The sequence below is a fragment of the Equus przewalskii genome, chromosome 8 (assembly GCF_037783145.1).
Source record: "Equus przewalskii isolate Varuska chromosome 8, EquPr2, whole genome shotgun sequence".
NCBI lineage: Eukaryota > Metazoa > Chordata > Mammalia > Perissodactyla > Equidae > Equus > Equus przewalskii.
Genome location: NC_091838.1, coordinates 75596802 through 75709514, shown reverse-complemented (window position 1 = coordinate 75709514; position 112713 = coordinate 75596802). Strand labels below are relative to the sequence as shown.

Genomic DNA, 112713 nt, shown 5'->3' with positions numbered 1-112713 from the left:
ACCCACAGACATGCTCATTGGCGTCTCCCTTCCTTCCTTCCTCCCTTCCTCCTTTCGTCCCTTTCACTAATATTTTCTAAGCATGACCAAGAGCTAGGACTGTGTTGGGCGCAGAGGAGAACATGAAGGAGCACCAGACCCATTCCCTCTTCTCGTGAGCTCGTGAAATCACGATGAGAAGGCACGCAGCAGGACTCCAGAGCAGCCTGGGAGAGGTGTGCGCGAGGGCACTGGGCAAGCTGGAGGAGCCTGCGCGTGGGGAGGTCTCTAACAGAGTTTCTCAGGCACAACCAAAAAAGACTTTACCAACAAGGTTCCATCTGATGTGCATCTTAAATAACACAGCCAGAATGAGGGCTCAAAAACCTGCAGCCGTCCTGAGGCAACAGCAGACCCCGTGCAGGACCACTGCACGCAGTTCTGCAGGTTGTGCACTGCACAAAGGGGACGAGTAAGGGCTGAAATCCAGCCCACCCTCTTCTGGGCAAATTGTGTGCTCTGGTGCAGGACTACACCTGTCCAAAGCAAGTGGGACTTGTCTTCTCACAAAAGGGCCACCCACTCCCCAAGCCGTGGGGCTGCACCTGCCCAGCAGGTACACATTTTCCTAATTGCATAGATTCCATGTAAGCTGGCAATGCCCCAACTCTGTCTGAGGATTTGGAGGGAGCCAGGCAGAAGCAGTCTTGGAGATGGAGGCGTTTTCACCTTTGAAGACAGAGAAAGACAAAGCAAATATCGCTCCTGGGTTTTCCAGACGGGGAGTCCCAGGCTCCAGGAGGCAGGCCAACTTGCCCAGGTCCACGCAACTTGTTAGTGGCTCAGCTGGAAGCAGAACTGACCCTCACATTTGGCAGCCTCCCCTCTAAGCCTGCAGCCTCCCAGGATGTCTCTTGAAATGCAGGAATGAGGACAAAGAGAACTGGGGCCTGGGCTCCTTCCTCCGCTTCACAGAATGCGATGAGGCTGCAGGATGGTTCCCCATCTTGACGACTTCTTGGAAACCCAGTTCCCTGCGATAGGGACTTTCTCAAATTTGTCATAAATGGCCATCCTATTACCGAGGACTGTCTTCAACACATGCCCGGTGACTTTTTTTTAAATAGCAGCAAGAGCAGCTATAAATTGGGATAATTTTCTAGTCACCTTCTGTTTTCCAATACAGCGCCACATTGCAAAGATGTTTTTGATGCCTGTAAGTCAGGAGCTAGAGGTAATGTACATTGGATGAAGGGCAATAAAGAGAGAGAGATTTACATGAAGCACTCTAGAATGGAGTGTGCCAGGGTGCTGGGGACATCTTAGAGGCTGATGGAGGTGGCATTTCTGTACACAGATATGTAAAAATTCATCGAGCCTTACGCTGAAGATTTGTGTACCTTTTATAAGTCGCCCCATATAAAAGTGGCAGCATCCCTCCCGTGCGTCTTTCCACCATAGGCCATTTCCGTGCCTTGTCTGATGGCATCCTCACCGTACTTCTGAGTGGGATGATTAACGGGTTTACAGAAGAGGGAGCTCAGCTCTGCCACTTGCCTATACGAGCTCAGATTGGCCCCAGAAATGCCCCTTCTTTCCCTGAAAGTGGCTTATGTTCAGTTAGATGAGACGGGATCTCTGTAAACTGCTGGGTACCACGGAGTGGGCACGGCAGCATCCTGTCCGCCTCCGCAGCCCTGCTTCTCCTGTGCATCACGCTAACTGAGGTGGACGCCACCATGAGCCGAGGAGCTGAACAACAGGCGGGCTGCTGGACCATTAGGGGGACTCCATCCAGACAGCGCTCACCATTATCCTACTTCTCCCTGTGCGGTGGCCTCAGCCTGCTCACCCGAAAGCAACTGGAGCACATTGCAGGTGCACAGGGCACGTCCCCCCCGGTTGTGTGACATGTTCCATCTCAAACTTCCAATAAGTAGTCATAACGCTATTTAAAAACCCCAGCTGCAAGCAGGGGCCAGGCCCACGGTTTCTAGGATACTTGAAATGAGACCACTTCCTCTTAAACCTGGAAAATGCAGTGTGTGTGTACCTGTACGTGTACACGTGTGTGCATGTGAGACAGAGAGAGAGGGAGAGAAAGAGAATGTGGAAGGCAAACACCTCAAATTTCTTTCACCTCGGAGCCTGTCCACTTCCTTTTTCTGCTGAGCTGTCAGTCTGGGCAGAGGACGTGGACATATGCGTATTCATGACAAATGCTCCTCGAGTGGCGAATCTGTGCAGGGGTTTGGAAGAACTGGCATGAGGAGCCTACGAATTAGGGCAGCCCGTGCATTCTTTGTGAGCTTGCTGTGGATGTTAATGAAATGTTGGTGAATGGAACGGAGCACGGAAAAGCTAAAAAATAATGCCACTCCACTGTATTCCCCCGGAGATCAACCCAGGCACGCGCGGATCTAAAACCACGCCAACCAAGTCACCAAGCTGTCGTCGAGCTCCTATGAAGGATCAGAAAATACTGTATTCCATTGTTAGCTCGTTTATCCAAGAGGATTTCTCTATGAAGTTCCTACATTTGTCAGAAACCGTGCGAGGCTCTGGGGCAGTTACAAAGAGGTACGTGCAGAAGTTTCACCCTCAAATGACTCAGGAAGAGGATGGGCACATTCCGTGATAAATATAATAGGGTGTGCTCACTCCTGAGGCCAGTGCAAAGTGCGGGAGGGCTATTCAGAGGCAGGCAGATAAGTTACAAACTAGTCTTGAAATTGAGCGGTTCAGAAGAGGAAAGCAAAGAAGACGGACGTGCACTAAATTCCTCTGTGTCCCTGGCATGGCACGTTTTCCCACACAATGTTTTGTTGTTTTTCATAAAACCCTTGTAAAGGAAGATTTTTTTCCCCCTCGTTTTGCAGCTAAAGACACAGGGGCTCAGAGAGGGGAAGAAGACTTGGTCAAGGCATAGAGCTAGAATGCAGCAGATAAGAGATTAAAATGTCATTTTCCTGCCACCAGCCCAGGGGCCTAACGTGGAAAGAGGTCGGGATTGGGGAGGCCAGCTGGGTAGCACTTCCTGCAAAGAGTTTGCTCTTTATCCTACAGGCAAGGTCACAGCCTGGCAGCCCAGGGGCCAAATTCGGGTCATGGAGAGTCTTAAATAGTAGTGAGTAGAAGTGGAGAGCATGAATTCTAAGGCCAAATGCCTGATCAGTAATCTTATTTCCACCTTGCACCAGCTGTGCAACGTGGGGTCAGTCACTCAACTTCTCTGAGCCTCGTTTTCCTCATCCATAACATGGAGATCTTCACACCAGTTCCCTTCTCCCAGGGCTGGTGGGAGGACTGAACGAGCTGTTTGCGTTACCCTGCATTGAGCAGAGCTGGGAACATCGGAAGCACATATGTGCGTTAACAATTCTCACGGATACACAGCACCGAGCACAGGCTCTGATATCTAAGAGGTGCTTCAGAAAGGCTCATTACTCTTACGTTGTGTTTATCAAAATTATAAAATATCTTAAATCCTTAATTGATCTGTTTCACAAGAAGATCAAGAAAGAAATATTTATCGGCTCCTGATGCCATCTTGAGGCAGGGGCATCGTTTACAAATTGAGAATAAAACCTTTCTTGACAACTCAGAAGTTTGGGAACAAGGGGACTCACTTTCTTCACTCGCCATGAGTTTCTGTTTCCAGCTGTGTGGCCGCAATGCGAGGGCCTGCACAGCCAGGTACAGACCGCCCCCATGAAGTTTGTAAAGGGGGTTCCATTCCACAGTTGGCGGAGATGGTTAAAAGTTTCTTTTGCTAAAGTGCTGCTTGAAAAGTATCCCATGAGCCAGCCTGGTGGCATAGTGGTTAAGTTCACATGCCTTCAGTGGCCTGGGGTTCATGGATTTGCATCCTGGGTACAGACCTACACACTGCTCATCAAGCCATGCTGTGGCAGTGTCTCACATACAAAAGAGAGGAAGATGGGCACAGATGTTAGCTCAGTGATAAGCAAAAAGAGATTGGCCCTGAGCTAACACCTGTTGCCAATCTTCCTCACCAAAAAGAAAAAGAAAAAGCATCCGAGTGTCACTGGAAAAGCTACTTATTTCCTTTGGCTCTACCACCAACTCCTTATGTAATCCTGATGTGTCCTTTTTCTGTTCATCGGCTTCTCTGATCTTCATAGGATCCCATTTAGTAGACAGAAAAGTGATAAGAATTGAGAGGCCTGCCCCAAATTACAGAGACGATTAAGCTGAGGATAGAATAGCAATGAAGAAAGTACAGTAGACTGGGTCCTCCTGGCTCGATCTGGAGCTCAAGAGGATTCAACAGCTCCACCGGGCAGGTGGATCAGACACTCTCTGCCACCAGGACCCGGCCCAGCTCCTCACAGTCTCCCTTTCTGCACCCTGGGCCACAGGTCCACCCCAACGCTCCAGCTCGTCCCACTATGACAACCCTCTCCAGGGGGCTCTCTGCTGCTGCTGAGCTTGGATACCTGGAGCCCACCCATGCCCCCATCGGTGGCTCGGGAAGTGCTGCCCCAAAAGCGTGTGCCCAAGTGCAGGAGTTCACGCACTTCTTCGAAGACAGTCCCTTGTGATAAAAACAATCAGCCGCTTCTGATACCCAGTGGCTGCCAGCTCAGTAAGACACCCTCCATGTGTCCCTTCCTTCCTCGACTGCTCCCCTTTACTGTCTCTCCGGCTTCTCTGAGTTTGTTCTCCCTAGTAAAGTAATGACACACTTTTCCTCAGCCTCTGCTCAGTGGATTCTAAGAAAAAGTAATTTCTATCCTTATTATTATTAATTAGGATAGCTAAAAGGCAGGTGGAAGGGAGGAACGGGGTCAAGGGAGGGAAAGCGGGAGAGAGAGAGAGAGGAGGTAGCCTTGGCTGTAGCTGGATACTCAAGAAGCATGATGAGTAATACAGGAGTGGAGACCAGTATAGCAGCTCAGTGCACAGACTTCGGAGCAACTGCCTGGGTTTGCGTCCCTCTTCCATTAATCACAAGTCTGTCACCAGGCAACTTAACCTTCAGTTTCGTCATCTGTAAGTGTGGATGATAATGACTTCTACCTCACAGGGTTCTGCAAATAGTGAATGTGCTGATATTTGCAAAATACCTAGAACAGAGTCTGATGCATTATAAGCGTTATCTATGGGTTTATTGAACATACAAATCCACAAATGACTCTCCTTGAATTTTTAGGCAGGACTCTGAGGAAGTTAGTGAGTTTCTCTGGGCCACAGTTTCTTAGCAATTAAATGAAAACTTTGGATTAACAATCAAGTATTCGACCAGTTCTGACGCTTGGTGTTCTAAGGAGATCCTGAGCATGACAGAAATCCAGCACCTTTGTGGGTTGGGGATAGTCTTAAGATCTTACGTAAATGGACTTAATGTTTATATAATTATGCCATAATTAATCCTCCCAAGAGCTCTATGAGGTTCTGGTGAGTTCCCTGTATTTTGCAGAGGAGAAAGGGAAGGCTCAGAGAGGTTATATAGCTTGAGCGTAGTTACACAGTGAGCTGTAGGGTGAGAATACACACTTGGATCTGGTTGACTCAAAAGCCCCATCATGTGACACAGTCCTGTTCTGGGGTCCACTGACAATGTCTAATTGTAGAGACCCAAGCTTTGGTGCAGAAAATGTGAATAATGGGCTGGCTGCATTCTTGGCAATTTGTAGATTATTGAATGAGTGTCCTTCTGCGTCCTTGACAGGTCATAATAAAAAGGGTGACAACTGCCCAATGGTCCCGGGCAGCCCTGTGAGAGGGGATGGATTGATATGTGTGCTGTGATGTAAGGGTCTGCATAAGGAATGAAGCAGATCCAGAATTTTCCCTTCTAGAGGGAAAATAACAACTGGATTAGAATTCATTTGTTGTTGTTTGTTCCTCTGTCTGCCAGAGCATATGTTGAATCTGGCACACGGCAGATGCCCAGCACAGGTTTCCATGTGGCCACTTCAGCTTTCCCAGCAATTTTGGATAGATGAGTGTTTGGTTTGGGTTTTGGGGTTTTTTTTTGCAAGATGTTGTCTGTGTGTTACCGTAAAGCACTTTATATTTTATTAAGGAAACTATTGCATAAAGTACACAGGATATGGTTTCTTTTGTTATCTTCACAGAAGAATGGCAAGGAGAGAAATTCAGAGTCTTTGACTTCCTCTGTAGGTTTCAAGGGGGACAAGGCTGAAAGCTCATGAAGGGGGAGCGCAGGGGGAGCTGAGGAAGGAAGCCTTGCACCCACGATATCGTCTCCCTGTCTTGGATCTCATTTCTGCAGGAGTCTTAACATTTCCCTTCAGTCCAAGCTAATGGCGTTTGTTGTGAGTTTATTTTGACATTGTCACACTGTCCCCAGAGAGTGGCATTGACAGGCTTTCTCTTCACCTTGGTATCACAGGACCAGATTCATTGCTCACGGGTATCAGAGTCATTTTATCTTTACACTAAACCCTGGCATCTACAGAGTCCAAATAATGAGCTTCAGCTTCTCTGCGAAGCTTTGACAGCCCCTCGTGCTGGGGCCAACAGAACATGACTGTCTGTCTGGCAGAGATCACTTTATTTAAGGGCATGGTGGCCTTGGCCTGACAGATATGCAGACAGAGAAGTGTATGGGTTTATTATTCCATTTAATACATAGTTATTTGAGTACCTTCTTAAGCCTTTCGTGTTAGGCACTGGAAACCCAGCAAAGAAAAAGGAAGACAGTCTCTGCCCTCATAGAACATCGTTCAAGAGGAGATGCTAAAATTGGTTTCCCTCAGCAACCTGTTTCCAACTGGAATAATGTCCTAACAGCCAGGGACAGGCAGGGAGAGCCCATCAGAGAGGCAGAGCGGGTGCTGGGGAAACCATGCTCAGTAAATATGCAGGACCACCAACGCTGGGTCAGGGACTAGGCTGGCAGTGGGCACAAAATGACGGAGAGACACAGACGCTGCCCACAAGGAGGTCACGTCTGATGAGCGCAAAAAGGGGGTTATGTATAAGGAGCAACGGGCAGTGGGGCAAGTGATTCAGCAACACGCCTGGGCAAGTCAGGGCCTGTTCCAGGGAAGACAGTGTGTGATCTGAGGCTTGAAGATGAGCGGTCCATGCCAGCTGGGCAAGACGGCAAGGAGGAACGGAAATACATAAAAGTATGGAGGCATGAGAGAGCATGGAATAAATAGGTATAGCGGGAATCTGGTACTTATGGGACATAAAATGTGATGGGAAGAGGAGAGAAGGAGCAGGATTGGGGATGGAGAGACAGCCGGGGCAGTCCAGGAAGGTCTGCGAGCCTTGCGAGGCGTTGTCACTGTTATCCCGTAGAGGAAGGGGTTGAATGGTTCAGTGAACAGTCCTGAGATGCTGGCGAGTGCATTCTCCTCCTCTGCCTTCTCCTCCTTCTCTTCCTTTTCCTTCTCCTCATCCTTCTCCTCTTTCTCCTTTTCTTCCTCCCCCTCCTCTTCCTCCTCCACTTCTTCCTCCTCCTTTTCCTTCTTCGGTTGACCCTTGTTGAATATATTGTAAAACTATGAGTTTATTCCTCTGTCTTAACAAGAAGAGACTCTTATGAGCATCACAGACCCTCCTTGGATGATTGTCCAGAGCTGAGGTCGCTGTTCACTACATGAGCCCTATGGTCAGGACCACAGGTGTAAGTGGAGAAGGAAATCATAGAAAAAAAAAACAAGGAGCAGCCCCCAGAGTGACTGGATCCTGCGGGCTTCAAGCTGTGTCACTCGCTGGCCCATCCAAGGCGGTGATCTTAAGCTGCTGGAGTTGGTAAAGGGGATCCAAGGGGTTTTACGTGGGGGTTGTTTCAGCCAGGAAACATTGGTTGCAAGGAACAGAAATAGTCTGTAGTTAAAAAGTGGAGGACAGGGGGCTGGCCCCGTGGCCGAGTGGTTAAGTTTGCGCACTCCGCTTTGGCGGCCCAGGGTTTCACTGGTTCGGTTCCTGGGTGAGGACATGGCACTGCTCATCAGGCCACATTAAGGCGGCATCCCATGTGCCACAACTAGGAGGACCCACAACTAAGACATACAACTATGTACTAGAGGGATTTGGGGAGAAAAGGCAGAAAAGAAAAAAAAAAAAAGGAAAATTGGCAACAGTTGTTAACTCAGGTACCAATCTTCAAAAAAAAAAAAAGTAGAGGACAAAAGGAATTCAATGGAGAGATGTGGGTTCCTTCTCATTGTTGAAAGGAACACTCAGCAATTAGGTAATAATAATAATAGTTAATATACATTGAGCACCTACAATATGTCGATCACTATTCAGGAGCTTTACCTGTATTAACTTATTTAATCTTTACATCAATACTAAATTCTAAGGAGGGTGCTATTATGATGCTGATTTTATAGATGAGGAAACTGAGACTCAGAGAGGTTAAGTAATGAACCCGAGGTCACACAGCTAGACGGCATCAGAGCTGCGATTTGAACACACAAAATCTGGTGACTGACTCCATGCTTTTTACTACTGCGCTAAAAAACAGGAAGTGGGAAGGTCAAGTCTAGCGCTCTAGGTAGAGGGAAATAAAGAACCATCTCTTCAGGGAAGTGGCGTGTGTGACGGCCTAGCCTGGGACACCTGCCACCTTGTAACCCAGGAGGGGGAGGTCCCTTGACTGACACCTCCCCAGACTCCTCGGAACGGAGGAGAGTCATTTCTCAAAACAGACGCCAACATCGGCTTCTGCGTGAGACTTAATGGGGAGCAACAAGCAGACAAAGAAGATTCCACTCCTGCAAGAAAAAGAAGTTACCCCAGAGCCTCTTTTTTGGTATGTGAATGAGTAAAAATAGCAAAAAGTTGAAGTTGTCAGTGTGAGCTGTTTGTTATTATTATTATCATTATTATTATTAGGCAGCTTTTGCACATAGACAAATATTTAAAGTTTGATATTTTAAACGTATTAGTATGAAAATCATTTAAAATTCCATTTTTCCTTAAGTCTTTGAATGCGACTTGCAGATCTCTTTAAATACAGACTGTGTTTTAAGAATGACTTTCAAGGGGCCTCTTATTCCGTGTTTAAAGAAACCTAAATAACTTCTAACAATGGGTCCTGCTAACAAATCAGTCATTGGCTCCCTTCCCACGTTTACAGTGAGATGATGACAAAAGACGTCCTAAGTATTCAAAACCTCTACTGAAGAAATGATTAGACGTATAACTATTAAACATATAACTATATCTGAGAGTCTTTAAACGCTCAGATTCTTCTAAACAATCGGACCTGGTAGATTTCTAATCATGTCTTGAAATTTTCCAATGAAACTTGACAATCTAAAATAAAATCTAAAATCTAAATCTAAAATCTAAAATAAACATTACTCAGTTGCATTTTAAATTGGTATTCTGATATGTCACAAACTCTTTGTGATTATACCACCTACTTCAAGTACCAAGCACATGCTGATTTCCCCACAGGTGTCATCTCCGTGATGTGCTTTCCCATCGCCCTGTATAACTCTCAACTTCTCCAGGCTGAAAAAGTCTTTAGTGCTAGGAGACTTAGCAATTTGTTTTAACACCACAAGCAAGTACCATCCTAAACTTATGAGTTTATCAACCAGAGATTTCTGGCCAGAACGCAGGGTCTGAGAAGGCAAGGAGAATTTCTTTTCTTCATGACAGGTGTCACTGTCTGTCTTTTTTCTGGTTACTATGGCAACAAGCAGCACCAAGTCCACACTTTGCACACGTGATCAGTGTCTGCACTCTTGTCCCTGATCTCGGTTGGGTAATCTAACCTCTTTTAACCCAGCAGCACAGACTGCTAATTGTCCCAAAATGCCCATTTCCCTCAGCACGTGTTCCCAGGATAAAGACTATATTTACCAGTGTCCCTTGCAACTACACAGCTGGGAGTGGCCTGGGGAATGAGATGTAAGCAGAAGAGGGGTGGGCAATCTATAAGAGATGTCCTTAAAGGTAAAGGGCATCCTCTTAGCTCCTTCTGAATGCTTGGAGTAAAGATTTGATGGCTGGAGCTGGAGCAGCCAACTCGGACTAGGAAGTAAACTTCAGGATGGATGGCGTGCGCTATCATGGAACAATAAAAAGGATGAAGCCTGGGTCCCTGACACTGTAGAATACCACACCAGCTTTGTCTAAGATTTGTTAAAGGGAGAAATTAACATCTACCTGATTAAGCCACTGCTATTTGGGGTTTTCTATAGCCAAACCTAATCCTAACGCTTACAGATACTATCATCTGATTTGCATAGATAAAATTCTGAATTCCCCCTCCCCCAATTCTTCCCCCATTCTTCTCCAGTCAACTATTGTACTGCCTGACAGAATTCCACCGTCTCCCACGCCTGGCTATAGACGCAGTCCTGAGGCACCCTAATGACTCGCGTGAATTTACCGAATGGACGCTCCAAATTAGTAGCAAATGTCACATCTCTTAAAACTGAGGCCATGCTCCCAACACAACCTCCAGGTAGATTCAGCTGCCTCCAGAATCATTAAATCCGAGAAGTCAACAGCAATTTCTATTTTGTGAGTTTGCAGTTCTCAAACATATGTCAACACCAAAATCTTGGTAAGTCCATACGGGTAAAAACAGTGATGAGTAACTTCCTGTGCACTTACCATGCGCCCGGCCCATTTCATAATCGCTTATTGGACTTTCCCCACAGTTCTAGAGGCTCGATCCTATCATTATCCTCGTTTTAGACATACGGGAGCTGGAGGTAAATGTTTTGCCCAAGTTCAGACATGCAGCCGCACCCCACAGACCACTAAGTGACAAGGCGCTCACACTTGTGCATTCTCTCTATTGTTTTAACTATCAAAAGAGGGGAAAAAAAGATGTCCGCAGGTTTAGCCTCAAGGAAAGCTAACCTATGAAACTGCAAAAAATACAGAGAAATTATTTAAGAGCCTATTTTTTATTTCTCAACAACATAGACGGATGTCATCTTCATTCTTTTGAAACATGGAGGCCTTATATCCCAAATTTGAACACGTGGGCTGGATTTTAACTGGAAAAAAATAACTTGCTCTTCTTTGGGATTGTGGCGGGAGGAGGCCGGACAGGCAAACTCAAAATTTAAGGCCACCACCGTGGGCGTGTAGTTCAAAAAAGAGAGAATTACAGAGCTTTCTTCCCCAGAGAGATGCTGTTGGCCTGGCAGAGCCCTGACAGTTGGCAACTCCCAAAACTGCGTAATTTTCCATTCTCATTTATAAAACAATTGCAGGAATGTTGACAAGTATAATACGCATAAGAAAGCCACTTAAATTAATAATGGCCATCATTTACCGAATGCTTACTATCTGGCACAGAGCTAATAATGTTTTATATATGGTCTTTCTTCTTAAAAAGACTCTGAGAAGCCAGTATCACATGCCCATTCTGCAGATGACAGCTGGAAGACTCGGAATGTAAGTCATCCATCCGATGAGCTGGTCCACCAGGCACGTCGTGTCCAGAGGCCCCGCCCTACGCCTCTGTGCTCTGCGGCGTCCTCCAGCCCCGAGAGAAGCTGCCTTTCAGTCCTCCTGTCTGTCTGTTCCTTCACTCCATTTCCCAGGTTAAGGTGCTGGCTTTTCAAGGTCATGAAACCATGATACAGAACGTTTTCGATCCCTAAAGAGATCTGCAATTTCTTTCCAAAGATGAAGGTGTTAACCTTGGAGTCTTGGACAAATTTCAAATCCAGTAATTGCATTCTGCCTGTTTTGACTTTACTCAGAAGTAAGATCATTGAAAAACATCCTAGAACAAAAGGTTTCTGTTGCGAGGACCTAAGCCAGTAGTTTCAATCCTGGGAGCAGTTTGTCCGAATGGTAAGCCGAGTGGACACGCACACAATTTAAAGAATTCCTGTTGGCTCCCTCTCCTATTCCTTCTCAACGGTGCCGTGTGCTTCTCTTTGGGAGTACCTTTGATAATGATCATTAATTCTGTAATATCCCCAGTATCCAGCCCAGGGCCAGCATATAGCAAACTTTCAATGAATATTTGCTAAACGGATTAATGCAGAACGCCCACAGGTCCTGTAGAACACGGTTTGAAAGCGTTGCTCTAACTCAACCCCTTAATTGTACAGACAGGAAAACTGATGTCAGAAGAAAACTTCCAGAAGTTACGAGGCTACAAAGCAGCAGAGCTGGACTTGAAGCCCGGACATCTTAGCATCAAAGACTCTGGCCTCAGCCCCGTTGGGATGGACGGCTGAGCAGCTCAGTGCTGCGCTGTCCACGCAGGCCCCGTAGCCATAGTTCAGAAAGAAGTTGTTTAAAAAGGCAGATTTCTGGATCCCAGTGGTGGAAATCTCTGGGAGTGGGGCCCGGGAGTCTCTGTTTAGAATGAGCCGCCTGGAGTCGTCCTTGTGCACACTGCAGTTTGAGAAGTCGACTATACGGGTGCCTTGTCTGGCTCCAGGAGGTAAATGGAGACTCAGTCAACTGTGATCATTGTCCTGCTTGGGGCCAGATTGAAGAAATGCTGAGCTGGGGGGCTACCTACAGAGTCGCGTTCTTGAATGAATGATTCATTCCATAATCATCTACTGACAATCCTCACGTCCTCAGGGCTCCATCCACGGCCTTCTTTTCACTTTCCACAGCATCCCCAGGTGATCTCAACCACACGTGGTCTCTGTCACCACCAGTTGCCTGTGCATCTTGTCCAGCAACCCAAACATGGCAGCAAACTCTTTGTCACTCCTCCCATCGAGAGGCAGGGTCTAGACCCCCTCCCTAGTGTCTGGACAGGCTTGTGACAGCTCGAAGAACAGAGCACCAGGAAGTGATGCTCTGTTATTTCAGAAGGTTGGTCATAAAAGGTATGCGGCTTCTACCTGGCTCTCCGGGATGCTCCCTCGCAGAATCTAGCCACCATGCTTCCAGAAGCCCAAGCCACATGGATGAGCTTTGAGTCCAGCCTCCAAGTCAGTGCACCCCTGATCCAGACATATGAGTAGAGAAGCTTCTGGATGACTCCAGCCGTCAGCCTTTCAAGTTACCCTCAGCTCCAGGTCTTCTCACACATGGTGGGGTAGGGACAAGCTCCCCACTGCTGGCTTCCATCCAAATTCCTGACCCACTGAAGCTGTGATCCTAATGAAATACCTGTTGTTTTATGCCTCGAATTTGGGAGTGGTTTGTTATGCGGGATTAGTAACCAGAACAAGCAGCAACTGAACATCCCACAAAAACCTGAACTGTGACATCTGAAATGGCATTCATCGCCTTTCTCCTTCCTGACAGGTGCCATATTGCGGAGATGGTCCCCATCCACACCGTGTCGGTTAGGGATGCAAATAACAAAAGCCTCACTAAGCCACCGGAAAGAAGTGGGGCTGGGCAAGGTCACATATTTTCTTTCTCAAAACAAGAAACTCGAGGTGAGATGCTGCTGGCATTGACTCCGCTGCTCAACGATGCTTCGAGGATCAAAGACCTATTTTTTAATCCCTGCATTCTCATGCTGGGCTTGACATCAAAGATGGTTGCTGCCTCTCCAGACATTGTGTGTGTGTGTGTGTTTAATACGTTATTCTGTTGCAAGAAAGAAGTAGGAGATGGTTATTGGGACAGAGTGTACCTAACAACGTCACTGCCAGATTCGTTGTCAACCCAGAAATAGAAGTGCTGCCTTCTTCCCAGGGCCCCGACCAATCAGGGAGGTGTCCTCTCTATTTACTCTCCTCTGAAACTCACCTGCCTCTGCCCAGCCTCTGCTCCTTCCTCAGCTCAGACCCCTGACATCTCTGGGATTACTGGAACGATAGGTCTCATTGCCTCCAGTCTGGACGCCCCCTCCCCGCCTCCACAAGGCTGCGCTGAGTGGTCTGGCCAGCATGCAAATGTTGACTTGTCCCCATTGCCACCACCCACCACACAAAATCTCCAAGCGCTTCCAAGCACTCTCAGAGTGAATCCCAGACTCCCCCCACCCCCTGGCTCACAGGCTCTGTGTGACCTGACAAGCCCCTGCGTCCTGCATACCACGTGCTCTGCTCTCCCACCCAGTTCCCCTGAGATCCCAGGAGGCCTGACCCCAGAAGCTGCCTCCTAGTGATCTCACTACACCCACCTGTTAGCCCGTCACGGGACTGCCCAAATGTGGTGCAACGCCCAGCAATCTTCGGTCCCCTGCCCAACCATGGTTCCCAGAGGGTGGGCACTGTGTCATCGACCTTCACGTCCCCAGCCCTTAGCACAGCATCTGGGACATAGTAAGTGCTAAATAAATTTTTGTTGAATGAATGAATGTTCGCACCTTTTCTCCCAGACCCTTCCATCTAATTGGAAATGTAGCTTAATATGCAAATAAGCTACGCATGTACAAAGGAATAACAGATTCTAAGAAAGATACAGTGGGATTTCATAAGGGATGGACACGAAGGTTTCACAGGGAATTAACAGTAAAGGCTTCAGGTGGGGACAGCCCTTCTGCTCAACCCGAGAGGCGGGCAGGCTGGCAGAGAGCCTTCCAGGGGACCGCCAGTCCACATGCAGAGCCGGGGGTGGGTCTTCCAGAAGCAGCGCAGATGTGTGCAGAAAACAGGTACGACAGGTGTAGTGGGACACTCTGTATAATACCGGTTTGCGGTTTTTGTCCTCTGTCTGTGGCCGTGGTCCCCATTGCAAGGCTAAAATCAGGCCCTGGATGTTTTCTTGCTTCAAAGACTTTTGCCTAAGGGACAATGAGAAGTCAGCCTTCTTTGAAATCAAGCTTAAATCTCTCCACATAGGCAAAGGAGAGAGGAGTCTACTTTGAGAACCGAGCAGGGAAAGTGATGAAAAGGATGTCTGAGGTTGGAGGTCAGCTGGAGCAATGTAGGGTAGAAGCCACCACGCAGGGTGGCACGCAGGGAGGGTGGGCACGGACGTCGAGCGTCCCTTGTATAGTGGGTGCAATCGTGTCCCCCAAAACCCACGTCCCCTGGGAACCTCAGAATGTGATCTTACTTGGAACTAGGCTCTTTGCACATGTAATTAGTTAAATAAATTAAGACGAGGTCCTACTGGATTAGGGCGGGCCTTAAATCCAATGACTGGTGTCCTTACAAGAGGAGGAGAACACACACACAGACATGCATACACACAGAAACGCACATACAGACACACACACAGACACACATACATAGACACACACAGACACACACACAGACACATACACAGACACACACATGCATTGTGGTCGTTGGTTTTGGCAGCCCTAGGAGACTGACACATTAAGGAAGGCTGGACTCTGACAAGGATGCTTAGGACCCATGGTCCTTGATGGGTCCTGCAGCCTAGACCAATGAGGACTGCTAAGGAGCAGAGTTCCCTCACACCAGGCGCCACCCTAGACCTCGGGACCCCAACCTCAGGGGCTGGGGAGCCCCCATGATGTCTTTTAGTCGTCACCAGTCCAGCAAGATGGAGATCTATGATTTTACACGTTGATTTTAAGAACATAACAACATGTAATTTAACCAGGGCTTCTGGGCTGAGTCATGTCTGCTATATAGGCTTCCTAAGGAGGAATACTGGAAGAAAACAAGTAAGAAACATACATGGGGACCACATCAAGGAGGATCTAACTGCTAGGCTCAGAAGTTGGGATTTACTTCCCTGGGCGATGGGAGCCATTGAAGTTTTAAGGGTTTTGAGCTTGGGAGTGACTAGGAGGAAGGGAAGGGGCATTCAGGAAAATGAATCTGGCTGTAGTTGTGCATCAGTTATCAAGTGTCTGGCTGCAAATGAGAAAACCATGACCCAAAGTGGCTTAAACCAAAGAATTGTATTGCCTCATACAACAGAGAGTCTAAAATGCAGTCTTCAGGTATGGTGTGATCAGGGCTCTAGATCTAGTTAGCTTTGACTTGGCTTCCTTCATGGGTACGAGATGTCTTCCAGGGAAGCTGAGTTTAAAATACTTCCTTGCTCATGTCCAGTTGGAGACAAAGAGAAGCTTCTTAGGGCTTACTCTTAAGAACTTCTTTCCTAGAAGACCGAAGTTTATTTCTCTCTCTATTTTTTTTTTTTTTTTGGTGTAGAAGATTGACCCTGAGCTAACATCCATTGCTATCATCCTCTTTTAGCTTGAGAAAGATTGTCCCTGAGCTAACATGTGCCGCTCTTCCTTGATTTTATATGTGGGATGCCACCACAGCATGGCCTGATGAGCAGTGTTTAGGTCCACATCTGGGATCTGAACTGTGAACCCCTGGCTGCCAAAGAGGAGCACGCAAACTTAACCAATATGCCACCAGGCTGGCCTCTCTCTTTTTATCTTGTTGGTCCAAATAGGGACTAAATTTACTTATTCCAAAGCCAATTTCTGGCAAAGAGATGAGAGTGGTCATGGTTGGCCAAGACTAACCCACTGCCTTAGCATGGATGGTCTAATCTATGTATTGCAGAGTGCATGGTTCCACATAATAGTTCTGCTGATTCACATGCCCCCAAGATTCTCGGGGTTGGAAGGGGGCATAAGGGTCATGAGTCCTACATCCCTGTGAGGAAAAATCTCCCGCATGGCTCTCCTTCCACACGTTTACCCTTGAGGTGCGCACATGCTGCCTGGGTGGCCCATTCACGGCTGGATGGTTGACCCATTACCTGATGAGGCCTACCAATCAGAGTCTGCTCCCAGACAAACTGACACCCGGAGTGGATGGACAGTGGGACGTGAAGCCGAAAGGACTGTTTTGCCACTTGCCACAATGTGCAGGGGCTGGGACCACAAACATGCAGAATGCTTTTGGGGCAGACCCCACGGCTTAACAGAGAAAGCCTATGGGCAGGGAGAGAACAGAGCCGAGAGAGGGGAGGCGAAAGAGTGGGAGAGAGCCAGCCAGAGCCAGACAGACAGGCTGTTTCTCCTGCCAGCTTACCTGCATGTCCACATCACCCCTGTTTATCTAAGGAAAGTTGGGCCAGTCCCTCATAATCCTAAGAGCCCTAAGTCCAACACTGTCCAAACACAAAACACCACGTGCCCAGCAGCTCTGAACTCACCTTTGACAAGCAAGGCAGCCCCTTTCTTTTTTGCACAATCACCCAGATGGCATCAGAACCCATTATCTTTCCACTTCGATGTACCAAGAAAGGGGGTGGGGAAAGGATGAAATCAATTTCCTTAACCTTTATTACTGAGAACTTTGCCTCTGCCCGAAAAACGTGCAGGGAGGGGCTAAGCATTAAATCAATGTCAGGGCTAGGGGGTGGAGGGTGCAGACACGCCCAGTAATGATGATTCCCTGTCGTTCTCCAGCATGCACGCACACTCAGGGTGACAACGATGAATGCTCGCACACACGCCCCTGACACAGAGCTGGGATCTGGGCTCCCGGAAAGGTGCAGGGGTGTCTGAAGTGCTGCTTTCATGGAATGCCCCAATTCCAGAAAAACAGGGAGAGGGGAGAGGCCCTCTCTGCTACCTGGTAAGAAATACATTGTACAGAAAGGAAGTGGGGCTGGAGAAGGCCTTGCCATCTTAACCCATCAGACTGGGAAATGATGCATCGATGTACAACTTCTTATACAGATAAGGGATGATTCACGCTTGTTTCACTGTAGTCACTTCCTAAGAAATTTCCATCTCACTGTGGAGTCATGTAGGGGAATTGCCAAGAAGCCAGGGCTGAAACCGAGAGCTGACTTCGGTTCTTGGCTGCAAAGCAGAACAGCTGGATGATCTGGGGCCACTTTACCTGCCCAATCGGATTCTCTCTCCAGACTCCACTAGGACATCATAGTATAGTCTTAATTATGACAGCATTTTCTATTTTCCAAAGTGCTTTCCTGTACATTATTTTATTTGATTCTTGCAATAAACAACACTTCTTTATTAATTCACTCAGGAACTCTTTATTGAGCATCTATGGTGTACCTGGCGAGACATGAGCGCTGCAGTCAGCAGGGAGCAAAACGCAATGCATTCCCGGTCCACAGCAAGCTGTCAAACCAGAAGGCAAAAGCCACCAGCTATACAGTCATGGAGATCAACAGGACGCTGCAGGCAGCTGTCCCCATGAGGACAGCAGGATGACCTCTCTTGTATTTAGTACAAGGACTTGGGCACAGATGATGCTCCAAGGGACCCCTTCAGGGGCTGAGTCTGAGGGGTCCATGAAGGAAGGTTCCCCTGGCTGGAAGATGCTGTTGCAGGAGAGAACTTGATGCTCCCAGGAAACCTCTCTGCTCCCCTCCTCCCACTGCTAAAGAATTTTGGGGATTGCAAGGTGCAGGGAGCATCCTGACTCACATCACAGAGCAAAGCCCAAGAGATGCTTCCAGGCAGCCGAAGGGCTCACCCCTCATCTAGAACCAAAACAAAACCCAATAGGGTCAGGCAAGAGGTCTCAGGGGGGGTCATGAAACACCCAAAACTTTTCTTTCGAACTCAAGGAGGGCAGGACTCTTAGCCAGGTGGCAGGCCCCCACTGTCCTGGGCACGGCTCCTTGAAGAATTCTTGCAGATCCACGTGCCCTTTGTTTTATTGTTTTGTTTTGGCTTTTTCCCCTGACTCCTGCTCTTTGCATCTCTCTACTATTTTCCGTCCCCTTCTCTTAGCGAATTTTCCCATTCGTTCCCCTCCCCCTCCTTTTTAATTAGCTCCCCTTCTACTTCTCTGAATATTTCTCCTTTGCTCCCCCAAGTCCCAGAAGTCCTCCCCAGTGCCTCCATCCCATCCTCCCCTGTGCTGTGGGCAGGGTCCCGGCACTGGAGAGGTCCACCACCCACACAGCTAGCTCACTTTTATGGGGCACTTACTATCTACCAAGTACAGTTTTAAGGGTTGGACATGTAGGAATTCACTTAATCATAACAACCTTGGGGAAGGGACAGTAATGAGACCCATTTTCACAGGTGAGGAAACTGAGGCCGGGAGCTAGGAAGCTTGGGGATTCAGTAACCAGCCTAAGCTCACACATCCAGTGAGTGGCAGTGCAGGATCTGAACCAGGAAGTCTGGTCCAGCGGCCCTGGCCTGAAGCATAGGCTGCATCATCCTTCTGGTGAATGACGGGCCAAAGAGCTTTCTCCCTTTGCATTGCAAAAGGCTGCCTTCTCCAAGCTGGAAGAATTAACTGACCCCTAGGCCAAGCTGTGCCTCTTCCCTTTAGGATTCCTCAGAAAAGTTGCAAAAAAGTCCCAATAAGGGGATAAGAGCTGTAAAACCAGATTGTTTTTAATGCCTCTTAAGCCTTGTGTCCAGCATTTAGCCTCTAAGACCGGCATTCTGCCACTGAGCAAGACGTCTCCCCCGCCCTGACTTTCTTATAAAGGAGGAAGGGCAAAAATGCCGCAAACCTGGCCCCCAAAGGGGGTCCCGCTGTCCGAAGCCCCAGTCTCAGGCCGCCTGGGGGGCGGCCCCTGCCTGGGTACCGGCGCTAAGTGCTCGCCCTGCTCTGGACCGCGCTGCAGCCTCCGCATCTGGGAGGCACTCGGCGGCGGGCGGGGGCCGGACCGCGGGGGCCGCTCTGCGCCTCGGAACCGGGCCCGGTTCGGGCCTCAGCAGCGCCCCAGCGCACCGCGCTCCTCCCCTCTCCTCCCCAATCCCACCTCGGGTCCCGCGCCCTTAGAGGAAGTCGGTGGCTCGGCCCAGTCGCCAGCAGGGGGATCGGCCCCTTCTCGCTGCGGTGCACCCGACTCGGGCTGTTCTGGGCACCGCCACGTCCTCTCGGTGGGCGCCGGTCGCCTCCTCCCGGGGCTGACCCCACGGGCCTCCGGGCCACCAGGCCACTCTTCCTTAAGCCTCGCCAGCTTGTGGGCGGCGGCCTGGGCGCGATGTGTCACAGAGCTGTCCCCGCAGAGCGCCTCTCGGGGCGGCAGGCCGGTCCCCGCGCTGCCCCCGGCGTCTCCGCGGCTGGGCCTCCGCCGAGCCGGCTGCGGTCCACGTGGCTCCGAAGGAAGCCCCGAGCGAGCCGAGAGCCGAGCGGCGCTCGGGTGGGAGGGGGCCGGCGGGGCGGAGAGCCGCGGCGCCGGGGGCGGGCGCGGGGCGGAGGAAGGGGAGGGCCTGCGCGGCGGAGGCGCCCGCCCCGCTCCGGCGCGCCCCGGCTGCCGGCCCCGGGCGGCCTGGGAAGGCGGCTCCTCCCCGGCCGGCCCACCTCCCCCGCCCGTTACACCCGGGGGAAGGTGTTCCCGAGGCCGCTCCCATCCTCACCCCGCCTCCCCGCTTCCCCGGCTCCAGCCTCCGCCGGCGGAGCTCCACTATGCCAGACAGTTTCGACACTTTGCAAAGACAAAGACCAGAGGGAGGAGGAAGAGGAGGACGAGGAGGAAGAGGAGGAGGAGAGAGCGAAGGAAGAGGTTATGTGAGCTGGGAAGAAGGCGAGGGTTCGGGATACCCTCCTTGGATTCCCCTCCTGACCCCCTCCTCCCCAAGCCCCGGAAACTCCAGCGTGTCCCCGGCCGCGGTGAGTGAGCGCGCGGAGCCGGACGCTGCCCGGGGCGCGCGGGGGCTGCGTCCGCCGGAGTTGGGGCTCGGCAGTTTCGTGCGTGTTCTCCGAGCGGAGGGGTGACTGCCCGGCTGCGGGAACAGAAGTGGTGGGGAAGGGTCTAGGAGGGTGTGACAGTGGAAGTGGGACCGAAGACCCCAGGCGCCAGGAGGAAGACACACGTAGGGAGACCTCTTCCCTAGCCACGGCGTCCCCGGGATCTTTGGGAGAGGAAGGAGGTCGGGGAGGAGGCTCGGGCTCCAGGGAGGTCTCTGGCCGTTACTAGAAGAGCAGCCCGGAGCTCAGCGGGGAGCCTGCGCTTTTCCCGGGCAGCGGTCCTCAGGGTGGCCCCAGTGACATTGCACCCGGCGCCGGGCTAGAGTCTCCCAGGTCGGGGCCGCTGGTGGGAGGAGACCCCACGCGGCGGCGGCGCTTGGGTGCTTTGGAGCGGGCTCGGGGTCGCGGAGGCCGCCGGTGATCTGGGGGAACGGCCGCGGGACAGTATCCGGAGGGAGCCTCCAAATCCGGGGCGAGCAGGCGCGGATCCGGGAGGTGGCCATCACCCCCGGGGACGCCGCCGGCCCGCGTTGCTCCGGATGGGGTGGAGAAGTTGGCGCCCCCGACGGGGCAGCTAGACGTGGCGTGGTGGGCAGTGAGGGACTCGGGTAGGCGAAGGGGAGCTTGGCGGGGTGGCACTGGTGGCAACTCGAAACTCTGAGTCCGCCCCAAACCCGTTAGGCGCCTCAGATGCCGCGAAATAATCTGACAAAAGTTAGCAACTTGTCTGCGTCCCTCGGGTGGGTGACCCGGGCGGGCCAGGGGCAGCTCCTTCAGAGAGCGTAAGGGGGGGAGCGATGACTCTGGGGCGGAGAGCCCGGTTTGGGGTACAGCTAGATTGGGGATCGGGACGGGGCGCAACTTTCAGGTCCTTCTTTGCTAAGCGTGAGTGTGTTTGAGCGTGACCTTGTGGGCGGAAGCACGGCTGAACTCGAGGTGGGTGTTGAGGCTGTGCCCACGCTGGGCACAGATACGCCCGAGCGCGCCTTCGCCTTACCCCGCAGCCCGGCCTCTGGGGACGGGTGTCCGGATCCTCTGGGCTGTGTCCGTTGCCTGGAGCCTTGAGTCTCTTTTCCTTCCCACCTGAGGGTCCCAGCCTGCGCCTCCCGCGCGGCGAGCTGACACGTGCGCGCCCAGAAGTGCGCGAGTGGATGGGTGCTGGGTGGGCCACTGCGTGTCGCGGGCTCCGCGTGTCCCGCAGCGGGAGACAGCCTTGACCCTGAGGGCAGCGACCTTCCCGCGTTCGCTTGCCCACCTCCGGGAATCCTCGCCTCTTGCGGCTCACTCCCCTCGCGGCTCTCCACTCCCCTCGCGGCTCTCCACTCCCCGCGGATCTCTGCCGAGATGGTTCCCCAGGGAGACGGCGAGCGCCCACCCCCGCTCTACGGCTGAGTGTGTGCGTGTGGAGGGGTACTCGCCAGCGGAGAAAACAAGATAAGCGAGGGACGAGGTTGTCCTGTCGTCGCCACCTCGCCTGGCACATAGTAGGTACTAACGCTGTTGGAAAAGGCCGCTAAGATGGAAGGCGCTGGCAGGGGCCGGGACGCCCCCTTGCCTGCTTCCCCTCCCCGTTTCTACTATTGTATTCACATTCGTCTACCCAGTCAAGCCCTTCTGGCTTCTCCACGCGCCTTGAGCACCTACTACGTGCGGGGCTCAAAGCTGGGCTGTTCCTAGAAGCTGCCGGCGGAGCCGCCAGGTTTTCTTTCCCCGGGTCTGCGGCAAAGTGCCCTGGAGGTTCGGAAAAGGCAAGGTGCACCGCCCCCTGCCGGCTGCCGTGGAAACTGCCGCTTGGCTCCCTGGTGGGGAAGGGGCGCTGGCCTGGGCCTCGGGGTGTCTGGGGTCTCGCTCACAGCGCCTCCCCTGTCTGCCCCCGAACAACAGGGCTTGGCCATTTTCTGAAATCCTGTGGTTGGCTGAAAAAGCCAACCCTAGTTCACCATTCCATGTTCTCTGTCTCTGCCCAGAGCTGGGTGCTGTGTGGAGGGCTCCTCTGGTCTCCCATCGTCCCTGTCTCTCTCTCTCTCTCTTCCAGGCGTGAGACTCAACCTGTTGGCCTCAGGTTCCATATCTATAAAATGGGGTCATCACTACTACCCTACAAATACATTTCACCTACAGAGTATATATTCAATATATATTCTCTATGTGATATATCCATGTTACCCTACAGAATCAATATTACATATATTGTGGGAGTGCGTATATATGTGGGCACATACATACACTCACACACTATACATGTATGTGTCTATGTATATGCCATGTCATATATGCACTTATGACTTCAAGCCTGGGGAAAGGAATCCCATGGTACAGTTTTTGCTGAATAAATGAATGAAAGACTGAGCGGAGGGCCCTTCCAAGCCTGGGAACAACCATACGACCCTGGAAATATGCTGTGCCTGCATTTTGCTGGGCCCGCATTTGCTGTGCCCATTTTGCCACTGGGGCAATGCCAGGGTCTGTGCTGGAGCAGGGTCTCCCCCCTTCTCACTCCCCTGGCAGGCCACAGCATCCCCCTAGAGCACTGGGCTAAGAGAACAGCATGAAGTGTTGCCAGAAGTGATGGCCGAGGGTTTCTTTAGGGGGTGTGCATTCTGCTCCTCACAGCTCCGCGCCAGCACGCGGAAGGTAATGATCTCAAAGCAGCCTTCTTGCTGACCTCAGGGCTGGGGGCCCACTTGGCGGCACGGGCGAGGCCCTCCCCCGGCTGGGCTCCTCCTGAAGTCAGGGACCTCCACAGAACTGGCTGTCAGGAGCCTTTGATCCTGCAGGTACAGTGGGGTGGAGTATCCGTGGGCCTGGCCGCGAGGAGTCCTGGGAGGTCCTGGAGCCTCGGGGGTATGTGGGGCTTTGTACCAGGAGGTCCCTGTCTCCTGTGTCCGCCAGGCAGCCCTCCAGGGCAGGATGTTGCCTGGAGGCAGGCTGTGGGCAGCCCCCGGGAAGGGGCCTCTGGTCCCCCGGTCACTTAACCTTGCTTGAGCCCATGGCTGCGCATCAGACTGCTGACTCAAAGAAGTTATATTTGGACAAGGCTTTGCCTTATGAGATCTAAACCATAACCCTCTCCCGAGGTGCCCTCCCGCATGGCAAAAAGCGCCAAAGAAAGTGAAAAATAAAATCCACCGGTCATCTGGTCTTCACTGCTTCCCAGGGAGTGCTCTGTGCACACACACACACACATACACACATACACTCTCACAGCACAAGCCCGTGGAAGAGCTGGTTTGGTCACAAAGAATTCTAGAATAAGGTTTACTGTTCAGTTGTGGAACCCTTGTGGATTCCTCAGCACCCCTCTGGCAGCCCAGAGGACCTGAGGGCTTCCTCCTCTCTCCTCTGGCCCCAGGACCCCAGGAGCCCGGCCCTTGGGCAGGATCCTGCCTCCTATCCCCGGGCCAGGGCTGCATTAATTGTTTCGCAACTTGGCACCCAGACTGTTCCAGGCTCCAGGTCTCAGTTTCACTCTCTGCAGAGGAGAGGCTTGGAGTTCTGTAGACGTCTTCTTGGGGTCATTAAAGCCCTTCTTTGCAAAGACGGCCCCCACCTCATTTGCTTTTGCCTCCGGCACCATCCTCAGAACCCTAGTGGCATTCCTGGCCTCCCAGACAGCCCCAGCGCGCCTGCCAACAGCAGCGCCTTCCCACTCTCCGAGCCTGCAGGGGCCTCGCAGACTTGGCCAAGGCGTTCTGCTGGATATTGCGAGATGGCTCAGACGTTTCAGACTCTGAGATCTGAAACCTGACAGAGCTGAGCTGACATCCGTGGTGACTCCCAAATGGTGCGTAATGCAAATAGGAACCACGGTGACCTCCCCAGGATCTGTTTTGCTCCTGCTCTTAAAGGCTGAAAATGTTCTTGGAAATCATTTTGTTCAGCTCTTTCGTTTTAATGCAAAAATACTGAGGCCCAGAGGAGGAAGTCATGGGGACCGTGAGTGACAGAGCTGATCTAGAGTTGCTGGCTGGTCTCCTAAAGCCCTAATAGGTTAGCCCTCTGTGCTCCGCCTCCCGCAAACCCACACTCTTTTCCATGCACTTGTCTCTGTTCCTTCTTGGGAACCAACATATCCTGGAAAACCGGTTTATTCTTTCTTTGGGTTTTGCGCCCATTGGATTGTGTTGATTTCAGTTGAACCAACATTTATTAGGAACTTATATTTCATGCACCATGCAAGGTGCTGAAAATACAGAGATGGAAGAACATGTGGTCCTTGTCCCGTGCCCCCCCAGAGGTCACAGTGGCCTGGAGAGGCACATGGGGACATAAGTTATGCTGCAGTGTGCGTTGTATTAGAGCAGAAATAGGCGTGCGCTGAGAGGGGGCTGGAACAGAGGACAGGGACTCGTCTGCCTTGGGGGACCCACGGAAGGATTCGTTGAGAGGACAATGCCTGAGTGACTTGGGGCATTCTTTTAGACATAAGGCAGACTGCAGGGAGCAAAGGTTTCCTTGGGATGCATAGAACTGGTATCTAATCAAAGGACCCTCACCCTGCCTGCACAAGAAGGACAAACTAACAGATGAGCCAGAGGTCTGTTCTGCGTGGTTCGGAGAGGCGAGGGAACTGGGCGTTCTAGGGGTTCGGGGCTCCGGCCCCCATTTCCCGCACTGTGTCCTGGTCTCCTGTCTGCCTTCATGGGATCCACCGTTGCCGCTCAGCCAGGGCCCGGGTCCCTGAGGCATGGGGTCCTCCAGGGGTCGCATGGTTCACAGCGAGGCGGTGGCAGATAGAAAGGGGCAGCTTTGCTTCAAAAAAATATACTCCAGTGGTTTCTCTTTAACACTTGTCCTTGTACTTTCTGTCGGATTTGAATAGCTGGTTTGGGAGAATGGGGTGAAAAGCCCTGGCAGGCAGCCCGTGGGGGAAGCCCCGTGAGGTTTTCAGGAGCACACTGCCGCCGGCTAGGGTGCGAGCTCCGGCAAGCCCTGCACCTCCCCAGGCCAGAGTCGAGGTGCAGGTGGTGATATGCCCGGGGTGCGGGGCGCTGGGAAGATTCCACGAGGTCAGACGTAGGAGAGCCCGGTATCCTGCGAGGCCCGTGGGGCCGGTGCCTGGAGCCCGGGTATCCCAGTTAAGAGTCCCCGGGCAACGGGTTGTAAGAGGACATGCTGCTTGCTGGAGGCACTGCGTGGGGACCAGCAGGTGCGAAAGTTCTGGAAGGCTCACGGAAAGACACTTGAAATACAAGGCTGGTTTTAAGGTTAAGCGATTCCGTTAATAATCCCGCATCTCCCCAAGGAGCAAGGGTGGGAGTGACTGTGTTGGAGTGGTGGCATTCTTTTCTCATTCCTGCGGGTTGTATAAAACTTTGAAGTTGCTTTTTCCCTGGGGCCTGACCCAGAGAATTACCAGGAGCAGGGACACCTGGGTGGGGGGAGGGGCCGTGCGCTGGTGGAGGGTGGTAGCACCCTGAGCCCGTTCTGTGTGGCCTGGCCGCTCAGCAGCCGGTGTGACATGGGTGAGAGCTGAAGGGACCTGGAGTGGATTCGGTCTACTGTGGTTAACACTGGGACAATTGTTAGAGAGGGGGCTCTGGTGTCAGGATATTTCCTACAGAGACAGGGTGACCCTAGCCTAGGACTCAGAACTCCTGGATCCTAGTTCTGATCCTGTTCCGCCTGCACCTGGCTCCACTGTAACCTCGTGAAGTCTCCATTTCCTCCACTAGGAGGTGGCACTGTGGATTCCCGCTCTGCCCCGGAGAGTTGGGAGGAACCCACAGGATAAGGCAGGTGAATGTGCCTTCTTGATAATAAATTTAGTAGCATCGACTTTTCCTTAAGCGTCTCACGGGTGCCCAGTACAGTGGCATGTATTTTGAACATCAAATCGTTCTGTGTTCCAGTGGAAAACACAGATACCCCAGTTGGGCAGAGAGTTGAATAAAGGGAGTGTTGGCCTAGAGGGTAATCTTGCACATACCTGTCATGTCATCTCATTTCTGCAGCAGCCAGGGGCGTGGGTGGTCACGGGAATCCCAAAGGACAGAGGAGAAGCCCAGAGGCAGGAGAGGACCTCCCTTGCCCAGGGCCACCCAGCTGGTGGAAGCCCGAGTTTTAATCCAGTATGCTCTGCGGCCCCCAGTAAAAGAAAAGCATCAAGTGTAAGATATTATCGTTAAGACTCTTGAGTTTCTATCAATAGCATCTTAATGAAAAGCAGAATAGCCTAAGTATTAAGGTTTCGGTTGGATGTTTGATCACTCAGGGGTCAAATCATTTACCTTTCTGTGTCTCAGTTTCCTCTTTTGTCATGGGGCTGATGCTTCCTTCAGTTGATGTGAAAAGTAAACGAGAGTCGCTCAACAAACGGATAGCTTTTCTTGCTGACAGGGTCAAGTTTCAGACATGATGCTGTAGGGGTGGGTTGTGCTGCCTCATATCGTTTTACCCTAATCAATATTCAAAGAAGACTATTTGAATATTCTTATGTTAAAAGTTTTTCCCTTCCAAAAACATCTGGGGATGTTTGGACCATTTCTTCTGTGTTTCTGTGTGTGTATGTATATAAATATTTTATATATTTATTTATTATATATTATATTTATAAATATATATTTATATCGTATTATATGTACTTTTTATATATATATTTTTTGCTCCTCTAAAATACATAAAAGCTATCTAACCAGGTATGCTTCTGGAACCCTTAAGAGAAGGTAAACTATGAGTTAAAAATCACTTACAGTGACTCAGAGAAGTTGAGAAGAAAAGAACATTAGTTCCAAATTATTTGGCAGAATTAATAAAGGGGTTGCACATGACTTTTGGAAAGAACACGTTGGAGTGTGCAAAGAACATACTTTCCCTGGCTTTCACCATATACCTTTAAAAAAAAATCAAACCCAAATAGATAGTGTTGTAACAGATTTTTCCACGTTTAAAAAAAATCCGTTTGAATCCACCTTGGACTAACAGACTGGAGTGGCTAAAAATTCCCTTCGTGCATATTGACTTAGCCGAGGGCTCTTGAGAAAAACCCAACCGAGAAATACAGCCAAAGCAAACCCTGCTCCTTCTCTACCTGAGAGCGTGGACTGACTCCAAAATATTGTTTCATGCTTGAAAAGCCTGAAACAGCTCCACGTGAAAGACGAAAATCCACCTAATTGGGCATTTACTATTTTAGAAATATAAGACTCAGTGGAAAGAAAAGAAAAAAAGAAAAAGCAACCCTCTTTTCTTGGAAGACTAGACTGGAGCCCAGAGTAAATCCCCTGAATTTGCTTGGCTGAGTCTGAAGGACAGCCCTCTCGCTCCCTCCGTTTAGCACACTGTAGCGGTCAAAACCTCCCAGAACTCCCCGCGCTGAAACACCTTCTGAAACCCCGACCTTGGCATGCACAGCCATTAGCATCTGCAGCCCTGACCCTATTCGGCCCTCAGTTCAACTCCTCTGTGTGCTGGACTGGGTTAGGGTCCTCTTCATTTTGCAGGTGAAGTGACTTCCCCAAGGTCACATGGCCTCCCCACACAGATCTCTGTGCCTGAAATCACCTTCGTGCCAAGCAGCCAGGGGAAAGAATACGCCCACACTTCCACAGGCTGGGGAGCCCTGTCACACGTCTTCCTCAGCTCACCCCTGCAGAACCCCCCCGCTTCCCACCTTGAACTATACCGATGAGGAAGCTCAGCCAGGTGACCTGGTCCACACTGGGCACGCGCCCGGGAAACGGCAGATCCAGGCCTCTGACCCTAGCGGAGGCCCCTCCCTTTATCCCTGTTGCCCCCCCCCGCCGGCCCCCAGGCCTTGCTGTCTCAGCCACACCCCATGCACCCTCCATCTGCATTGGCTGAATCTGAGAACAGTAGCAAAGGAGCGTAAATCTAGTCTCCGCATCCTAATTAAATGGTAGAGCCAACTTATCGAGCCACAGCTTTGTCATCATGGCAACAGAACACGGTATAACATAAGACGGCAACCACAACTACTATTTGCAGTTCACGTGAAGTAGGTACAGTGAACTGCAACCCGACCGGAACCAGAGCAGTCTTGGCCAAGAACCAGCTTTAGCGTTAGGAATGCCCGGGAGCTCCGTCGCCCAGCTCCGTGGCTCAGCTCCGTCACCTAGGGGGGACTGGGGCAGGGTGGGCCAAGGCAGGGTTCATATGGTGACCCCAGGTAGGGGGTCACGTGGACCCTCCAGAAAGGAGGTGTCAACAGATAGCTCAGATGTTGAGTTAGGTAATTTCCCCACTACTTAGTTGTTTTGCATATAAATTGTTTCCTTACCAGGGAGGGAGTCAGCTAGTTTCTGTTGTTAGTGCCATTAACTTGATTCCAACTCCTAGTGACCCTGTGGACAGCAGAGTGGACCCTGCCCGGTCTTTCTGCACCATCCTCTCACCTTTAGCGCTGTATCAGACATGTCCTGCAGCTATTCACAGGGTTTTCATGGCCCATTTTTTTTGGAAGTGGGTCCTTCTTCCTGGTCTGTCTTAGTCTGGAAGCTCTGCTGAAACCCGTCCACCATGGGTGACCCTGCTGGAATTTGAAATCCCAGTGGCACAGCTTTCAGCATCACAGCAACACACACCCGCCACAGTATGACGATGACAGACAGGTGGTGTGGGTCCCTGACCCGGATGCAAACCTGGGCCACAGCGGTGAGAGTAATGGATCTTAACCACTAGCCCACCAGGGCTGTGTCAGCTAGTAGATGGAGTCAAAGCGAAGGAAAAAAGGCATAAACAGGAGTTACGAGAGAAAGGAGAGAAAATGTGCAGACGGTCTGGGAACAGGGCGTCTTGCTTGCACACTTATTTAGGGTAAACTGATTGTCAGTGAGCAAAGAGGGTGTTCTTGCATTCTGTCCTTGAGTAGGGTTTCGAAGAAAATAATTTTAGGTCGTGGATTTTCTTGAAAACCTTGAGAGTTTGCCTGTGGAGCCTAGGGGACGGGCCGGCTCTGGGTCCTGTCTGCTCGGGGCCCGCCATCAGCACCTCCGCCTTGGCTGGGCCCGGATGCACACTTTTCCCCTTCAGCCTTTCCCATTCCTTTAATAGTCGCTCCTTATTCTTTACAACAGCCCCGTAAAGTCACTGTACTTTTTTCCTGATCCCATTTTACAGATGTGGAAACAGAAGCTTAGAGGAGTTAAGCCACTTGCCCGAGCTCACAGAGCTGGAAAGTGACAGAACCAGAATTCGTAACTGCTCCGTTTGTGCCCGGAGCCTAAGATCTCAGGCACTGTGCTGTGTCATTCCCAGGATCATCCCGGATCTATACCTCAGGGGGGCCTGGAAGGGTGGGGCAGCGTCCCTAAGAGCTGCGGATAGGAAGCACGTCACACTGGCTGTCTGCCCCCATCGCGGCCCACGAGGTGTGCCACCCACCCAGTGGGCGTGGCAGGTGGACCCAAGTTCTGTGCCTCCCTTTTGAAAGGAGGTCCTGAGTTTTGCTCTGCAGGCTATTTCCTGTCTGCTACCAGCAGCCTCATCCTCCCAGAGGCTGGAGCTCCAGGCCTTTTGCCTGAGTCACCATTTGGGGCTAGTTGCCTGGATTTATTTAGCCCACGATGGCCCGGCTGGATTTGAGATCTCCGGCTCGGCCCCTGCATTGCTGATTGCAAGCGCTCGTCTTTGGCTTGTCAGCATAAATGGAATCCTCCGCTGAGCCTGGGGACTCAGGAAGGACTGAGAGCCTGCCAGGGGCTTGGAAACAGGGCTGCGAGCAGGCGGGACAAAGTTTGTCATCAGGCATGTCAGCCTTCCCAACTCCCTAGACAGGTGCCTCTCGGGCAGCCTGCTGCAAGGAAAACAAATAGTAAAAGTCTCTATTGCCACATTGGAAAATTCTGTTTTAATAACATCTTCACAATGGGGAGAAAGGTTTGTTGTCCTTCTTGTTTCTCGAAAACGCTGTTAATCCTACCACCTGGTGGAGAATTTGATGAATAAAGACTGTTGCTTAGAAACATATTAGCTGCCACAAACAAGAATGTCTTTGTGGGAAGTATTCGTGGTCATTTCTAAAGCATAATCTTACATTTTAAACTTCAGTCTTTGGGCAAAAAAGGAAATTAAAGCGAAAAGGGGAGATAAGAAGACAGCGAGATTGTGCACCACCGCCTCATTTCGTTTCAAATGAAAAGCACGCCTTTCATAATGGTTTGAAGGATCGGCTCCGACACAAGGCTGGCTGCAATTTTTCTGTCTCTACCTATGACAGGGAGCAAACTGAGCTGAGCGAAAATGAGCCGTGAACTATAGGATTCTATAAATTAAACCAATGTCTAGACAATGCCAAACATGCAAACAAGGAGAAAAAAATGGACTGGCCCCGGAGACAGTTTTGAATGTCAGAATAGGCCTGCGTCTTTGGGAACCTGCCCTTGGGATGGAATAAAGGAGATTTTCTCTTTTTCTCTGAACATGAGTCACGGTGTCAGAAACTGTGACCGTGACAGGAGAGGGTGGGAGGAAGTTTGTGTGAGTTAGTTGAATGATAACAAGTTAACGACGGTTGCACGTTTAGAAAGTGTGAAACGAGAAAGGATTGTAAAATCTTAGCGTTTGCAAAGAGCCTTAACCGGTGCCCTTGTTCAACCTTCCCCTACTCCAAGACGTCAATTATTCATCTCCTGAGTCATTCATTGATTCCTTCAATAAAAGTGTTGGCTCTGCCACTTCCTAGCTGTGTGACCTTGAGCGAGTTTCTTAACCTCTCTGTGCCTCCATTTCCTTACCTATAAAATATGAATAATAATAGTACCTACTTCCTGGTAGGTACTAAATGAGTTAATACTTGGAAAGTGTTTAGAACAGGGCTCTGCAGGCCTCTAGAAGACCTTGCTAAGTACACCCTGTGATCATCATCATTGTTGGAGTTGAGAAACCCTCTTGTTCAGCCTCCCACGAATTACTTTTCCTTCCTTCGACTCCACCACGTGATTATCCTGCATCTGCTTGAATGCAGCCACTGATAGTCAGATCTGGGCTCCACAGAGTGGCCCTTTGACCTCTGGCCACCTCCTTGGATGAGAAAGCTCTTCCTCACACATAAGTCCCAATCATGGAGGGCTTCCTGGAGGAGGAGGTAGGACAGCCTCTCTGGAGCTATCTGAATTTAAGGCTGGGGAAGTTGTCTGGGCTGACAAAGCCGTAGTGTGGCCCCCAGATACCAGAGGGAGGTGGGGCACACCTACGACTTTGGACACGACGTTGTAGACATTCTCTGCTCCTGATTTCACCACGAAGCAGACAGCTCAGACAGGGGCCCGGCCATGCGAGTCCTCAGCCCATTCGCAGGCAGAGCCAGGGCCAGAAGCCGTCCTGCGTGTAAGGCTGCCACACCTGCTATCGCCACTGGGCTCTCTGCCCGATTGGGGCAGTTTGGGGGGGTCCTCGAGATGAGTTTCCATGCCCTCATGGGCGCCAGAGCCGCCAGGAGGCACAGACCCCAGGTGCCAGGTCTCCCAGATGACCCTGCTGCACCGCGGCCCCTCTGACCCCGGGGAGTCCCATTTGTGTTTACACCGCAGGCCCCCAGGCCATCAGAGCAGGCCGGGGTTGGTTGCTGTGAGTTCTGGCGTCCGTCCATCTGCCCTCTCATCCTTCCTGAGTTTCTGCCCAGGACATGCCACGTCCTGGACCTGGACTCGTGCCACCTTCTCATCAGGGCTGTGCAGTCGTCATTGTCATCGGTGTTTTGACAGTGATGACCGAGGCTTGCTGAAGTCGGCCCCTTGACCTAAGGTCCCCACGTTGGGAGCAGTCAAGCTGGGGGCCGTTGGATGCCCCCTCCCCGCACATCACCAAGTGTCCTTCCGACGCACCCATGGGGCAGAAGGTTCTTCGGCTGGGGTGTCTGGTCTCACAGCCGGCGGGCACAGGACCACCACCAGCTTCACTCCCACCTCCCTCCGCTTTGTTCTGAGCATCAGATAAGAGGCCCAAAGAAGAAAGCTCCCCCCTTCACCAAACCATATTTCAAAGCGCTATAAATAGGACAGTTAATGGTGCCACTCGGGACGTTCCCCACCCCAGACTGCGTGGCGCCGGCCGTGTCCTCTGGCCAGGGTCAGCAGAAGAAGTTTTCTCTCCTTCCTTCCTTCCCCCCTCCCTCCCTCCTTTCTTCTCTTCCCTCGTCCGCACAATCTTGTTCAAAAGCACGTAGTTATGCCTCCTTAATTAGGCTGTGGTTGTCTAGAAGATAAACACGTGCATCTCTCGCAAGGAGGACCGTTCTGGGCAGACACAGAGACAGTGCCCGGCCAGCCCAAGGGACCGCCCGGCCTGCCAGCCTCTCCCTCCTGCCAAGCCACATTCAGTTTACCCAACAAGGAGGGCCAAGGAGGGCATCTTCTGTCCAGAGGCCGTGGGGGCAGAGGGGGCAGCAATGGCCAGGGGGAGAGCACGGGCCACCCTGCTCATTAGCTATGGGGTCTGGGGCAAGTGACTTCTGTGCCCGAGCCTCAGTTTCCCCACTTGTGCTCTAAGGATGACACCACCCATCTTTCTGGCTGGGGAGTTGAGATAAATAAAACAGGTGGGGATGGAGAGACACCCCAGAGAATGGAGGGTCTTCCAGCTGGAAGAGGGGTGGGACCTGTGAGAGCAGCAGTGAGGGTGGAGACAGCCAGTGAGCAGGGGCCCCGTGGAGGAACCCCAGACCCAGCTGGGGCACCTCTGCTGTCACGGCATGGGATAAACACCCTGCATTCTTTCAGTAATGAGGCTGCAGTGGAGGTTTCTTGCCTGCAGAAAGAGACGGAATCAGTCCCACGTTTTGGGAAAACTGCTGGCCAGGGTTGGCCGGGGCTGGGAGGGAGAGGTCTGCCTGTCCCACAGGTGGTCCACGTGGGCGTTACTGTGAGCCACACTTGGAGTATTTGCGCCAATGTGCGAGGAACTGGTGACTTCATGTCTCTGAGCTTTGAGAACCGATCGTCCTCGGGGGCTGAGAGACTGGAAATGGAAAGCCACTTGGAGATTTCCAGCCTGATCACTGAGAGAAGTGGGGAGCCATTGATGATGACAGGGAGAGCCCAGCAACAGAGGTGCAGACCAACGAACCATGCCTTCCCTCCCATTGCGGGCCTATGGGATTTGAGGTGGGGAGAGGACAGAGCCAGCCAGCCTGGGTGGTGAAGAGAAAGGCTTGTGTTCAAGACAGCCCTGGTGTTAAATCACATCTCTGCCATTTCCAGCTGTGGGGCGTTGGGCACATGACATGACTCTTTCAGAGCATCAGTTTCCGTATCTGAAATGGGGGCGAGACTCCCATGCACAGAGGACTACTGTAGAGATGGAGCAAAATCACACACCTGAAATGCTTACTGCGGTGCTGGCCTCATTGCCCTCACTCATTCCTCGGTAGTTATTGTTAATAATAATATCTCCCCAGGCAAAGCAGCGGAACCTCAGCATTTAGCCTTCAAATTCCAAAACCCACTTGTTCCGAGGACTCCCACGTGTGGAGCCGGTTCAGAGAGGGAGGGTGCATGTCAGAGATCAGCTTTCAGCCTAACAGGCACACAAGCTGCCTGCCCGAGTTGTGTTTGTTTCACTTTCAGACCAGCTGGGCCACCGCGGGGTGGGGCAACAGCACCCCAAAGGGGCCATCCCAGCTGCCCCCGTCAGCTTCCTTCCACCCTCAGTGTCAGCCCTGGTACCCATGGGTCCCACACCCGGCATTTCTACCCCGCCGTCCTCGCGATGCCCGGCCTGCAGCCCTGCTCTGGGCATTCCAGCACTTAACCACCAGACTTTTCTAGGTCGTGTCACATCAGCTTCTGTATCTGCCCTCCCACTTGCCTACTTCTGGGTCACCTGTGGGCTTTGCAAACTGATCTGGCTGACCAGTCTCAGTCTTCATCTCTTCCTCTGTGATCACCACGTTCCCCGTGATCATCACGTTCCGGACAGGAATTCAGATTAAGAAACCACCCCTGGTACATTTACCACCTCCCACTGGGTACAGAGTGGCATGGTTCCCTGCTTGTGTGCTCTGTCCCCTCCCCACACAGTGGGCTCCTCACGGGCAGAGCCCAAGAGTGTGCTGTTGTCCCACCAGGGCAGACCACGGTGCTCACACAGCATGCGAGGGGCTCAGTAAACGCTGATGGCAAGTGAATTGCGCTCGTCCTGGCCTTAAATAGAGTCCAGTTAGGAATTAGTTATAATTCAGGTTCCCATCTTTCCTATGACCTTGAGCAAGTTATTTCATCTCTTCAAACCTCCATTTACTCATCTGCAAAGTGATGCAATTACCAGTAGGTGCATCATGGGAAGCTTTGCGAGGATTAACTGAGCTTTTGAGCGCGAAGGGCATCGTTTAGCAAAGTGCCGGTAAGCACTTAAAAATGGTGTCTGCTGCTATTACTACTACAAGTTTTAATTTATTATTATTATTAAAATGATCTCATGTTTCTTAGTCACTTGTTTTCCAGTCCAACCCTGCGAAGTAGTTGAAACAGAGACAGTTTCCATTTTACCAATGAGTAAACTGAGACTCAGAGAAAATCTGGCTGTTTTTCTGAAACCGTGCAGCTGGTCTTGCCCGGCCTCCCCTGGTTGGCACCCTCCGCAGCAGGCCACGCTGTTTTGGAACATGACCTGACCACAGGCCTCTGAGAAAAAAAAAAAAACTTCCTGTAATTTAAAAGTGCGGCAATATTATTCAGCCAGGTCTGGTGTTAACAATTATTCAGGTGATGGTTTTCCGCTTGGAGGAGAAAAGCTGTGATTTCTTAAGCAAACTGGCTGCGTTCCTGTCGAACCTCGCTTCCAGTCCCCTGCTGTACCCAAGAAGAAACGAAATTGGAGGACAGAATCTCGTATGAGATGGATTGTATTGTGTTGCACCGTAGAAAGGAACTAAGGATGGCATGAGGGGGCTGCCAAGGGTGGACCAGTGGATGCACAAATAGGGACCAAGAGGGAATGACTTGGATCCAGAGCAGGAGAAGGGAGAAATAAGCGTGATTTTATTTTATTGGAATTTGTCCTAATCTTCGGAATCCCAGCTAGAGCTGGTGGCTATTTTTCTTGCCTCCAAGTCTCCTGGTTTAAGCCCAGCCGTTCGCTGCTGAGGGCGTGGGTTGGCACCTGGTGGCTGCCATGGGATGGATAGAAGTGAAGGGTGAATGGGCAGGGAGGGGTGAGAATTGTCAGCGGGGCAGCAGTAAGAGCACCGAGCCGTGCCGGAAGCCGCAGCCCACGCCCGCCCCCACGGCCCTGCCCTCCAGCCGTGACCCACGGCCCCACCTCTCTGGGCCTCGGTTTTCTCGTTTGTGATCACATGAGCTTTTCTGGGCCTCCCTCCCCGAAAATGGGGATTATGTCCCATTCGTCTTCCTGGTGTAGCTCGTGTGTATGAACATCCTTTGCCCATTTTTAAGAGTTTAGTTGTTGTTCTGAGTAGGAAGCAGTTGCGGAAAGGTTGGGGAGACGGGAGGAATGGCAGGAGACGCCGGGTGGCAGGGCACAGGGACGAGAGCCGTGATAGGGCCTTTTAGAAAAGGTTTTCTGGGCCCATGTCCAGAAACAAAAGGCTCAGATGGTCTAAGTAGCTGGGTAGGCTGCATCCGGGGCCAGCGTGTAAGGTGGCCGGAAAGCGCCCTAGGCCGTGAGGGTGGAGGACACGTGGGGCACAGTCTAGTTTCTAAAAGCTGGCCAGTTGGGGTTTGGAGTCCCGTGCAATTGCCAACTGTATTTTTCCAAAGCCAGCTGGAGGCTACTGAAGGAACTGCTTCCGGCTTAGCCTTGGCTCCGAGATGAGTCTCTGGCTTCAGCCAAAGGTCCCAGGTGGCCATGGCGGCCAGGCTGCAGGGCCAGAGACCTGAGGCTCGGATGGGAGGAGAGCTCCGTGGTTACTTTACTTTAATTCACAGGTCTCCCCCTTACGGCTCCTGGTCCAGGACAGTTTCAGTGTGTGTCCCTGTGTGTACGTATGTCCGTGCAGGCTTCCGTAGTGAGGTGTGACAGACGTAACACCCAGTTACGGGCCGCTGCTCAGCTGTCAGTCAGCCACATCCCAGCTGATGCTCAGCGATTCCTCCACCCCTTCACTCACTCATTCATTCATTCATTCATTCATTCAACGGTCATTATTGAGTGCCCCCTATACCCACGCACTCTCCCTTGGGGGTGGGGAAATCTTGGCATGGGTAAGATAGTGCCTCCTTTCCCCCCCCAACCCCCCGCCCCCGAAGGGGCTCAGTCTAATGAGAACTACAGACAATAGGTTTGAGGCGTGCCTGGTGCTTAGTAGATTGTTGCTAAATGAGAGAATGAAGGAATAAACAAAGGAATAAAGATAAGCACAGGAAGCCAAAGGTGCCCCAAGGTGAGGTCCCTAACCCAGCTTGGAGTGTGGAGGTGGGTGTGTCAAAGGAAACATCTTAGAAGTCTGATGCGTGAATTGTTTTGTTCATTCTCTCATTTAGGAAGCAGTAATTAACTTTCTCCCGTGTGGCAAGTGGTGTGTGTGTGTAGGGGAGGCACACTCCTGCCCCCATATCGGGTTAGTGAAAATCGCTCATAGGAGCACAGGAAATGCTGGGAATGCATAGTGGCAGTGCCTGGCCTTGTCTGGGTGGTCAGCAAAGATGTCTCTGGGAAGTGCCATTGATGCTGAAAACTAAAAGGTGAGGAGACAGTACAGAGGGGAGGGGTGGTCTGAGCCAGCGTGGGGTGGGCGAAGGGCTGAGGTCTGAGTCACCATTTACAAGGATCCCTCTGGCTGCTGCTGAGCCTGAACGCTGGTGATGGAGGAGGTGACAGTGGCAAGCGGGGTTAGGAGGTGGGGGCAGCGAGCTCCCCACCTTAATTCTCGTTTTGAACAACGGGGGCTAAACAGGATGTGTTCCATTCCCCCAGCGTTCCATTCTAACTCACTCTGCTCTGCCTCTGACCACTGTGTGGATCTTTCCTGTAAACATCCCGCCCCCGTCAGCAAGCTCCAAATAGAATCTGTTTATAGTCAACAGCAGATGCCTTTGGACATATCTGGGGTCAGTCTGTCACTAAATCCTGTTGCTTTTACATCTGAAATAGCTCTTGAGTCTTCCTTTGTTCTTTTGCCTACAGCCGTGACTTAGTTCTGGCCCTCATCCTCTCTTGACAGTCGCCCACATGGGCTGACTTTTCTTACTAACGTGCCAGTATATTGGGTTGTGTCAGTGCCAGCAGCGTGAAGATAACTTGGGGGTTGTATCAGTTAGTTTTCTCTGCATAACAAACAGCCCCAAACCTTAAACAAGAAACATTTGTTATTTCTCCTGATTCTGTGGGTTGACTGGGCATTTCTTTTGGTCTGGGCAGCTTGGCTGGGGCTTCACCCACAATTTTGGGGGCTCAGCTGGGGGTGCTGGGATGCCGTGGGCCTCCCTCCATGTTGTTTCTCATCATCCCCCAGAGGGCCTAGCTCAGGCATGTTAAGGTGGCAGCAGAATGATTTCCAGCAGCAAGAGAGGGGAAGTTCCGGAAATAAGCACCTGTAAGCCTTTATTTGTGTCACATTTGTTATTGGCACATTGGCCAAAGCAAGCCACACGGCCAAGTTCAGATTCAAAGGATGGAGAAATCGAGTCTACCTCATGTTGGGAGAGGAAGCAAGCCACACTGCAGAGGGGTGGGTGCACAAGGTGGCGGGGGCCTGTTTCTGCAATCATCGGTCCCGGGAGCTAAGATGAAGACTCAAGAACCAGACAGAATGGGGATCTCCTGTTGTGGTCTTTTTTCTGCTACTTATTGGCTTTGTCACCCCGGGCAAGTTTGCTCATGTAAGCTCTTCCAGCTTTAGCTGCCCATCCATAATATGGGAAAAATCAGTGTGGCCCCCTCTGGGATTTCGTGGGAGGCTCAGCTAAGCAAACACATGGTCTGCACATCTCTCAGTGCCTGGGACACAGTAAGAACTCAACGGAGAGTCTCTATTATTCTCAGATGGGGTCTTCAAAAGCCAATTCCGGACCAGCCTCAGCCTGACTCATCCCAACCCTGAGCTCGCACTTCGCTTTCATATCTTACATCTTTCTTCATCCTCCTCCTCTTTTGAAGGTCTCGAAAGACACCTTCCCGAAGCCTTTTCTTTTTGCCAAACAGCATCTCCCTTGTCCTTTGATCGAGGAACAGCTAAAAACATCATCTCCATCTTCAGATTCTTCTTTCAGACTGAGGTGGTCATTTCTTCCTCAGATCTCCAAAATACCATTCACGTCCTGTATCGCATCGCCCCGAATTATTTCTTTGTCTGTTTTCTCCACCAGGCCGAGCTCCTTGAGGGCATGAACTACGATTTACTCCCCTTTCTGTCTCTGGCACTTGGCTCTTGCATGGAATGGAAAAGATGTTGATTTAAAAAATCTTTGATGTATAAATCCTGGGGTGAGCGAGTGGCGAAATGGGTGAATGCCTTTTAATTATCGTGAGTCATCTTCCGAAGGCAGTGATGAACTAAATGTCAAACAGACTTCCACTTTTCTCCTTCCCCTTCTAGCCGGTACCATTTGCAGCCTCAATCTCTCTGACCTGGAAATGCCAATGGAAGTAATTAACGTCTCCAGGGGCCACGGGGAGCAGCTGCTCTGAGCTTCATGGCCAGGATGGTTCCATTTGGAGACCAGAGTTAGACACTCCCTCACCCTACTGAGGTCGATGACTAATCACCGTCACCCCCGCACCAGTGGGAGTTGTTGTCTGTTCCAGTGTCTTCCATGGATTCCACTGGGGGCAGGTGGGGAAATGTTCCTCTGTTTCTTGTTCTCTTTGTAGTTTGGCCTGCTCTCCCCAGATAGTCCATAAGGAGAGAATACTTTCTCCCTGTGGGAAAAATGCAGGCCTAGTAGAAATCCAGCCACCTCTCTTTTTCTTTAAAGGGAAGCCTTCTGAACTCTCATGAAAACTGGTATGTCAAAACCTGGATTGGGGTCATCCTTCTATGACAAGAGTCTGCCTTTCCAAAGAAGGCTTGGAACGATACTCTGGGTGTGTCCTGGAGTGACCGTCAGCAAACTGTGGCCCCCAGAACACAGCTGGCCTGGCTGTATTTTATAAATAATGTTCTATTGACACCTAACCATGCTCATTTGTTCAGGGATGTCTATGACGCTGTCACAGCACAGCGATGGTTGCAACAGAGACCCTGTGGCCGATTTTTTAGTTGTTAATTCCAAGCACATCAAGAATGGTGATAGTGATGATGCTGGTGATGATGATGACAGTGATAATATTTTCCATCCATTTCAAGATTTTTACATGCCAGATGCACTGCTCTGCTAATGATCACAATAATTATTATTATAGTTTTAATTTATTGGGCATGTTTAATGTTCCAATCATTGTACTAAGGACTATATTCACTTTTTATCAGGCATATAAACTCAAAGCATTCTTGTCAATTAAAAATACTTTTTCAATTATTTTATTTTGATATAATTTCAAATTTACAGATAAGCCCCAGGAATAGCCAAAAAATCCTGGATACCCTTCACCCAGGTTCCTCAAGGGTTAACATTTTACTATATTCATGGTAGCCTTTCTTCTCTACACTTTCGCTGAAATCACAAATTCTGACTAACCACAATACAACTAAGTCAGAAACTTAACGTTGATTTGCTTCTATGATCTAATCTTCAGACCTTATTTAGATTTCACTGATTGCCTCCAATAAGGTCCTTCATGGCAAAAGGAAACCCGGGTGGCGTGTCTCTTTCTTGGAAAACCACCTTTGTCTCGTATTTCATGACATTTACCTTTTTGACACATTGAAGCCAATGATTGTTTGGACTATCCCTCAGTTTATGTTTGTGTGATATTTCCTTGTAATTAGATTTACATTGTATGCTTTTACCGGACCGACTACAGAGCTGACGTTGTGTCCTTCTCAGAGCTGCAATATCGGAGGCAGATGTTGGTCTGTCCCATGACTAGTGACGTTGGCTTTGTCCCTTGGTTAAGGTGGTGTCTGCCAGGTGTCTGCGTGTGAAGTCACCATTTCACCTCTGTAATTAATAAGCCTCTTATGGGGAGATGCTCTGAGCCTGTGTAAATATCCTATTACTCCTTAATCTATCACCCCTTAGTTTTAGCATCTATTAATGATTCTAGCCTGAATCAGTTTATCATTATCATGGTTGCCAAATGGCAATTTTTCGAATCTCATTGTTTCTTTTCCACTTATTAGTTGGTTTTTCGCTGTGAAGAACTTCCCCTCCTCTTTTCATCCTTCTTGCCCCCCCTCCTGCCTTTCTGTATGTGAGTGCACACTCGTGGATTTTAACTTTATTCAATAGGTTTGAATCCTTGGTGATCATTAGTTTTTGTGAAATTGAAGTGGGCCCAAATTTACCCAGTGGGGGCTGGCTCCTGTGTATTTTTAACATTGCCCCATTGTTTTTTAACACTTTCTTACTTGTTGGCATGACAGGATATTCTAGCCTCGTCTTGTATTTTCCCTGCCCTGGCCACAGAATCAGCATGTTGTCAAGGAGCCCTGGCTGCTTTCAGTGGGGAACGGTATTTAGAAATACCGCCTGGTCCCTAGGTGTGTCCATTGCTGCTGGGGTAGCTTTGCTTCTAAATCCTCTGAGCAGACAGAGCTGGGGAACGGGAAAGCGTGTGAATACAAACGTGCACACACACACCCACGTCCATATTTATAGACGTATGTACGTACATCCACATAGACATCCATACACATCATCTATATGTGTATATACGTACATATACACAACATGATCATTTCTGAATCAACCTGTCTATATATTAAAACCGCCATGCGTGCACCCTAATGATGCTAGAACATTCTTGAAATTCAAGTCTGTATTAATGATGCTGACATCACCCCACCCCCATGATGGATACCACTGACCACCACATTTATCAAACTGTGGATCTGGCCTGTTCCAGACCATTGCCTAGCTGCTACTGCTCACAACAACCCAGTGGCCCGAGCACAGATGAGGAAACAAGATTTTGAAAAGCTAGTTAACTTAGGCAAAGTTGTGCAGCTATTAAACGTGGCAAGCTTGCAGTCCGTGCTGGTTTGCCCCTCGGTGTTCGATCAAATGGCCCTGGGAGACAACATTGTCCCAGAAGAAAATCAGAGGCCAAAGGTGGGAGAAGCGTGTATCCCCACGGACCTAAGGCCTCTGGCCCTCACAGCAGCAGGAAAGCCAGAACATGCTGATGGATGCCCACTTCCTTCCTTCCCTGGGAACCGCATCTCTCAGGTGGGGTCATGTCACACAGAAGTGGGGGCACAGAGATGCTTGTGGTGGTGTGGGAATGTGCATTGTGTGGCATCGCGTGTGTGCCTGAGTGTTTCTGTGTGGGGCTGTGGCTGCTGTGTGTCCTGTACTTGCAAAGACCTTGATGAGGTTGAAGTTGCAATTACAGAACTGGGCATCTCTGGGAGGGGGCATTTCCTCTCTTGCAGTGGGGCTTTCGTGGGTGAGCTACTTAAGTGCAAAGGCCTTCCCTGAAACACATTTGTGTGTCCAGCTCCCAGCAGAATTTATGCAGAATGCGCCCTTGATAAGTACCAGTTTCATTCATGCAAATATTTCTGAGCTCTTTCTAGGTGCCAAGCACTGTTCCAGGCAGACAGACACCTGCAGAGCTCCCATCCTAGCAGCGAGAGGGGAAGGGGAAGAGATTGACAGCAGTAGGAAAAAAACATATGTGTGAGGGGCAGGGGCAGGCAGAGAACCGGGGAGTAGGTGACAGTGCAGGTGTGGTGGTCCCGGAGAACAGAAGAGATGTTTATGGAACCAAATCACACTGTTGCTGGGGGAGAACGAACAATGCATGGTGAGGAAGAGAAGGGGTTGCTGATCAGAGGACAAGCAGGGGACTCGCCTCCTCCAGGGGCTGTGGCCTGACCCCCGAGAGCCAGACCCGTTTGCTCCAGTGCAACCTTTAAGACTGGAAGAGTCACATGCATCGCCACTCTCCCTCAGAACTCAAGCATTGAGTCCCGAAAAATAAAGGTTATCAGTTGGCCCAGAGGCGGGCTGGAGGCCAAGGCACTGTGACTAGAGAAGAGGACCCCCTGGCAGTCATTAGAAATTAAAATGGGCGGCAGGGAGAAGCTGGTGGAATTTCTGTTGCTGATAACCTTTAAGAAAAGAGCAAGAGTTTCAAGACCAGGGGTTGTGGACCTGGCAGCGGGTAGACTTGGAGGAGCCGTGTTTGGATATCTGAAAGGCTGTCAGGCGGAAAGAGGATTGACCTGTCCTGGGCGATTTTCAGGAGGGAATCTGAGCAGAATGAGGGAAATTAACAGAGAAGGATTTCAATTCAGTGTGTTTTTCCTTCCCTCTCGTCCATCCATTCCTTCATCCATCCATTCATTCATTCTGCAAACACCCCCTAGCACTGTGTTGAGCGCCAGAGGTAAAATAGAGTAAGACAAGAGGCACATCCTCAAGATGTTAGTAATTTCATGGGAGAAACAGACATTCACAAATCAGTGGTCTGCACAGATGCAGTTCCGAGTTCTGTGAGGTACAGTGTGGGAATTCTCTGTAAGAAAAACTGATACGAGGTTAGGAATTTAAAATGCAAGCCCTAGATAAGTGGGGTGCCACTGAGGGGTCTGGAGCTTCAGCTCCCTTGGCGTGAGCCGGGCCTCCCGGGGGTTTGCAGGTGTGCGGGGCAGGTTGCGAATGCTGTCTCTCACTGGGTAACTGAAGGGTTTGTTGACTGCAAGAGACAGACCAACACTTGGCAGGAAGGCCGGCAGTGGGAATTCTGGTGTCCGTAGGAGGGTGGACTTACCTTTGGGGTCCTCTGAGGCCTTGTTCTTGAGCTAATTAATTAGGGCTGAAGATCTTTTTCTTCTTAGTGCTGCTGGAATTGTCAAAGGCACTTTCCTTACAGTTCTACAGGCTGATGTATGATCCCTCCCACTTCCAGGACTGCATTCTGTGGAGTCACCTGAGCTTCAGGAATGTAAGTGCCAGTGGAGTGTCTGCCAGACACTCTTCTGACAGTCCCAAACATTGACAGCCTTAACTCCCACGGCCACCCGGGGAGCTAGCTGCTGTTGCTCTCCCCGTTTTACTGCTGATGGAACCGAGGCACAGAGTGGGTGAGTAACTCACCCACAGATGCACAGCTCATAAGCTGAGGAACTGGGCTTTCAAGGCGCTCAGTCTACTTCCAGAGCCCAATTTCCTTGCTGGACTGCCTGGCCATGATCCTCGCTGCCTGATCCTCTTATAGCGACATCCTGGAAACACCCTGAGTGGCCAAGATTGGGGAGTGGCTGAAGTACATGCGTAGAATGGAATGATGTGTGTTTGAGCCACACAAAGAGTTCTTACCAGCTCGTTGAAATGCTTTGATTATTGGCTCCGAAGGTGGAATACAGAGAAAATAAGGCAAAGTGTTAACTGTAACCAGTGTTCACAGCCTTTGTTCCGTCTCCTGGACAGTTATAAAGGCTTATTCGTTTGCGCATCCGTGCAACAGGTTTTGGTGGAGTGCCTGTTAGGCACCCAATGGTGGGGCTACAGCAGTGGGGGCACAGCTGTCAGGGTACAGTGATGGGGATACGGCAGTAGGGAGCGTGGTTTCTGCTCTCATGTAGCTCACAGATCAGCATTCTGTGTGCTCACTCTGCCCGTACTTTCTCCCTCCGTGTCGCACTAGACGTATCTTCCAGAAGCCCCCATCGGTCCCCGGTGCCCCCAGATCCAGCCCCTTCCTGCCCCTGGTGTCTCATTTGTAAAACGGACCAGGGGACTCACAGACCTTCCAGACTTCAGAGGGCGGGCTCCCCACAGTTGTCGGCAACAGGCTTTGCAAGTGTAACTTGCATCCTTGCTATCTTCTAGCAACATCAGGGCGGCCAGCAGTATGTGGGCCCTCCCACTGCTCAGAGGTCCATCCTTGATCGACAGCCAGGCTGGAAGGGAGACAGTGAGGGCCCTGGATTCAAGATGTTTCTCCACCTGCCAGCTGTGTGTCCTTAACCTGCTGAGATGTGTCCTCTTGCTAAAGAGGGCCAGTCCCAACTCCCACGCCCCGGGGAGATGTGCAAGCTGTTCAATGCCCTGGAACAAAATGAGCCTGGCGGGCCCCCTCCAGTTCTTGGAGCTTGGCGGGTCTCCCACTCTGTGCAGCTCAGACTCCCCGTCTGTAGGAAAGGAGACAACTGTGGTACCCACCTAGGGAAGTAGGGTTTGTGAGGATTAAATGAGATGATGCCTCCCAAAGCTGGGCCCCTGCCTGGCCCGCGCGAAACGCTGAATAAATACAGACATGTTGTCATTATTATTTATGGCTGGGCCACGCTGTTTATGGAACCAAATCCACTGCTGATGGGGAGAGGCTCCTGCCCACAGGAGCAGGGCTTCTCCCGGCAGCTCCCAGAGGACGTCTGGCTACAGCAAAGACATTTCTGCCAGGAAAAGATGGACATTCCAGGAGTGACCGCTGCGGCCAGGCCCAGAGGCCTTGACACCCTTAGTGTCACAGCGAGAGTGGGGCTTCTGGAAGTGTGGAAGGTGCTTTTACAAGTCAAGCGTACAGACTGAGTCATCCTCAGAAGACCAGTTTTTACTCTCATTGTGCCCGTCTGATAAGCATTTGGGCGTTACCAATAACCATTGTTCCTGAAGGGCATCCAGTCGTGTCCTTCCTGCTTTCATGCCCGTGTCCCTTATGGCCATGGGACAGAGTCCAGATTCCATAGCAGGACAGACAAGGCTCACCGTGACCTGAGCTCCCCGGGATCCTCGGCCTTATCTCTGTGCTCCCAGCCCCACTCCACCTTCTGCTAATCTCAGAGAGGTTTTAAGAGTAACGTTGTGTGTGGACTGTGATGGCAGATGGCCTGAGTTCGAATCGTGCTTCTGCTTCGTGCTGTTCCATGGGCAGGCCATATGACCTCTCTCGATCTGTTTCTTCATCACCACTGTGGCTGGTCTAGTGTCTGTGGTTCTCCTTATGATTGTAGGATGCACTCAGCAACAAGCATCCGGGGACTTTGAAAACGCAAGGTTTATTCCTCACAGGTCCTGCAGGGGACACGGGCCACCAGGGCCAGACAGCGAGGTCGCAGGTAGAGAGACAGTGTGGACCTGGGGATCCGCCTTTATTGGGGTGTCTAGAGTCTTACTGGATCCCTCTTTCTTGCTGGGTTCGTAACAGAAGAGGGGAATTAGGGCACAGGAAGTTTCAGAAAACTTCTCTCAAGTAGTCAGTTATCTAGGCCACCTGGAGCTTTCTAAAGGGGAACTTCATGGGTGGGGCGGCCTGGCTCTATCTCGCTGCGCAGCTGGCAGTGTGTTCATTAGAGATGGATGTCTTCGAAATGGATAGAATTATGATCAGGAAAGCTAATTGTCAGGCACTTACACTGACAGAGACGTGACTATGGCTAGAGACATCGATAGAGATACAGACACAGCTGTAGCTATAACCTCTGTTCTCATCACCCTAAATAACAGTCACTCCAAATGCAGGAACTTTCATGTCCCCAGGACTTGGAAAATATGACTTGCATGTGCTTGTCCCTCCACCTGGAACGCCCTTCTCTTCCCACCTTCCTGGTTGAATTATCATCCCTCTTTCAAAACTCAATTCAAGCATCTCTTTGGGGAACCCTTCCCCCACACACCTCATCTTCCCCCTGCCTCCCGCTGACCACTGCTTGTTGTGCGTGGCCTGTGTTTTCCCTATCAGACTGGGAGCCCCTTGGGCAACGGGACTGTGTGCTTCATTCCTTATGGGGACCTATTGAGGACCCACCTGTGCCAGGTGCCTCTTTGCATCTCCAGGGCCGAGAATGGATATCTGAAGGCACGCACAGTCTGGCCACTTGTCTTAGCCGCACACAGCCAGCCCCGCCTGCTGGTTTGATCAATATGGCATACAGCCTGCTGACCACTCCGTGGGCCGGACACAGGCCTGGGCCGTCTTGGGGAGTCTTCCTCTCTTCTTCAGCTGCCTTAGGCTTCACTTGGCCTTGTACTCCGCCCCCGACCTCTGCCTCCAGCTTTTGCAGAACTGGAAATGGAGGGGATCCCATGTTGGGGGCTCCTGATCCTTTAACTCTGGGACTGGCCACCTTCTCTGTTGCTCACAGCTTGGCCTGCGTGCTTGCCAGAACACCTGCTGTTTATAGATCTGTGTGCTTCGGGTTAATGTGAGCGTGCCCTGTTAAAACAGCTCACCACCGTTTGTGATGTGGATCATGGGAGGAAGAACGACATGGGAGGGAACCAGAGCCAGCCTGTCTGAAATTTATTTGGCAATCATGTCCTGTGTACTCTGTCCAAGGGCCAGGCGAGGAAGGGACACATCCCCACATTGCTCAATGGTCTTCATGTGAACACTTTCTCACAGGCACTATAAATATCCTATGTGCTGGTGGATTGGCCGTCAGAAAAGGAGAAGGAAGGGAAGGCCTTGGGGCCGGGGAGATAAATCTGCTCCTTCTGCTGGTTGAATAGAATGGAATTGGCTCCTGGCACTTGGAAACCACAGCAGATGGACAGTGACTTAACTGGAACCTCCTTGAGGGCAGGGGCTGTCTCCTTCTCCACTGAAGCCCCAGTCCCCGGGTCAAGTAGGGGTCACTGTGGGAGAGTTTCTGGAGTTGCCCTGCACATGTGTCAAACTCTGTGACCGTAGAATGTTCCATCAAGTGGCCGTACCATTTTACCTAACCATCTCTGTTACTGCGTATTTGTGTATAATATATGTCAGTGTATATCGTCATCATTGTTATAAACAGCACTATGTCGAACATCTTTATGCTTTGAACATTTTCCTTCATTTGGACTATATCTTTAGCATAAGCTCCCAAGAGAGAGATTCTGAAAATGTTTTTTAGGGTTCTTGCCATCTGTTACCAATTCTGACTTTGAAGGCAGACTCGGGAACAAGAGCTGGAAGACAATCCTGCTGGGACTAGGAGAGGGACCGTGCAAAGGCCCGGGGGCAGCAGCAGTGGGATCTTGTGACGGCAAGTGGCTCTGCTTACAGCTGGGCCCAGCGTGCAGGTCAGGGAGGCACGAGGAGTGATGGTGACAAGTGCGGGAGGGCTGGAGACACTAAGGCGGGGACACGAAGCCGGGACAGTGGAGCCGTTGGTGACGTGAGGGAGAGACATTCTCAGGGCCTTGCTTTCTTGGGAGTGGTGTTCTGGGAACAGTTAAGGAAGGAGCTCCAGCTGCTGTGCACAGGCTGGCCTGGAGCCTCAGGCTGACCTCAAGTCCATTCATGAAATCGGGGTGTCAGTAATTCCCAGGGGAAACATCTGTGCCTACGGCACAAACAAGCATCTTGAAATTCTGGTTGTCTGCAAACATCTGTAGGTCATGTGCCCTGGTTCCCAGGGCACCTCAGACTTCCAGAATTTCACGGAATTCCCGGGTTTGAAGGAACCTCATGTCTCCGTGGCACTCAGAGGGTCGTTGGACTGGGAGGGGAACAGAATGCCCACCCTCTGTGGAAACCGAGGGGCTCCCCACATTCCAGCAGCCAGTGGAAATCCAGAGAGCCGTGGCTCCCGAGCAATTCCACTGAAAAAAAACAGGAAAGACAAATTAATTTACTCCATCAGCTCCGACCTGGCCCTTAATTAGTTCCTGAGCGGTCTGAATGAATGAACACGGGAATGAGTGAGGCAACGAGCAAGTGAAGGAGCGAAGCAGAAGGTACCCTTTCAAAGCTGTGCTTCTCCACCTTGGAGTGAACACCACCCCCGCCACGCCACACACACGCATGCACACGTGTGTGCACACACACGTGTATATGTGCACACACATACCTGGGGAGCCTCCTGGTATTTTGGAGGTTCAAGCAGAGTTGCTGTACACCTTGCAACATGGACAGTCCTGTGCTGGGCAGGAAGAACGTTCCAGTCTAAATGGCCAAGTTGCCCTCTTCTGAAACCGTGTGGGGCCTCCGGGATGGAGCAGCCTGGTTTGGTGTCATGCCGTAGTTCTCGACCTTTTTGTTTTCAGGATCCCTTTTCACTCACATTCCTGATGGTCCCAAAGAGCTTTTGTTGATGTGGCTTATATCTATTAATACGTATCATATTAAAATTAAATTTTAATTAAATTTATTAAAATTGAGAAATTCTTTACATATTTACTCCTTTAAAAGTGATTATAGTAAGTCCATCGCATGGTAACATAAATATATTGAAAAACAACTACTTTCCAGAACAAAAAAGAAAATTAGTGAGAAGGGTGGTATTGTTTTACAAATCTCTTCGATGTCTGGCATAGAGGAAAACGGCTGGGTTCTGCTGTCTTCTGGGGCATTCGATCTGGGGTGAGATCCCACATCTCTTGCCTCTGGGAAACCCCACTGTACATGCGAGGAGTGACAGCAGAAAAGCAAATGATGCATTAGTGTTATTATGAAAATGGTTTTGGCATCACAGACCCCCCCAGGAGGGCCTCAGTGACCCTCAGGAGCCCCCGGAACAAAACTTAAGAAGCACAGGTTACGGTGGTTAAGAATATGGCTTCTCAGGGCTGGCCTGCTGGCGTGGTGGTGAAGTTCTCACGCTCTGCTTTGGCAGCCTGGGGTTTGCGGGTTTGGATCCTGGGCGCAGACCAAATGCTACTCATCAGGCCATGCTGTGGAGGCATCCCACATACGAAATAGAGGAAGATTGGTACAGATGTTAGCTCAGGGCTAATCTTCCTCAAGCAAAAAGAGGAATATTGGCACAGATGTTAGCTCAGGGCCAATCTTCCTCACCAACAAAAAAGAAAAGGAAAGAAAAGAATATTGCCTCTCAAGCAGGTGCTGGAGGGCAAGGGGGCTCACATCCCAGGTCCAACTGAAACCAGGTGAGTGACCTTAGGCAAGATATTTAACTTTCCTGTGCCTCACTTGCATCCTCTATAAAATGGGGTAATAGTACCTGCTTCATAGGATTATCGTGAGGATTAAATGTGTTAATATGTATAAGGCTCTTAGAACAGTGCCAAGTACATATTAAATTACATGTAACTATTTAAGTGACATAGCTATACACACCTATGCACATACATACTATATGTCTGTGTGTATGTATATATACTATACATTGTTTACATATATTTATACTATATAAAGACACTATATATATTATGTATACTATACATATTGTAAAGCTAATAAAAAATTATTTTTTAAAGATTGGCACCTGAGCTAATAACTGTTGCCAATCTTCTTCTTCTTTTTTTTTTTTTTTTTTCTTTGCTTTTTCTCCCCAAATATCCCCAGTACACAGTAGTGTATTTTAGTTGTGGGTCCTTCTAGTTGTGGCGTGTGGGATGCCGCCTCAGCATGGCCTGATGAGCGGTGCCATGTCCACGCCCAGGATCTGAACCGGTGAAACCCCAGGCCACTGAAGCAGAGCGCGTGAACTTAACCACTCGGCCACGGGGCCGGCCCCTAATAAAAAGTTTTTAAAAGTGACTACAGCAGAAGTCACCCATTTCGCCTCGTTTCGGAGAGCGCCCACAGACCTCTGCTCCACCGCCTTTCTTCCCTGGAGCCCACCTCAAGGGCGTGGTGACAACTCCTGACCGTACTCCTCCTTTTGCTGGTGAAGCCACTGCCTTCGTTTAGCCATCTGATTGAGAACATCTGGCCCCCGGGCGAGCAGAAATCAAAGAAGGAACAGAACGCCCAGAGCCCCGCCCCAGGGACCCCCGAAACCCCAGCTCTCCCGAGGGGCTGCCTGGTGCCCTGTGGGGGGTACGTCATGCATGGATGCTTTCTGTCTGCAAGCTCTCGGTGTGAGCTTTGCAAAGGCATATGCATGTCCTTAGCCTTGGAAAGTACAGATAGGTTCCAAAAAGAAAAAGGTAAAAGCTCGGCGTGGCTTATCTCAACACTGGCAGGGTCAAGGGCCGGGGCAGGATCAGAGCCGACACACAGCTATCCCTCGTGAAGCGTCTGTTCCAGTGGGGTGACTTCTGAGAAACTGCGAAGTTAACACATGGATTCCAGGATGTGTAGGAAGGTGCAAAGAGCTGCGAGGGAGAGAGGAAAGAGGATTTGGGGTGTTACTGGTGGGGGGGACCTGGGCTGGCCACACTGGGAAGAGACAGGCGGGCAGACTTGGAGGAAGTGAGGGTATTATCCATGTGGAGACCTGGGGGGACAGTCATGCCAAGCCCTCAGGTGGGAGGAGTACGCCAGGCGAGTCTGAGCCGCCGAGAACTCGGGGAGCCCCTGCGGAGTGAGTGAGGGGCCAGTATGTGGTCAGAGAGGAAGGTGAGGGCCTCAGCCTTCAGGTGACACGCGGCTCCAAGGGTGTGACATTGTGCCTCTGGATGGACTTCAGTGACATCCTATGACTAATTAGTCATAGCTGAGTCCTATGACTCAGCTCCTCAAATTACTCAACCTTGCCGTGTCTGGGAAACCACCACGAACCCATCCCTGAGCTTGGAGCCCTGCCTCTGGGCTCTGTAATCCCCCGTCTCCGTCTCTGCCTCTGCTGGGAGTTATCCACCTGCCACACTGAGACCCGTTAGCTGGCTCTTTCAATTTTCCCTCTGTAAGGGGGACAGCTGTCTGGTCCTGGGTTTCCTGAGCTCCTCTCCATGTTCAGGAGCACCACCCCCAACCTCTAAGTCCCTAGGGCCCTTCTCAAATGCAGGCTCTCCTCTAGAGCCCTTTTCATCCTGTCCCAAAATGGGCTGACCTCTCCTTCATCAGATCCCTCTTGCATTCTCTCCGTGCCCCTCCCAAGGCACTCAGCCATTCTGCGTGGCGCTGGCCTGGCAGATTCCCCCACTAGATGCTAAATGCTACAGGGCGAGGACTGGGTCCACCGTGCAAACGGCAGCCATAGCTCCGTGTGTGTCACCCTCTGCACCGTGGCTACAAAGATCTAGGGAGTCATGCCCTGGCCGCTCTGTGCGGGGGGGACCTGCCACCACAAGCTTTGCCCCGAGGCCTTTGACGCCCGGCCTGTCCTGCTGTGTGCGCCCCTCTGCCTGCACTGCAGGGCTGGCTCAGCGCTTGCAGCATCCATGGTCCTTGCACGGCTGTCCCTCTGCAGGAGCGCCCCTGTCCTGTCTCTTCACCCAGCACATCGTCTGCGCGTCCTCACTAACTCAACGCAGGGGCCCCTCCTTGGGAAACCCGTCCCTGATGTCGCATCTCCTTTAGTGCCAGCCCTTGCCCCTATTTGGTGACATGTTCTCATCTCACCACAATGTTCTGGAAGGGTCTCAGGTGCCAGAAGGATTCACGTGGCTGCCCTGAGAGCCCTCACAGTCTGGAGCAGGGGCAGCGAACTTTAAAGGGCCAGAGAGTGAGTATTTTGGGTTTTGCAGGCCGGATCGTCTCCGGTGTAACTGCTCGGTTCTGCCATTTTGCCGCAAAAGCAGCCACAGGCAATAGACAGACGAACCAGGGCTGAGTTGTATTCCAGTAAAACTTCATTTATAAAAACAGGCGGGCAGCCAGCCTTGGCCCATGGCCTGTGGTTTGCTGACCCTTGGTCTTGACTCAGTCTGAGCGGTAGGAGGAAACAGCTTGACCAGCCCAGGGCGCTCACTGTGGCCCGTCACCGGGCAGGGCCTCTTGCAGGGCACGGACGGTGGTGCCCTCGGCGTCCCCCCTCAGGGTCTAGCACTGTGCCTGACACAACGCGGGCAGCTGGGAGACGGGAATGAGTCAGTGATGGAGCGAAGGACGCTTCTGCAGGAGCCCAGCCTGGTGATCTGGGCTGGACCCCATCCCCTCCCTCCCAGCACCGAATCCTGGGGAGGGGCTGGCCATGCCCTCTGGGCCCCTGGGTCTTAAACCGGATTCCTCCTCCAGGTGCACCATTTCTGGAATGACGTTAATGAGCTCTGGGTGGGGATGGGCGTTGTCCCCTCCAAGTGGCCCTGGGAGGATTCGGCTCAGCCCTCTGGACTCTGACATCCTGGGAGGGCCTCCCTCCCGGCGACAGCCCACAGAGTTCTAAGTGCCCAGCCTTGACCGGGACCCCCGTGGGCTGACCTCTCCATGGAGCTACGATGGGGCCAGGCAGGTGGAGCTTCCGTTTGCTGTGAGTCCCTGAAAAGGAGGCACTGGGGTATCAGAGCCACCCAGAGGCCCACTCTTCCCTTGCTGCCCCAGGCTCTTCCTGGGCTCTGCATGGCCCTGGCTTGAGTCCCGCATACACTTGGGGCACGACTCGTGTGCTCGTGATCATGCACATGATTTTGTTGTCATGATGACCTACGCCCTGGGTGGTATTACCCTCCTTTTACACAGGGCACACTGAGTCCCAGGAACGGGCGATATTCACCTGAGGTCACACAATACACGGGCAGTGTCGGGATGTGAACCCAGCAATCGGGCACCAGCTCCTTTGCTCATAACTCCCATGGCAGGCTGATGTGCGATAGAAAGGAGTCAGGGCTAGAGGGAATCAGAGTAGATCAAACTCACCGCCCCGCCTAACCCCCTTCCTCCAGCTGAGGACACCTTTGCACAGAGACCTCAAGGAATTTGCCCAAGCTCACACAGCCTTGGTAGTAGAGGCAGGATTTGAAGCTGGGTGTTCGATTCCCAATCCAGTGCTTTACCCACAGGCCCAAACCCCTCCTTTCTTGGGATCTATAGGTAAACAGAGGCAAGGTGCTCCTCCACCCAGAATGAAATGACCTCTCACCTATCCTTTGTTAAAAAGCAGCCCTTTCTCCAGGATGAATGTGCACCCTAGTTAGCACAGGTGGGTGCCCTGGACCTGGAATCATCCAGACGTGGGTCCAGGAATCAGTTCTCAGGTGGCCTTGGGCCAGTCTCACGTCTCTGACCCTCGGGTGTCTCATCTGGGGCTGCAGGGCCCCTTGGCCACGGTGTCCTGAGAGTAAGTGTGGTGGTGATGTCTCTCAGTGGCCAGCATCCCGGGCCCTTGCCCTCAGCCCGTGTGGCCTCGCCTCCGCTGCCTCGTTGGCTCCCTGCGGCTCCCTTTCGCGCTCGGTGCCGGGGTCCAGCCGTGCCCCCCTGCCCCCCACACTAAGCTGCAGCTCCCGCCAGCCATGCCTCTGAGCAGCCGCTGGGACCCATCGTGTGCTGTCCGCCACGTCCAGGAAACCACGCGGGGCTGTTTCCACCCCCGGGGGCCACGGCAGCCCCCTTCTTCGTTCCTGCCCTATAATTTGCAGGGTTTTACTGTGCTTTCTCTGTGGCCTCAAAGTCCCACTATTCTCTCCGACATCTAATTGCGTCTCAGGAACCCACAGCAGTGAGGCCCCCGGTTCCTGAGTGGAGGCCTTTTTCTCCGCAGACAGATGTCTGGCGAAAAGGAAGACTTCAGCGGGGGAAGCAGACTGTGATCAGACGAGGCCTGTCGGGACGGCCTCATGTGGCTTTGGCTCTGCACGGTTGCAGAGCCTTCGCGTCTTCATCAACGCTTCCTGTCTTCCCTCCTCTTGATCTGGAACCAACCGCAGGAGCCCAGGCCCTGGGCGCTGGCTGGGAAATGAGTGATGGGAGAGGGAACAGCAGAGGGTGAGGCTCCAGGGCTGGGGAGAGCTCTCATGTCTTCAGGGGACAGGGTAGGGGTGGGGGTCCCCAGCTCAGGAGCTGCCAGAATGATGCAGCCACCACGGAACCCCGGCCAGCCTTCCAACGCGAGGCCCCCTTGGTGAGAACTGAAAGAAGTGGCAGGGCCCGCTCACCCGCAGACTAGTTGTGTCACCGGGAGCTAGGAGGGTTGCCTGGTGACTAAGAGCTCTGGCCTGGGCTCAGTGCCTGCGGTTGTTTCCTGGCTCTCCCACTTACAGGCTGGGTGATCTTGGACAAGTTCTCAACCTCTCTGTTTCAGATTTTCATCTGAAAAATTGGCATGATACTAACTCCTTCAATCCTCGTTAACAATGGGTATTTTTGAGCAGTCGTAAATCTGATACCTGAGGAGAGTGCTGACCCCACAGTGGGCCCTGGGAGATCCTGAGAATCCTCTAAGAGTTGACTGTGCATTTGACACAGAGTGGGAGAGGTGGCTGGCCATGCCGTCCTGGTCTCCATCGGCTCCTTCCATCTACGACGTGCTCTTCTAAGTGCTTCACCTCGACTCCTCGTCCATTCTCTCAGTGCCCCTTTGAGGTAGGCGCTGGTTTTAGCATCACCATCCTCGCTTTACAGAAGAGGGGGGAACAAAAGGCACAGAGAGGTTAAGAGACTTGCCCAAGGGTACCCAGCAATGATTTGGCAGAGCTGGATTCAGACTCAGGCAACTTGGCCCCATAGTCCACATGCCTAACCACTAGGCTTTACAGCTTCTCGGCCTGGAGGGAGGGACAGCCGCGCACCTATGTGCTTGTCGCCATGAGATGTGTGCTGTGACCAAGGCGTGCACAGGGATGGGGCCGGGTCTGTGTGTGTGGCTAATGTGGGCCTGGGCCTTGCTGTCTCTGCTTCTGTGGTGTTTGGAGGCGGAACAACCCCCGGATGACGGGCTGTGACCCGCCTCCCCACAGCAGGCCACACAGCTCCGCTGTGGTCTGGTCAGAAGGCAGGGGGCCCCGCTCGGCTTTCTGGGGCCCCTGGAGCAGGCAGAGAGCTGCCGAGCGGGGTGGGGGTGGGGCACAGACCCATCTGTTTGGAATTAGACGCGAACTGAGCACAGTTGGCCAGAAACTGGCTCCGTTCAGCCAGAAAGCGGGATTTGGACACACTGCCGAGTGTCTGAGCCGAGCTGGCTCCTCTCGCGATGGCATCCAGGCCTCTTCGCTCCAAGGCCCACTGTCCAGCACCCGCTCCCTGCTGGGCTGGGGCACAGACGAGACGACACCCTTTCTCTGCCCTGCGAGGGTGTTAGGAGGGGGACAGTGCACTGGGGGCACCTCCCAAGACCAGAGAAGGACTTTACTCCAGGGCAGATGATGGTGACAAACAACAACAATAATAATAATCTTTCTTATGTGCTTACAGGGGGCCAGGCACTAGCATTTTACCCGTTGGGTCAGTATTAGGTTTGTCTCCAGTTTACACATGAAACCTGGGCTCCTAGGGGTTAACTGGCAAGACGGCACAGCCACTGAGTGACTCTACTGGGATTCAGACCCAGGTTTTCTTTCCGATGCCAGCGCTCGGTTCATGGGCCAGCTGTGTGTGGGGTAATGTACTCCAGGGTCCGATCAGAAGGCCTGTCCCATTTCTTGCTCTGTCTCTTACCAGCTGTTTGGCCTCAGGCAAGTCGGTTGACCTCTCTGAGCCTCAGACCTTCAGCTAGGACACGGAGTACACAAGACATTGTAATACATGCCCACAGGGATATCGCAAGGAGCTCTGGTCCCACAGGCTTCTTGGTTGGGGTTGGAGAGGGGAAGGGGAGGTGGGGCCCGAGGGAGCCTCCAGGGACCGTGTCCCCGGTCTCTCCGTCCTGGGACCCATTTGCTGTTTTTTAAGTTTGAAAAATTGAGCTGGGTCTGCGTTCTCACACGCCTCCTGCCTCCTCCCGCCTGCTGGCGTCCTGTGTGGCTCCCGATGTCTCCCTCTCTGCGCGGGGTCCGGGCCTCTGGACAGGAAATCCCGGGTGCTGGGGGCTGTCTCAGTAAGTCCGGTTCTCTGGGCATCGCTAGGTCAAGGATCCTGCTCGGCATGGGGTCCTGGAAGCTCAGCTCCCACCGTTTTCTAGGGTTGATTGGTTTGGGGTTTTTTTTTTGCTGGTTTTATTCCCCGATCATAAAAGTAGTCACGAGCAGCAAAGAAAATCCTGAAAAGAGAGAAAAGTTTAGAGGCCCAGGGGAAGAAACGCCCCAGACCCACGCCTCTCAGAGGGCACCATTCCTAGCGTTTTAGAATGTCTCCTCTCACTGTATTTCTGGTTCCTACGTTGTTAAAACTGTCATTTTGATCCTGATCCCGTCCCCTTTGTTTTTTCCAACTTAACGGTGTCTGTTCCAGCAGCTGTTTCCTATGTGATTTTAAATTTTCCCTGAGCATTATGAATATTGCCCACTTTTCCGTCACATAACGCAGATCTGAACGCCCCACGATAAGCTTAATAATTTCCTTCAGGTGGAGCGCGTGGGGGCTCTCTGACATTTTACTGTTGAAAATTAACATGATGAGAAACCTCTCTGGGCACCAAACTCTGTCTGCACATTGAGCCGTTTCCTGGACTCCATTCCTTGCAGGGAATTTTGGGGAGGACGCCCAGCCCTCATGGAGCCTTCGATGCCCCGCGAGAACGTCCTTTTTTTATAGCCCGAGGCTGCGATGGAGCAGAGCCTGCAGGAAGAGCTGTCTCCACTGCAGGGGGCTTGTGTTTCTGCTGAAAGGGGGTCAGGAACCGCACGCTCCTGACTCAGAGGAAAAGGCACCCGGTGGGCCAAACCCCATGTCGCTTCTCGATGACTTGGAAGCCGCTGCAGCAATCCCAATGATCTAAATTGGGTTTCACTTGAAGCCGGGACGACTAGGAAGCCCGAGTGTCAGGACGTGGGCACTTTTGTGATGCTGGAATAGGGGGCCGCCTCCAGCTAGACGGGGTTCACCATAGAATACACCCAAAACAACGCACGGGCGCGCGCACCTGCTCTCCACAGTGTCCACCCATCCCTGCTCTTCATCCTTCATCACTGGCCTCTGGACGTTGGACCTGTTAGGCTTTTACCTGTTGGTTGAATCTCCCTCGCACCTACGTTTAAGCTGCTGTCATCTGTCTGCTCCCTCTGTAGCCCGGCCTCCTGGCACGTTACGTGGCCCGTGGCGGATGTTCAGTAGATGAGTGTGGAAGGAGTGAACGGTGGGTGGGGGAGAACGTACAGACCCACTCACAGGTCCTGCCACACCACGTTTGCTGACTGAGTTCTCCACGTGTGCCTGGCACATGCTCCTGACGCCTCCCTCGTGACACCCTCCCCGGTGGCAGTCACCGTCCCGTGTGTTTCCTGACTCCTGCCACTTTGACATGACAAACATTCCAGAAGGTGCTTGATACTCTCCTTGACGCTTTGGATAGTCCTGGTGTTTACCTTGGGGTGGACCCGCCGGGGCTTTGCGTGTGCCTGTGTGTACTGCTGGGGGCCCCCTAGGATGCCCGATGAGTCCACCTTCCCGTCTGCGGGGCATGGGGTCCGTGTCTGCACACACTGCACGCCCGCTGCCCCTTGGTGGCACAGTGCATCCCAGTTCCTGCCAGGCTAATAGGTGTCAAGTGATGTCTCATCCTGTTCTCATTTGCGTTTCTCTGGTTGCTAATGAGGCTCAGCCTTCTGTGCCTGCCCTGCCCTCCGCCCGGACCCTCAGCCACCCTTGGCTCGCTCTCTCTTCTGCTTCTCCTTCAGGATTCAGTATAGACCCTTGTCTCCTCCATCAGGCTCCCGTCCCGGGCCTCTCCTCTCTGCTCCTTCTAGAATAGCAGGCTAAGATCGTGTTCACAGACCCAGCTCCGGAGTCTCACATGGCTGCGATCGAAGTCTGCTCTAGCACCTATGAGCTGTGCAACCTAGATCAAGGGCCTTCATCTCTCTGAGCCTCAGAGTCCCTCACCAGGGATTAAAAGCAGCACCCCCTGGGAGAGTTTCTTGAGAATTGGTGAGATCATTTATGCAAAGTGGTCCACAGTGTGTCTGAGAGACGGTAGCTGTTGGGTGTCAGAGCCCTTGCCGGCCTGCGTCGTCATCATCTGTTTACCTGACTGGCCTCATGGCTGGGAGGACTCCAGGGTGGTGCTGCCTTCAGTGCTGTTTTCTGTTTGCAGCTCCCAGCCGTGCTCGGCAGATGGTCAGACCTGGAAGGGAGCTGAGCATCACATGATGGGTTGGTCTAGCGGCCTTTTGAAAGTCCCCTCCAACCCCGAGATTATGTAATCAGGAAATCACCCAGGAAGAAGTTCTCCTGGCGGGGTCCTTTATAAGATTTCCAAATGGGGCCTTGTGGCCCGCGGCAGGTAATTAGAGGAGGCTGTGGGGGGGGGAGCACCCCACGTGGCCTGAGAGCTGGTCGGTGATTTTTGAGAGGATCGTCTTTCCGCTGACCAGGACATCAGAATCCTGGCCGAGGCAGGCCCTCCCATCAGTAGGGTGGGAGGCAGCCCTGGAGGACTCAGCCTCAAGCTGGCAGCCCCCCACCGTGTCCCCCAGGGGATGGCAGGGCAGCTTCTAGTGTGAATAATACCGGGGAAGTCACGGACCACCAAAGCAGCAGAGATGTTCAGAACATCCAGCCCATGGGTCACAGCCTCAGGTGTCCACAGGGGCCCTGTGGATAATGTGAATGGGAAAATAGGCCTGGAGGAGGCAATAGAGAGTGGTGGGGCCTGCAGCAAATTGGAAAACAGACTGGGTTCTGACCCAAGGAGGTGGCTGCTGCTCAGCTCCAGGGGATTGTTGCTGTGTGGAACATGAGCCCAGGGTTCCTGAGTCTTCCCTTCCTTTTTCAAAAGAAGGCAGAGGTCCGGAGGATTATGTGAAGCTTTCTGATTTGTAAAAGTTGCAGTGAATTCAAAGTTTCGTCAATTGCTGCACAGCATGGACAAAACACACCCATGAGTCAACAGTTTCTCTATCTTCTGATTTAGCACAATTTTGGGGAAACCGAGGGGCTCACCAAAAGTCCCCGGGGAGGCAGTGATCCTAGTGGATGTAAAGCACTGTCCTCTGTGGCTTTAGTGCAGGCTTGTTGCCTACCACCCTGATGGGCTCCTCCCCACCACCTTTTCCCAAGGCAGGAACTGAAACCCAGAGAAGGGAAGGGACTTGCTCTCAAGTCACACAGCGTGTGGCAGGCGGCAGGGTCCGAGTTAGGGCTGGCCACCGTGCTGTGGGAAACAGCCCTGGGATGGTTTCAGGGAAAGCCCGAGCCGGGGCTTGCTCGGCACAGGCCAGATTCTGACTCACTGCCAATCAGCTGGAAACAGCTGACAGCCCAGTGGGCGGGAGGCCGCTACAGCGCCACTGCTCCCCGGGGAGAGCTGTGGGTACGTCAGCTGAAGGGACACTTCCAGCCCTGAAGGGGCAGAGACTGTCTCTGGCCTCTTTCTGGAGGGTCCTCCAACTGAAGGCCGGGAGTCCCATCGAAGGACGCGTTCTTGCCCTGAATGGGCGTTCCTTAAGAGTCTGCTTCTACCATCTCAGGCCGGGTGGGGGATGTTTATTTGCCCCTGTGGTCAGCCACAGCCTTGGGGAAGTGAAGTTGGGCTTGGAGTTATGAGCAGTTCCAGTTCACGATGTCCTGGCCACAACGCTGGCCTGGCCATTTCAGTCTTTGTGGCCCCGCCAACATCACACAGCTATTGGGAGAGTGTAGTTCAGCGGATGGATCTAAACTGCCTGGGAAAATGCTAGAGAGAAATGGAAACTATTTTTGGCCTTATAGGCCTGCTCCTTGAAGGGTGATCTTTGAGTTAAGACAGGAATGCTAGGAAGGAGTCAGAGTATTCAGCAAGTGCAAAGGCCCTGAGGCAGGAAGGAGCTTGGAGGGTTCAAGAACAGATATGGGTGGAGTTAGTGGGAGTGGAACACAGGGAGAAAGAGAGAATGTGTGAGGGCAAAGCAGAGAGAGGTGTCTCGAGGACTGCCAAGAGGAGGGTGTGGTCTCTAGAGGGCAGGCCAGCTGCCTGGCATCTTATGGGAAGGTGCTCTCCCCCAAGATGGTGGCAAGAGCTCGCTCTCTGAGGCAGACGCCTCCACCAAGGCTTACCTCCCCGCCCTCGGCTTGGTTGGCCTTAGGACGTACTGCAGAACCGAGGCTGGAGGGCTGGACAGTCCCTGAGTCCACGCACAGCTGGCCGTGTGACCTGGGAAAGGCCTGCACCCTTCTGTATCTTGATGGACTCTCTTTAAGAACAGAAGTGAGGATAGTGACTCTCCAGGTCTGTAGCCAAGGTGAGGGGAGGTCACTTAGGATAGTGTGTCACAATTGGCATCAGCACCAGAGGCTGGCAGTCTGGATTCAGGTACTGACCCAGACGCTGTGTGACCTTGGATAAGTGCTTCACCTCTCTGTGCTTGCCTAAATAGAGGGTGATGATAAGGCACCTCATATGAGGTTGCTTGGTGTTGGAAACAAGGCACATGTTAGTAAACGGTAGCTATTGTTGTATGTACAGTGCTGGGCGCACAGTGGGTGTGCAGTAAGGACGTTCTGTGTTATTAGATGTGCCAGAGCAATTCCATTGTGTTAATCTTTGCTTCTTTCATGGGACTGCGGGTTCCATGCACATCCCCCTCCCCCCGCACGGTTAACAAAAGCTCGAGCCCAGACAACCTCGCCCTTCTGTCCTTAGCAAGCTTTGTCTTGATGAGAATTTTCAAAACATGTTTGCCAATCTCTTAAAACCCTGAGATGAGCATTTACTGCCAAAATATGCAAGTGTCTCCAAAGGATTTAATTCGGGCGCCAGGGAATAACGCTGGCGATTCAAAGAGGGAAAATGACAAGGGTTTCCTTTCTTTGCCCTCTGTCTGCCGTGGCCACGAGCACTTCTGTTGATCACTTAAAATCTGACTTGAAAAGGTCACCGGTTATTCGTGTGAATGGCACAGCGTGGGGACCTGGGAAGGACGAACCAGAAACTGGCCTCCTCAGGCTCCTTCTCCATACCCTCTCTGTCCCCCACGATGGGTCCGCCCTGCGTCCCTGCTGCTCGCAGCTGTGTGGCCGCCCCGGGGTGGAGGAGGACCACTGAGCGCATCACCGCTGTCCTTAATGATAAGAGGACCAGACAGCCACGCTCACAGGGAGCCGAGTTCGCCAGTGGCCTTCCATCCTTCTCCCACGGTTACTGCTGTTCCCAGTTTTCAGAGGGGATCGTCTCCAAACGATTTTGGCCCCGGTTTCCAGTTGCCCGGCAAGCAAGCAGCAGAGCCTGCCACTGCCTTCCCCCGGCAGCCAGCCGCCTCCGAAGGCCCACGCTGCACCCCAGCTCCTCTCTAATTACGGCCGCAGGTCTTCCCCACGCTCCCGCAGCCCGCGTTTCATTTGATGTGAGATGAAATGAGGGGCGATGAAATATTTATGGCCTCCTGTCTGATCGGCGCCTTTGCAGGAAAGCCCAGAGAAACACTTGGGAACGCGGAGCTGGTGTTCAGCAGGCCACTGATTGGTTTATTTGCAGGGCTTAATCTCTGGCGTTGAAACGTCCCACGTCAAAGACTGTCTGGCCCTGGAGCTCCCATGGTAACAGGTGTGCGGCCGGTTTCCCAAGGACAGAGCTGACCCAGAGGAAGTGACTAGCAAGGGAAGTCGTGAGCAGCCTCTCACCTTTGCCAGTTTGTTGGGTGACAAGTAACTGTCCTCCTGGGTGACATGATCAGGCCCTGCTTCCCTCTCTGACCTCGTCCTGTAAGATTATCCCTTTGCTCAGCACACTGGCACCGCGCCGGCCTCTCACTGACTCTTCCCTCTGCCTGAGCTCCTCCCCCCTCACCCCTGGCTCTGCGGGGAGCTCCCCTGCAACCTCTCCCCGGGGCCGCCTCGCCTGTCCTCCCCTGGCATGCCACCCCTTTAACTTCTGCACAAGTGTTTCCCGTGATCTGCTCTGTCTGATTTGACGCATGACCATCTGGACGAGAGGGCCTTTGCCTTGTTCACTGTTGTATCACCAGCTTCCAGAAGAGGGCCAGGCACATTCTGGGCCCCGGGGAGTCTTTGCTCGATGACTGATGGATTCGGGTTGCTTATTATAAAGTCAAGAGTTTGGACCAAGCAGTTGCTAAGGAGCCTTCCTCCTCTTGAAAAAGTTCCCTGGACTTGAGTGCACTTCGCTTCCAGGAATTTCTCTTCCCCACCATCACTGCTCAGACCAGCCTCATGCAGGGGTCTCGGTTCCTGCCCAGCGGAGCCTGAGGCAGGCATTCGGGTGTGCATGGAGCACTGAGGACGTGCTCCAGGAGAAGGGGCGAGGGAAGCAGGAGAGGGCAGGGGGAGGATAGAGGCTGAGCAAGGATGTACCTCCCACTGGAGTTGACCTTCAGCCTGATCCCCGGGAACCCTCAAGTGCAAAGGGCACCCACCGCAGAGTTGGTCCCACTTTGAGGCGAAGGGGGCCAGCCTTATGTAGCCGGGGGTCCCTCAGTCATTGCCTGGGGGCTGCCCAGGGTAGGGTGGGAGGCCAGGGAGGGTGGTCACCTCCCAGGCGAGGCAGCTCCTGTCTGGCTGGGGCAATCGTCTGGAGCAAGGGGCAGCTGAGAGCTGCTAGCAGGCAATGGCCACAGCAGCGCAGCCCAAAAAGGCCATCGGGCTGGGCGCCAACAGCGTCTACCCCACAGGGCCCTGGCGCCCACAGTCCACCCCAGGTGGCCTCACCCCTGCTGAGGAAAGCTGAAACCTGCCTTTCCAGGTGAAGTGACTCCAAGGGTCACTGGGAGTCATCTGCCACCCGAGGACAGTCCAGCAGCTCCTGGTAACCACCCCTGTCCCTCAGAGCCACTCAGGTTTCCTGCTCGTCCTCCAGCCCAGAAAAGAAAGATTTAACGGACTTCCTTCTCTTAGTGTACCTACTGTGTGCCAGGAACTTTTTTGGGAGCTTTGCGTGTATAATCTCATTGAACTCTCTCAACAACCCCACAAGGTGGGTCTTGGAATGCCGATGTCTACAAGATGGAAGCCACGCTCTCAAGGTAAAATGCTTTGCCCGAGGCCTCACAGCTCCAGAGCAGCATCCTCAGAATCGCACCCACGTCCTCTGCGCCAAAGCCTGTGATCTCCCCACTCCCTGCACTGCCTCCATGAGCTTGGGTGGGGAGAGAAGAGGCATGCCACTGCCTACAATCTTCTGAGGCTCCCACTTGCCCTTGGGGTGAGGCTGAACCTTTGGGCCTGGCTTCACGGGCCCGTCTGTGTTTTTCCACCTTCCTTCCTCTCCAATCCCATCTCTCAGTGTTGCCCACCACCCCCTCCCACTGTAGTGTGAAGGGGACCTGGCATTTGCCCAATACCTAAAAATAGTGGCTCCTGGTTTGGGAGCCCTCACCGTATGCCCAGGCTGGGCTGTGCACTTTGTGTGTGTCATCTTGTGGGATCCTCACAAGAACCCTCAAAGTCTCATAGCCAGTGAGTGGCAGAAGGGAGGACTGAACCCAGGTTGGCAGGGCCCCACACCCTCTGCTCTTTTCTGCTAGACCCGTGCTCTCCGATAGAGTGCTCCCAGTCATGGGAATGGTCTGGATCTGCCCTGTCCAGGCCAGTAGCCACTAAGCACAGGAGGCTCTTAAGTGCTTAAAATTTGGCTAGTGTGACTGAGGACCTGTATTTCACATTTTATTTAATTTTAATTAAAAATGCCATCTGTGGCCCATGCCTGTGAAGAACTGTGAAAATCTTGAGATGTTACCTTACTGGCAAGCTCACAGGTTAGCCTGCTGGCAGATGCTGGCAGAAGACCTGAGCTTCCTGCATCAGAGACAAAGCACACTATTGCTCACAGCACAGCAGGCAGCCGGAGCTTGGTGTTTGCATCATTTCTACTTGCTCCCCACATCCCGAGGCTCTACTCCCTAGATGAGGAACCACGATCTTTTATAATGGGCTGCAAGCAAACCTACCCAACTTTTCCCCAGAGGGAGACAGCATCTTTATTATACTGGACGGTAAGCGCACCTGAGCTCTGCTCTGGAGGGATGCACGGCCTCTGTCTTCCTTTCTCCATACATCCTTGAAAAGATGGTCCAGAATGGAAGCTGTCAGTGCTTTTGCTCCTAAGACACACAGAAGTGCAGGCGACGCACGGAGAATTGTCTCTCTTCAGCGGCTGCTGCATTGGGCAGCACAGCCCTAGACCGCCCACAACGCCTGCTCTGGGATGTTCCACGTATGTTTCATATTCACCACCCTCTGGGAGCCTATGGAGCTGGCCTCACTTTCCCCATTTTGCAGATGAATAAGCTGAGGCTCACTCCAATTCCTCCCCCTGAACATTCAAATTGCAGCTTCTACCTATTACCCATTACTAACTTTGCCCCCCATGCTGCAGAGAAAACCCCCAAAACTTGGGACGTTTGTCCTCCTGGCTCCCTTTCAAAACTTTACCCTACAAGACTTTGGGATTCTTTTTCTCTTCTCCTTTGTCATGTTCTTCCCATCTTTCCAGAATCAGTGCCAGGCTCACCGCCTCCCTGAAGCCCTCCGGTCCAGCACGGCTTGTGCCGATCTCTCCTGTCTCTTCTCTAACATAGAGCATCCCGTCTCTTTCTCTGGAGACCATGCCTCTACCTTCCCGCGCCCACTCTCCCCACACAGTGCCTATCGCAAGGCTTGGGGGAAAGCAGATCAACAAACCAGGACCCCACAAACAATCCAGAGCCCACCAACTCCTTGTGTATATCCTGAACTGAATTCACAGTGACTGCCCGCTTCCCGTTCCAGGGTCCAGGGAGTGCGTGAACGGGCTTGACTGACCCAGAAAGAGACAAGGGGTTATGAAGTGACTCAAAGAAAAGCTTGTTGAATTGCATTGAGTTTTGGTAAATCCACCCACGAGGCAGAGAAACTTGACATTATTTGCCTTCCCAGCCAGCATAAGGAATGAGTCTCGTTTCCTCCTAGACGAGCTGAGGGCGGTGGAAGATGCCTGGGCTGGAGTCAGGAGACCACGGTTCTGTTGCAAGTTCCAGGGCCAGTGGGCTGTGTGACCTTGGGGAAGATGCTCCCCTTCTCCAAACCTCAGTTTCTCATCTCTGCAGTGGGACTGGACGGGGAGAAGAGGAGCTAGCTCCTCAAGGTGCCTTCCAGCCTTCCTTCCAGTCCTTGCTTCCTTGCCCCTGGGTCTGGAGAGCTCAGCTTTGCCTTCGCAAGAACCAAGTGCCTCCCTGCTCCTCCCATAGCCTGCTGCCCCTCTGAGTGGGACCAGCCCCTCCTCCTGTAGGTTGCAGACCTCCAGCTACCTCCACTGAAGGACCGCTTGCTTCAAGGATGTGCTGAGAGAGGAGCTCTTGATTCGAATCCAGCCCCATCCACCTGCAGCCTCCACACAGCACACCGTCATCTTCCTTGCCAGCCATATTGAACACTTACTGTCAGGCTTTGTGCTGAGAACTTTCTGTCATCTCTCACCGAATCCTTGCAACAACCCCAGGATGTAGGTGCTTTTATTCTCTCTCTTCTGCAGATGAGGAAACTGAGGCTTGGAGAAGTGACATGGCTTATCCAAAGCCACAGAGCCGGTGCGTGGTGGAGCCTGGGCTGGAAGTCAGACCTCCGGACCACCTGCTCAGTTCTACTCAGCGTGAATGTTGGTAGGAGACAGAATAACTGCGAAAGGAAGCCTGCATGTGTCAGCTTTGCTGCATAGCAAACAATCCCCAAGTCTCAGTGACTTACAACAGATGCTTATTTCTTATTCTCGTCACAAGTAGACTGAGGGTCAATTGCAGGCCAACCGTGGCTCAGCGATGCTCCTAGCGTTTTCTTGTTCTCGGTCGAAGGTCAAGGTGGAAGGTGGTCGCAGTCTAGACATGCCATGCCCGTGCCAGAACTGAAAGAACCATGCAATCAAACTGAAAGCTTCCTCTTAGAGATGGCCCCGGTCCTATCTGTTCATACTCTGTTGGGCAAAGCAAGGGAGATGACCAAGCCCAGCATCAGTGGAACGGGGTGGTACAGCCCTCCCACAGCGAGGGGTGTGAGGCAATAAATGTTTGCGTTATGCAACTGGCCACAGACCGCTGGGGTCTGCAGCCAGATGCGGGGGGCTGACCCCTGGCTCTGCATCTTTGAAGCCACATGGCCTTCAGCACAGTGCTTCACATCCCGGTGCCTCAGCTTCCCCATCTGTAACATGGGGATGCTCATTATAGCTCTGTAGCAGTCTCCAAGGGCTGCTGTAACAAAGCACCACAAACTGTGTGGCTTAAACAAGAGGTGTATTTTCTCACAGTGCCAGGGGCTAGAAGTCCAAGATCAAGGTGCTGTCAGGGTTGGTTTCTGGTGAGGCCTCTCTTCCTGGCGTGTGGACAGCCAGCTTCTCGCTGTGTCTTCACACGGCCTTTCTTCTGTGTGTGCAAAGAGAGCACTGTCTGGTCTCCCTTTTCCTATAAGGGCACCAGCCCTGTCGGATTAGGGCCGCACCTTATCACCTCTTTTAACCTTAACTACTTCCCTGAAGGCCCTATCTCCCCATACAGTCACAACATATGACTTTGTGGGGACACAATTCAGTCCATCGCAAGGCGCTATTCCATAGGGCTGTTGGGAGGATTGAGTGGGTCAGTGCCTGGCTCACAGGGGAGCACTGAAGAGATGCTAGGTTGCTATTGGTACTTGGTTGTGTCTTGTCCCATGCTATGCTCATTGCACATTCCCCGGCAATGAGGAGTCCTCATTCCTTTTATCTTTATATCCTTGGTACCCATCTCAATTTCAGGCACAGACTAGGTGATCAGAAAATATATTTTTGGAATCCTACAATAAAGCACAAGGCAGTTGCCAGGAGCCAACCAGGGTTGGGGGTCTCTGGGCTGTGCTCCCAGCTACGTCACTAACCGGCATGTGACCTTGGGCAAGACTCTGTCTTATGCCAACCAGGATCCATCATATTAAGACAGAGGTCGTTTTACCAGCAAAATCTCAGCAGATTTCATTTTGCCATGGCTTTTTTGCCTACACTGCAGTAGTTGGGCAATGTTCAGAGCCAAAGTTGACTTAGAGAGATCTTTTTTTTAACAAATATCTTGTTATAAACTCCAAAGTGGCTGCAATTCTCCAAGCCCCCTCCCACAGGTACTGTCCCCCACCAGCAAAGCACCACAGTGACCGTGCGTGACAGCGCTGGGCATAGCTGGGCACCAGGAGGACTTATTCTTGCTGCTTTGTGTCCGGGGAGGTTTCTGAGTCTTGCTTACGAGTCTGGGTGTGTTTTGATCTTAAATAGCCACTCACAGATGCAGAACCACCAGGCTCGGAGCGACCTCTTGGGATTCCGTGGCAGCGCTCAAAAACCTCGTGTCTGTCTCTCCTTCGTAATTTGTGTTACCTTTCCCGCGTCTGGCCTTGCTTAGGAAGGGCTGTGTCTGAGGTCATTTGTTTAGCAGAGGGCTCCATTAGCTGGGGATGAAAACATCAAAGGACATGGGGACAGCCAGCCTTTCCAAGCCCTCTGCCTGATGTACCTCAGCTCGGCAGTGTCACAGAGAGCACCATGTGAAAGTTCTGGGCCTCCTCCCAGTGGCTGTGAATTAATTATTGGTATGATGAATAATTCAGTGTGTGTGGACTCTCTCAGGCTTCATTTCCTGAGAAATGGGAACAGTGATACTTTGCATGAGGCATGCAGCATCTGACCCAGAGTAGTTGATGATGGTGATGAGATGATGATGATGGTGATGGTGATTGTGATGGTGGTGATGATGATGGTGCTGGTGGTGGTGGTGATGATGGTGATGGTGATGATGATGATGATGGTGGTGGTGATAGTGGTGGTGGTCATGGTGATGATGGTGTTGAGTGATGATGGTGGTGGTGGTCGTGGTGACAATGGTGGTGGTGATAGTGGTGGTGATGGTGATGATGGTGGTGATGATGATGATGATGATGATGGTAGCTTAGCCCTTAGAGAGCACTTACCACGTGCCAGGCATGCTTTAAGCCATTCATATACATTGACCTTCTTTATCCTCTCACCATCCTAGGGGGTAGGCACTGACAATATCCCTGTTTTACAGGTGAGCAAGCTGAGGCACAGTAGGGTAAGTGACTCACAGAGGGATGTGCAGTCAGGAGTGACAGGCTGGCAGTCCCTGAGCCACTGCATATACAGCCTCGAGGCTCATCCGATGTTAGTCAGTTGCTTGTTCTGGAAGAAACACATGTTGCTTGTTTGGGAAAGCAATTACTTTAATTAAACTATTTTGTGATTTGCAAAAATTCCTCCTTTTGTGTTGTTTCCATGGAGAGTCAGAGGCAGGCCAGGTCCATCCTGGGCACCGACTCCCTCTTGCCAGCCGTGGCGGCCGCTATGCCATATCGACAGCCGTGGGCCTGTGGGTCATCCATTATTGACGTGCAGAGGTCAGCGAGCCCAGGTCCGCGGGCGCAGGTGCGCTCAGGTGAGAGGGAGAGAAAGAAGCCCAGGTCATCTTGACCGTCGAGAAAGTTCTTTTTGTGCTTGCTTCCACAGCACATAGACTAAAATTGGAACCATACGGAAAGTTCTTTTCATCCCCACTCCCAGAGGGAAAGCATTTTGCACGCCTCACAGGTGACAAGAGCCAAGACAGCCTGTGGCGGAAGCTGCTGCAGGCTCAGGAGTTATTATTAATACCTTGGGCGGAGTATTATTATGATCATTTATTGTTGTTTGGAGAGGGCCACCCCATGACTCAGCATTTAGAAGAAAACCTAAAACAACCGTAACACCTCCCTCATTCTCAGATTCAAGTACACTCTCCCTTCACAAGATGCCCAGCAGTCTGTTTCCTGCCAGTTAGAATATTCCGGAGTCAGACTGCGCCCCCTTCCCCAACATATGATCTGGGACTTGCCACCAGCCCAGCTGCAGGTGCCACCTGCACAGGACTCTATCCTATGTCGTGGGAGAGAGAAGGGCTTTGACCTGACAGACGGGCTTCCAGCCCCGCTCACCCATTTGTGACGCACCCAGCTGCTCGGCTGGCCTCTCTGAGCCTCGGTTTCCCCCTCTGTCCGATGATGGGAGGCTGGAGCTGTGAGGTTAGACCATGTGTGAAGCAGCATAACCAGCGCTGGGCACGCGAGCTCTCAGGTGGAGAGCACCCGCTCCAGCCTGCCCTCTGGGCAGGAAGTGGTCTGAGAGGTCTTGCAGGAGGAGCTTTCATTTATAGCTGGAACACAAGGCACCGCACTTGGGTCCCCTGACTCCCGCCAGCGCTCTGTAGGTGTCTGCTGCTCCCTCGCCATCGGTGGCCAGGCCCCAGGTTCTGTGGCTTCTCATTAGCACTTAGGTTTCATTCCAAGCCTCTGCACTGAGCACGTTGTGGGCGCTCCCTGGTTCCATCTTCACACTCGCTCCTTGTGGTAAGTCTGAGTTTTTTTTTTTTTTTTTAGATGAAGATACTGAGGCTCGGAGAGGTTAAGGAATGCCCCCGAGGTCCCACAGCTGGTAAGTGGCACAGCTGGGATTTGAACCCAGCTCTCTTTGACTCTCTTTGTGCTCTTACTGGGCTGGATTTCTCTGCCTTCAACCGTGTTGAGATGATTGTCCCCTGCCACTCCAGTGTGGGGGACATGACTTGGTCCTATGTCTGCCATGCCCTCCTCCAGCTCCCGGGGCACAGCAGCCTCTCTGCATGTCCAGGATGTTTAGAAGGCAGCCCTTCCAGTCCCGTGTGGTGGGGCAGTGTTCAGGAAATGGGATGCTCATCTGATTGTTGGAAAGTTCTGGTTAACCAAGTGTTTCCCCTTTTCTCCTTATTCAAATGCATGAACAAGTCGCCAACACGGACAAATGAGCAATGCATTCTGCCACTGTTACAGTGATGGGATGTCCATGAGCAGGCTGGATCCACAGACCATTTCGAACATGGATGTGTCTTTCTTTGTGCTTCAGAAAGTAGGACCCTTGTCTTCGTGGTGGGAAGGAGGGCAGGGAGCCAGTGGAGGTGGGGTCCAGCATCCTCGCCGTGGCTCTGACTACATCCATTTCACCTGGTCCTGCTGCTTCTCATGTCCTCTCTCTCCCGTCACCAGGAGTGCCCATCCTCACCTCTTCCTCATCCTTGAAACCCACTCTCTTCTTTTTAGATTTCCTAGAACCTATTTCTGAAAAATCTTTGAGAATGAACAAGCCCCGCTTAGTAACATGACCGCAGAGGAACTGCCTGATTTGGTCTTCGAAGTCTCCAGAGAAAAGCCCTGGGGGGTGGGGGTGGTGGTGGAAGCGGGTGTACATTCTGGGGTCACCAGCACAGACAGTGGGTGTGGTCTGTTAAGTGGTTTGGTTTTCAGACCACCGTAGGGGAGGGGAGGAGGACCGGCAGCTGGGCTAGGGGTCCCCGCTCCACCTCAACTAGAAAAGCTCGGTTTCAGGAGCTCGTTTCTGCCTGGGTAAGACCCAGTTTAAAGAAAACATGAAAACCACTTTCTAAAGGCAGGTGTTCTTCTCCGGAATTCCAGAAAGCTGTTTCTGGGTCTGGCTGTCCCACATCACACTGTGTGGCTTTGCCAAGCCCCTTCCCTTCACTGAGCCTCAGTTTGTCCATCTGTACAGTGGGATATGGACCAAATCCTGCTAAGCTTGACCCTTGGCTGTGGTTTCCCAGCCAGGGCATCAGTGAGCCTTTGATGATGCTCCTGAAGGTTCCTGGGTTGACAGGGAAGAGCCATGAGGGCAGAGAGCTGAGAAGGGATGGTATTTGATAAAAATAGCCCATCCTCCATGGGTACCCTGGTCAGGACAAACCCGAGCCACACACACACACCTGGGTTCAGGAATGAGCCCCCCGTGGCTGACAGGGGCCATCCCACCATTCCAGCAAAGTCCAGCTCCGAGGCTCCAGGCCCTCTGGGAGCCAGGCCCGAGGGCCCCACGGCAGGGCCAGGTGCCTCCTCGTGTGCTGTGTCCCCACATCCTGCCCCAGCCACAGATGAGCCCAGCAAGTGGGACGCACACTTGCTTGCACAGCTCTGGGCAGCTCTACAGATGCACAGTGCGGTTTCGTAGTATTTTTAGCTTTGTTGTTTTTGCAAAAGCCAAAGGAAGTCTGTAGGCCGAGCTGTACCTTCCCATCCCTGAGAACGGCTGATCTGCTCAGCCGAGGACGCACAGAGCTCAGTGCAGAGAGGAAACCTCCGAACGCAAGGTCCAGAGGTCAGAAGGCACCTGCTGTGAGCTGGAGCCTGTCCTGGGCCATTCCTGGTCAGGGCTGACTGAGGTCGTCATTGCAATCATCTCATTTTCCATAGGAGGATGCTGAGGCCCACGAATGACCAAGACCCCCGACCTTTCGCTACGCACAGACCAGAGAGCACCTCTGCTCCCTGAGCTGGGCATACTTTTCACTCTGCCTTCCATCCACACATAGCAGAGGGCCTACCGCCGTTCTCAGCAACGAAAACACAGCAGTAAGGGACCCAGAGGAAGTCCCTGCCCTCCTGGTGGGAGGGAGACACACACACAGAAGGAATTCACGCTACAAAGGAGTGTCATTTTGTGATTGTGTCTGTGAGGGAAAAATGCAGCCAAGCAAGGGGATAAGGACAGTGATGCTGTTCTGGGGTGATCAGGGAAGGCCTCTCCAAGGAGGGCATTTGGGCAGAACTGTGAATGCAGCGAGGGAGAAAGCCATGTGGATTCTAGGGTAAGAACATTCTAGGTGGAGGGAACAGCATGTACAGAGGCCCTGGGGCAGGGAATATGTTTATTGTACCATCTCCCCCTTTGATTCTGATTCTCTGTGTGTGTTTGCCTCCCCACTCTCCCAGCAGCACAGCTACGAATCATCTCGATTGTTCCCTCCATCTGTCACCCCGACGTGTCTAGGGGTGTGGCATGGGGTAGTGGTTGTGTGGCAAGAAAAAGCAAACAGAATTAAATGAGGCAGAAGAAAAGGGTATCTCTAACAGGAAATTACTTGCCTCACTTCTTAATCCTCTTGTACAGTTCACTCGGGTGACATTTAAAGTAGTTTTGTATTCTCGCTTTGCATTTATTCTCGAAACACGTGTTCAAACCATGAGTTTTTAGTGCACTGTAATCCACTATTTCAGGCCCACCTTTCCAAGCAAGGCGGGAACCTGGATTCCAAAACCACAGAAATAGAGCAAGAAATCGTGTTGGGGCTGCACCGCTGACTCAGTTGACCTCGGGAGAGGGCGCAGCAGTGGCAGAGCCTGGGGTAGGGGGAGGGGGGCATGGCCATTAGCAGGCTGGGATCTCGGGCGGGCCCCGCCCCACTGGGGGCTCCGTTCACCGGCCCTCTGATGGTGGTACTGATGCCTGACTGCTGCATGGGTCAGGAGCCCTGGAAGCGAGATACTTTGAAAGTTAGGGTCCCTAGGTTCTATCTTGGTGCCACTACAGGCTCGTGCAAAACCTTGGGCAAGTCACGTCCCCTCCCTGAGCCTGTTTCCTTACCTGGAGAAGGAAGCAGAAATCTGTGGTCCTCCCCACGTTCCTCTGCGATCCTAAAATGCCGCAAGCCTTTGCCTCCAAGGCAGGCAGCAGCCGCGCACGAGGAGGACAGAGCCTCCGGGCAGCTCCCCTTTCATTTTGTGGACCTGTGGTCTCAGCAGAGAGACGCCCCGCGCAGGGGACACGACCTTGGTGGTCCTGCCTCAGGCGTTCTGATGAGAGTCTGAGCAGTCCTTGCCTCTCCCTGATCTGGGATCTGAGGCTGCAGAGCCAGAAACTCATTTCTGTGGGCAGAGGAATGTCTCTCTTTCCTCGGGACCCAGAAGGACTTACTAAGTCTTCGGTTAACTGAATCTCATTCAGCTGGAAAAATAATCATTAGAAAGCCGATCTGCCTGGTTACTGGCCTCTGAGCACCTTGAATGCGTCTCACAAGGAACTCTCAGAGAGCTTCTGTACCCCGGGACTCCGAGCCCGGCGCTCCCTGCTTCCTCCCCCAGGGGCAGGCAGCCTGGTGGTCGACCGGCAAGCCCATCGTCAGTCAGCACCACTGAGTCGTCCGTCTGTCCATCTGCCCATTGGACAGTCCCCATGAGAGGCCGGGGCCAAGGGTATAGTACCAGGGACACAGAACTAAATAAGCCACGGTCCGTGCCCTCCACGGCAGTTCAGGCTCAACCTGACCACTTTGTCCATTTGGTCCAATTCCAGAGAGTTCATGGCTGAGCTCACTCTCAAGGTCAGCAAAATGCAAACTTTTAGAAACTTTCACCTGTCGCTGTTACCTGTTTTGTTCCAACGTCTGCCCAAATTCGTTGGCTTAACGTGTTCCGTGTTTACTGAGTGAATAATGTCTCTCTCTTCTTCGGTCCAATCAAATTTTCTTCTGGTCCATTCCATCCAATACATCCAAGCCCCAGGTGACTTCTTGGGGGCTGGGGGAAGAAGGACTCATGGTTAGTTGGCAGAAGACGTGAGGCTCCTGGGTCAGAGACAAGGGACTCTATTACTCACGGCACAGCCAGCAGCTGCAGCATTGGGTCTGTGTTGGCTGCCTTCCCTGCTGGGAGCCCTGGGGCCAGGCAGAGGGCCAGGCAGAGGGCTGCACATGTGATGGGCTGCAGCGCAGAACAGGAGCCCTGAGCTCGGGGAATCCACCGTTCTGCAGCCAGCAGTAGGCAAGCCATCTCTTTGCCCCAGAGGGACACAGTTCCTCGTGTTTCCTGATTGCTTCCTGCAAACACAACCCTGAAAACGGATCCAGATAAAGAGCGGTCAGGGCCTTTCATTTGTAGTATACCCAGAAATCACATATGAATATGAGACCCATGAAGGAGTGTCTCCATTGAAAGTCTGGCCTAACACCTACTAACTGAGGTTAGGCAAACTGCAATTGCTGGACAACTTGTTTCTCTCTCTCTCTCTCCTTTTTTTTTTTTTTTTTTTTTGCTGAGGAAGATTGTCCCTGAGCGAACATCCGTGCCAGTCTTCCTGTATTTTGTATGTGGGTTGCTGCCACAGCATGGCCACCAACAAGTCATGTAGATCTGTGCCCAGGAACCGAGCCCAGACTGCCAAAGCAGTGTGTGCTGACTTAACCACCAGGCCACAGGGCTGGCCCCTTGCTAGACTTCTTTTCACCTCAGTTTTTTTATCTGTTAAGTGAGGGTGATACCTACCTTCAGGTGATTATTGAAGATTATGTTAGAGCACTCTCCTAGGAATACAGTGGGAAATAAAAGAAAGTCCCTGGGCTCAAGGAACCTAGGTGCATGCAGAATTTTTGCAGCTATACACAAGGATAGAATGTCGGAAAGCAAAGGCAGAGAGAACGCAGAGGGTGGTGCTCACCATGACTCAGGGATACAGAAGGTTCAGGGACACTCTCTCCAAGAGCCTCACATTGGCCCAGCATCCCGAGTCAAGTAGAGGGCGTCTTAACATCTGTGGATTCTGGGCAGGGCAGAGAGCCTGTACAAAGGTCCTATGCTTGGCATGCTCGCAGGAGAGCGCAGGGGTCCGCGTGGCTCCAGCAGAGTGAGCACAGAAAAGGCGTAGAAAATGGGGTCGGAGAGTAGGCAAGGAGCAAGCAGCCCTTGCAGCGTCTCGCAGACTGGGACAACAGCCCTGGTTTCTGCAGATGACCTATTCCAGACACGGGATTGTTATCCGGTGCTCCCACAGGTCTCGGGACACCAGTGGGTGCTGGGCTCCTTGCCATTTTAGCGGTCAGGTTGATCCTGCAGTCTTGAGTCTCCATTCTGGAGGTCACCAGACGTTGTTCTCCGAACCCCTTCAAGAGCCTCTGGACGCCCCTGGAAATCGTTGGCGTTAGAATCTCCCCATGAAAGTCAGTTCTCTCTTTAAGCCCCAGTCAACTCTAAACCTCCGCCCCGGACTAGCCGGCAGCCTCTCTCTGTGCATAAGCTCTTTGGAACCCGCGCCAGATCCCTGAGGCAGGGGTGGGGTGCGGCTTTCCTAGTTCTGGGTAGTCTCTCCTTTGTCACGGTTTCTGCACCACCCAAATCTGCCCGTCCTTTGCTTCTGGGGACAGATGTCAGCCTGGACGTGCATGCAGCGTGCCTCCCTAAATTCCTGACCACGTTACAGGCTTCAAAGGCTGTCGAACGGATGTCCTTGGACTCCGAATTTATCACCCTTCAATCCACACTCATAAGAAGCTTTGTGGATTTAAATTCCTTTTGTGTGGCTCAAAATATGAAAACAGATCCAGCTCCTTCTCATATGACCCTAATCCTGGTTAATCGTGTTTCTCGGGGCGCTTCTCCCGTCCGCCCGTTCTGAACCACTATCTGTGCTTCCGGGGATCTGCTTTCCAGCACAGGAGCACGCCAGAGGCAGAGGGGTAGGAAGAGAGAAGAGGGAGATTTGCAAGCACAAGGAGGGTCTCTCCCAACCTGCCAGCACTTCCTGGGTGTGGGGGACGTGGGCAAAGGGTCAAGTCAGTGCAGGAAGGAGTGGGGAAACTGAGGCTCCAAAGGAGACAGGCTTTCCAAGGCACCAGGATGGAGACAGGGCTGCTCTCCAGACTCCAGGGGCATTGTGTGCACCCTCCTCCAGTCCAGCCTCCATATGCCAGTTGCATCGCTACCGTCTACTGGCCATAAACCATCAGTAGCTCCCCATTGCTTTCATCCCAAAGTCCATGTTCCTACAGACTTCCATGACCTGACCCCTGCCCACCGCAGCCTCTCTGAAGGGCACTCTCTGTTTTCCATGGCCACATCAAGTCCTCCAGCACCACTGCCACCGCCGTGCGCTTTCTGGAAGCTGCCTGGTTTACCCCACCCTCTCCAGTCTCCTCCATCAGTGCGAAAGCTCCCGTGTCTTCAAAGCCCATCTCCAGGGCCACCTCCTCCACAGCGCCTTCCCTCTCCATCAGTTGTCACCAACCAGCCACTTCCACATCGCTGGGGCCCTTGGCGTTCCCTCCTTGGAGGCGCTGGTCCCTCATGAGCAGTTATGTGTATGAACCGCCCCATGCTGGAGGCTGGAGCTGGACCGGCCTGGCTTTGCTACCTAGTGGTGTGGACAGACCTGCCGCCTGGTGGGTGTAGCGAAGCTTTGTAGGTGTTGTCCCGTGTCCGGGGGAGGCCAGGCAGTGCGCCACTGAAGAGCAGACTTGGGGGTCAGCCCTGTCCCTTCCAAGATGTGCGACCTTGAGAAAGCTACCGAAGTCCAAGGGCCTCAGCTTCCCCATCTGTATAATGGGGTTGACAGTCCTACGTCCCCCATAGGACCTGACACTGCCGCTTTCACGCCCTAGTGAGTGTTTAAGAAGCTATGTGGCCTGGGGACAGCTCAGCGTCTCAGAGCCCAGCTTCCTCCTCCCCTGCAAAGCAGAGCTAAGGGTACTGGCCCCAAAGGTCCACCAGGCGCCTTGCCAGGTGTCGGACACAAAGATGTTTTAGATATTGACCCTTCTAGACCGGTGGGCAGACTGCGCATGGGGAGGTTGAGGCTACCAAACCAATCCAGAGATAGGGTGAGAAGAGGCTACCGGTGGGTACCACATCTGCTTCAGGATGTTCTGGGGACCTTTGTCCACAGGGAAAACAAGGAGCGTTCTCCAATAGCTCAATATATAAGTCCAGCAGGAGTCAGAGAGCCCACGAGTGGAAGGGGACAGGCGAATCGGTATCAGAAAGGGGCCCAGGAGTGGGTGGGGGTCAAGCTACCTTGACCACCTGGAGTAGCCGCAGGCTAAAGGGACCTTACCCTGTGGCTCCCACCAGCATCTGGTGTGTTCCTGCGGGAGGCAGGGCCCGAGAGGGGGCTGGTGGTTGGCACCAGGCAGCCTGGCGGCTTGTGGGGCCTGGAATGTCCTGAGCCTGGAACCAGAGTGGTGCCCATGGGGAGACCTGGTTCTGTCCCTGCCACGGGCCATCTTAATGACGTGAGCCTGGACAAGAAGACCTCCTGATGGGGGGGTTCCTGGGTAGCAGCGGGAACAGGGTTAGGAGGATTCCAGAAGGAGCAGCTACTCGAGGTGGGAGGGGACCTGGACCTTGGGGGGACCCAGCTGGCCCTAGCCGGCTCTTCGTGCAAATCCTCTGAGGCTGGGAGCCCCGTTCCTGGAGCAGATGGGTTCTCTGCGGTTGGAGGCAGGGCTGCCTGCAGGACTGCGGGACCCCCAGCAGCATCCTAGCAGGATGCAAACGGTGCACTCAGAGTGGGCCATTGAGGGCAGGTTAGTGAAAGGGTCATTTACGAGGGCGTGGTCTGGGGTAGGGAACACCCAAAGACAGTGTGGTCCCTCGGGATGGAAACAGTGGGGTGTTTCCCCAGCCCTAGGATGAGGAGGGGCATAGTACTGGACTCCCAGACAGAGCCGCTTGGCAGGAGCAAGAGGCCACTAGCCCTTGGCTGCCCCAAGGGGAGGGGGCCAGGGCCTCTAATCTCCTACCTGTGTTCCCATGGGCCAAACCCCACAGGCAGCCAGCCAGCAGGGAAGCCCACTGATGCAGGCCCCAAGGCCAGCCCCTAGGCGCAAAAAAGCAGGGCAGGAAGGGTGCAGGGAACTTGTGGAGGGAAACCCAGGCTCAGTGCCTGAGCCCCCGGAAGGCCTGGCTGCACCCCTTCGGCCCGCCCTGGCCATGCCTCTGACCAGCACGACGTAGGCAAGCCTTAACCCGCCCTGAGCCCGATCAGAAAACCCCACTGCTTCAGACCCTGGAGGGCTTCCCCAGGCTCCCTGGGTGTGGCCCAGCCCTTATGGGGCACCACAGCTTGCCTGGCCCAGCCCCGCCCTCCAGCCCCATCTTGCGTCTTCCTCTCTGGGTTTCTGCTGCACTGGACCTTCTCTCTGAATTTCTGTTCCTTGGGACTCAGCTGTCCTCCCGCAGCCTTTGTACCTGCAGCTTCCCCTGCCTGGAGGCTCTTGTCCTCTGCCTCGTTACCTGTCCATCCCACAGGCTTCAGGCCATTACCACTTCCTCGGACATCCCCCAGCTCCATCCCATGCCCTCCTCCATAGCACTGAAGGTGATTATATCAGTCAGGGTTCTCTAGAGAAACAGAACCAATAGAACAGATGCACGTGTATATTGAGAGATTTATTTTTAGGAACTGGCTCACGTGGTTGTGGGGCTGGCAAGCTCAAAACCTGTAGGGCAGGCCAGCGGGCTAGAAACTCAGGCAGGATTTGATTTCTATGTTATGGTCTTGAGGCAGAATGCCATCTCCAGGAAACCTCAGTTTTTCTGCTTCAGACTTTCAACTGATGAGTTGTGGCCCACCCACGTTATTGAGAATAATCACCTTTACATGAAGTCACCTGGTTATAGTTGTTAACCACATCTATAAAATACCTCCACAGTGACACCTGGACTAGTGTTTGACCAAACTACTGGGCACCATGGCTTAGCCAACTTGACACATAAAATTGAACCACTATGGCTATTGTAAATTCTTTGTGTCATTTCTTAATCATCTTGGCCTTGGCCCCACTTTGTAATGTAAAGTTTCAGGAGGGCAAGGACAAAGGTCATTTACTTTCTCTAAGCATTGTTTTGTCTTGCACTTAACAGAGTGTCTGCTACATAGCAGGTGCCCAGAAATTCTTGCATGGAAGAAAAGAATCGAGAGAGAGAATCTGCAAAAGGGAGGGCAGTGTGGTGCTCAGAGGGTGCTGCCCAGACAGCAAGGCGTCCAGTGCAGAGCGACTGGCCTGGAGTCAGTGTTCAACTCCACACGTGTCCGTCTTCATTCTAAACCTCCCACACACGCACATGTACTTTTGGTTCCTCAAATGCATGATACGAGAACTGAAATTTTCCAGATATTAATACTAACGATCCTTTACTGAGGGCCAGGAATTATTCTAGACTCTTTCGCTATCCATAAACCCGTAGCATTGATGCTGATGCATATTAAACAAGCCAGTATTCTAAGTAAGAATTTTATAATCTGGGGGCTATATGCTAGAGTCCCTTAGGAAAGTGACTGTCGGGGCTAACTAAGCATGTATTCATTTTTTAGCTCCACTGAGTCTGGGGTGAGCAGGGACTGGCCTCATCGTCCCATTTTACAGATGAGGAATTGAGGCCCAGGGGCGTGGACTGGCCTAAAGTCCCGAGGTGGCTCCGTGTCATGGCCGGACTGCAGGCTGCTGCTCTAGGGCAGAGGCTGTTTCCATCATCCCCTGGGGGGCACAGAGAGGAGAGAGGCCTCAGGGTCAGCGCAGTTGCTGACTGAGTTAATTAGGGACCTGGGTTTTACTCTGTGGAAGGGGAGAAGCGGCCGCCCCCACTCCCGCAGTGACAAGGAGCCTGTCACCCGTTTACCTCTCTGTGGCGGGGGCCACCTCCCAGGCCTCAGCCCACCATGGCCAGTTTCTCCCGGATGATGCTCTGTGCAGGGAAGCGGGTCCAGCAACAGCGAGGCTGGTCCTTCCTGACCCGGGAAGCAGAGAGGCATCGAGTGGGTCCAGGTCTCGGCTGGGCGGGGGAACACAGTTGCCACCTTCATGGGTGACTCGGCAGGTGGGGCTGAACTGGAGCCACCAACCAGGGAGGAAACAGAACAGGCAAAGAAGGGTTCATGCTGGCCCACACAGGCCCTGGCAGTGGTCACACTGCCGTCACCCAGCAGGGGTCCTCTCTGTCCCTCTCCTGCACCTCAGACACCGGGCTCAGGGCGGACCCCAGCCCCAACCCCGCTGGGCTCTACCTCCCCTGGAATCTCGTTTCACCACCTCCCAGCGGAGGGTCTGGTGCAGGTTTGGGGCCGTTTGATCTATGATCGTGCTTAGAACAGGGTCCGGCAGAGAAGAGCCCTCCGTAAATGTAGGTGTCCTTCCAGTTTTTAGATTGATTATGACTCTCTGCGGCCACCTCAGGCAGGAACGATGTTTATCTCCATGTCATCGACAGGGGACCGGAGGCTCAGCAGCCCCTTCCCATCCCCGGGTCACCCTGCAAAAGGCTCGGCCTTTCGCCTTTTCCCTGCAGGGGCAGCTGCTGGCACAGAGTGACTTCCGTCTAAGGACCAGGCACGTCTTGGAGTTGGGGCTCGCCTGTCTTCTGAGCCCTGGCACCATTCGCTGTGTGTCATTGGACGAGTCACTTCTCCCTTTGAGCTCCGCCTGCACATGTGTCAGATGCAGTGGGGCCGGAATGACAGGGCTGAGGTGCATCTGGTGCTCCGTGCAGGACAGCAAACCGCTGGAGGGATCTGAGGAAGCAAACTGAGCATTCGAGAGCACCGGCCACGTGCCAGCCACAGCTCTGAAGCCTTTCCTCGCGCGGACTCATGTCTCTCCACACAACCCAGTGAGGCAGGCCCTGTTCTGATCCCCACATATGCATGAAGAGACTGAGACAGAAGCTTTAGGCAGAAGGGTCTGGTTCAGGGGATCTGGTGCCTGCAAAGCTGTTGGAAAGGTGACAGGCAAGGGGGCTCTGCTAGACTGCAGCCAGCATCAGGGCCTTGCAAGCAGCAAGACCCAGCACGCCCCAGAAGTCTTCCCATGCAGACCGCGTGGATGCTCTGAGAACTGAACCTCTGAATAGAGAATTTGGGCGTGTGAACTGCAGACGCTCCACTGGCCGCTAGCCCCCTCATTGCTTGGGGACCCCTTCCCTGCAGGATCTCAGAGGTCATGCATGGCCAGTGGAGCAGAATGCAGTGAAGGGTTGGCTGTCCGGCCCCTCCAGGGAAGGAAGCAACTGACGCAGCCAGTCGGAATCACCGTTTCCATAATACCCCAGGTTTGTTCTTTCGTGCCTGGTTTCATTCGGTCTTTTAAATAACCCCACTAGTAGGGTAAGCCAGCAGTTCTGTTGGGTTCTTTGCAAATGAGGAGCCCGAGACGTTGGGAGGAAAGAGAATGGACATTCGCGATGCACCTGCTCTGTGCCGGAGACCGAGCTGGTCCCTTGTGTGCAAGCATCTTATCCACAGCAACCCACCATGTGGGCACCATTAGTCCTGCTTTTTGGATTCAGAAAGCGAGTGTCCGAGGGATGCAGGCCGTTGCCCAGGAGCACACAGCTAGGAGCATGAGTCAGCATTTGAACCCACGTCTGTCTGTGCCATTTTTTATGCCAACCACTGTTGGCCATGATCCATTAGCAGGTCCTTCACAGAACCAGAATCGATGGGTTCAAGTGTCCAGCGATCAGGCCTGGGCTGGAGTGCATGAAAGAGTTGTTCTTCTTTGAAGGAAGGTTGGGAGCCCTCACCAGCCAGTTCTTGTTCCATGCGTCCCCTGGGCCACCACGTGAACCCAACCAGGCCCCCAAAGGCCGGGACGTGGTGGGATCCGTTTTTCAACTCTCTGAAGGTTCACGGACACTAAATCCCGACAGCAGCTCCTCACGGGTTGAGCTGGAAGTCATGCTCACTGTGTGTCCCGCAGCGGGTGTGCGAGGAGCCACCGTGACAGCAGGTGGTACTGGGCCTCCCCCGGGGGGCGGAGGTGGTGGCGGGCACAGGTGGCAGCGACAACCCTCTGGCCTGTTGATTCGTTCCCTTCTGCCACCACCTGCTCACTCGGCTGCCGAGAGGAGATTTGCCATGGCGCCTATGGGCCCCACCGTCTTCTCCAGAAAGGTGAAGCCCTTAACCCGTGCAGGATGCCACGCCGGGCACCAGCACACCGCGAGGCGGAGGAGACACACTGTGATTTCCAATGCTGGCAGCGGCGGGAGCTTGTGCCGGCCCGTTCCTCCCGCCGGGGGCTGTAAGAGCTGGCTAGGATAGAGCTCTGGCTCTCTGAAGCCATTCCACAACAACCACGGCAGCCAGGACCTGAGGGTGGAGACCCCCGAGAGGAGGGAAACGAGGGGGCTGAGTCCCACGTTCTCTGTGCTGGCTGTAAGTCCAGAGGGCACGCTGAGAGCAGCAGGTCCTTGTGCCGGGCAGTCTCACAATGGTGGAGCACAAAACAAATAAAGTAATAAAAAATAGATTTCAGGACCACCGAGTCAGCCAAGACCCTAGGGCAAAGGGAACCACAGGGAAGAGAGTCGCCCTGTGCCCCATTGTCCTCTCAAGGCATCTCCAGTGGAGAAGTTGCCGGGCACCAGAGCCTGGGAGCCCGAGCTGGAAACAGCAGCTAGAGGCTGAATGGCTGGACCGAGCGTTTGGCCATCTCACCAGGGCAGGGAGACAGAAACTGGGGATGAGAGCCGACAGGAAGAGGCGCCGTGGGCGGCATCCCGGCTATGGGACGTGAAGGGCTCTGCCCTATGAGGAAGGGCAAACCGGAAATAACGAGTCGTCATGCAAACGGAAGGGCAGCGCCAAGCATCCCCATCGCCAGCTGGAACAGGGTATGTGCCCTGCTCTGCCTGCCCCCAGGAGAAGGAAAGTTGCTTTCTGAGTAAGGACAGCCTCCCCCACGCACGGCAGGGGCGCGCCGTGTCTGCGGGTACCAGGCGTGCCAGGAGGCAGGACCAGATGACCCCAGAGAGACAGAGAGAAAATAGACAGCAGAAGCAGACCCACATGTTGTCCAAATGTCACAAAGTATGGACGTAGCCTTTAAAATAAGGGTGATGAATAACTGCAGGAAGAGAGACGACAAGATGGAGAATTTCACCAGAAAACTAGAACTTATAGAAAAAGTACTCAGATGGAAACTCTAGAACTGAAAAATAGAATAACGGAAATGAAGAACGGACTATATTCTTCGAACAGATTAGACACGGCAGAAGAGAGGATGGACACGGTATACCCAGCTCAAGAGGTTGGAAAGACGGCAGGTTTTCAAACACAGAGAAATGACAAGAAAGGAAATAATGAAGATGGGTGCAGGTATCAATGACATAGAACGATTAGCCCTGGCAACGTCCAAGGAGCAGGAGGCAGAAGCCTCAGTTGGACTGTTGTCTTTGCCACCATCTTGCTGTGTGACTGTGGACAAGTCACTTGCCTTCTCTGAACCTCAGTTTCCCATTTCAGGGGAAGAGGCATGATCATGCATTTCGCTCAGTTGATGTGAGGGTCACGTGGAGGACATTGCAGCAGCTCTTTATTAGAAGTGCTAACATTGCCACCAACCTGCAGGACTCAGTCATTTCACCAACCACCACAGCGCGGGAGGCTATGCACAGAGCTCGGAGCACATCCCAGCCGTGCAATAACTACCGTGCAGTCAGCAGGCATCAACAAAATGTTCAAAAACCCATCCTGTTCGTTCATTTGCTTTTCCAGGCATCGGAAACAATTCTTGTCTCTGCGGCTGGTGATCGACACCATCTTCCTATTGCCGAGGGAGTGTGTCTTCATTAGGGACCCTCCGTAGGGAAATCCTTACTTTCTGAGGCCTTGCCAGGGCCCTGACATGTGTCAACCGTGTGCTGGTGACCCCGCCAGGCTGTCACACACACGGTCTCTGTGCCTCCTCCAGGGTTCCAGCGTGTGGCCGTGAGATGCCGGCCACTCTGCAGACGGGACCGGGAGCCTTGTCCCCTCGCCTCCGTCTCCTCTCCTCTTTGCTTTGGGGAGACGTGGCCGGCCTCCCTCACCGCACTCTTCGCACACAAAGATATCTGACCCGTGGCGCCTCGGCCTGGGTTCCATTGCGTCCCCACGTTTTCCCGGCTGCATCGCTCACAGCGTATGGGGAAGTCACGCGTTCCTCCTTTCTTCCCCGCAGCTGGGGAAGTGGTGGAGGAGGCTTTTTGCTTTTCCATTCAGTTTTTTCCAGGGCTTTCCAAAGTGCTAATTGATACAGCCCAGGAGCCCCTCGGGGTAGGTGGGATTCCCACCGAGCACGCTGGCCCTGGAGGTGTCGCTCCCAGACGTGCCAGATGGACGGGAGGAGTGTGTCACCGCCACCTCGCTCCTGCCGCTCAGCCTCGCCCTCTGTCCCAACTCTCACCCCACCCCCAGCATCAGCTTAGAACATTCCCGCCGCTCTCAGGGAGCCAGGACGTGGCAGGGCGCCTAAACCTCAGTTCAGAACTTTCTTTGATCCCAGCAGCTCAACAGTCACCTATTGGAGTGACCTTGTCTGCCCTTGGCATCAGGGTACAGAGTCAGAAGGACATCAAGGTCCCTGCTCATTGCAAAGAAAATGTAGTGGGACCGTGTCACTCCTCTGCTCAGACCCTCCAGCTGGTCTCCTTGTCACTCAGAGAAAACTTAGTCTTCATAGTGGCTTCCACAGCCCCCAGCTCTCCACCCCACCCACGTACGTGCCTGCTCCTCTCTGATCCCATAACCTGCTCCTTTCCACGCTGATCTGGGCAGACCAGCCTCCTTTCTCCCAAAGGCACCAGGGCCTTGTAGGTGTCTGGGAAGCTCCCGCCCGTGAATCTTTCGTGCTGTATCCCAGCCACCTAGCACAGAACCTGGCAAACAGAAGCCCCAGCAAATGGGTAATGAGTAATATCGAAGGAATGGACACACCTTGCTCGGTTGATGGCCCCCAGAAGTGAACAGAATCTGTGTTATTTTTCAGCCCCATTTTCCAGTTGAAGGAATGGTTCAGAGAGGGTGGGTAACTTGTTCACGGTCGCACAGCAAGTGGGTGATACAGCCTGGTGAGGATCAGAATCTTCCAACTCTTAGTCTGTGCTTTCTTGCTCAGATCTCTCCTCTGAATCGTTGGCCCTTGCCTTTCCCTTCGTTCCCTTCTGCGTCCCTTCATGCCACGTATGTGCCAGGGGATGGGGCCCTAGCAATGAGTGAGGCTGAGTTTCTATCCTCACAGAGCTCCCAGCCCAGGGAGGAGACAGATGAGTGAGTAAACAGCACAGGCAGTGTCGAGCCAGGGCACTGCGGGAGCCAGGAGAGGCCCCTCCTGGTGCGAGGAGTGGGCAGGCCTTCCTCCAGGAGTCAGCGCCAGCTAAGCTCTGAAGAATGAGTAAGAACCAAGCAGTGTGGGGTGGATTTTCTGGACAGTGGGTATAGTCTGGGCAGAAGCCCAGAGGCAGAAGCAACTGTGACCTCTCTGGGTCAGTCATGTTGCTTCAAGTTACAGGTAATCTGCTTTACACAATAAAGGGGATTTATTCTCTCATGTCACTGAAAAGTCAAGGTGTAGGGTGGGCTGCAGGTATGGCTAGATCAGGGCGTTAGCACCATTTGTCTGGGCCATGTTCAGCTCTCAGCTCTTCCCCATAAGCTACCAAAATGACCAGCATGACCCTGACTTCCACATCCAAACATCAAACCAGCTAGAGACAAAGAAAGTTTCTTGCCTCCCTTCCAAAGCCAGGGGCCTCATTCTGATTTGATGAATTAGGACACATACCCATCCCTGGACCAATTACTGTGGTAAGAGGAGGGGGAACACTGTGCAGGCCAAATTAAATCAGAGCCTGCCCTTGAAGACAGGCAAGTTAATGGAACTCAAATGCCAGAGCTGCTTTGGATAGAGGGGCAGGGGCGGCTGGAAGGGACAGCTGTGGACACCAGTAGGTTCTAAACACAAGCCAGGCTAGTGTGAAAAGTGAAAAATGGAGCAGTGGGCAAATCAAAATGACCTCGCCCCCGGAGCCAAGGAAGCTGCAGGGGGTTGCACCAAGCATGTCTTGAGCCCTAGAGGTCGCCAAGATGGCGCCGTGGATTTAATCTGATTTTCCAGCTGCCCCTCTTTCTACCAAAAGGTAATCAATCTCCCATCAGCTGCCACTTTCCTGGAAAAAATATGTCCTGCTCGTTGACAACCTGCATGTTGAGGATGGGGAGGAACTGATCAGATAGGTAGAGATGGGGGCACGTTCCTTGCAAAGACCGGAGTCACGGGCTCCGGGGCAGAGGGGTGACCACAATTGCACAGAAGGCCCGAGAAATCAGGAACGTCTGGGGACTTGTGTTATGAGCGTCTGAGGAGCCCCCGCCTCCTCTGTTTGATTCAATATACTCCCTTTCTCTGTATCCCTCCAACTATGGTCATCCTAAGACCAGTTCACAGACGGAAGTCACTTCCAGAGCACAGCCCTTCCCCCCTTCCTGGTGCCCCGTGCCTCCAGGAGCACGGAATCAGAGCGTTGCAGGCGTGCGTCCACATTCCGCCTCCTCCTTCCCCATGACCGTGGGCAAGTCATTGAAATCTCAGTTTCTTCCAAGGGCAAAATGGGAACTCTCTATCTAGCTGGCAATATACTTTGAGGATTATCTAAGGAAATAGATAATTAGGAATGTACGATCGTGTCCGGCTTTTCGTGGATCATCCAAGAACATTCATTCATTCAGTACACTGAAAAAGGAAAATTAAGGTTTAGCAATTGCCTAACAGATACCGGAAGCTCAGCATATCTCAGTTTATCTTATCTTCATAGCCATTCTGTAAGTGGGGATATGATCATCCCATTTTACAGAAAAGGAAACTGAAGGTCAGGAAGGTTGAGGAACTTTCCCAAGGCCACACAGCTGGTAAACCAGAACTTGAACCCGGGCCCTCTGAAGCCCACTCTGTGGGACCGAGGCTGATGGGCAGAGCCTGAATGCCAGGGTAAGTGGACGGCCTGGGCCAGGTACCACGCACACCATGTTTCTTGTTGAAATTCAGAATCCAAAAGAGTGAAGGTGAGGAAAAGCGGCCTGTATTAGCAGTCGGTGGGCAGTGCTCCGTGCGCATCGTTGACTCAGTTCACGCACTTTGGCTGAATGCTTAAATGTCCTAGGTTCTGGCTGCAGGAAAGATGGGTGGGACACCCGTGTGCCTTAGCAACCTTGCAGAATAGACGCTAACATCCCATTGTTTGCAAGCACACGCCGAGGCTCCAGAGGGCATAGAGATTGCCCACCACGTCTGCTTGACCATGGAATGGAAGATAATGGAATTCAGCCTGGAGGAGGTGGGGAGAGAGAAATATTTTTTTATAACAAGGTAATAGAATGTCATCCTGTTTTCTTCCTCCTTTTCCATGCAGATGACAGACAACCCTCAGTGCCTTCATCAAGCCGGCTGTGTAACCGCCACATCTCTGGTGACAGCATCGGAAAGACCGAGTTCTAATTAAGGGGCATCACACGCCATCCTTTCCGGAGGACGGTGGCCAAGACAGCTTCCCTTTATCCTGCGCTGTGACCCTCCCTTCGAGGTCCTCACCCCCAAGGGACCCTGGACTGTTACAAAGATTAATTACCCCTCAGCCTCTTTGGATGAGAAAGGAAATCACTGTTAAGTTTGATTAAAACTTCATCAAGAGGCTGTTGAAGGATTGCTAACGAAGCAGGCTCCTTTATTTCCTGAAAAGACAAATTATACACAGGAAAAGCCAGCCCACATGAGTGGTCCCCTCAGCCTTTGACTGTCTCGGGGTGTCGTCGACACATCAGCGGAAGGGAAGTCGACCGTGGCAGACCTTGAGGCCCCCACGCAGCCCCACCTTACCTTGGGATCGAGCCTCTCTCTCTGAGATCCTTCTGCAGAATCCGTCCTCAGTTAGTTGTGATTTCCTCCAGCCCATCCCCGGGAGGCCCCCAGCAGGGAAGCGGAAATGGCGACCCACAGGAGAAGGATTCTCAAAGTGCTCACCCTCCTCATCCTCTTCATCTTCCTCACCTCCTTCTTCCTGAACTACTCCCACACCGTGGTGACCACCGCCTGGTTCCCCAAGCAGATGGTCCTCGAGCTCTCGGAGAACTTCAAGAAGCTGGTACAGTATTCCCACAGGCCCTGCAGCTGCGCCCGCTGCATCGGCCAGCAGAAGGTCTCGTCCTGGTTCGATGAGAGGTTCAACCGGTCCATGCAGCCGTTGCTGACAGTGCAGAACGCCTTCCTGGAGGAAGACGCCTATAACTGGTGGCTGGTGAGAGCTGGGGCTGAGGGTGGGGCTGAGGGCGAGTAGGGGGGCGGATCCCGGCTGCAAAACGCTCGGGCCCCAGTGTGCACCTGGGGCCCTGCCAGGCGCGTAGCAGGATTCAGAATACCGGTCATTCATTCATTCAACAACTATTTATTGAGGAGCTTCTATATGTAAGTCAGAGCAGGGGGATCTGTATTCGTTTCCTGTGTCTCTTGTAATGGATCATCACAAACTGGGTGACTGATAACAACAGACATGTATTCTCTCACAGATCTGGGGGCAGAGTCTGAAATCAAGGTGTTGGCGGGGTTGGTTCCTCCCGGAGGCTCCGAAAGAGAGTCTGTCCCATGTGTCTCCTAGCTCCTGAGGGTTGTGGCAGTCCTTCGAGTTCCTTGGCTTTTGGACGCATCCCTCCGGTTTCTGCCTCCATCTTCACAGAGCCCAGTGTCTCTGTCTGTCTGGCTGAGCCAGGCCAATGGAACCTTCATCCCTCCTTCCTCAGGGTTTCGGGAAACAGGAAGGCATGAGATTCGGGGCCCACAGCCGACCCAGTGGGCCTGAAGGAGTGTTAGGTGAGAACTGTGGGGTCCCGAGCTCCCGTCCTGCCTCTAAGCTTCATATTCCCCGTTGGCCGATGGGCGTCAGTATCCCGGTTAGCAAAGGAGACAGAGCAGATGAAAGCTCTAGCAGGAATAAGAAGATGGGAGCAATCACTCCCGGGTCAGTTTACAAATTACCCACATGCCCCGCAAGCCAGGAGACTGAAGGCATCGGGCCACGTGGCTTCGGGAAAGGGCCCGTCCCTGGCTGGACCCACCGCCCTCCATCAGCCTGCCGACCCGGTGGCCTTCGCCTCCAGTCTCTGTCCCAGACACCAGGACGAGGGTCCCTTCTTCCCCCGATGTGAGACAAGCCACATAGCCTGTCGAATCCTCCTGTCTATTTACTCAAACTCAGGAAGCAGGTGATGGTGCCCAGGGGAGCATTCTGAAGGCAGAGGCAGCCTGTGGCCTCCTGTCCCTGGTCTCTGTCTGTCCCCCGACAAGGGGCATCTTCCCCCCCAACATCCATGCTCAGTGCAGAAGTGTGCAATGTGGGCTCCCATCCAATGCCAAGTGCCACTTCTGGCCAGGTCCTGGCCAAGCTTTCCAGGCCCTGCTCCCTCGCCTTCCCCACACCCCCAAGGGGACGTGAATATTTCATCACCTCCATTTTGCTCTTCCCAGGCTCACCTGGCTGGGGCGGGGCACGTTCGGATCACATTCTAGTTAAAGGACACACTCTGGAGTCAGGCTGCAGTATGCAAACTGTCTTGGGGGCCCTCCCAATCCACTTCACCTCTCCAAGCCTCAGTCCTCTCATCTGTAAGATGGGTACCTGACACCACGCATCTCATAGGACAGTCATGGGAAATAAATGAGAAAATGCCTCTAAAGCTCTTGGCACAGGGCCTGGCATGTAAGAACCACAGAAGGCCGGCTTCCACCTGTGACCAGTTCTCAACGCCCAGCACAAGTGCTCCCTAAGCAACTGCTGCCCAGCTCTGACTTGCCCGCCCCACACAGCGCCTGGCACCTGATGGGGGCCCAGTGGTGATGGGTAGAATGAATGAATGAACGAATGGTGTAAACCCTGGCAGAGGTCACTCATTCATTCAGCAAACATTTGTCGAGCAGATACTGTGTGTTATGCCTGTGCTTGCTGTTCCCATGTTGAGGGGGCCAGACACACAAGCCACCAGCATCTGGATCATAATAAGGCCCGTGATGAGGGGCCAGTGGTCCTAAATACATGGGTAAGGCCCCCCAGAAGATGCTGCATTGCGAGCTGGCCCAGGAGGAGCAAGTTCACCAGGCAGAGAAGGAAGGGAGGGCGGGAAGGAGAGCGAACCTCTCGCCAGCACGCTCAGGGGGCCCAACATGGGGTATGGAAGGCCAGCCATCATGCCTCAAGGCGGAACAGAGTCTGTGCTCCAGTTCTCACCTCAGAGCTCCCGTGGGATCGGGTGGAAGAGCAGGTGCAGGAGTGAAGCGCCCTCTCCCGGGCCGTGCTCTGAGCTCCAGCATGCCTCCTCCGTAAACTGGGCGCCCCGACGCCCCACTCGCCTCCCGCTGGTCCCAGCCTGCTGACATGATGGAGACCGCCTCCCTCTCCCGCTCCCCCCATCCCTCTGCAGACAGCGCCGCCCCGTGTGCCTGCATCCCTGTCTCGGCCTCTGCTTCCAAGTGCTGCCCTAAGATGCTGCTTCCTCAAGGAGCCCGGAGGGCCAGTCGGCAGGCCCTTGTTGAGCGCCGATTGTACACAAAGAAACATCCCTGGAAACTAGTCAGGAAGACTGAGGGAGAGAGGGCATCTTAGAACTTGTCACCTTTCTCTCCTGTGTGTGTGTCAGCCTCAGCCGGCCTGTAGGACCTTCACTGTCATTTACAAAAGGCAGAGAAATCAGACTTTTCCTTCCCAGGGGAGACAGGGACATAGCATTGACCTGCCCCTGCTACCCCGGCTGGTGAGTGATGCTCTGGGATTCTAAGCCGCAGACACACAACTCAGTTTTCCCACCCATGTTGTACTGGGCTCTGCCATGGGTTGATGTGTTGATGTGCTCACCCCGTGGCCCAGACCCTTGCTCTGGGCCTCAGGCTCCCCTTCTGCCAACAAAGGACCGGAACAGATCCAAGACTCCGAAGCGTGTGGCCCACAGTGTGATTCTAGGTGATACGAGGGCAGGTCATTCTGGAACATCGCATCACAAGCAAGGAAGTAATTCAGGCCTTCATTCTCTTTCCATCTTTGCGGCGCAAGGATTTTAATTGGGCCCGATGTTTCACTGTGCTCCTCTCTAACACCTGTCAATCTTCCTGCCGACAGAGAGGTCTGCTCGCCGGCGCGAGCAACAGGATGGAGCTGGGATCAAGTAGCGTCGTTTTGTTTTCATCGTGTCATACAATTATTTTTTTACTTCTGCCAGGTAACCCTTACTTTCCACTAGTGGTAGAGATGTGAATTTCCTTTGAAAATAAACTTAACTTTTTTTTCTAAAGTGAGTCACTAAAGAAGAGAAAGTCAATAATCGCCGGGCCAGGCAGCAAGTTGATGCTGTGCTGTGCTCCCAACACATGCATCTTGCCAGCCTTGAGTCCTCCAGCCCCCGGGCCTCTGAGGCAAAGCATGCACACCTGTCACATAGTAGGTGCACAGTAAAGCTTGTCGGGCACTGGATGAAAGAATGCCATGTCACTCCTTGATCCACCATACCGGGTCACGCTCTCCTGAGGTGATGACACAAACGGAGGGCTTTCTCTGGTCCTGAGCGCGTCTTCACAATGTTGGGGTGCACAGGGGCCTTCCTGGGCAGGGACCTCCAGGAGTTTCCTGCAGAGGAGCTTGGCTTGGCTACGGCCGTGGGCCCCAGGGGTTCACAGAGGAGTTCGTCCCTGAACCACCAGCAGCCACGTGGCCTGGGTGCTGTTAGAGATGCAGAACCTTGGGCCCAGCCAAGCCTCACTGAGTCAGGTCCACCCCTTAGCAAGATCCTGGGTGGTCACGCATTCAGGAGCGTGGAGCAGCCCCAGGAGATCCTACAGAAGCACATGCTGGGGGCCGGCCCCGTGGCCAAGTGGTTAAGTTTGTGCGCTCTGCTTCTGTGGCCCAGGGTTTTGCAGGTTTGGATCCCGGGCACAGACACAGCACCACTCATCGGGCCATGCCGAGGCGGCGTCCCACATGTCACAACCAAAAGGACTTGCAACTAGAATATACAACTACGTACTGGGGGGTTTGGGGGAGAAGAAGAAACAGTGGCATTAAATACATTTCACCCTGTTGTGTAACCATCACCACTATCTGTACTCAGTATTTTTTCATCGACCCCAACAAAAACCCCACACCCAGTAAACCCTGTCTCCCCCTGACCACTCCGCCCAGCCCCTGGCAACCTCCATTTTAGCTTCTGTGTCGATAAATTTGACGATTCCAGCTACACCATCTAAGTGGAATCGTGCAATAGTTATCCTTCTGTGTTGGGCTTATTTCGCTGAGCATATGGTCCATCACTTGTAGCAGAGATCCAGATGCCCTTCTTTTTGATGAGTGACTGATATCCCATTGTACGTACGTTCTACATTCTGTTTATCCCTTCATCCCTCAATGGACACTTGGGTGCTTTGACCTTTCTTTTGGCTGTTGGGAATAATGTTGCTGTGAACATGGGTGCTTAATGCTTAGGGGTGGAAATCCTGGGTCATATGGTAGTTCTATGTTTCACCTTTTGAGAACCCATCAAACTGTTTTCCCCAGTGGCCACGCCATTTTACATTCCCACCAGCAACGCACGAGGCTTCCAGATCCTCCACGTCCGCACCAACACGTGTTCTTTTCCCTTTTTTTCATTCTAACCATCCCGGTGCGAAGTCTTGTCTGTGGTCCTGATGTTGTTGCCTGCGGCTTCCCCGTGGCAGGTGCAGTGTCTTATGCTAGAGGAGATGCTAGACGGTTTTAACGAGAGGAGCCATCCGGGTCTCCTTGGTGTGCCTCTGCTTTGGGGACCCTGATTCCTTCCATCCCAGGTGGGGACCGGATGCCCCGGGATCTCCCTACACACACTCTGGTCACTAATCTCCTAGACAATGGCCAAAGCAAATGCTAGCCTCTTCTTTCTCTCCGAGCCACTCCCCTGTCCCTGGAGCTGGGAGTGAGTGGTGGGACTCCCTATAGCCACCTCCCCACCTCCAAACCCCGGATGGGGCTTTCCGAAGGTGAAGGGTCCAGGAATCTGGGTCAGGGGTGGTATTGTGGGAGAAGCTTTAAGGCAGGTTTCTAAAAGCCTGGGTTCAGATCCTGGTTTGGATTTGGGACACCTGGCTCCACCAGTGTGGGCCTTCCTCATGTACAGTTGAAGTGACACAACACTGTGGTGTGGTGACAGAGTCAGACGGAGGACTTCTTAGGAAGTCTCTCCAGGTTTCACTCTGAATAGGGAAGTGAGCTGCGTCACCAGGCGTCACTGTGCCATATGGCCGAGCTCCACCTGACGCAGTGGGAGGGCGTGTCCAAGGAGGGTGTCACTAGGGTGACTGACTCATCTCCCTTTTAGCACCGGAAGTCCTGCCTCCAGGGAAACCCCTCCGACCTAGGCCAACCAAAATGGCTGGTCACTTTCAGGATAAAACCAGCCTTCGCCCCTGCCGGGCGTCAGGGAGGTCCTGGGGCAACTGCCCCTGCAGCTGGGTCTTAGAGGATGAAGACAATTTGCTAGGCAGACATCGGAGGCCTTGATGCATCCAGCACAGGGCTGATTCTGCGGCTGGAGCCCAGTGCTCCTGGGGCTGGCGGAGCCAAGGGGCAGGAGGGTGAGGGGAGCAGAGGCAGGGGAGGAAGGCACGGAGTGTCACCTGACCCTTCTCTCACGTGTCTTACTCAGATCAGCCAGGCTGATTATCTCAAGTGGCCGGAGCCATCCCTAGCATGTAATAGGTGCTCAGTAAACCTTTGCAGAATGAATGAATGGTCCCTTTCCTTCCCATCTCCCTGAGTGATCCTGCAAGGGGAGGTGGCTGTCGGAGCCTCCTCCACCTCCAGGTGCCCAGCACAGAGAAGGGTACACAGGAGGAGCCCAGTGAGCAAGAGATGGGGGCTCAGGGCCCAGCAGCAGGGTGGCAGAGCCTCCCCAGCCGGAGGGAGCACAGCCAGGCTGACCTGTCCCCTTCCATCTTGTGCCCACAGAGGCTCCAGCGGGAGAAGGAGCCCAGTAACCTCAACGACACCATCAAGGAGCTGTTCCGAGTGGTGCCTGGGAACGTGGACCCCCTGCTGGGGAAGAGGTCGGTGGGCTGCCGGCGCTGTGCCGTCGTGGGCAACTCGGGCAACCTGAAGGAGTCGTCGTACGGGCCGCAGATAGACAGTCACGACTTCGTGCTCAGGTGAGTGCCCGCACCCTCGTCCCAAGCCCACCACGCTGCGCCCAGGGGCCCCTTGGCGTCTCAGCAGACATCTTGGCTCAGGGTCAGAAGGTCAAGGTCCCAGTCCTGGTGAGCCCAGACTTACCCGGGGACCCCAGGCCCCTCAGTGCCCCTCTGTGCCTCAGTCTCCCTCTCCGTGCATTGCAGGATGGAGACGGACTAGCAGAGAGGAAGCCACGCATGGGAGGTACCCAGTGGGCCAGATGCTTGGCATCGAGAGGCCGGGCGAGAGGGCAAGATTAATTCGAAGACTCTTGCTTCGTCTTTAAAGTTCATCCCCATATCACAATCTAGGCCATAATATAACTGTACACTTTTAACCTAAAACCTATTTCCCTGTCACTCAGTAAAGTAGATATTCCGGGACGATGTCCCACGTCTCTCCGGGGTTCCTTGTCATCTCTACCACACCACTTACCCGACTCAGGGGCCCGAGTGCCCTAGCGTGAGAAGGACGAGCGGCCGTGGGGCTGACGACCCCCTGGACGCCTTCTCGAATGGTCTCCTGTTTCTGGGATCTCTGACTTTATGTCCTCAGACCACTCCCCTGGCCTCTCGGAGTCTCAGTGTGCCTGGTGTCCAGTGGGAATGCCACGGTGACTGGAAAGAGTCAGGTTTGGGGTCAGACAGACCTGAGGTCAAAGCTGCCACTCAGTAGCTGTTTGTCCCGGGACAAATTCTTTGTGCTCAGATTCCTTCGACCATAAAATACCTACTGGACTCAGTTATCAATAAGGTTTAATGAGACGTGTCACTTGGCCACAGCAGTGCTTTGCGCATAGTAGGTCTCGGTGGTGGCCATGGTTAGGCTCGCTTGACATCATAAACTGGAAAGCCTTTGAACTCGTGCCAGATTGCCTCCATTGTACAGACGAGGAAATGGGGCCTGGTGGAGTAGGGACTGCACCTGAGGCACCCCGCAGGCTGCGGAGCTAAAGGTGCCAGGCGATGCAAGGCGTGTCCTTCTCTCTCATCTCCTCCCAGGATGAACAAGGCCCCCACAGCGGGGTTTGAGGCCTACGTGGGGAGCAAGACCACCCACCACCTCGTGTACCCTGAGAGCTTCCGGGAGCTGGGGGAGAACGTCAGCATGGTCCTGGTTCCCTTCAAGACCACCGACCTGGAGTGGGTGGTCAGCGCCACCACCACGGGCACCATCTCCCAGTAAGTCCCCTGGGGGCATCTGGATGGATGCTCCATTGACTTGCCTGTGGCTGCCCCTGCTCCCTGTGCGATGCCTCCCGCCCCTGCCGTATGGTTCCCTGCTCCCCCCACAGCCCCTGCTCCTCCCGGCTTCCTCCTGGAGTGATGGGCGCCTCCCCACCCTCCGCCTCTGCCTGGCCCCTTTCCTCCATTTCTCTTAGCACATCTGAGCATCTGCCTTCCTCCCCCGATGACTCCCGAGCAGACCTCCAATTTGTGCTTCCCCAAACCCTAGAAACTGCTCGGGAGGGGGGCTCCCCAGAAAGGACTCAGCACATCTGGGTTCTGACCCCTTCCTCGTCTCTGCAGTGCTCCCCAGTGAGGACAGCCGCCTGCCTTCAAACCGTCCAGATGGCCCTGCGTGGGCCGGGGCAGGCGGGGGCCGGGGCATGGAGGCCGTGAGCTCCGCATCTCCCTGTGCCGCCTGGAGGGGGCCTCGCGTCTCCTGAGCGCCCGCCGTGTCCGGGGCACCCCTCTCGGCGTCAGCACGTGTGGTCGCTCATTCTCCCGATGGCCACTGTTGCCCCCATTCTCCCAGGGAGGACCCTGAGGCCTGTCCTGCCCCAGGGGAACTGCACAGAGCCAGGCTCACCCCCGGGGCCGATTCCTGAGTCCTTACTCTTCCTGAAGAGAAGTGGCTTCGAGGGCCACATGGCCCCAAGCCTCCTTGTTAGGCAGCCTGAGGGATGGGGGCACAGGAAGCTGGGGGGCTGTGCTCTCGGGAGGGGCAGTGAGGGAAGCAGGTGGGGAGGAGGAGGAGTGGGGCGGGGCCTGGGCTCGGCGCCCCTCCCCTGCCCAGTCCCCCCAACTGGGGGGCGTGAACTGCCCCAACTAGATCCTACATGAGGCCAGGTGGCCGGGCACTCACGCCTTCACCTCGGTGAGGGTGTATGACCTTGCAGACGAAAAGGGGGCCCAGGGGGTCTCGTGAGCCCACACCCGGCAGTGGGGCTGGGGCTCTGGCCTTGCTGCGCTCCTTCAGGCTGTGCAGAGGACGGGGGGCCAGTGTCCCTTTCTTCACTTTGCTGGGAGAAGGGGCCTGAAGCAGGAGAAAGTCCTGGAATTAGCCGAGACCGCCCTCTGGTGGCTATAAAGGGTGGCTGCTGCGGGAGGAGGTTTCCCAGGGAGAACGAGGGGGCCTCCCGGCTGCCCCACCCCGTCTTGGCGACACCCCACAGGGGTATGCAGGCCCCTCCCCACCTGACCACCTGCTCCTCTCCTCCTGCAGCACCTACGTGCCTGTGCCCGCGAAGATCAAGGTGAAACAGGACAAGGTGAGTCCCGGCTCAAGCCCTTGTCCCCTGAGCTCAGGCACATTTGTAAGGGTCCGCGCGATGACAGAGAGTGCTATCTCTCCCCTCTCGCTGGCGTCCGGCTGTGGGGAGCCCCGAGCCCCCAGGCTGGCGGAAGGTAGCCCCCACTGAGCTTCCCTGCTGGGGGGAATCCCATACGGGGAAAGTTTCTCCAGGTGGGGACCCCAGAGCAGCTGCATCCCCCGGGAGCTTGTACACATGAAGATCCTCCAGTCCACCCCAGACCCGCTGAATCAGAAGCCCTGGGCTTTTCCATGCCCTCCCGGGATGCTGACGCTGGCCGCAGTTTGAGACCCGCTGCTCTGGTGTGAGCTTCTCAAAGCCAGACCTTGCCTCCTGTGTCTCCTTATCTCCATCTTCCCCAGCGGGCCCTGGTATGGGATTGGCCAAGGCATGGGCAAAGGGCAGAAGGATGAAGGAAGTGAAGTGTCCGCTACACTGGTCCTTTGCACACACTATCATACTTAGATGGGGAGATCAGGTCAGAGAGGTCAAGTAAGTTGCTCAGGGACACACAGCAGTTCTCCATATGGGTGGAACTGAAGTTCTCCCCATGCCTCCAGCAGCTGCCTCTTGCATGGTGCTGTGCAGCCATGGGGAAGAAGCAGCATGTGAATCTATAGGGCGGGGCTGGTGGAAGGGAAAGTCTCCCAGAGATGCACTAGCTGGAGGCCGGGCTCAGAAAGGAACTGGGAGAGACCTGTATGATCCCCTGCTCAGGTCCCTTCCTAGACTTCTGGACATATACGCCCTCTGCTGCCTGAGAAGTCCCCTTCACTGTCCTCAGGCAGCTGTGGGCGGTGGAACCAAGACCAGGCCTGGCACCAGCACACCTCCCAGCTCAGTCTTCACAGGCTGTGTGACATTGAGCACGTTACCTAGCCTCTCTGAGCCTCGGTTTCCTCATCTGTAACACAAGGAGAGGGAAAGGTAGCACATAGGGTCATTTTTAAGGACTGAAGGTCATTCAGGCCTGTATCAGGGAGGACAGGTGGCTCAGTGCATGTGTGTGACAGGAGTATCCTTGTCCCCACTTCATGCTGTTCCCTGGAACCTCCATGTGCAGCCTCCTGTCTGGCTTCCTGGCCTCATTTGGTGGTTGTTCAGATGTCACCTTCTCACCCCAGGCTTTATCCCCTTTCTTTGCTCTTTGTTCTTTTCCAGCATCCTCTGTCTTCATGATTAAGGTTACTACTCATCTTTTCTCCCAATAACATAAGCCCTACAAGGCGGGGCCATTTTTCGGTTCTGCTCACTGCTGGGTCCCCCGTGCCCACAGCAGTGTGTGGCACCTAACGAGGGCTCGGGGCTGGGTATCCTTTGCCAACCGCCTCATTGTGGGCCACCCTCCCCTCCCACAGATCCTGATATACCACCCGGCCTTCATCAAGTACGTCTTCGACAACTGGCTGCAGGGCCACGGGCGGTACCCGTCCACCGGCATCCTCTCGGTCATCTTCTCCCTGCACATCTGTGACGAGGTGGGCCGCCCTCTCCCCTGTGCCCGCCCGGCCACTGGGGGACGAGAGCTCCTCATTGCATGATCGCAAGACAGGGCTGAGGGCGTGGGAGTCAGGCTGACCTCAGACCTCTCTCCAGGCCCCAGCCTAGCCTGTCTCTTCCAGAAGCTCAGATTCCTTATCTCTGCAGAGGGGCCTCCAAGGCCTCTCTCATCGGGTGTTAGAAGGAGCAGCAGGGTTCTAGGAGAATGTTCTCGGGAGCAAGAGTTCTGGCTCATTCTGTGTGAGCTCCCAAGGCAGAGCCAGGACCAAGGGGTGGCAGCTCAGATCTGGGGGCAAAATAAAGGAGGAGACTGTCGTAGGGAAGCTGTCAAGGCTGCAGGTTGGACGCGGGTGTTCATTTGCATCATCTATGGCACCGAACCCCGGCACCCAGGCCACACCGTAGCCCACTTTCACCAGGATTTCTGAGAGTAGGAGCTGTGCCCCAGGGGTTCCAGTATTCAGCGAGATTGAGAACCTGTGGTCTTGGCAAGCAGGCACTTCCCATCATGCACTGGCCTAACCATCCACCAGCCTGTGCCCGGTGTCCATCCATGACCTGGGGTGCTTGCTGCCACCCTGGCCAGAGGGGCAGGAGGGGGGCCACAGTGCCCACCCCCCCTTCCTCCCTGGCTCGGGGTTCAGGGGGGCACGCAATGTCCCTTCTTGTCACATGCAGCCCCCCTCCTGGCTCATGGTTGGACATCTCAGGGAGAGGTCCAGACGGTGGCAATGCAAGCCCATCCCCTCTGCCTCGGTTGTTCTGTCACCAGCCCCCCGTCTCTTCAGCCAGAAACCTGGGCATCCGTCCCAGAAACCATATCTCCCTATCGTCTCCACCCCCACCCCCAGCCTGCTGGTCACAGACGCGTGGGGTTCTGCCTCAGAAACCCTGCTCCCGTCTCTTCCTTCCTGCTCTGGGGCGGGCCCGTGTCCATGCTGACCTTGACTGCAAAGGCTGCCCCTGCCACAGAGCTGTCTTCGGCCCCTGTAGGTGCCCCCGCTCAGCAGCCTAGGTCACATTCCCTCACCCTGACAGCCCCTCCCGTGTGTCTTCTTGGCCTCTTCTGCTCATTTTCCCAGACCCAATTCAAATGTCACCTGCCCGGACGAGCTCTCTCTGACCGCTCCGGTCATCGGCCCCTCCCTCTTCCGTGCTGCGGGAGCCCTGACATTAGCCCCTGGCCCTCATAGACCACTGTGCTTGTCGTGAGTTGTAAGCACCCAGGGCTGAGATGCGACCCCTAATTTGCCACCAGTGGTGTCTGACGAAGGTCAGCCTGCACTCTGACGTGTTCAGCCAGTGCTTGGCACAGACTGAGTGCTCCGTAAAGGCTTGTCATGTGTAAGGAAGGCCCTTCGCCCAGTGGCCAGTGGGGCCCCTGGACCAGAAGCATGTTAGCCTAAGCAAAGAAGAGCTGAGCACCTGGCACCTGCCCCACGGTGGTGGGTACTCTTGGCCCCATTTTCCAGACGAGGAAAGCGAGGCTCAGAGAAGCGCTTTGGCGGCACCCGCGGGGTCTACAGCAAGTGGCAGGGCCAGGATCGGGCCGGCCTGCTGGGCTTCACCGCCCTGCCATCCACTCCACCCCCTCCCTCCCTCCCTAGCCCCTCAAGCCTTGGAGAAGAGGTCGTCCCTGCCCCAGAGGCTAGACCCAGCACCCTCAGGGTCACCCACATGCAGCAGCCTCCCACTGTGCTTTCTGGCACTGGAGCACACTTTTACTTAACTCGCTTTGGCCTCACTAAGCCACTGGGCATCCCAGGACCCTAGAGAAGGGTCAGTCTGTAGGGGTCCCTGGGGGTGGCAATTACAGATTCGGGCAGGCCCGCAGGCTCCTTTCTTAGAGGTTCTGCGTGCGGTCCTCTGTCTGGATCTCACCGTCGCTCTGCCCTGCAGGTGGACTTGTACGGCTTCGGGGCAGACAGCAGAGGGAACTGGCACCATTACTGGGAGAACAACCCATCGGCGGGGGCTTTTCGCAAGACTGGGGTGCACGATGGGGACTTCGAGTCCAACGTGACGGCCACCTTGGCGTCCATTGACAAGATCCGAATATTCAAGGGGAGATGACACTGCTGACACACCAGAGCGCGCCTCTCGAGGGCCAGCCCCAGCCTCTCGCCGGAGCCGTCCCGTCCCGGGAACTTCAAGGGCCAGCCTCAGGGGTGTGCCTGGGTGCCCCTTGCAGCCTCTTGCACCCCGACATTTGGCAGCATCTACTCAGCAAGGTCGCCGGGCCCCACCAGGGCTACAGAGCAAGTCTCAGAACTGGTCTCGGGAGGGGAGAAGCCCCTTGCTGCCGTCCCGGGCTGGGGGAGGCGGGGAGAAAGATGGAGAGGTCTAGTCTCCAAACGCTGAGGGATCGGGGGGTGCAGAGATGGAAGACTCTCATATTCCAAAGGAAAGGACGGCTTCCCAGGGGCGATGGTCCTGGCTGACACTCAGATTCTCACAGGGATGTTTCTGAGTGAGGACCACCTCCAGGACAGAGCCACGTTGGGCAACGTAGGCACTGGCGCGAGGTGACACCTTTCTTTGTACGATGCCTGCCCTCTCTCTCCCTTGGCGTGACAACCCTGTCTCCCCTTTCTTCCCGAAACTTATTTATGGTGGCCAGGAGCGGCACCCCACCCCGAACGTCTTCGTAGACCCTTGGCAAGGTGTTTCTGACTCCAGCAGATGTCTTCCCATGCTGACATTCCCTCGAGTAATCAATCTTTGTGGTTATACTTACGGCTGAGAGCAGGCCTGACTATTTCTACGTGCCTTTGTATTGGGGGGAGAGATGCACGCATTGGCTGAAATGAGGCACAAGCCCCCACTCAGGAAAGAGGACCCCCAGCAACAGCCCCCCATGGCTCCATAGCTGGGGGCATCTTTCCTCGTTTCCCGAGCCAGAGCCTGAGTTGGAACAAAGCTCGGAGGATACTCGCCGTGTCTGGAAGGTCACTCTCATTTCACAGACTGTTGGAGTCGGCGCCCTTCCGAGGCCACCCAGAGCACCTCCAGCAGCCCGCATTTCCCCCAAGGGCCCGAGCTTCGGGCCAAGTGCCTGCTGGCCACCTGCGCAGTGTCCTGGCGGTCGTGGGGCCGTCGTAGGAAGGTGGCCGTCAGAGCAGGAGATGTCATACCTCATCTTCTCACTGCCCGCTGCTCTTCCTTCCTCATCAGCCTTCCTGATTATTTATTGATTTTTTTTTTTAAATTCAGCTGACATCATGTGCACTTTGTGGCTCATCGCTGGTCCTGGTGTTTTAATTCAGCTTGCTCTTGCCTCACCCAGCAGCTGGGGAGTGGGGAGCTTAAAGTGAGGTTTGTGGGGATCCTCAGACTTGGGGTTTTGGGGTATCTAGGGCCCGGGGGCTCACTGGGGGGCAGATCCTGGGGTGTCAGCTTGGTTTGCAGAATGCTTTGAACTCCCTTCCCTTCAAGCCTCCCTTCCTTCTTTCTCATTGTCGATTTGGATCAAGTCTCAGGTTAGGAATCTCCAAAACTCAGCGGAACCCGCTTAGGGCCGGGTGGGGAGTGGAGTCACAGGCACAGGAGGATAGTGATTGTTGGCTCCATGACTGACATTTAATCAGAAAAGCCCCTGTTCCTGTTGAGAGCATTTCCTAAAAGGCCACTGCTGCTTTGGGGACGGGTGACAGCTTCCTGGTGGAACGTGACAGATGTCAGTCTCGGAACCAAGGGGCCCACCTCCTCCCCTCCCCCAAGTGCTCCAGCAAGTCCTGCCCTCCCCAGCCTCAGTTTCTCCCTCTGCAAATGGGGAGGGAGGAATTATGGGAGCTCAGGGGTCACTGATGGCATCATGCAAATCAAAGGGGCCCCAGATATTGCATGCCATGTCTGCTTTTTTTCCCCCAAGTCTGTGCATCTGAGCATTTTCCTGGGGACTGGTGCCGTAGCTTTTATTAGATTCTCAAAGATTTAGAATCCAGAAAGTGTTTTTTTTTTAAAAAAAAATGTGCCGGCTTTAAAATCCGTCAAAACTTAAGCTTCTCTTGACTGATCAAGGCTTGTCAGTCGCTATGTGGTCACCATAAATCCTCGGAGCCCAGAGCTCAGGGCCGTCCTTGACGGAGGAACTCAGCGTGCATCTGCGCCCTGGCTGGTTGGTCCCAGGAACACATCTTGAGAAAAACGGACACCGAGACGGGGAGCAGCGGGGACTCCTGAGTTCTTCCCCTCTCCTGCGAGCTGAGTCTGTTCAGGGATGTCGGGCTCAGAGTGAGCAATCTGCTTCTGGGCTTTGCCAGGCCAGAGCAGGTCCACAAAGGGAGAACCTGTCCACGGCGGAGCTGCACGCCCCCCGGGGCTACCATCTGGTTCCCGTCCCGTCTCTCCCTCCCTTGCACTAGGCTGTCCATGCTGGGAGATGTCTCCCAGCCTGCAGAATCCAGCTCTCCCATTTTGCAGAAAAATGTGGCCCCGGGAAGGGAAGTGACTTGGAAGAGTGACCCGATCGTGGCAGACAGCACAAGTCAAATAGGTTCTGGCAATAGGACGATGTGACTGGCTCCGTGTTGAAAATGTCTGGAGGTGGGCTTTCCCAGCTGGGCTCCATCCAGCATCTCCAAGAGCTGTAACCGGGTGTGGGTGTCTGGCTCTGCCTCTCAGCTCTGCACTTCCTCCCGGCAAGCTGTAGCCCCTGCCACGTCATACCATCTCTCCGGTGGAGGAGACGACCCTGCTCTTTGCCCGGGCCCCAGCGGACGTCTCACTGGCTCGGCAATGGACACTCACCTGAATAAGAGCTGTCACCGTGGCTGGGATTAAATGCATCGATTGGTTTAAGCCAGCTGGGGCCCATCCCTGGGTAAGGGTGGCTGAGAATCGGACAAGAGTGTTTCCCGCAGGGCGTGCCATGGGCAGGAGAACAGATGTGGACAGGCCTTCCCCTGTCCAGCACACCCAGTGGCAGGGAGCAGAGAGTCCCTGCCCACAGTCTCAGCAACAAGAGCTCCCAGCAGCGTCGCAGCCTTCGGTGGCCCCCGAGTGAGCCAGGAGGCTGATTTTCTTAAGGTGGAGCCACCTGCAGCAAAGCCAGCACCTGCACCCACATCCCCCTGGAGCCCTGCCCTCGCCCACCTGCTAGGGGAGAAAGGAGGGCGGATTTGTAGCCTCTGACTCCCGGATCCATCGGGAGCAGAGAAGAACGTTCTTAAATTGATGCCTTTTGGACCTCTGGCTTCGTGAGGTATCGTCCAGCAAGCCACATGGGCTGGGCCTAGAGGGAGCAGCCAGAGCCAAGAGAATAGGACCTAAAATACAGAAGCCAGACGGGAAGGTGGAGAGGGCAGTTCTGGTAGCGAGAGGCTTGATGGCATCCCAGTGTCTGCTGCAGCCGGAAGGGGCTGCGAGAGGCTCATTCTACCTCGACGTGGACTGGGCCTCTGGTCCAGGGTGGGATGGAATCCCAGGGAATGTTCAGAGCTGTGAGGTTTGCTTTAACTCTTCTCTTCAAGGCAGCCTGAACACAAAGGAAAATGGAAAACCGAGAGAACTCACGGTTCCTCACGTGAGGATGATCGAAAATGCTTTCTCCAGGGACGGCCACGCCCTGAGTGGCCACTGTCCAGGGAAAGAGGGCTGGATGCTGGCCACGTGCCGCCAGGAACCAGCCACTGTCCTCGCCTTTCCAAAGAGCTCGCTGCTCTTACTGGGTTTGTGGCCATCCTCCCCTGTGGTCTGGGCTAACAGGTTTTCCAGATGGCATCAGCTTTCCTCCTCTTGTTTGTGATAAAACATCAGCTCTCCTGCCCCTGGGGCACAACGTGACACCTCTGTGCAAAGAAACGAAGAGGAACGTCGGAGGACCAGCAGAGACGGGCATCTCAGTTTGTCAACATCAGGGCATCAGCAAGGTTTTTCATAGCAAAAGAGCGCCCCGTTTCCTCCAAACCGCCAGTCTGCTTCCCGCCTCCTGTTTTCCCTCCCAGCCCATCAGAGGTCTGTACTCCTGTTGAACTTGACCCCATTGCTTAGCTTCTCTCATAGTACAGAACTGCCACTCGTGGCCCCCCTGCCGATGGCTGGAGCCAGATGCCGGCTCTACCCGGGGTGTCAGGAGCCCCCGCCCCGTAGGAAGCCTGTGGGGCACAATCGCGTTAGCACGTCACTGAATTCACGTCCAAGCCAAAGTTTCCTGAGCACTTTCTCTTCTTTGCAATCGTGTTGGGTTGGTTGTTGGTGTTTGAAAATTTGCTTTCTTCCCCCCCACCCCGACCCCGTCCTCGCTCCGCGTCTTGCAGCCTAGCGTTAAGCTGGATGCGTTTTGAATGAAGTTACCCAGAGTCTGCCTTCCTGGGCCTCTGCTCTGTTTTATTTATTGTTGAACATTTCCAATGATCCGAATCAAGTGAATAAAAAAAGAGCTATTTTATTGTCTGGCTGTGTTGGTTGTTTTCCTAAGAGTGCCCTACGCTGGTGCTGCCCCTCGCTCTTTCCACTCGGGAGATCTTTTCAGACCTAAAATGGCGCAATGCCTCGCCTCCTGAGGGCCTCCTGGGTTAGTGTCCGCCCCGACCAAGTGCCCGGAGGTTTAGGAGATGGGGAGTCAGCCTCTCCCCAAACGCAACTGTGTGACAGTGGTGAGTTCGCCTAACTTCTCTGAACCTCAGCCTCCTCCTCTGTCTGTGGATGCCACAGTACTGGCCATCAGAGCAGGTGTGAGCCAGAATAAAGCATCTCAGGAGGCCCGAGGAGACACAAGCCGGCTGCTCTGAGCATTTGCAGAATGAAATCGCCTTGGCCAGGGCCTAATGTGGGCCCAGTTAGTGTCGATCCTTTCCCAGTTGATGGCCACATCCGTGGATGGACACGAGTCTGGTCCAGAGCTGGCACGAATCTCTCATTTGTTTGTTTTTTCCAATAGATCCGGAAATCCAGTCCTGGGACTCGGTAACATAAAGTCGGTATAAATGATAATACCTCCCAGTTCGTGTGGCTTCACAGTTTGCACAGCCCTTCCCCTGGCGTGGTCTTGAGCTTTCACAACAGCCTGTAGGGCCCGTGGATGCTCGCCAGGTTTCCATGTGAGGAAGCAGGTGCAGAGTTAGTCAGTGGAGGGCAGAGGTGGGGGCAAAGCCAGCCTTCCCTCTCCGGGTCCGGGCTCCCTGTCACGGCTGCCTCCCAGTTCCTCTGTGCTCGCCCAGGAGGACGCCTCCTGAGTTCATTTGAGAAGTTCGTCTGGGTGACCTTCTGGAGGCAGCCCCCAGAGGCAGGTCAGTGCAGAGAGGAACACAGGTGCTCTGGAGCCAGGCTGAGTGAGTGTGAGCAAGATACTTAACCTCTCTGTGCCTGGTCTCCATATGGATAAAGTTGGGATGATGGAGGACCTACCATATAAGCATGCACTGAGCATTCAGTGAGTTCCACCATGCCAGGGTCTTGCTCTCATCACTTGTCAACACAGTCCCCACTGGCTCCACTCCATCAGAGACCCAGCTTCCCTAGTCCCTTCCTGGCTGGTATCACATACAGCTGCAATATGGGCAGGCGGCCACGAGGGGGCGGCACATGCAGCCCGGCCCCCTCCCCCCCCCCGCCCCCCCCCCGCCCCAGCAAAGCTCAGTGGGCAGGGGTTCCCAGGGGCTGCACCACCCTCACCCCCCACAAATGCAGGTCCTCCAGGGTTTGGTAGTGGGGACCCTGGGACATCCTCCTGGGAACACCCCTCTGGCTGCTCCAAACGCACACCTGATCGTTCAATCAAGAGCTAGTGGAATCAAAAAAGTTTCTGAGCCCAGGGCTTCTCATTCCTTTCTGTTTTATGACGTGACGGCTCTTAGACACATGGGAGTGAAAGGAGCGTGTCTGAGCCCCATTGTCCATCCTCCAGATTCGACAGCCATTACTGTTTTTCACACACACACCCTCATCTTTTCTTTCCCTTCCTTTTTCCTTGTTCATTTCCACCATGTTAAAGCATCCACCATCAGCAGTTGCTTTGCCCCAATGAGCCTGAGTGAGCACCTTGGACACGTGCCTGTCCTGTCGTGCTGCAGTGTCACCAGCGAGATGGAGGGTGTCCCCGGGTCCTCAGATGCCTTTGGCGGCTGGTTTATTTGCACCAGGATCACTACCAGCCATGCCACAGAAAGATGTTATGCATATATTCAGAGGTCTGTGCCTCCCTGAGTGAAGAGGTCATGTGAGGTCCAGGACCTCTGTGCTCTCGGGGCCTGAGAGGAAGTGCCCCCGACTGACTAGCGGGTCCCTCTGCCTCTGCAGCTGCTTCCTTCACGGACTCAGCACCTACTAAGCACAGGCCCCTCGAGGCTCAGGTTCGAGCACCCCTCCCTCATTAACCTCCATCTGTAGGATGAGGATGATGATGTGTTCTTTGCCCTGTCACTCTCCCTCCCTTAATGGCCACTCGTGGGCCGGTCCAAGCCCTGAAGCCCCATCCACATGTCAGAAGCCACAGCCCTCCTGGTCATCTTCAGCTGAAACACAGGGTCCTCATGGCATGGGCAGGTTCCAGGGCACCTGCTTCTCGGAGACACTGGGCATCCGGCCACACCTGACCTTTGTGAGCACACAGAGACTGTCTGTGCGCAACTCCAGGCCCACTGCTGTGGACTGAAGGGTCACCCCCAAATTCATATACAGAGGCCCTCATCCCCAGTGCAGTGGTGGGTAGAAATGGGGCCTTCGGGTGGTGACTGGGTACAGTGAGGTCATGAGGGTGGGGCCCGCATGATGGCATTGGCGTCCTTGTAAGAAGGACTCCAGAGAGCTCTCTCCCCCACTCCGTGTGGGGACGCAGCGAGACAGCAGCTCAGGGAGGCTACTTCCCAGCTGGGCTCTGGGAAACACAGCGCTGCCCCTTCTCTTCCCCACCTCGGCCTCCACAGAGCTCGCTTTTCAGGCTGGCCTGGCTGCTGCAGGCAGGAGGCCGCCTCCGAGGGTGGGGATGGAGGTCAGCTCAGTTGGATGAGATGAGCAAGAGGGAATTGGATGTTTTGCTGCCGTGTTAAGTCTTCAGCTTGACCCAGAGTTAAATTAGCATTGACTACGACTGGCTCCTGAATCTACCTCCCCAGTAGCTCGGAGCCCACATTGGAAAGCGGGGATTGAGGCCCTGAGACCCCAGCATCTTGGAGACAGAGACCTGGGCCATGTCAGGCTATAGAGCATCGCGGCCGTGGGCCGGGATGGGGACGTTCAGGCAGGTGAGTGGGCGGTCCAGGAGGAGGAACCAGGCAAGGAGGCTGGGAGGAGCTGGCGGAGGCCCCAGGCCCCGGGGCTGTGTGCTGTCCCCAAAGCCCTGGGCGAGATGACTTCAGGGAGAAATGAGACCTCATGGTGCCTCCTGTCCCCAAGAGGTGGCGGCCTCAGGGGGGATCTGGGAGTGGAAGCCAGGCTGGAAGACCTTGGGAGTTACAGGAGAGGAGCAGGTGAGAGAGCGGAGGCAACTCCAGTCGTATCCCGGGAGGGGAGGGAGAGGTCTGGAGCTAGAGGGGGAGAATATTTGCTCGATACTTGATCATGGAGGGGGACGTTCCAAGGAAAGAGACTGGAGCAGAGATGGAGCTGGTGCAGAGGGGAAGGGAAAGGAGGCAGGAGAGAGAAGGGATAAGGGATGGAGCAGGGTCCCCGAGAGGCGAGAAGGCCTGGAGGAACCCCCACCTCCATTACAAGACGGGCCAGGCTGGGGGACTGAGGTGTGGGCAGCTTTAGTGGCACGAAGCTGAGGTCATTGCCATCTGACAGCTTCGTTTTCTCCCCTGGGGTCAGGGGAGGCAATATGCCCAGAGTGAGGAGGAGGCAGGAGGAGACAGGGACCAATGAGAAGGGTTTTCCTGTGGGTACCGGGCAGGCTGACTGTGAAGACGGAGTTGGGGCAGCCGGGGTTGGAGAGGATGAATTTAGGGGGACCCCATCTGTGGAGCCGGGCGCCTTTGCTCAGCAGCCTTCCAGGTACAGGGAGGGGAGGGGGGTCCGTGAGGAGGGAAGAACCAGGAGGCATGGGAAATGAAGACCCTAGGAACGGACTGGCTGAAGTGAGGGAGTGACTGGAGTCCTGCAGCTGTCAGGACACAGGACATTTACAGAAACCACTTTGCAAGCTGGAAGGCTGGGAGGCTGTGGGCCCCAGGTGTCTGGGTGAGTGGCCTTCAAGATGGAGCAGTTCCACTTGATGGAGAGAAGGTGGAGCAAGGAAGTGGGGGGTGGGCAGTCACCCAGCGTCCAAGAGGGCAGGTGCTGTGCGTGAGCTCCACAGGGACACCAAAGTCATTGAGATGAGGGCATAAGTTGAGTAGAAATGCACTTAACCAATATGCAAAGTCTGCCAGGAAGGAGGGAAAGTAGGCAGCAAGGTGGTGGGTACAGTGATGGGTAAAGGGGACATGCAAGTAGCCAGATGCCCAGACGGCTTGTGCAGAAAAGAAAGGCTTGGGGGCGGGAGTGTTGAAGAGGCGAGAAGTCCAGAAGCTTCTGTGTGAGCCAGTGGTCACCCTGGACACTGCTGCTGGGAGCTGGACAAGAGCAGCCATGGGCTGGGATGGTGGCAGCGTCCTCAGGACCCCCGGGCACATCTCACAGGGCAGGCAGCCAGCCTGCCTCTGCAGCCAGGGACACCCATGATGCCACATGCCTGGCACACATCCTGACACAGAAGACCTAAGCAAAGGGTCGTGATTGCTGTCAATTCAGAGTATCCTGTTTGGAACCCTCGGAAGGGGTGCTTACGGGTGTTCTGTTGCTGGGGAGAGTTGAATGCCCTGTGAGCGTCTTCAGTACACAGATGTCCAGGTTCAACTTTCTCTGTTGAACTTCCAAGAATTCCGAGAACTCCCTCCCCTCCGTGTTTTATAACCAGTTGGTCTGGCTGTCCTGGAACTTTGTCCAAAACAGGGAGCTATAGGTGGTGTAGGTTTGTAGATGGTTGGAAGATTTCTTCCCTCTGTAAGCCCCCCAAGGAGAGGGCTTGGCTGGATCTTGGGCACCCACAGGTCCTGGGAGCCAAAGACCCGGATCCAGACATGGAGCTTCTCCGTAAAGTGGGAATGACGATTCCTGATCTGTCTGCCTCGTGGGATTGTGTGAAAAACGAACATACTTTTTATGGATGCATCCACTTCATTGGACAAATATGTACCGAGGGCCACTGGGCACTGGGAATGGAGAAGACAAGTTCTCTGCCATCAGAAGGTCACCATCTAAAGAGGGGGACAGGCAGACAGCCAGACAGCAGCAATGCCCGTAAAAAGGAGATTATTAATAATAGCCGTGGCGCCCTTTCGCACGCCATCAACACGGGCTAAGTGCTTTGCCCTCATTAATCTCAGTTAATCCTCGCAACAGTCCTGCCAAGAGGGACTATTCCCACTGGAGGAGAATTTAAGGAGGAAACTGAGCCTCTGAGAGGCGGAGTAACTTACCAGCGAGGAAGGGGTGTCGCCAGAACTTCAAACGCAAGGCGCTGTGTTTGAGTCCTGAGTGATGATGATAAATGCTCCGTTCCCCACGAGTGCAAGGGGTCAGAGGACTCTCAGCTTTGCTCCAGACTGAAGCACTTTGAAGATGAGCCCCCACGGGCTGCTAGGCCATGGTAGAGCCCAGAATGGACGCTGAGCTGACAAAATGTTCATTCTGACCTTGGCCAAGAGCGCTGACCTGGCCGCCTGGTGATGACGGCCACCAGAGGGCGCAATGGATCCACCTTCAACCAGACTTCCCAACAGGGTTTGGTTGGGACCCAGAAAGCTGAGAAAATGCACACAGCCATGTGCAAGGTCAGACGCTGAAAAGACTTGGCATTAGATATTATCAAGTCCAACACCCTCAAGAGAAGGAGACTGATACCTCTGCCACTCAGCCAAGGGCACTGGGTCAAGAGGAAAAGTCTAGGCCCAGTTGGAAAAGATCTAAAGCCCAAGCAAGTGTGAATTGGCTGAAAAGCTTTACGTGGCATTATATTGTCATACCGCATAGCTGGCCCGGCCGGAGATGGACCAGACCCCAATACTGGGCAGAGCGCTCAGTTCTGCAGGCGCAGTAAAGATAGACACCTCAGGGCAGACCCTGAAGAAGGACCCCAGCAACAGAGGGCGGTGGAACCCAGGCTGCTCAGCCTCGTCTCTGTCGATGCCTTCTATTACCAGAAGGGCTGTGCATGGACGAGGAGCTTGGTGAGTTCCAGGCGGCTGTTACTATTATCTTCAGCTGGCTCCTTCTGTGCAAGCCTGTTCCTCCCCGTGCAGACTCTCCAGCGCCAGCATGAGCTGCTGTCTCGTGGGGGGAGGTGAGCTCTGTCCTGGGAGCTGTCTGAGCAAAGCCTGGAGGACCACCTTTGGGAAATGCTGGAGGGCAATTTGGGTGGCAGGGAAGACACACTGGGGAAGGCGGGTAGATCCTGCAATGAATCCAAGCCACTCCGCTCTAGCAGGCTGCCCTGGTGGCCGCTCCCACACGCTGCTTCTGGTGCCTCCATTTCCAAATCTATAATCTGCATATTGGAGGTCCTGGACAAGATCTGTACGTCTCAAGCTTTTCCATCCAAAGACCCCTGATACCCAACTTGCCCAAGCAAAGTCCCCCACAGCAGTCTCCTGAGGCTCAGAACAGCTCTTTCTTCCCTTCCCGTCTCAGGCACGTAGTACACACTCGAATAAAACTCGTGTTGGCTGACTAGTAGGTCTCTGGGGATTTATTCTGCTTAAACAGAACGGAAGCTCATGTTTATGGACTCTCTCTCTCCTCGGTGTTTGTGTGGTGGAACTCGCCTGCCTCTCACACAATTCTGGGGGCGGGTATCTTACCGGCATGCACGTTTTACAGATCAAAAACACAACAGCAGCAAACAAACATGAAGATAGGGGAGAACAGATCGGTGGTGACCAGAGGGGAAGGGGTGGGGAGGGCGAAAGGGGTAAAGGGGCCCCTGTGTATGGTGGCGGATGGCAGCTAGACTGTTGGTGGTGAGCATGGTATAGTCCATGCAGAAGTCGAAATATAATGATGTTACCTGAAATTTATGTAATATTATAGACCAATGTGACCTCAATTAAAAAAATAATAAATAAAAACAAATTTTTTTAATTCCGAGAGGGAAACCATCTTGCCCAGGGTCACACAGCGCCTCAGCAGTGGACCCTGCATGTGGACCAGGTGCTCAGGCTCTGAGCTTACATTCTGAACCCTTACCCTAGGCTCCTCTCAGTGTCCCCCGAAATAGCTGTCAAATGCACCTTTGAGGCCCCTGAGGCTGTGTGAGGCACAGCAGAGGACCAACTCCTGGAGAGAAAAGATGCTGGAAATGATATAAGTCACGACTAATGATTATGTGTGCTCCATCCCTCACCAAAGCCATGAGGACAGGGGACTGTCCGTTTCGCTCTAAACTGAAGAATTTTGGAGGTGTGCCCTGTGGGCTGATTTCTTATGGACGAGCCAACTCAGTCCAGGGAATGACAAGGGCTGCAGAAGGTTAATCTTTACCTTGGCCAAGAGCACTGACCAGACCAGGCAGGAGAGGTGCAGCAGCACTGGTTCAGCTCAGAAAGGAGAGGGGGGTCACACCCAGCTGGGTGCTGAGGGTACAAGAGGAGTTTACCAAAAAGAGGAATGGAGGGAAAGGGCCTCCCCAGCTGCAGGGCCAGCACTCCTCCTGTGGTTTCCACCGCACACCTCCTTCCCCTCTGATTCCTTCTCAGGCCCTTTGCGGCTGCCCCATCCCCCACTCCATCTTCAAACATCTGGGCTTCCCAAGACACCATCTTTGGCCCTCTTCCTACAAAGTACATTCACACTTCTCCTGGCTGCTGGGGTCACATTCCCTCTTTTTTCCTCTCCCCTCACTCAGGTCCTCATATCCATCTTCTAAATATCTTCCCTTCCACATCCTAGAGCCCTTCAACTTCCACAAATCCAAACCAAGTTCGTCACCTTCCTCACTCTGCTGTTCCTGGGGTCTCCATGACAGGAAAGACCACCCTGATACACAAGGCAGATGGGCCAGGCAGCGTCCCTGGGGCTTCCTCTCTTGCCCACCACAGCCATCCCATCACCAAACCAGGTCCATTCTGCTTCTGTCGTGTGTGTTGCTCAAACCTACTCTCATCCCCAGCCCCACTCCCTCAGCCCGAATAAGGCCCTTGTTATCTTCCAACTAGGTGACATCAAGGAGTTACTAACTGTAAATCCCTCTTTCGGCTTCTCATCTTCCCACTCTCCAATTCATTCCCCACCTGCCTGTAGACTGATGTACTAAACTCATACCTGATTGTATCAGTCAGCTGTTGCCACAATAGTGCTGCGTAACAAATCACCAGGCCATAGTCAACCGGGAAGGCTCAGGGTGAGGCTCTAGCTAACTTGAGCCTGGCTTCCGGCTACAGGTGGGATCCAGATCTTCTCTATGTGTCTCATCTTCCATGGCCCAGCACATCTGCAGAAGGCAGCAGCCCAAGGGACAAGACTCTTCATAAAAGCACGTTTAAGCTGCTGCTTGTATCTTGTGCTCTAAAATCAGATTAGCTGCAGAATCTAACATGGTGAGGCAGATCAAAGGCGACCACAAACTCTTTGACGTTCCTCCCATCAAGAGTGCCCCTTCCCTTTGAATCTGAACAAGCTCTGTGACTCCTTTGACCATCGAAAAATGGTAGAAGTGACTATGCCTCGTAGGGGTTCAGGCCTCAAGAGTTTGAAAGCTTCTACTTCCTGTCTCTTGGAACATTTGCTCTGGGAACATGGCCACTATAGTGCAAGGAAGCTCCAGCAGCCCCGTGGAAGGGCTGTGTGGAAAGGAACCAAGCTCCTGGCCAGCAGTCTGGCTGAGCTCCCGACCGACAGCCAGCACCACTTACCAGCCATGTGTATGCGCCATCTTGGAAGAGCTTTCTCCAGCACCAGCCGAGCTGCCTCAACTGATACCACGTGGAGCAGAGATGAGCCATCCCCACCAAGACCTACCCCAATGGCAGGCTGGTGAGCTGGGTCAATTAGTACTGCTGTTTTAAGCCACTGCATTTTGGGGTAGTTTGTTATGCAGTAATAGATACCAGAATAGGTGACTGAGCCCAAAGTTAGGGGTGAGGAAGGACTCTCCTCCCAGTAGGAAGCCCTGGCAGGGGTATGGATGCCTACTTCAGTGATGAGAGAATGAAGCATTGGGACCGCTCATTGAATCCATCATGGGGACCATGATGTCCA

The 112713-nt window shown here is 53.6% G+C and overlaps 1 protein-coding gene and 1 long non-coding RNA gene across 9 annotated transcripts; one reads left to right on the top strand and one right to left on the bottom strand.

The window, feature by feature from the left end:
• Positions 1-10843: 10843 nt before the first annotated feature.
• Positions 10844-14146, bottom strand: LOC139085160 (uncharacterized). Its single transcript, XR_011543236.1, has 2 exons — positions 14015-14146; positions 10844-13476 (listed from the first exon to the last, which is right to left on the bottom strand). It is a non-coding gene; the product is annotated as an uncharacterized lncRNA (long non-coding RNA).
• Positions 14147-15951: 1805 nt separating this feature from the next.
• Positions 15952-103935, top strand: ST3GAL1 (ST3 beta-galactoside alpha-2,3-sialyltransferase 1). 8 transcript variants are annotated; one of them, XM_070630994.1, is made up of 8 exons: positions 19929-20336; positions 69312-69366; positions 86688-87569; positions 93288-93484; positions 94508-94687; positions 95955-96000; positions 97401-97520; positions 99442-103935. In XM_070630994.1, exons 3-8 carry the CDS (start codon positions 87258-87260, stop codon positions 99613-99615), a joined length of 1029 nt encoding a protein of 342 aa, XP_070487095.1. In that variant the 5' UTR covers positions 19929-20336; positions 69312-69366; positions 86688-87257; the 3' UTR covers positions 99616-103935. The 8 variants fall into 8 exon arrangements, with proteins under 8 accessions (XP_070487094.1, XP_070487093.1, XP_070487092.1 ...); XM_070630996.1 differs by lacking the exon at positions 19929-20336 and adding an exon at positions 65401-65527; XM_070630997.1 differs by lacking the exon at positions 19929-20336 and adding an exon at positions 68182-68335.
• The last annotated feature ends 8778 nt before the right edge of the window (positions 103936-112713 follow it).

Coding starts and splice junctions, on each gene's coding strand:
- ST3GAL1 (XM_070630991.1), top strand. CDS start 19,220: ATGCCGCAAACCTGGCCCCCAAAGGGGGTCCCGCTGTCCGAAGCCCCA. Junction 20,337..86,687: donor CCAGCGTGTCCCCGGCCGCG/GTGAGTGAGCGC, acceptor TTTTCCATGCAG/ATGACAGACAACCCTCAGTG.